This window comes from Dendropsophus ebraccatus, chromosome 3, assembly GCF_027789765.1.
Source record: "Dendropsophus ebraccatus isolate aDenEbr1 chromosome 3, aDenEbr1.pat, whole genome shotgun sequence".
Classification (NCBI taxonomy): domain Eukaryota; kingdom Metazoa; phylum Chordata; class Amphibia; order Anura; family Hylidae; genus Dendropsophus; species Dendropsophus ebraccatus.
The window spans coordinates 22,943,195-23,087,373 of record NC_091456.1 but is presented as its reverse complement, the minus strand read 5'-3'; the positions used below and the strand labels follow the sequence as shown (position 1 = coordinate 23,087,373).

The following is a 144,179-nucleotide window of genomic DNA, read 5'->3' as shown; positions in this document are numbered from 1 at the left end:
TGCCACCAGGACTCACCGCATACACTCCCTTCAGCGTACATTTGCTACAAACCTGTTCTAAAGTTTTTTTGTATATATATTTTTTTAAATGAGGTTCTTCCATTACGAGTCATCTGTATACTTATTTACACTGACACTGAACTCCCTATCCTGTATGGAGTTTTTTTTTTTTTGGCTAATTAATTTTTTGGTCATGGTTTTGCCTGATTCTATGCTGTTTGCATTTATTTCCTGTACTTCTATTTGCTCTTAATGATTTGAATAAGAAAAAAAAAGAGGTTCTTAGCAAACCATTTGATCAAATAGAATATACCAACTCACCACATTAAAGAGAACCTGTCACCCCCCCATGCCGGGGAAGAGCTATATACATACTGCTTCCACGAAGTCCCGGTCCTGGAGCCCGTCCCGCCACCGAGATATCCCCGTCCGAAGCTGTGCGCGCGCTCATCACAGATGAGTCCGACGTCTATAGAGAATGACTGAGCCATCATTCTCTATGGGCGTCAGACTCATCTCTGAGCGCGCACAGCTTTGGACGGGGATATCTCGGTGGCGGGACGGGGACTTCATGGAAGCAGTAAGTATATGGGTCTGCACCAGGGGGTCGGCCGGGCTCTGCCCCGGCATGGGGGGTGACAGATTCCCTTTAAGGTGAACCCCAGAGAGTTGGACCCTAATAACTAATGGCCTCTCTGGACTAGAAGTCTACAAAACTGGGCATACAGGATCAACTAAACTCTGTAAAACACCCACAGGAGATGGGTGCAGTCCAAGGCTAAAAGGAGGTAGCCACCCCCCAGCACTCCACTAACACTTGTTCACACTGTGCAGTTTGCATGCTGCCGTGGCTGACATACAAAAAAAAAAATAGAAAAATGCTGCAGCAAGTGTCAAGGCTTACCACATATACTCCCTCCAGTGTATATATATATATATATATATATATGATAAAAACCTGTTCTAGAACCAAATTTTTTTGTAAAAAAAAAAAAAAAATACAAAAAGGTTTTTATTGTGTGTGTATAGTGGAGAAGTATATGCGTTGAGCCCTGACATTTGCAGCATTTTTCTATTTTTGTCTGTATGTCATAGAGACATGTCAAAAGTTTTGATCAGACCTGTACTTATTGGAATAAATCTTGCAGGGGAGGATGCTCTGCAGCACGGTCCTCTCCCGCTCTGTGTTACAAAAAAAACAAAAAAAAAAGTCAGGCTCATAAGTCTATGGAGTCAAACTTCTTTTCTTAGGGTGGGTTCACACGTAGCGAATCACAGTAGATTTCGCGCTGTCAGTTCCGCAGTGAAATCCGCTGTGATTCTCGACACTGTAATTTTTAAAAGGTTTACATACTCTCAGCAGGAGTATGTAACCCCCGCCCCCCATAACACGCTGCGGCCAGTGAATACTTTCGGCCTGCTTTTGTGGCTCCCGGCATCCTGACGTCCCGCTCAGCCAATCAGTGGCTGCGGCAGGATAATGCACTGATTGGCTGAGCAGGACACCAGGGAGCCACAGATGCAAGCCGGAACGCGGACCAGTAAAATATTCACTTGGCCGCAGTGGCTTAAGGGGCGGGGTTACATATGTAAACCTATTCAAAATAACAGTTGGCGGGAATTGCAGCGAATTTCACTGCAAACTCACAGCGTGAAATTCACTGAGATTCCGCTGTGTGTAAACTCACCCTTAGGGTACAAACACACTTGCCGGATCTGCAGCGAGTCTCCTTGCTGCGTTTTTGCAGGGAGACTCGCTGCAGATCCCGGCCCTATACTTTCAATAGCAGAGAAACTCGCAGCAGGGATGTACATCCCTGCTGCGATTTTGTCTGCAGCCCGCCCCATTAACCCCCTGGCCGCCAGACATTATACATTACCGGGTCCCCGTTCCTGCTTGCTTCGGGGCTCCCGGTGTCTTCACGGCCCGCCCGGCCAATCAGTGCGCTGCGGCGGGGCAGCGCACTGATTGGCCGGGCGGAACGTGCCGGGAGCCGCCGAAGCAAGCAGGAGTCGGGATCAGGGATCAGGTAATGTATATCCTGCCCGCCCCCTTGCAGCCCCGATCACCTCCAGCCCCCGGCCGCATGATCACCCCCAGCCCCGCAGCCCCCGGCCGCACGATCGCCCCCAGCCCCCGGCCGCATGATCGCCCGCAGCCCCCGGTTGCACGATCGCCCGCTGGGGGCGATCGTGCGGCCGGGGGCTGCGATGCTGGGGGCGATCGTGCGGTCGGGGGCTGCAGGGCTGGGGGCGATCGTGCGGCCGGGGGCTGCGGGCAATCGTGCGGTCGGGGGCTGCAGGGCTGGGGGCGATCGTGCGGCCGGGGGCGATATACATTACCTGATCCCGGCTCCTGCCCGCCGCAGCGCACTGATTGGACGGGCGGGCCGTGAAGACACCGGGAGCCCCGAAGCAAGCAGGAACGGGGACCCGGTAATGTATAATGTCCGGCGGCCGGGGGGTTAATGGGGCGGGCTGCGAGTTTCTCTGCTATTGAAAGTATAGGGCCGGGATCTGCAGCGAGTCTCCCTGCAAAAACGGAGCAAGGAGACTCGCTGCAGATCCGACAAGTGTGTTTGTAACCTTAGGGTACAAACACACACACACCGTATATGCAGCAGATACGCAGCAGATTTGATGCTGTGTTCAGTTATTTAGATCTAATCTGCTGCGTATTTGCTGCGTATCGCAGCAGTAAATATGCTGCGTATACGGTGTGTGTGTTTGTACCCTTACAAACAGCTGGAAGAGGATGCGCTGCAGCGTGTTCTTCTCCTGGCTCATTCTCCCAATCAGTATGGGACTGAACGCTCAGACCCGGACCAATCCAAACTTTTGACATGTCTCTGACAGGTACACTTTATTGTATTGCATTGAATTCATATTTATCTTGCAGTAAAATTACTTTCTACCATCTTCCAACCCTGGACATATTTTCTATTACTCTTCTGTGGCATTGTGTTTCAAAGTATCAATGAACGCTTTGTATTTAGTCATCACTTACAACAAACAATTGAGTTGGCATCAGATACAGATCAGTAATCTTTCTATTATAGCCTAGTTCTATCATGTAAAAGATTGTGTTTTTTTTTTTTTATGGCTCAGCAGCAAGCTTGCGGGTATACTCACCTGGGTGGATGACAAAACAATGTTCCAATGCTGTCCAGGTCGGCTGGCACTCACGTGACCTCTCTTCTAGCTGTCCAGAGTCTGTAGAAGCGGGAAGTCGCTGTCTTATATGCATTGCAGGTCCTTTACCTATTGTAGATATGGAGCCCACTGATAGTGTAGTCTCTTCCTGGGAGTCCCTGTAATGAGCCTAGCCTGACCGTTCGAGGACCACTTCTCTGTATAATACAAGTCAAGCCAGTTCTCTGTTCAATGAGTTGGATTTACATAGAATAGGATGTAATACTTTCAACAAAGCTCCCAGACAGCTACATCTTTCCACTCCTACACAGAGTACACTATGAATTGGCATAGCAATGGAGCTCCATTTTTTGCATGCTGCACCTTGCCGTTTTGAATAAAACACTTCTTTGCACATAAATACCCTGAGTGCTGTGGATTATCTACTGGATATTCATCTATATAGATAGATTAGAGAGAAATGAAACAACAGTGTCTCCTTTCCCCTTTACAACTCAGGCGAAGCTTTTGTTTCTGCGTTCTTGACCAGGTGATCACTGTGTGATGCCAGTGGTGGGCGGGGTTACAGAGGAGGTGTTACAGCTTGCAACAGAAGAGACAGATCATGTGACTTTTGTCTCAGAAGGGAGCGGGAGGACAGGAGTGGAGACAGAGTGGACCAGGGAGTGAGGATTTTCAGCAGCTTCAGGGAGTTAGTTGGGATCTGATGCAGACACACCACCCAGTTCATGTAATAGAAACCTCTTACCAACAAGCTTAGATTATGGGTGGAGATTGAAGAGGGTTAATCAGGTACATTCACTTTAAGTGTTGCACATGAATAGAACAGCGCCGGTGCTCGGTAATAGACCGGTCTGGGCCGTGGTTCAAAAAAGGACCATGGCACTGGTTTCCACGCTTTTATTTGCAACACTTAAAGCAAATGTATCTGATGGTACATTCCCTTTAAATCTTTCTTAACCCGAGTTCCCCTTTAATCCGTCCAGAAATTATATTATTAACAGTGTATCTAATTTGGATCTATAGTTCCATATACAACTGTATTTATTCTTAATTTTTCATTTGAAAACAATGGGGGGAATTTATCATTCCCTCAACCAGTTCCAAATATTCTGCCACTCTGTGATGGTGCGGGGGGTGAGAAACTGAATGAGAGAGATATGGGGGAATATATCTATAACAAATGGCACGCCACAAGAAGACAAGGACATGAACCAGCTTTATTAATATCCTTAGTAGTAAATCATTTTGGCTTGAGACGGATGGACTGTATCCTGAGCCCGGCCACATACTAATGTATACATACAGGCAGAGCAGCGGTCACAGTAACTGCAATGTAAACATAAAACATTTCAAGTATCGGCTTCAAGAGGGAAATATGGAATCCAAGTGGCTTTGGAAATGTTAGCTGCTGTGCACATTAACCAGCAGTGGAAATATGGTATGTAATCTTCTATGATGTAAATGATGGCGTACACTGTCAGATTGTGGGTTGATAATCCCCAGACGTGAATTCACATATATGGCCTTAGTTTGTCTGCACCGTATATGCAGAGGCAACGGTAAGAGTACTATGGCAGGTATAACAGCGGACGTATAGAGCAGTATCATCTTACAATGCACAGGTTGTGTGTGTGTATGTATATATATATAATATAAATATACACACAAACACCAGACATACAGACTATACAGTAGGCCAGACATACCACACATTGTCATGTTCCTCATACCATGTTAAAGGGAGATTCAAAATGAATGGTGCAAATTTATAGCCCTGGTGGGGCAAATTTATTACTGCTGCGTTTTTCTATACCTTTGCATGCATTTCACTGTTTCTATAAGTTTAATTTTAACGTACTTAAATACGTGGTCAGTCACATTTTTTATGTACACGCAAAAAAAAAAATTGATCCATTGCTATGTTTTTTTTTTCTTTTCTATATATAATGTAAGTATATAGGAAATGGATTCTGCAGTATAGCATTCGTTTTAATAATTTGTTTTTGTACACGTTTTTTTGTTTTTGGTTTTTGCCCCCACATATACATTAACTAGAAAGAAAAAGTCATGTGAACCCAGCCTGACATGTAAAGACACAGGGGTGGATTTAAAGGGGAAGTATCAGAAAATTAGACGAATCTAACCTGCTGATAGCCCGCTATAACGCCCAGGAAGCTGAGGAGGAAGATATGTGTCTTACCTTCTTCCTTGGCGCAGGCCCCGTGCTGTTAGTCATCGTAATTTTGGCCGGTAGGCTGCCCTGCCCCCACAGCATCATCCGGCCCACCCGCTTCATTGATAACCAATGAAGTGGGTGGGCCAGATGATGCTGTTGGGGCGGGACAGTCCTACCAGCAAAAGATTATGGCAAATAACAGTGCAGGGCCTGCGCCGAGGAGGAAGGTAACAAGCATATCTTCCTCCTCAGTATCCCGGGCTCTATCAGCAGGTTAGATTTGTCTAATCTTCTGATACTTCCCCTTTAACATAGAAAATTACTGTCAGAAAAAGACCACTGGGTCCATCTAGTCTGCCCTTTGAGTATCTCCCATCCTTATTATCTTAGGATAGATATATGTATATACCAAGCAGGTTTACTCAGTTACTGCAGATTTACCAACCACATCTGCTGGAAGTTTCTTCCAAGCATCTACTACTCTTTCAGTAAAGTAATATTTTTTCACGTTGCTTCTGATCTTTTCCACAACCAACCCCTGACTTTGACCCCTTGTTCGTCAGTTCAGTTTTTTATTAAAAAATTAAATAAAAAGAAGTTGCAGGGTGTTATATCTGGCGTCCATGTATAGATAAGACTTGGGCAGATATTTGCACATTAAAAGGTTATGAGATTTATCAAACATGGTGTAAAGTGAAACTGGCTCAGTTGCCCCTAGCAACCAATCAGATTCCACCTTTCATTTTTCAAAGAGTCTGTGAGGAATGAAAGGTGGAATCTGATTGGTTGCTAGGGGCAACTGGGCCTGTTTCACTTTACACCATGTTTGATAAATCTCCCCCTGTACAGATTCTATAATTTTTGCACCACCCTTTCTAAATCATCCTGTATTATAATGCACTCTCCTATATACTCCATATACATAGTACTCTTTGGAGCCATGAATAGGAGCTCTGACACTTCTTCATAATTTTTCTTACAGATACAATACAGCAGCTTTTTAATGTCGCACAATAAATTAGACAACTTCCTTACGAATGCATAAAAGTATTTTTTTGCAAAACATTAGCAGCTTGTAACTATTCTACTGTGAAGGGGTTAACAAATATCATTGCAAAGGCACATTCTGTCTCCCACTAGTGGCCGTGTCTCATAGGTCTGGGGCTCCTAGCTGGGAATGTTCCTCTTATTTTGGCTTCTAGGCTGATACTTTGGCAGAGGTAGATCCATAACCCTAGAGAGCACAGATGGCAATTTGGCACAAACAGTCTCGAAAAAAACAATGCAGGGCTAAACATTACACTAAGAAAGACACACTATGGGAGTATACATATATACACGTGTGTGTGTGTGTGTGTGTATATATATATATATATATATATATATATATATATATATATATATAAATATATTATATATTATATATTATATATATATATATATATATATATATATATATATATATAACTTTATTGCATAGGGGGAATAGGACATGTAGCCAGTGAAAAGAAGCCTTTTCACCATAGTGCATATCTGTCTGTATGTCATAGTGACCTTCTAAAATCATGATTCCATTCTAAAAAAAAAAAAAAAAATCAGGCTTATATATTCACAATGAGCAAAATTAAGTGTTAGGCTGGGTTCACACTACGTTTTTGCAATTGGTTTTTTCATCCGTTTGCATTTGTGTGCATCCATTTTGATCCGTTTTTCCATTGACTTTCATTATAAAAAAAAAAAACATGCGTTTTGAGACTTTTTTTTTTTTTTACATAATGGAAGTCAATAAAAAAAACTGCTCAAAACGGATGAAAAAACAAATAGCAAAAACGTAGTGTGAACCCAGCCTTGAAAGGGGTATCCCCACGAAAAAAAAAATTGTCTTTAAACTAACTGGTAACAGAAAGTTATACAGATTTGTAAATTTATTTCTGTTTAAAAATTTCAAGTTTCTGTTGTATGTCCTGCAGACGGTGGTGTAATCTTTCCAGTCTGACACAGGGCTCTCTGCTGCCCCCTCAGTCCATGTCAGGAACTGTCCAGAGGAGGAGAGGTTTTCTATGGGGATTTGCTGACATGGACAGATGTGGCAGCAGAGAGCACTGTGTCAGACTGGAAAGAATACACTACTTCCTGCAGGACATCCAGCAGCTGATAAGTGCTGGAAGGCTTGAGATTTTTTAATAGAATTAAGTAAAAAATCTATATAACTTTCTGGCACCAGTTGATTTGAAAAGATTTATTTATTTTTTTTTTTCTGCCAGAGTACCCCTTTAAACCATTCTGATATGGTTTGTATTCATCCTATACCATGCTAGGTAGATAATACATTGTAGGTCTTATAATGACCCATTTATGGCTATAGAGATCTTTCTGCTGCAGAAGGCACTGAATAGACGATGGTACGTTACTATATACAATATCCATATGAATTACATTGTACCACCAATGTGAAAAATTATCGTAATTCATGGACATTAAAAAGATCTATACTAAAATATTATACGCTGGACCCACAGTACATATGTATCTCTATTATACTTATTAATGTCTGGATTACCCACTGTATACACGAGGCGACTGTACTCAATATAATAATAAGGTCATTATTATAGGCTTAAAAAAATATAAAACTATAAAAGCTCTTCCACAGACAAATAAAACAGGGAATGCATACTAAACCTTGTTAACCCCTTCACTTCTGTTGTAACAAACTGCAATGCTGTTTGTCTTTTGGTTCTTAAAGGTTGTAGGTAAAGATGAAACCAGAAATTTGAGGGGGGGGGGGGGGGGGGGGGGGGAATGTCTTCAGGAACTAGAGGCACTGGAGTACAGGAGATTGTAGTGATTGAATGGACCCTTTGGCACCCCTGAAGATCCCACTAAGTTGGGATCCATGGCTAGTAGTTTGAAGTCTCAGTCGGTCTTCCACACTTTGTTCAGCACCTTCACCACTTCATCATAGATAATGAAGACTATAGCCACGTCGAGACACACACGTCCTAGACGAGGGACGGTCCCCTTGTAAAACCTGCAAGATGAGTTAGATTGACCATTAAGGTATTACCAGAACAATATGTTGAAAATAGGGCAAAATAGATATATAATAATATGTATATAGGCTGGGTTCACACCACGTATAACACCGGCTGTTCTGTGACATGGCCAGGTCACAGAACGGCCGGTGTTACTGAAGATCATCACGGCTGGTACTGCAGTAGCGGACGGATGATCTTCATTTCTGCTGAATTTGGATGCAGATGAACCCATGTGCGCCTGCATCCCAATTCACCGCTGCACACAATGGAGCGTGCAGCCAGAGCCGCACACTCCATTGTGTGAACTAACATGTCAGTTTTTCAGGCGGCCAGGTGAAATTCCGGCCAGAGCGTATACTTTGTGTATACTCTCCGGCCCGGATTCCATTCATTCACGTAAAACGTATGTTTTGTATAAATTACGGTCGTTGTTGCAATTTGCAACAACGGCCGTGATTTATGCAAAACATATGTTGTGTGAACATAGCCTTATAATATAAGGGAGGGGGGTAATAAAGACATCATGAAAAATGAGAAGAAATAGCTTAAGTATATATGTAGAAAATTGAAACTTACGCTCGGGGCCCCTCGTATTTGAGGATTTTATAGGCACAATCCCATGTACTCTTGTATTTATGCGCTTCTAATCCCTGCAATGAAAACCATGCATAGTATTCTCACAGATATTTACTAACACAAATGTCCTGTTACGGTACACTGCTTGGATCTTGCTAGGGTGCTGGCACCCTGACACACATTATGTATCAATAGAGAATGCTTAAAGGGTTTTTTTTCGAGATATTTAATACTTGTGGATCCTGCCAGGACCACAGGGGTCATGTTAGTAATGTATACTTACCTGTTCCGCTCTCCTGCAGCTGCTGGATCTCGGGCCACGCGTTCTCTGTACTGTTTCTGGAACATCCGGTGATGTTTTGCCCCCTTCGGAAATGGCCAGTCAGCATAGACAGTATAGGATTTAGGCCGACCCACCATTTCTGGAGGGAGCGGGACAGGTAAGTATACATTTCTGACATAACCCCTGCAACCCTGGCAGGATCCCCAAATACCAAATAGTTATATTAATATTATTAACGTGAGGCACTAGGGACTGGACACGTTGTTAAGTTATTATATAGGTTTAGCGTTTGTTCACATTACCTGCATTCTGGTCTTGATCACATCCAGGGGTGTGTTGCCAAACACACTGGCAGCTCCAGCAATTGCTCCAAATACACCAGTAATAAGAGGGTTCATTGGTTTGTTAGGGTTGTCACCTGTCAAAGACAAAAACCCGTCAGGAGACCTGTCTGCAGAAGTCATATCAGGTCTTGTCAATCATTACATGATATCCCCCTGGATGCCAAATGTAAAATATTACAATATATTATCATAGTATATGACCTGCTACCTATCTACAATAAATACTAGCTAACAGAACAAGTGGACATCATTATGGCTGCACATAGGTCTCTGCGGCTCCATTCATAACCAAGGAGCTGGGGCGCTGATCTAGAGACCTCCTCCCCCACCCCCGGGACCCCTGCCATCCTTATGGACAAGTTTATATCGGAAAACTTTAATAAAATTATCAGCAGTGGTCACAGTGAGGAACTTAAGGTCCTCATACCCTGGCTCTGGCTTTGGATTATCTCTCCCAGAACAAAGGGGTCAGGTGGTGACTTTCCATCCTGCCTGACCCCTATCTTCATCAACATCATCTGTCAGTGTTCGGTTGGGGGAGCTAAAACTAACAATTCCTTCTATACATATAATTGTCTATTCAGTCTCCTTTCCCCAGTTCTAAGCTGCAGCTTTTTGCTGAAGATACAGAAAACTGTGTGAGCTTTTATTTTCCATCTACCCCTTCTTCCCCCTCCCTTCTGAGACGACTGATATAAACAAGTCCCTATCTGCAACTTTGTAATGCCTGGAGGATTAATCACAGTGAGTTAATCAGCAACTTAACCTCAGATAAACCCTCCCAGCATTATAAAAAAGTTACAAAGTTTACAGATAAAGCCTGCCAGGGACTTGTTTACATCAGCTATCTTGGAAAGGAGGGGGAGACAGAGAGAAAAGCTCACACACAGTTTTTTGTGTCTTCAGCGAAAAGAGGCCGCTCAGAACTGGGTGAAGGAGACTAAATAGATAATAACGCATGCAATGAATTGTTAGTCCCGTCATGGGCAGCAACATATCAAAAGTTATGTTTGAGTGGAATACCCCTTTAATTTATGTCATCCAGTAAGGGAAATTCAAAAGAGTGATAGGACACAGCCAAATATTTCTGTGGTAAAAAAGCTGAAGTTAAAATCCATCAACCTTTAACATATATAAAACTTGTAGAACATGGATCCCAGATCCCCTCTGGTTGCCCAATATGCAGTATCACTTCACAAGCGAAACTACTTGCGTCTGTAATCTATAGAAAAGTTCCATTTGTTAAAGGTGTCCCTGTCATTTTAGAAAAAAAAAACTTCTGACATGTCATAGAGACATGGTAATGGGTTTTTTTCAAAGTCTGGGAGCGCCCCCGCCATGATCAGTAGATGGAGTGAGGGAGGAGAGCTCAGTGTATATATAGGCTTTCTATACAATCCATTTCCTGCAGCAAGGAGAAAGCCAAGCACCTTTCCCCACTCGTTCTTGTGATCGGTGGAGGGCCTCAGCATCCAGACTCAAAACTTTTGACACATTAAACTTCCTTTTCAATGACCGTGACACTTTTAAAGCTTACATACTTTGTTAGTTTCTGGTGGAAACAAACATTTGAAACCACAAAACAATTCAACTATTTCAGGCAAACTGTTCAAGAACATTTTTCTAGACAATAGTTAGTAATTTGTTTGTTAAAGGGGTACTCCGGTGAAAAAAAAATCAACTAGTGTCAGAAAATTATAAAAAATTGAAAATTTAAAAAAAAAAACCAACAACAACTCAAGTCTTCCAATACGTATCAGCTGCTGTATGCCCTGCAGAAAGTGGTGTATTCTTTCCAGTCTGACACAGTGCTCTCTGCTGCCACCTCTGTCCATAGCAGTAGCTAATCCCCATAGAAAACCTTGCCTGCTCATGGACTAATCTTGGACCAAGAGGTGGCAACAGAGAGCACTGTTTCAGACTAGAAAGCATATACCACTTCCTGCAGGACATACATTACCTCATAAGTACTGGAAGACTGGAGATTTATTAACAGAAGTAATTTCCAAATTTGTATAACTTTCTAACATCAGTTGATTTAATTGCCCCCCCCCCCCCCCCCCCCCGCTGAAGTTCCCCTTTAAATATGTTTGGGCATAAACCTCTGAAAACTCTAAGCAGACGAACCCTCACAAATGTACTGTATATGTAGATCATGTAGCTGGATGCAGCATGCTTTATGGGGTTAAAGCTGTAGCCAAGCTATAGTTATGTATATACTACTATACAACATATCTACAAATTGAACATAAATAGCTTGTTAACCTAAGGAACTAAGGAAAAAGTAAGTGAACCCTTTTATAATTCCAGGATTTCTGCACAGATTATTGATAAAATTTAATTGTGATCTAAGTCACAAACATAGACAAAGAAAAATCTAGCTGAACTAAAAACACAGACATGATCCATGTTCTTTTTATGTTTCTTCGGTATATTAAGTAAACATGTACAGTGCAGGGAGGCAAATAAAGTTACCTTTGTGTTGAATTGGCAAAAGTTGTTTCAATAAGGAGATGAGATTAGGAGACTGAGTTTACATAGAGATGAGCTCTCTAGAGCCAAATGCATAGTCATGCTAAGCGGCCCTTCTGTAAAAAGGCTGGTTACTGAGAACCATACCTCAGTGCAAGTAACTTTCAGAGGTCCTCAGAACATGCGTTTTAGAAACACATGAAGCTGGAAAAGGCTACAAAAGCACTGCTAAACACCAACAATAGTAAAATTGTCAGATTTCAGCTGTTTTTTTTTTTTTTTCCCCTGCACGGTGGATGTTTACTCAGCGTGGTCAATGAGAACATGAAAAGAACAACTGTTTGTACACATCATTTACCTCTATACCAATTCCGTAATGAGGTCATCACAAAGAAGCGGATAGCCTGGTTAGAGCCTTGCTTGAGGACTGTAGCTGTGAGACCTTGATATGTCCCTTTTATACCTAGGAAGCAAACAGAACGGTTATCTAACAAGTAGAGAAGGAATGCTTCAATCTACAACCATACTGTCTCTTACAAGGATCCTGGGAGTCTGGGGCCCGGAGCAAAGCTTTCCCATGCTAGGGTTTACACTTATATCCTGATTGTACTGACAGCGCCCCCATATGTACTGACAATGTCCCTCCAGTCTAGGTATACAACAGTTTCTATCTGGTTTAAATAGTTTGCTAAGGATGTATTGTCAGTAAAAATGTCATTTGATACATACACATTGCTGTGTGCATTCCTTATATTTTACAGATCTTACAGGCAGGCAGGAGGGTGTGGGAACCTAATTAACGATGTATACTTACCAGTCCTCATGTCTCTGTAGCGCCTCCTCCCTGATGGCCGCTGGCTGTCACTTTTGGCTGGGATCCAGGTATGTTGTATATACCCAGCTCTTCCAGCTGCAGTGTCACAGCCCGGCTGAGCTATTGCCCCTCAGTCAGTGAGTGGAGCAGTGTCCCCCCCCCCAGTCACTGATTGGCTGAGCGGGCCGGGTATGTGACGTTGCAGGTAGAAGAGCTGAAGGAGGCCGGCGGCTGTCAGCTGGACCCAGGAGCAGCGTGAGGATAGGAAAGTATACTTTGTTTATTATGATCCTGCACCCCTCTGCCTTTCTGCTTTTTTCTTTTTTTATGGGACTTTTCCTTTGAACATTTATGGCTGATACATACACAAATAGCACCATTTGATCATGTTGGTAGTGTCAGTCTGTCATGGTCTGTAAATCCTGATAGAGTGGGTCATTTATATGTCAGGATTCATACAGGTACTTCTGTCTGCTTAAAGGGGCATTCCGCTCAAACATAACTTACCATATATTGCTGCCCATGGTGAGAAAATAACAGCCTATTCTTACCTTTTCACGCTCCTCTGGTGTCATCCAACAGCATTTTCGGGTCCTGGCAATTCTCCTCCATTTCTACTTCCAAGAATTGTCTCGGGGTGACAGCCCGCTTAGCAAATCTCTGGCCGTGGTGCTGCCCCTGCTTGGTCAGTGCTTGGCTGAAAGGGCTGTCACTCCCAAACGGGTCTGTCTCGAAGGGACCCGAACACCGGGGGAGCGCGGAAAGGTGAGAATAGGCTGTTTGTTATTTTCTCATCATGGGCAGCAATATATGAAAAGTTATGAAAAATAGTCAGCACTCACCAGTGAGATGTTTTAGTGTTCAGTTTATTCCATCTTAGTATATAGCAGAGAAGGGGAGACAGAGGATGCAAGTGCCTTCCCTGGGACTGTTGTTTCACGCAGAGGTGTGTAACTGCTGTCTAAGGGAACGCACCTGCACCCTCTGCTATGTCCTAACATGGAATAAACTGAACACTGAAGCATCTAACTGGTGAGTGCTGACTATTTTTCCCTTCACTTCATATACTGGACTTTTTGCTCGTGTTGGACCCTCTTCTTCACACTACTGTTGTTTTGAGTGGTGTTGCCTCCTTTTTTCTCTGTATAATATGTAAAATTATGTTTGAGCAGAATACCCCTTTAAGATATAGATTAAAAGAGAACCGCAAATAATTCTATATATTTTTTTAAAAATGCAGATACCTGCAGGCAGCTTCAATATTAGGGACACATACTGATATATAGTATTAAATCTAATCTGTGCTGACAGAAAGAAATGAAGGCCAATACCTTGTTCACGTACAATCTCCCTCACTCCATGGAAAAATCCTCTGTATTTTGGGTTCGGGGAGCATTGGTCGTGAATAAACTTTACCTAAAGCGACAGAAAATGATGCTTAATGCTGATGCATTCACAAGTGTCTCGCTAGAACATTCCATGGTAGGATCATAGACATTTTCGAGTTTGGTAAAAGATACTTAGTTTACACATCACTATAACAAGGACTGTTAACATGCAATGTCCAGCAGGAGAAGCACGGGGTGGTGCCCCTTTAAATTCTTCTGCAGGCATAGTGCTGATCTTATGCAGGCACCATCTAAGCTTACTGCCTGGGTGCCAATTTAAAAGGACTGAAGCTTGGTTTTTATAAATGGTGAAAAACACAGTGAATGGCGCCCACTGATCATACATTGATGACAGAAATAACCTACATAAAAAGTTGTAGTACTGATATTTAAAGGAAACTGCGGTCCAAAAATTATTTTACATCAACTGGTTTTAGAAAGTTATACAAATTCGGATTTTGCTTCTATTTAAAAATCTCCAGTCTTCCAGTACTTATCAGCTGCTGTATGTCCTGCAGGAAGTGGTGTATTCTTTCCAGTCTCTCTGCTGCCACCTCTGTCCGTAACAGGAACTATCCACAGCAGTAGAGGTTTTCTATGGGGATTTGCTCCTGCTCTTGACATGGACAGAGGTGGCAGCAGAGAGCACGGTGTCAGACTGGAAAGAATACACCACTTCCTGCAGGACATACAGAAGTTGATAAGTAGTGGAAGACTTGAGATTTTTAAATAGAAGTAATTTACAAATCTTTATAACTTTCTGACACCTTTTGATAAAAAAAAAAAATTGCTAGAGTTCCCCTTTAGGGTACATTCACACTTACCGGATCCGCAGCTTATTTTCTGCTGCGGATCCGCAGCAGATTTCATTTAAATAACTGAACACAGCATCAAATCTGCACCATCAAATCTGCTGCGGATCTGCTGCAGATCTGCTATGGATCCTGTAGGTGTGAACGCACCCTTAAGATGTCATTCAGTACATTACTGCTTGCTCCATTCAGAGAATACACAACGCCTAGTAATTTGATTTTCCGCCTTTGCCTTGTTTTACTATCTGAGTCTAGTAATAGATCCCTAGGGAGATCGGTTTCCCAATTAAACTCAATATAATGAACCAGACATCACCGGACATTACATTAGTCTACACAAAAATGTCTGTGTTCACATACAATATATATATATATATATAATAAAATTTCCAGATTACCACTTCATCACATACCCTCACATATAAAGAAAATTAGGCTAGATAAGGATTGGGCGTTCAGGAAGATGACACCTATCCTTGCTCATGTAGGCAGGCATCTCAACTATGAGCACAAAAATCACACACCCTTTGAGACGTTACAGATCAGTGTTGAAAACATAGTGTAATTCCTCCCTATGAACACTAGATGGCGTCAGAATACAATATACACAACTACGGTACTGACATCTCCAGTATGAAATGAGGAAATGTTGCAATGTTCAAACCTATTTACTACATAACAAGGAAGTATTCACGAAGGGTCGCAATGTGCGCACAAATAGGGGGCACCCCTGCCGTGGTTTGTGGTTATAAAGAAAGAACCAGTTACAAAACATTTTACTACTGTAGAACTATAAGTAAAACTGAACAGAAGTGCTAGAGAAATGAGAGAATAACTGCCCATAGCAACAAATCAAACCCCAGCTTTCAGTTTTTTCCCTAAATAATAGCTACAGCCATATTAGCGGCTATGGGCTCCTGCCATGTTTAACTGTAGATTATACATGCCCTTTTCATTGCTGTGGTTCTCCCCATTAAGGTTAGTGGGGGCATGTCAGCAGTCAATGTACTAACTGATAATCTTTACTCCTCTTCTTCGGCATGTCACATCCCAACAGCATATGCTGTACGCTGCCGGTATATCCTGTGCATTGGGGGTAGATCATGCGGATGGACCCATTGCTGTCATAGGGAAATAAAAGGAACAATATCCATTTTGTACATAGAGATAAATATAGTAACATGAGAAATAATCCAGCGCAGATAATCTATTAAAACGTTAGGAGAACTCTAGTGAACATCCTGAATCTGCAAGGGGTGGTCGGAGCATAATAAAGAACTTAAGGTGCGTTTACACGTAACTATTATTGTGCAAATTTGCGCGATAACGATCGAATTCAAACGATAATCGATCAAACGACGAACGAGAAATCGTTCATTTTTTACCCTACGTAAAATATGGGCTTAAGCGATCTTGAAAACGATCGCAATAAGGACTTTTCTTACGAATTTTCTAACAATTTATTTGTCTAAACGCTGATTGTTATAAAAACCAAATTGTTGCTTCAAAATCGTTAAACGATCGATTGGGCGAATTATCACTTTGTGTAAATGCAGCATAAGGGTACAAACACACACACCGTATATGCAGAGATACGCAGCAGATTAGATCTAAATAACTGAACACAGCATCAAATCTGCACCATCAAATCTGATGCAGATCTGCTGCGTATACGGTGTGTGTTTGTACCCTTACTCATACTTATCTGTCCCCTTGCCCCACCCCTGAATCACTGACTGGATGAATGGGAATGTCTGGGCCTGGTCGTGAGCTACAGGAGGCTGGCGGGGGTCCGTGAACTGTGGCATGGGAAATGGGTAAGTATGACTTCTTTATTTTACCATATCCACCACCCACCCCTGGATTTTTCCCACCGAAGTTCTCCTTTAATGTTTTTTTCAATCCATTTAAAAACATACAGACAAACAGGAGGCTTAAAATTAACTAACTAAGTTGCCATGTGGACCTGAGACGTGTAATTTTAAACCTCCTGTTTGTCGGTATGCTCCTATATAGATTGAATAAGACATTAAGGGGGATAGTTATTAAACATGGTGTAAAGTGAAACTGGCTCAGTTGCCCCTAGCAACCAATCAGATTCCGCTTTTCATTTTCCAAAGAGTCTGTGAGGAATGAAAGGTGGAATCTGATTGGTTGCTAGGGGCAACTGAGCCAGTTTCACTTTACACCATATTTGATAAATCTTCTTCTAAAATTTGACCCAATTATTTGCGCTGGATGACATCTTTCACTTTGTACATTGGACCTTGTCCTGCATCTAAACTGCCTGGGTGAGCGCCATTCATTATTATATATAGCTACGTCTGGTTAGAGTAGAGAATTGAAGAAGAGACTTCCTATCACACGTACAGAGCTATAGATGAGCTCACCTTAACAGTTTCCATAGGACAAACCACCACAATGGCCTCAGCCACACCGGCCCCCAGTCCACACACTAAACTGCGCTTACTATCCAGCTTCCCATGGGCGTCTCGCATCTGGTTACTCAGGAACTCAAACATCCCGAACCTGCGGGAGAAGAAACAGCAATGACGAGCCTTAGGGGATGTTCACACTGAGGAATTTCAAGCTTAATCCGAGCTTAATTTTACACATATTCCTCTTGAAATTTCACCTATAAATATGTCCAGAGCAATGTTCCATTGAGCTCAGTGGGATTTCCGCTCTATTGTCCACGCAGTGGAATTTATGCTCTGTTTCTGCCCAAAGAATTGACAAGTCAATTCTTTGGGCGGATTCCGCTAGAGAGATCCCATAGTAATCAATGGGACTTTGAATTTTCCGCTTTCTGCTCGAAGTCGGTGCAAATTCCGCCAGAGCTGAAGAAGAGTAATTTTAAGCAGAAAACTTCCCTCTTCAATTCCTTGCCTATTCTTCAGTGTCAACTTATCCTAAATGTATATGTACCAAGAGTAAACCATTGAGAGGGACGTGCAGAACATCATTATAAAAGTGATGTTATATATAAACATTTATTACTGTCTTTGCACTATTTTTGAGCAGTTTTTGACAGTTTTGAAAATGTTTACTCGGAGGAGGTGTGGTTTAAGTTAGCTACTTTATTAATCAGATTTATCACGTATGTTTTATTTATTTTTTTTGCGCACAAAAAAAAAATTGCAGCAGTTCTCCAGTCAGACCCTAGCGTTGTTGTTTAACCTAGCTGGGTTCAAACTATATTTTTGCAATTCTTTTTTGATGGAAAAACAGATGCATTTGCGTGCATACGTTTTGATCCGTTTTTTTTTTTTATTGACTTCTGTTATAAAAAACGGATCAAAACGCACCTTTTTTTTTTTTTTTTTTTTTTTAAACCTACACAAAAATGTAGCCGACCACATTTTTGTTTACATTAAAAAAAAAAGGATGCGCTTTGATCCATCTTTTTTATAATAGAAGTCAATAGAAAAACAGATCAAAACAGATGCACGCAAATGCATCCGTTTTTTCATCCCTTTATCCCAAAACATAGTGTGTTTTAGCCCAAAAAATAAAAGCCACAAAAAAATAGTGTTTTTCTCCTAACAGTAAATTTTGCACATGGGCCGGACAGTTTTGCACAGCAAGTGGAAGCGCAGTGCAAAAATTATTGTGATTCATAATAAATGTCACCAATAATGTTACCTGAAGGCAGAATAGTGACAGTGATATTTACCTTACAGCCGCCTTTGGAATGGAACCATAGAGTAGAGAACTGAGCCCCCGGTATAGCCCCTTCACCCCATGACCCTGCACGGTCTGCCTCACACAGTCAGCTGAAAAGAGAAACCGTATGATCGAAACCAAGTTAGAATGTGACAAACACCTAGTAATACCACCAGAAAGGCGTCCAGCCACTCTCACCAGTGATGCGTTTCATTATTAACCCCCAACATACACGTCACTACTCACCTATCCCCCGGTATCTCGGCGGGTTAGCCTTCTCATCCAGCTGTAGCTGTGTCTTGACATATTCTGTAGGGAATGTGATGCAGATCTCTATTCCACCAGCAATACCTCCTACAGGGAACAGACGATACAGACACTTATAGCACCATAGATAGTTATAGCACCATAGACAGTTATAGCACCATTATACCATAGATATAGCACCATTCATACCATAGACAGTCATAGCACCATTACACCAGATAGTTATAGCACCATTATACCATAGACAATCATAGCACCATTATTCCATAAATAGTTATAGCACCATTATACCATACAGTCATAGCACCATTATTCCATAGACAATCATAGCACCATTATACCATAGACAGTTATAGCACCATTATACCATAGATAGTTATTGCACCATAGACAGTTATAGCACCATTATACCATAGACAGTTATAGCACCATTATACCATAGACAATCATAGCACCATTATTCCATAGATAGTTATAGCACCATTATACCATAGATAGTTATTGCACCATAGACAGTTATAGCACCATTATACCATAGACAATCATAGCACCATTATTCCATAGATAGTTATAGCACCATTATACCATAGATAGTTATTGCACCATAGACAGTTATAGCACCATTATACCATAGATAGTTATTGCACCATAGACAGTTATAGCACCATTATACCATAGATAGTTACACCATAGATAATTATATCACCATTATACTATAGACAGTTATATCACCATTATACCATAGACAGTCATAGCACCATTATTCCATAGATAGTTATTGCACCATAGACAGTTATATCACCATTATACCATAGACAGTTATAGCACCATTATACCATAGACAGTTATAGCACCCTTATACCATAGATAGTTATTGCACCATAGACAGTTATAGCACCATTATACCATAGATATAGCATCATTATACTTATTATATCATACATAGTTATAGCACCATTTATACGTATATTTCCTGATCAGTGTACAACCAGATGATTCTTATTTTTGATTAAAATAAAAATAAAAAATCTGGAGCCACATAAACCTCTCTCATAACAATAACTGAGTGGCAACACCTTAAAGGGATTACTGAGGATTAAAACATTCCAGAAACATCACCAATCTTGTAATCAGTTTGTGTGTTGTATTGTGAGTTTTAAGGAAGTGATTGGAGCCAAACTGTAATACCACACACAATCTGAGGCCAGGAGGGGCGATGTTTTTGGAATATAGACGTTATGCTTTGTAATCACTTTAAGGGCATCAGATAATAACCAAAGCATAGTAAAAGTAAATCCATGGATTATCTCCATGTGAATGGGACTGAAGTTGTATTCATACATGTCAATAACTGTTTTTCACCATACACATCAGTTTGTTATTCTCACACAAATGTAAAAATCCACATCAGCAAAGTCCATGTGTGAATTCCCACTAATATATATTTTTTTTTTTTCTGGAGTATCCCTTTAACTGTGAAAAAAGGCTCAGATTAATGAAAAATACGAACCACTGAACTAGATTACAGAATACATTAGGTATAGAAAATGTTGATGCATCTAAATGCGGGCCAAGGACAGATCTTGTGTACGTGAATGTTATGTCTGTGCCAGAGGCTATAAGAACTAAGTGTCTTACATCAGAATCCTAGGAAAAAGCTTTGTCCTTCTGTCTCTGCATCCTTGTTCTAAGAAATAAACCATTAACCTCTGTATTAGAAAGCAAATGCTTTAAGGCATAAGGAAGCTCTAAGTGCATCCACCGAACAATCCCCCAATCCGCCTTCACTTAGAGGCCCCCCCCCCTCCCTCATGTGCCCCATTGCATGCAGATCACATGGGTGACTGCACTGTGTTCTATACAGATACAGTGTACAGAGTATACGGCTGTGGCCATACTGTCAGAGGATAAGCATGAGTCAGCAGACCCCAGGAGGCAACGTGGTGATTGGAGACTGGAAACGACGCCTCTCTGCGGTGGGTGGGATAACAGGTCTGCAGACAGAGGCTGTCAACAAGTGAGTATATCCAGGTTTACAATACATATGTTGCTCAATGACAGCAAGAGCCGGGGCCTGATCCCATATATCCAGGACTACAATGCATATGCCGCTCAATGACAGTGAGAGTCGGGGCCTGATCCCATATATCCAGGATTACAATGCATATGCCGCTCAATGACAGTGAGAGCCGGGGCCTGATCCCATATATCCAGGACTACAATGCATATGCCGCTCAATGACAGTGAGAGCCGGGGCCTGATCCCATATATCCAGGACTACAATGCATATGCCGCTCAATGACAGTGAGAGCCGGGGCCTGATCCCATATATCCAGGATTACAATGCATATGCCGCTCAATGACAGCAAGAGCCGGGGCCTGATCCCATATATCCAGGACTACAATGCATATGCCGCTCAATGACAGTGAGAGCCGGGGCCTGATCCCATATATCCAGGACTACAATGCATATGCCGCTCAATGACAGTGAGAGCCGGGGCCTGATCCCATATATCCAGGACTACAATGCATATGCCGCTCAATGACAGTGAGAGCCGGGGCCTGATCCCATATATCCAGGACTACAATGCATATGCCGCTCAATGACAGTGAGAGCCGGGGCCTGATCCCATATATCCAGGATTACAATGCATATGCCGCTCAATGACAATGACAGCCGGGGCCTGATCCCATATATCCAGGATTACAATGCATATGCTGCTCAATGACAGCGACAGCCGGGGCCTGATCCCATATATACAGAATTACAATGCATATGCTGCTCAATGACAGCGAGAACAGGGGCCTGATCCCATATATCCAGAATTACAATGCATATGCTGCTCAATGACAGCGACAGCCGGGGCCTGATCCCATATATCCAGAATTACAATGCATATGCTGCTCAATGACAGCGACAGCCGGGGCCTGATCCCATATATCCAGAATCAGGCTATGTTCAAACCTTGTAAGAGACCGGCCGTTCTGTGACCCAGCCGGGTCACAGAACAGCCGGTCTTAGAAAAAAACATCCCAGCCAGTACTGCAGCACCGCCTGGATGATCTTCAGCGCTGCGGAGTTGTGATGCGGGCCCATCCGTGCGCACCCACATCAGAACTCCCCACTGCACACAATGGAACATGCGGCCAGAGCCGCACGCTCCATAGTGTGCACTGACAGGGTTCTCTGCGCTCGCTATTTATTGAATAGTGGCCGCAGAAAACTGACATGTTGCTTTCTCGCGGCGCCGCTAGGGATCCCGGTCGGAGTGTAAACTGCGTATACACTCAGGCCGGGATTCCTTCAGCACAACGTAAGTTCTGTACTAACCACTTACTGATTACTGATTACTGTTGTGTGAACATGGCCTTACAATGCATATGCTGCTCAATGACAGCGAGAGCCGGGGCCTCAGGGGGTACCATAAAAATACAGACCTGAAATGCCTCTGATAAAGCTGTCATTTGTTAACTTTATATTCCTACAAAGAACAAGTTCTTTCCATATAAATATGACATATTGATATATAAATATAACAAGCCTTGAGATATACACTCCACTGGCAGCAGCTTGTCTCCCAAGAGAACAAAAGATCAGGTGTTTTGAAGTCCAAGATGCCTGCTCCTTCTTTCACCAGACATCTGATATAGAAGCAGTGCTGTGTAATGTTGAGCTAGCATATTCGGTCGGGCATAGAGCTTGGTCAAACATTGGTCAAGCCCCTCATATTGCCGGCATACTGCCGGAGTTCTAATGTTACTTGCAGAAACTGATTATATTTTTTTCCTTCAAATTTTTGGATATTTTGTTTAAAAAAACCTTCTTTCAAGGGATGAAATATGCAAACATTTGAAACAAATGGGAGTAGATTAACCATGCACCCTCAGCTCTGCCGAGCAGGAGGCACCTGTTTAAAGGGGGAACTCCAGCAAAAGTTTTTTTTCTTTAGAATCAAAGTTATACCTATTTGTAAATTACTTCTATTTAAAAATTGTAAGTTTTCCAGTACTTATCAGCTGTTGTATGTCCTGCAGGAAATGTATTATTTCTAGTCTGACACTGTGCTCTCTGCTGCCACCTCTGTCAGTAGCAGAAACTCTCCAAAGCAGGAGAAGTTTTCTATGGGGGTTTTCTACTGTTCTGGACACTTCCTGACATGGACAGAGGTGGCAGCAGAGAGCACTGTGTCAGACTGAAAATAGTACACCACTTCCTGCAGGACATACAGCAGCTGATAAGTACTGTAAGACTGGAGATTTTTAAATAGAAGTAAATTACAAATCTATATAACTTTCTGACCTCAATTGACTTAAAATAAATAAATAAAAATCACCACAATACCCCTTTAAAAGCTTGAGTCTCCCATTGATTTCAAGAGGGTTTGTTACTCGAGTCAAGCACTCGAGCATTAAAAACTGCTCGACTCAAGTAAAAAGCCCTTTAATACTAGTGCTGAGACACCCCAAGACACACAAGATGGTCGGCCTGTGAAGTAGACAACACAGATTATGACAATGCAGCGGAAACACAGCCCGAGCGGACAGTATCCAAGTAGATTCACAGCTGAGTGCAACTGTGCTAGTGGTGTTCCAGAACTGCAAAGCTGGTCACTGCCACCCATCACACCTCTATAGAGGTAAATAATATAATTTTAGTTCCCCGTAGTTACCACTAGAGGGAGCTAGGTGAAGACAGATTTACTAGGAAGTTGTAAGGAATCTAAACAGATGTGGCCAAAAATGTAAGTGAGCTGGAATAACGGGAGTCTGATGTCAGAGGGGACAGTAAGAAGCGGGCGAGCACATAAGAGAGCTAGGATAAAACGGGGAGGAATGGGGGAAACGGCGTGACTCCTGTGCAGTGGATATTACTACACGATAAGGACGGTTATTCTGGAGAAATGCTCCTGCCATTACAGTAATGCCAGAAGAGATTTGCCTGGTTCAGCCACAGAGGAATGCTAAAAATCTGCAAATGCAGCATCGCAACACAAAGACTCACTGATCACCATGCTGCAGAGTAATGATCTAGTCTGGGGGCCGCTGCATTGTTTCCTCCCAGCAAGCACAGAGCTACAACACGTACCACCGCTTCATGTGTTCATAGTGAAAAACACTGCTATTGTGAACACAGCTGTAAATCCTGCGGCTAAATGCGACAAAACACCTAACAAGCGTCGCATCACAGCCAAAAAGCAACCATGAATTATGTAAAGCAGTGGTTCGCCCTTAAAATACCTAACCTGGATTTGGGGGTTGTTCTATGTGAAGCTTCACCCATTACATGAAGATACATTAAAGCGTATCTGTCACAAAAAATGTACATTTAAGTTTTTTACGTTAAATCAACATTATACATACAGACAAACTGTGCTCCAGGCTCCCACTGTGCTGATATTTGGTGCCGTGTGGCAGGAGAGCTGACCATACAATGCAAGCACCTCCAGGATTTTCTGCAACTAAATGTGGATGCGCAGCAGCAGTAAAGGGAGACACTTATTGGCCAAACTGTGCTTTATGCTCCCTCCTTGCTGATATTTGGTCTTTTCTCTGTTCAAAAAAACAGACCAAACACAGGAAGTCCCGGTCCTTTGCACGCTTACACAAAGACACCGGATGATCATGCAGCTGAGGGCAAATGACTTAGGCTAATTATATTAGCTCTGCAGCTTACCAGGAGACAATGCTCTTTGTTTTGCAACAATTCAGTCAGTATAATGCCACTGTGTGGTTACAGAGGTTTTGGTGCTGTGTGTCAGGAGAGCTGACCATACAATGCAAGCACCTCCAGGATTCTCTGCTACTGAATGTGGATGTGCAGCAGCTGTACCCATGCGTAGTGAAGGAAGACACCTAGTGGCCATGTATATAATGTTGATTTAAACATAGAAAAGCATAAAGAGCGTATTGCAATCATACAGTGAAACTAAAAACTTCTTAGGAACCTCTATGCAGCTATGAATTCATGACGGGGTACACCTGTAACTTCCTGACAGCACATAATGCCCAGTGAATGTGTGTACTAGAAGGGCTCATGTAAACAGTATAAGGGTATGTTCACTCTAGGCAAATTCGGCGGGAATCCGCGGTGGAGCTTTCCCACCTGCCTTAGTGTTAAAAAGCGTGTCTGTGGGGGGGCTCATGCGCCTTGGCTCTCCCTGAGCCCTCCCACAGATACACTGTTTGACACTATAAGGCAGGTGGGAGAGCTCTGCCGCAGATTTCCGCCGAATTTGCTCAGTGTGAACATACCCATAAGCAGTAATAGGGCAGCAGTAGACTTGCATAGGTCCTCTACTATATACGATGATTTTTTTTATAAATCCTGTACAAACAAACTGACAAACTGTTACAGGTTCCACTGGATTTCTGACTGTTGCCCAGAATACCCCTTTAATTTCTGCCTCTCAAACACACACGCAACCAGCTGCAGCCATAGCACACACGCAGCCAGCTGCAGCCATAGCGCGCGCACATACACACACAACCAGCTGCAGCCATAGCACACACACACAGCCTGCTGCAGCCATAGAATGCACGCACACACACAGCCTTCTGCAGCCATAGCGCGCGCGCACACACACACACACACACACAGCCTTCTGCAGTCATAGCACACTAAAGCAAAACACACAGGGGGAGATTTATTAAAGGGTGTAAAATTTAGACTGGTGCAAACTGCCCACAGCAACCAATCACAGCTCAGCTTTCCTTTCAGCACTGCCTAAAGCTGAGCTGTGATTGGTTGCTGTGGGCAGTTTGCACCAGTCTAAATTTTACACCCTTTGATAAATCTTCTCCTGGAGAGAAAACACCACACTGAGGACAGAGGTTACTGCTACACTACTTATGTCTTCTCCTCCTCCTCTATATTACACTGGATATCTTCATATTACACTGCTGCTCATATACAGTCATCCAGCATCCAGGAAGAGACCAGCACAGATCTCCCCCCACACAATGGACTCTTCCAGCTCAGAATCAACCTGCCAAATAGTGACCACCAACCTCCCTAATCTAATAGGGCCAGTGCTTTATTACTGATATACGGAGGAAACTAAATGTATGTGAGAGAGGGTTATTCTGGTCTTTTTTTTTTTTTTTTTAAGCTGGGGTCTGAACATTTTTTTTTTTTACTCCAACCTAAACTAGCTCCGACGCAGACTCCACCGCCCTGGTTATCAGGTCTTTAGGGCACTGCTATGTGATCATCCTCTCATGTACAATTCTCATTGTGCATTTTATCTCATGTTAAATGGAAATCTCAAATTACAAAGAGCAGGAGACAAGTATGAGCACAGTCTGTTACTGGTTTTACTGCCTCTTCTTCCTCTCTCCTCCAGCCCTGGGTCCAGACTTTCTTGTTTTAAACACCCTTTAAATCCCAGAGCAGTGTCATTAGAAAACCAAGGAGACTTTTGTGACTTATTCTTAGGAAATCTCAGGTTGCCCAATAAATAAGCATAATATTTACTAAGACGCAGACGCGACCCCAGTCAAGGCCCGACATCCCTACAATATGGCTGCTGCACCTCAGCATTAGCGGAAGGATAGTCAGTTACATGGAGTAACTGGAGCTGTGGAGCCACCAAATAAAAATCATAATTTTATCATTTTAACTTTTCAACCATTTTGAAGGATTCGCTGTACTAGAACTGAGTTAATGTAAAAAAAAAAAAAAAAAAAAACATCTAAAGGTGATCTAAAACTTTTGACTGGTAGTGTATATAGGTATTGTTACCAGAGAGATTACTTCCTGGTCCTGGTCCTTCTGAGACAGAGGTCACGTGATCTCTGTTTCTTCTATTGCTTGCCAAGCTGTATGTAACACCTCATATGTAACCTGGCCAAGGGCTGGGAAACAAAAGCCTCTCCTGAGTACTATAGGGGACAGGAGACACTGTTGTTTCCTCTCACTCTCTGTCTATCTTTATAGATAGACAAAAATATAGATATTGGGGGAGATTTATCAAACAAGTGTAAAGTAGAATTGGCTCAGTTGCCCCTGGCAATCAATCAGATTCTACTTTTCATTCCTCACAGATTCTTTGAAAAATGAAATGGAATCTGATTGGTTGCTAGGGGCAACTGAGCTAATTCTACTTAACACCATTGTGCTAACTGCGCAAAGCAGAAGCAGATCGACCCAATGGTGGGCAGGTACTACAAGACAGGGGTGGGTACCCAGCAGTTGGATTTGAGCTGCAATGCATGCCGGGAGATGTAGTTTCCTGGCCAAGTACCATGATGTAAAACTGGGATCATTTGTAACAGATTGAATCTGGGGCCAGGAGCAGCATAGACAAGTGGGAAAGGTGCAAAACACCCTGTAAGTGCACCTATATCCTTTCTGTGCATTTTATTTTTTTTTATGGGATCGCTAGAGTTCTCCTTTAAGGATATTGAAGTATTCTCTATATACCTTGTCAACCAGATAGTGTTACTTATTTCTTTACAGTATACAGCAGCACATGCAATAAAGGATTGGACGATATTTCATCATTTTATTGGTTACATAGTTAGATCTATATACTGGTGTAGCACAGAGTTGTCACCTCAACATGTTTGATCCGTATCTGTATGTACTTCTGTATGTGTCAATAAAAATCATCTTCCGTCTGTCTACAGTCAGGGACTTCGTTGTGTGGGTAAGGCTAGGTTCACATCACCATTTTGCTATCCATTTAATGTATCCTCTCTATGAAAAAAAATTATGCTGTTGTATACCATCTGTTTTCCATTGACTTACATTATAAAAAAAAAAAAAAAACTGATCAAAATAGATCCATTTTTTTTTACATTTTGAAACATACACAAAAATATGGTTCACCACGTTTTTCTGTACGTTTTCCAAACGGATACAGTGAGACAGATTGCAAAATCGTGATGTGAACCTAACCTTAGTATGATATGTTAGTATGGGTCAGGATAAAAAAAAAGAAAAAATGGTGTTTGGACTCGCACATAGGCTGCATTCACACATTCCGTGAAGTTGTCCTTGCTCACGGATCCATGCGTACGGACAATTTTACAGCCCATTGCTTTCTATTGGCCTATTCAGATGTTCCGTGATATCACGGATCCGTGCCGTTAAAAAATAGGACATGTCATTACTCGGAACGGATGCACGGAAAGGATTCCCTATAGAAATCAATGAGATCCGTGTTTGTTCGTGAAAAACACGGATGTGATGTAACAAATGTAATTTAAAACAGATCTGTGAAAAAAAACGGACACGGATGCAAAACTGACTGTTTTGCACGGATCACGGAGGTAGCTAGCAGACCACAATCCCGGACCAGGAAAAACACTGAACGTGTGAATGCAGCCTAATGTTACATGGAGTTTGATCTATGGTATGATACAAGGAAACTATATCTTGTTTACCAAACTGGTTTATAGACTTCAGATGAGGAATATGGAGCTTCTCCAACCGGGCCAGTCTAGTCCAAATCTGCAGGCTGAACTCTGGTGCACACACTGGTACAGAAGAATGTGTTTGCCATAAAAGCAGTAAAGTGACCTATTACCTGTAACTCAGAGGAGAATGTGAGAAGGTAGAGGAACGCTGCCAATTCTGCACAATGGAAGCCGCTGGTTGTGACACAAGTGGGGACGGCCGGAGCGGTGTCAGACAATGGCTGAAGAGCTTGCCATCAGTACGTTACCCATCACCGCCTTTCTGCTCATTGCTCCGTTTTTATAAATGAAAATTATTTCTCTAAATTGTCAACGTTTTGTAAAAAGCTGCAGCGATATTATAGAAATATTATTATAGACAGGTAATCCGAGCTGTATGACAATAGAGACACTATAGTGATGTCCGCTTCATTATAATGAGCTTAATGGGGAAACCATTCTCCCTAGGGATCTATTACTAAAATCTAATTACTGGACGGTGTGTATTCTCTGAAAGCCAAGAGTTATAGGCTGAGTGGTATCTTAAAGGGGAACTCTGGCAAAAAAATTTTACCTTTCAAACCAACTGCTGTCAGAAAGTTATATAGATTTTTAATTTAATTCTATTTAAAGGGAAGCTGTCACGCGGTGTGCCAGGGCAGAGCCCACCCGACCCCCGGGGAGCCCTGGATAATTACTCTTTCCTGGAAGTCCCACTCCTGGACCCGGTCCCGGGACGAAGATATCGCCGTCGGAAGCAGAGCGTGCGCTGTATGCTAATTACCAGAAGTGAGTACAACGTCCATAGAAAATGACTGGAGCACACGCATGGCTTCCAACGGTGATATCTCCGTACCGGGTCCAGGAGTGGGACTTCCAGGAAAGAGTAAATATCCAGTGCTAAACTGGGGGGTCAGCCAGGGTTCTGGCTCGGCACACCGCGTGACAGGTTCTCTTTAAAAACTTCAAGTTTTCCAGTACTTATCAGCTGCTGGATGTCCTGCTCTCTCCAGTCTGACACAGTGCTCTCTGGTGCCATCTCTGTCCAGACCAGGAGAGGTTTTCTATGGGGATTTGCTACTGCTCTGGACAGAGGTAGCAGCAGAGAGCACTGTGTCAGACTGGAGAGAATACACTACTTTCAGGACATACAGCAGCTGCTAAGTGTATTCTCTCCAGTCTGAGACAGTGCTCTCTGCTGCCACCTCTGTCCCTGTCAGGAACTGTCCAGAGCAGTAGCAAATCCCCATATAAAACATCTCCTTCTCTCCAAACTGGAAGGAATACACCACTTCCTGCAGGACATACAGCAGCTGATAAGTGCTGGAAGACTTGAGAATTTTTAATGGCACTTTCTGACAAGAGTTGATTAAAAGAATTATACACACCTATCCTATATAGATAACCTGTCTCTGTCTATACGAAGTAATCATATATGCAGACTGGGCCCACTCAGCAGGTCTCCCTACAATGGACGTGTATTTATGGGTGCTTGAACACTTGTCGCTGACTAACTACAAGTACAATCCCCTTTGGCCTACATTGTATTTCCCCTCTACCCTGCTCTTTGCTGGAACGACTTGTTTTGCTGCCTTTCTTCATTACCCAGGGAGCAAAGGTGAAAGTACAAAGTATCTAATCTAAGTGCCAGCGGCTAGTCAGCAGCCTGAGGGACTGACAGGTCGCAGCCCATAGGCTTGTCATAGTTGGGAGGGGATCTGCTGACATTAAAGGGGTTGTTCACCCCACAAAAATCAGCTGTTCCCAGCAAGTGCCTGAGATTTGTAGTTAAAAAAAAATCTCAAGCCTTCCAGTACTTATCAGCTGCTGTATGTTCTGCAGGAATCAATGTATTCTTTCCAGTCTGACTACTCTCTTCTGCAACCAGTGTCCATGTCACCATCTGAGGACTGGCCGCAGGAGTCCAGGAAGAGGACAGCTATGGGGCAGCAGAGAAAGCATTAGGCTGGGGGTTGAGCGCCATGGTTAGGACTGGGCAGAGATCTCTCTATTATTGCTCCATATAACGTTCTGTGAGTCACGGTATAGAATCTGATTAACCTCCTTAATCTTTATTAATTGATAAAGACGACGATGGAGATGTATAGTAATTGTCCTTTATGTAGACAATAGAAAAGCAGATGAAGCTGGCGAAACTGCGCCAAATTTATCATGATTCACGCCGTATCATAGATCTGGTACATCTTGTTATACATGTTCCTTACCTACCTAGTTATGCTGTATATCACTGTACACATCAAGTGCTCAAGTGCCACACACCCTCTCTTTGTTATAAATATATATATATATATATATATATAAAAATATATATATATATATATATATATATATATATTAAATAATATATATTTTTTTTAATTCTGGTGGATTCTGAGATATATATATATATATATATATATATATATATATAGAGAGAGAGAGATAGATAGATATATATATATATACATATACATGTGCACTGCAAATTTGATGCCATGTTCAGTTTATTTATATTGATTTACACATCAAATGCACATAGATTATACTACACTGTCAATATACCCTTGTTGTTATACACAGAATTCTTGCCGGGATGCAGATGGAGACGGGTCCAGGCAGTGATCCAGGGCCCTATTCCACAGGACGATTATCGTTTGCATAATCGCTAACGATAAACGATCCAAACGACCCCTATTGCGAAAGATCTGAAATCGCCCATTTACATGGAACGGTAATCGTTACTTATTATCGTTCTTGCGGTCGTCTTGTCGTCGCTATTGCCTTAGTCACTACTGAGAACGACCGAACGACGTCTTATTCAATGCGAACAAGCAATGATAAAAATAGGTCCAGGTCTTATTGAACGATCAACGATTTCTCGTTCGGTCGTTAATCGTTAACTGCTATTCAACCGAACGATTATCGTTTAGATTCGAACGACTTAACGATAATCAGAACGATAATCGTCCGGTGGAATAGGGCCCTAAAGGTCCCCAAACACACTACACCTGTGCTGCCCAACCCTACTGACTTCCAGTGGCTGCCTGATGTGTTTAGAGCATTAATACTCACTGGACATGAGATGTTGGGAGAAAGAAGGATCTGACAGGTTAGATATGGTGCCTCTGTGTGTATGGGGGATTGGGGAGATACAGGTAACAGCTGGGTACATGGGTTCTTTCAAATCAACAGGTGTAAAAAAAAGTTTATACTTTTTATAGTTTATTATTAATTTGTAATTTATTTCTACTAAAAAAAAACAAAAAAAAAAAAAAACAACTCCTCCAGTACTTATCAGCTGCTGTATGTCCTGCAGGAAGTGGTGTATTCTTTCCAGTCTGACACAGTGCTCTCTGCTGCCACCTCTGTCCATGTCAGGAACTGTCCAGAGCAGCAGCAAATCCCCATAGAAAACTTCTGTTCTGGACAGTTGCTGACATGGACAGAGGTGGCAGCAGAGAGCACTGTGTCAGACTGGAAAGAATACACCACTTCCTGCAGGGCATACAGCAGCTGATAAGTACTAGAAAAGTGGAGATTTTTAAATATAAGTCTATATAAACAAGTTGATTTGAAGAAAAAAAATAATGCTGGAGTACCCCTTTAACTATTTCATATGGAACACCCCCCCATGCGTTTTTATTGACATCAGTGCGACTTCACCACCCTCATTACTGTCTGTCACTTATTGACTGTCTACAATTGTTCCCGAGTGTCTATATCGCGATACTACAACTCCTAGTAAACAACCTGTTGTGCCAGTGGGCAGTGCCCCAGCGATCCTGACCGCTTCATTCATCTGCCCCTGTACACACTGCGATCCCGGGGATCCGTCCTGCGTTACCTGGCAACGTGTCCGCTCTTCCCCATCACCCAGTGCTGCCAGCTGAGCACATCCCCGCAGCACCTGTCACCCGCAGCAGCAGCCCGCACCCCACTAACCTGCTAGGATGGCTTTGCCCGGGTGGGTGAGCTTGGCACCTCCGGCCGGTGCGGCGGCTGCCAGACTCCTGACAGCGAATGGGCTGGAGCCCGGCAGGACCCGGAGGGGTGACACATGGGCAGGCGGCTTGGAGCACATGCTGGTGATGATGCCAGGAGGAGCGGGCAGGGAGGCAGAGCTGGCGATGCCAGGAGGGGAGGTAGTGCTGGGACCTGGGGCTCAGCACGGGGGTGACACTGGTTCCGGCAGCCGCCGTGTCCGGGATCCGGGGAGGGGGAGGCGCTGCCGGTTCTGCCTCCCGCCCTGGGCCGCGCCCCGTCCTGCGTGGAAAACATAGAGGACCGCCCTGAGGGGAGGATAACACGAGTATACAGAGAGAAGAATCCTTATATACAGTGTGTATGCTATATACAGGGTGGGTGGCTGGGGGTGTCAGGGATCCCTCACAGTCCTGGATATTGCTGTACACTGTATATGGTCCTGTATATAGCTATATAGACTGTATATAGTCCTGTATATAGCTATATAGACTGTATATAGTCCTGTATATAGCTATATAGACTGTATATAGTCCTGTATATAGCTATATAGACTGTATATAGTCCTGTATATAGCTATATAGACTGTATACAGTCCTGTATATAGCTATATAGACTGTATACAGTCCTGTATATAGCTATATAGACTGTATACAGTCCTGTATATAGCTATATAGACTGTATACAGTCCTGTATATAGCTATATAGACTGTATACAGTCCTGTATATAGCTATATAGACTGTATACAGTCCTGTATATAGCTATAGACTGTATATAGTCCTGTATATAGCTATATAGACTATATAGTCCTGTATATAGCTATATAGACTGTATATAGTCCTGTATATAGTTCTGGATATTGCTATATAGACTGTATATAGTCCTGTATATAGCTATAGACTGTATATAGTCCTGTATATTGCTATATAGACTGTATATAGTCCTGTATATAGCTATAGATTGTATACAGTCCTGGATATTGCTATATAGACTGTATATATAGTCCTGGATATAGACCTGTATATAGATATATAGATTGTATATAGTTCTGGATATAGCTATATAGACTGTATATAGTGCTGTATATAGCTATATAGACTGTATATAGTGCTGTATATAGCTATATAGACTGTATATAGTCCTGTATATAGCTATATAGACTGTATATAGTCCTGTATATAGCTATATAGACTGTATATAGTCCTGTATATAGCTATAGACTGTATATAGTCCTGTATATAGCTATATAGACTGTATATAGTCCTGTATATAGCTATATAGACTGTATATAGTCCTGTATATAGCTATAGACTGTATATAGTCCTGTATATAGCTATATAGACTGTATATAGTCCTGTATATAGCTATATAGACTGTATATAGTCCTGTATATAGCTATATAGACTGTATATAGTCCTGGATATTGCTATATAGACTGTATATAGTCCTGGATATAGCTATAGATTGTATACAGTCCTGGATATAGTCCTGTATATAGTCCTGTATATAGCTATATAGACTGTATATAGTCCTGTATATAGCTATATAGACTGTATATAGCTATATAGACTGTATATAGTCCTGTATATAGCTATATAGACTGTATATAGTCCTGTATATAGCTATATAGACTGTATATAGCTATATAGACTGTATATAGCTATATAGACTGTATATAGTCCTGTATATAGCTATATAGACTGTATATAGTCCTGGATATTGCTATATAGACTGTATATAGTCCTGGATATAGCTATAGATTGTATACAGTCCTGGATATTACTATATAGTCCTGGATATAGCTATAGACTGCAGTCCCCTATGAATGATACCTAAATGGTCAGGCATTCACCCCTAGCAGGCCGGCAATACAGTGGTGCCTTGGATTACGAGCATAAATCGTTCCGGGACCGTGCTTGTAATCCAAATCCACTCATACCAAAGCAATTTTTCCCATAAGAAATCACTGATATGCAGACAATTGGTTCCACACCCTTAAAAATAATGATTTTTTTATTCTAAATAAAAGTTACTGTACAGTATAGCAATCAGCATGTAGTGTATAATATATAGTAACTGCATAAACCTGATAACACAGCCGCAATTTGTAGACACAGAAAGGAGCTGCAGATCCCCATAATGCAGTAGCGTAGTACAACAGGCTAGAATAGAGAAGCAGGGCTGCTGTCAGAGGTCTGTGTGGTCACATGACAGCAGTGGGGAAGGGGGTGTGTGCAGCATGGACCAATCAGGAAGTAAGAATCACAGAGCTGTGCAGGAGGACAGTGACGGAAACTTTATATACAGCAGTGTGTATAGCTGAGTGTAAGTGCAGGCACATTATAGCAGCAGTGCGTATAGCTGAGTGTGAGTGCAGGCACATTATAGCAGAAATGGAGAGGAAGGGAAACAAGGGCTGACAGAGACTGCAGGAGGCATGAAGGAATGAGCAGGGCAGATGTGGGCACATACATACAGCACTCTCTCTCCGGGAAGAGAGGGGTTACAGCTATGAAGAGATTACCTCCACAGTCCTGTCCCCTGATGTAAGCCCCAGCCTGAAGTGGATCTGCTATGATTTGGAAGGTGAGGTAGACGTCCTGGGTCACAGTACTGTGCTGTAGACCCCGCTATGCAGACCATGTCCCTCCCCTACTCGCGCTCCCACCCAGTACAGGGAGCTCTTAAACCAAAGCAATGCTCTTACACCAAGTTATAATTTTGAAAAACTGTGAGCTGTTCTTGCAAAACGCTCTCAATCCAAGTTACTCTTAAACCAAGGTACAGCTGTACCTACTATTCTCTATGAGAGTATCTGTATAAGATAAATCCAGGGAACGCCAATGGGATGGAGACCTTCTACCTCAACCTAAACACCCACTAACTGAACTTACTTTATCTGCCATAAGTCACCTAACACTTCCCCAACCCATCAGCAGAATACATGTTCACGAGAAAGTCGGTAAATAAAGCCGATAAGACTTCACCATCATGTATTCCAGGCCAATGGTAGCACACCAGCCGCATCCACGTGTCTTCTGCATCTTCCTTAGAGGGGTATTCCACTCAAACATACCTTTTGATATGTTGCTGCCCATGGTGAGACTAACAATTCCTTCCATACTTGTTATCTATTCAGTCTCCATCCCCTAGTTCTGAGCTGCTGCTTTCTGCTGAAAACACAAAAATCTGTGTGTGAGCCTCTCTCTGTCTCCCCCTCCCTTCTGAGACATATGATGTAAACAAATCCCTGCCTGGCTTTATCTGCAACATTTTAGCTTTTTTGTAATGCTCCCAGCATACACAAAGATGCTACAATGTTGCAGATAAAGCCAGTCAAGGACTTGTTTACATAATCTGTCTCAGAGGGGAGGAAGGGGAGACAGAGAGAAAAGCTCACAAACTTTGTGTTTTCAGCAAGGAAAGGAATTAGTCTCACCACAGGCAGCAACATAACAAAAGTTATGTTTGAGTGGAATATCCCAATAAGAGTGCGTTCACACCTACAGGATCTGCAGCAGATTTGATGCTGTGTTCAGTTATTTAAATGAAATCTGCTGCAGAAAATCAGCTGCAGATCCTGTAGGTGTGAACGCACCATAAAGGTGTTATCCAGCAAAATCATGGCCACTTTCTTCCAGAGACAGCACCTCTTATCTTCAGGTCAGGTGTGGTTTGCAATTATGCTCCATTCACTTCAATGGAACTGAAATGCAAAACCTGCATGTATAATCTGCGCTCTAACCCCATCCCCTGAGTGATGTCACCATCTCACCCCACTTCAGCTCCGCCCCTGGGCATACATGAAGGGAAAAGCTACCTGCATGTACATCAGGTGTAGCTACCATGTTCCATTCACCCAATGAAGGCCACAACGGTCTCCTTTCTGGGCCAGTGTCCGTGCGGTATAAGCTGGTATTGCCTTTTTTCAGCTGTGTAGGGATATGCAGCAGACTGCACTGTCCCATACAAAGGGACAACACAAAAAAAAAATATACCATGGTATGCTTATATAGTGTCTAATCCTTAGTCAAAAATACATCAGCATCTCCACATGTGATCTCTTTGGAAAAGCCTCAGACGTCACCGAGAAGAAACATAAAAGAACATTTCTACCCTGTGATTACTGGAGGCCATAAGACTTGTGGGGGAGGGGGGTGAACGCTGCTAGGGAACACCAACAACTTAAAGAGAAAGAGACAGCAATAGAGAGATACAGTCCCATGTTAGACCAGGTGAGTGGACTTTGTTCACACCATATTTGTTTTGCCACAAAGAGAATTGGAAACCAGCAGACAAATGTGATAAAAACTCTTGGGTACCTTATCATTTAAATAAACTTCTAACATGTCATAAAGTCAATAATGTCAATGGTTTGTATTGGTCATGGTATGGGTGCTGAGACCCCCGCTGATCGTTAGAATGAAGGGGCAGACACGCACCATCTCTATCCTTCCTTCTTCTTACACTCTCTTCTCCACTACTCACAGGAGCTGTTACACACCCTGTAGGAAGTTGTTACATGGGGAGAGGAAGTGTAGTCTAACAAGAAGTCAGTCCAGTGTAGTCTAGTCTGGAGTGCGGTAGTGGACAGACGCACAAGGGGACACAGAGACTTACTTCTCTAAAGCAACTCTTCTATTCACCATGCAGTGCTAAACACCATCAGAGAACAAGTCAGAGATCACCCCAACCCACGCCATGAACAACTTAAACACAGTGCAGGATGGTATCCTACAAGCTAGAGGAACTGGATAGAGCAAAGCAGCCTACGTACTCTCTCGCAACGCAGGTGAAACTAGGTAACTTTGGCCACCTTGCTCAGCTCAGGTAACTAGGACTGGGGCTTGTGTTACCCTAGTAGGACGGGTCACCTGACCATGTAGGGCAACAGGTGGTTATAGCAAGAAGGGTCGAAACACGGGCACAAGTATTCTCAAGTATTGTCCTACTACTTCTCCTAAAGTTCCGGCAGAGCACAGTACTGCATTGGGACTCTCAAGACAGACTCCTCTCCACTACTCTGAACTCTCACAACCTACTCTTCTCCACTTCTCTGAACTCACTCTATTCTTCTCAGCACTGCTACTCTACTTTCTATCTCCACAGTTTTCGGTGCAGATCTAGTGAAGTCAAACCTGTATCATATATTGTCCATCTGTGTTATCAAAGATTCATCAGTAAAGAAAAGTTTATTTATTCTATCGGGACTCAGTGGTTATTGCACCAGCACCTACACAACAGCTTCACCGTCCTTGGGTGATCTCCCCTTTCTGTGGGTGGCGGTACCGACAGTCAGGGTGGGTCACATCTCCACTCCGGACCACCGTGATAAGCGCCCAAGGGACCCATCACAACCCGGCAGGTAATCGACCATTGGGGAAAACTATAGCCAACCTCACAAAACTAAAAGCACTGGCGTCATGACACTATACCATCTGGCTGAGCTATACGCCACCAACCAACAACCATTGTAGAGGAAGTGCGTCTGCTCCTTCACTCTAATGATCGTCGGGGGTCTCAGCATTGGGTCGTGACACTCTGTACAGACTGGGACTTTCTGCATTTAGTCTCTTTTTTTCAACCAGTACAAGACTAATGGTGCGTTTACATAGAGAGATTTATCTGACAGATTTTGGAAGCCAAAGCCAGGGATGGATTCAGAAAGAGGAGATATCTTTCCTTCATGACCTGTTCCCTGTTCATAGTCCATTCCTGGCTTTGGCTTCAAAAAGCTGGCAGATAAATCTCTCTGTGTAAACGCACCATAAGGGTTCTATTAGACAAAGTGATTTTTAACAATTAACGATTGCAAACGAGAGCTACCTGAAATGGTTCACCACATTAGGCTGCGTTCACACTACATTTTTGCAATATGGTTTTTTTTTCATCCGTTTTTTTGCAAAAGTGAATGCATTTGTGTGCATCCCTTTTGATTCGTTTTTCCATTGACTTCCATTTTTAAATGTACACAAAAATATGGTCGGCTACATTTTTGTGTACGTTAAAAAAAAGGATGCGTTTTGATCAATTTTTTTTTTTTTATAATGGAAGTCAAAGGAAAAACGGATCAAAACGGATGCACACACGTTTTGCAAAAACGGATAAAAATAAACAGATTGCAATAACGTAGTGTGAACCCAGCCATACACAGAACAATAGTCTTTAGTTACCATTGTTTACTACATCTGATCAGAGCAAATGAACCAACCATTGTGGAATTACAATGAATGATTAGGGAGCGGTTAGTGAACAAATGTGGAATTACAGCGAGTGATTAATGATTTTAGGTTAAGCTCAAAAGATGCGATCAATGATACACAACAATTTTTCCATCATTGCCCGCATTCACACAAAATGATAATCATTTCAATTTGAACGATGCAACAATTTTTGCATGATAATCAGCCCGTGTTATAGAGCCCTAAAAAGCTGCCTTCAGGACATTGGACCTGGATACAGTAAGTATAGCTGTTATATAGCTGTCTTCAGGACATTGGACCTGGATACAAGTAAGTATAGCTGTTCTATAGCTGCCTTCAGGAGACTGGACCTGGATACAAGTATAGCTGTTCTATAGCTGCCTTCAGGAGACTGGACCTGGATACAGTAAGTATAGCTATTATATAGCAGCCTTCAGGAGACTGGACCTGGATACAAGTAAGTATAGCTGTCTTCAGGAGACTGGACCTGGATACAAGTAAGTATAGCTGTCTTCAGGAGACTGGACCTGGATACAAGTATAGCTGTTATATAGCAGCCTTCAGGAGACTGGACCTGGATACAAGTAAGTATAGCTTTTATATAGCAGCCTTCAGGAGACTGGACCTGGATACAGTAAGTATAGCTGTTATATAGCAGCCTTCAGGAGACTGGACCTGGATACAAGTAAGTATAGCTGTTATATAGCAGCCTTCAGGAGACTGGACCTGGATACAAGTAAGTATAGCTGTTATATAGCAGCCTTCAGGAGACTGGACCTGGATACAAGTATAGCTTTGTTATAAAAGCATGATAACTAAAAATAATAATATTGAATGTAAATTGCAGACATGCTTTATACCACATCCCCTGCAGATTTAGATTTTATTTAGGCCCATAGGCTGTATCCATGTTTTCCAGGACTCTCTAGGGCTGCATCCAACCTCTGCAACGCCTGGTAATCAAATGCGGCACGTTCAGGTTCGGATGAACCAGTGCAAGCTTGATATTTGCTCATCTCTCATAGTAGTGGCTCTCCGCCTTTGGGGTTAAAGATACATTAAAAGCCAAACTCCACAACTTTCTGCTTGATTATTAACCATTGTGACAGCTGTTACATCATCAGGTTACCCAATATACTAGGGACAATGAAGCCAGAATATCTGGAAATACAAGGAACTGATGGGGTGAGCTATTTCTCTTTTGCTCTAATGTGACTCCAGGTGTGTCAATCACACCTCTTCATATCTTGTATAAACGGTTGTGTGGCAATGTGTCAAAAAATCTGCTGGGCAGCCAACTGGATGGCTCTCCCAATATCGGAACATTATTCCTAATGCTTTGTCTACTTTGTCTAATGTGCTACAAAATACATGGCCACTTTCTTCCAGAGACAGCACCACTCGTCTCCAATTTGGGAGCAGGTTTTGTAACTCAGTTCCATTGCTACATAGACTACACTAAGGGCCCTATTCCACCGGACGATTATTGTTCAGATTATCGTTAAATCGTTCGAATCTAAACGATAATCGTTCGGTTGAAATGCAGTTAACGATTAACGACCGAACGTGAAATCGTTGATCGCTTTATAAGACCTGGACCTATTTTTATCGTTGCTCGTTCGCATTGAATAAGACATTGTTCGGTCGTTCACAGTAGATACGAACGCAATAAAGAAATAGCGAAGAAAAAACGATCGCAAATACGATCATAAGTAACAATTATAGTTTCCTGGAAATGAGTGAACGTTTTCAGGTCTTTCGCAATATCGGCCGTTTGAGATCGTTAATCGTTAACGATTATGCGAACGATAATCGTCCGGTGGAATAGGGCCCTAACTCTGGCCTCTCCTGGGCTAATAATAAGACTGTACTCTGGGCACGCAGGGTCCAACTAATGTTGGCCAAAATATCCCCTGGTTTGCTGATGTATTACACAGACGTAGAGCCAGTTACTAATCTAAAATTGTTGTCGTTTTTAACATCTGCAAAACTCTCCAAAAATCTCTAAAATTAAAGGGGTTATCTAGCGCGACAAAAACATGGCCACTTTCTTCCAAACACAGCACCACTCGTCTCCAGTTTGGATGCAGGTTTTGCAAATTAGGATGCCTTTATCTGACAGATTTTTAAAGTAAAGACTAATGCTGCGTTTACACGTAACGATTATCGTGCGAATTTGCGCGATAACGATCGAATTCGAATGATAATCGTACGTGTAAACGCAGCAAACGATCAAACGACGAACGAGAAATCGTTCGTTTTGATCTTTCAACATGTCATCAAATCGTCGGTCGCAAAAAATTCGTCGATCGTTCAGTGTAAACAGTCGTCGCGCTATAGTCCGGCCGCCCGGCCCCACGCTCATCCGCAGCCCCCTGCGCCGCCTCGATTGCCACCCCCGCCACCGCTCCGATCGCCCCCACCGGCCCGCGAGCATACGTTATATGCTCCGTGCAGCAGATCTTCCGGCATCCCCCGCTCCACTCTTCAGTGCACTGATTGGCTGAAGAGGAGGCGTTTGAAATTCCCGGCTTTCCTCTTCAGCCAATCAATGCGCTGAAGAGCGGAGCCGGGGATGTCGGAAGACCTGCTGCGCGGGGCAGGTAACGTATGCTCGCGGGGCGGCGGGGGTGATCGGAGCGGCGGCGTGGTGGGGGTGGGGGTTTGGCGATGGGAGCGGCAGGGGTGGCGATCAGAGCCGCGGGGGTGGCGATCAGAGCCGCGGGGGTGGCGATCAGAGCCGCGGGGGTGGCGATCAGAGCGGCGGGGGTGGCGATCAGAGCGGCGGGGGTGGCGATCAGAGCGGCGGGGGTGGCAATCGAGCCAGCGCGGGGGGCCGGGCTGCGGGCGCGTGATCGCAAAACGATTTTTCCCTACGATATATCGTACCGTCTAAACGCTGATCGTTATGAAAAAAAAATCGTTACTCCGACATCGTTAATCGTACGATTGGGCCAATTATCGTTTCGTGTAAACACACCATAAGATTTCTCCTCTTTTCCAATCCATTCTTGGCTTTGGCTTTACATATCTGTCAGATAAATACGGGTGTAAAGGCACCCGTAGTTCCGTTGAAGTGAACGGAGCTTATTTGGAAACCTGAACTAGAGACAATAGCACTGCTGTCTAGGGAAGAAAGTGGCCATGATTTTGTAGTGCTGGATAATCCCTTAAAGCCAGAGATGTATACTCACAAAATGGTAGAGTGTCAAGACCACATACATGAATAACATCATAAATCAGTGTGCATCTGCAAGAACAGCAGGAGACCTTGTTGTTGAGCTGTAATTGATGCTTAAGGGCACGTGACAAGTCAGTAAGTATACCCACCACTGCTTCAATTAATTGTTTGAGATGAGGAAATCACCACTGCATGTTTCTACTTAAATAGGGGTGGGAACCTGATAGCACACAATTGCATGAGTTTTTTTTAAATCTTTTTGGATTCATTGACTTTCCATTTCCAATTATTAAAAAAAAAAAAATTAAAAAAAAAAAGATCAAAACACATGCATTTTTATTCTTATTTTTTTTTAGCATAAAGAAAAATGTGGTTGACCATTTTAAAATGTTAGAATATGTTAAATGGACTGCAAAAAAGGCGTGTGAACCCAGCCTTAGGCCTTTTTTCTCATTAGTTTCATTGTTTCTTTAGGTTTAAAAATGTTAAATGTACAGAAATACGTGGTCAACCAAGTTTTTGTGTACATAAAGAAAAAAAATTATCGGTTTTGATCCATTTTTAAACAGAATGTAAGTCAAAATGCATCCTGAAGTATGGCATACAGCTGCAGCCATTTTTTTCTTTTAATTTAAACATTAAACGGACAGCACGCAGTGTGAACATAGCCTTAGTCTAAGGGTGCGTTTACACAGAAAGATTTATCTGACAGATTTTGGAAGCCAAAGCCAGGAATGGATTTGAAAAGAGGATAGATTCCAGTCTTTTCTTTATGACCTGATCCCTGTTTATAGTCTGTTCCTGGTTTTGGCTTCAAAGATCTGTCAGATAAATCTGTCTGTGTAAACGCACTATAAATTAAAACTGTTTGACATCATTAAAGACCAAATGGCCATTCCATCCAAACTGAACCTTTCCTAACACCTAGTTAAACTTAGTAAAACTGCAATTTAACCACTAAAGTTATAAATATACATTAAATGGGGAGATTTATCAAACTGGTGTAAAGTGAAACTGGCTCAGTTGCCCCTAGCAACCAATCAGATTCCACCTTACATTTTCCAAAGAGTCTGTGAGGAATGAAAGGTGGAATCTGATTGGTTGCTAGGGGCAACTGAGCCAGCCTCACTTTACACCATGTTTGATAAATCTCCCCCTGAGTCTTAATGTATATTTATAACTTTTGTGGTTAAATTGCTTTTTTTTTTTTTTATAAGCTGTTAAAAAAAAAAAAGTTTAACTAGGGGTTATGGGTGTTATGAAAGGTTCAGTTTGGATGCAACGGCCCCAAAATAACATCTGTCGGCCTGTATGTAGCCAGGAGCATCCTCTTTATTCTGCCAGGCTATTGCGTCCTATAAACCATCCATTAAGGAGTCCAAACCAATGAGCTAATGTGTAATTGATTTTACATACATCTAAATGGGATCTGCTCCCCAAACCCCTATCTTGGAGATTAATATACACACCTCCATATAGTACGCAGTTATCTTCTATACAGGTGGTGTGTACACAAATCCACAGCACATACAGCTCAGTTCTGGAGACACGACATAAGCATCAGCCCTGAAACGCACAATTCTGGAGAATCCCAAGCGATAACTGAACTTGCATTAAAGGGTTTGTCCAGTGAAAATATTTTTCCTTTCAAATCAACTGGTGTCAGAAAGTTATATAGATTTGCGCTGTAATTCTATTAAAAAATCTCAAGTCTTCCCATACTTATCAGCTGCTGTATGTCATGCAGGAAATGTTTTATTTTCAGTCTGACACAGGGCTCTCTGCTGCTCTGGACAGTTCCTGTCTCGTCCAGAGATGTCAGCAGAGGTTTTCTATGGGGAGACAGAGTTCCTGTCTCGGACAGGGGTGGCAGCAGAGAGCGCTGTGTCAGACTGAAAATAAAACATTTCCTGCAGGACATACAGCAGCTAATAAGTATGGTAAGACTTGAGATTTTTTAATAGAAGTAAATTACAAATCTATATAAACTTTCTGACATCAGTTGATTTAAAATAAATAGATTTTCACTGGACAACCCCTTTAAGAAGGTAAAGACGTGTTGTGTAAGACGTAGACAATTTTCCAGTTGATTTAAAATAAATAGATTTTCACTGGACAACCCCTTTAAGAAGCTAAAGACGTGTTGTGTAAGACGTAGACAATTTTCCAGTAGACAATTTTACTGAACTTTTTCCTGACAGTAATGGACCAGTACTAGGAGGTAGAAAGGTCTGACGTAGTCTCTACAAATGTTGCTGCACCCTGCAATAAATTACTGAATCCATTTATGCCTTAATAAGCTTTACCTAAAAAATAACTTCATCATCAAACCTGTTTCCCATCAATGGAATGAGGAAATTGTCTTTGACCAAGTCCAGACACAGCCCCTGCACACTGAGTAAAAGAGACTGAATTTACAAGCGGGGGTATTCCGCTTGTCATTCTGCCTGTCCTATTTCTTCAATGGGATTTCTCTTGCACTTCTCTCCGCTCAAAGAGTGGATATGTTAATTTTTGAGTGGACAGGAGAGGCGCAAGAGAAATCCCATTGAAGAAATAGGATATGCAGAATGACAAGCGGAATCCCCACGCTCGTAAATTCAGCCTCTTTTACTCTGTGTGCAAGGGCCTTTAGGGTATGTTCATGCTACGGAATAAGTGAGGTATTTCAAGTGGAATCCAAGCTGAAATGTAAATTTTTCGGGCGGATTGCGCTTGAGAATTCCCATTGAATCAATGGGACAGGCAGAATTTCAAGCAGAATCCACAGCCTATTCCATAGTGTAAACATAACCTAAGCGAGTGCCGATCTTACTGAGCCCATTGATGGCTCAATTATAATGCGGCAAGGGTTTATATATATATATATATATATATATATATATATATATATAAAATCTCGATATCTGTGCAGTCTTTGCCGAACAAATATAGAATAAAAAGATACGTACTTACCTGTCCATGCTCCCTCTGTGTCCTTCTGCCCTGTTCATGTGTTCCCTGCTCAGTATAGCTGCCTCAGGGACTTCTAATCCCAAGTAACACAGGCCACTCTACAGACACTGAGACAAGACAATGCCGAAGCCAGTGATTGGCGGACAACGATCAGCCGATGATCGTTTCTTTGGCTAATCGTTCTTTATTAAACAGATTTATGCTGCGTTTACACAGAACGATTATCGTTCGAATTTGCACGATAACGATCGAATTTGAACGATAATCCTACGTGTAAACGCAGCGAACGATCAAACGACGAGCGAGAAATCGTTCATTTTGATCTTTGAACATGTTCTTAAATCGTTGTTCATCGTTCCTTGTAAACAGTCGTTCACCGATTTTACCTATGTGCGAGATAGGCTTAAGCGATCGCAAAGCGATCTCAAAACGATTTTTCCGTACGATATATGGTTCCGTCTAAACGCTGATAGTTATAAAAAAAAAAAAGTTACTTCGAAATCGTTAATTGTACGATCGGGCAAATTATCGGCTGAGTGGGACCGGAGCCGGGAGTCTGACATTCAGCCGCGGCGCCAGAGCAGGTAATGTATACTCTCGGCGGCAGGGGGTTAAAGCACATACTCACAGTGGGATGTCAATCCTGCTGCAAGTATGTGCTCTATATAAATGAATGGGACTGGATCCGCAGCGGATCTCACTGCAAATGTGCAGCGTGACAGTAGGTGTGAACGCACCCTAAAAAGGATTACTCAGGATTAGAAAACCACAGCTGCTTTCTACCAGAAACTCGCCACCCTTGTCCTCAGGTTGTGTGCAGTATTGCAACTTGGTTCCAGGAGAGAAAGCAGAGAATTCTCTTCTCTCTAATCACTCAGGGAAGCTGCATCTAATAAGTCAGTGATGCACAGAGCCCTGCAGTGTCTTGGAGATCATTACCTGTAATCATCCAGTACTTGAATCATCTCTGTGGTGAAAGTCCCCAGACATAATCTGTTTACTCGTACAGAGAAACTACATGCTGCACGTGCAGCCTATCTAGTCACTCATGAGTCTGTAGCAACCTGAGCAGACATAGGAATATACAGTGAAACATCGGATTACAAGTAACTCGGTTTGATAGTGTTTTGCACAACAAGCTATAAATTTTTTAAACTGTAACTTCGTAAACGAGCAAGATTTCTTAAAGTGACTGTACCACCAGGCCCAGGCTAAAGCACTGGAGGCGGGCCGACCCACCCTTAGTGGGAAGAAACCCCAGCCCCTCCATGACGTGACTCCCTTAGGGTGGTATTACACGGGCCGATGAAGGCCTGATAATACCTGTAAACGAGCAGCGATCTGCTAGACCGTTGCTCGTTTACTTGGCCTATTACACGGCCCGATAATCGTTAAACAAGGGCTGCAGGGACATCGTTAGCGATGTCCTTGCAGCCTTTGTTTAGGGTACAAACCCACACACCGTATACACAGCAGATACGCAACAAATACGCAGCAAATACGCAGCAGATTTGTTGGTACAGATTTGATGCTGTGTTCAGTTATTTAGATATAATCTGCTGCGTTTTTGCTGCGTATTTGCTGCGTGTTTGCTGCGTATTTGCTGCGTATCGCAGCAGTAAATACGCTGCTTATACGGTGTGTGGGTTTATACCCTTAAACTGCATACATACCTAATCCATGGTCCATGGTCCATGGTCCATGGGGGGGAGGGGCAGCTTGAGAGAACTGCAGCCTGAGGTGCTTAATGTTTTTATGGAGATTTACACTTGGAAACATATAACACCGCTCCTGCACCCATTGACTTCAATGGAAGAGAAAGAAGTGATGTGTCGCAGCATGACTAATTTACAGGGTTTTGTTTCCAGCAATACATAAATAAATCATGCAAGGTTGGGAGAGACGTGTTTCTAGCAATTATAATAATGTTTTTGTAATTTGTCAAAAGAAAATGTTAATAAAAGATTGTAAAAGTTAAAAGGTAGTGAGAGATGGTGGAGGGAGGAGGAGTGCATGCTGCAGCTCAGCCATGTTTAGCTCTGATAAAGAGCTGACAGATTCCCTTTAAAGGGGTTATCCAGCGCTACAAAAACATGGCCACTTTCCCCCTACTGTTGTCTCCAGTTTGGAGAGGGGGTTTTGGAACTCAGTTACATTGAAGCAAATGGAGCTTAATTGCAAACTGCACCTGAACTGGAGACAAGAGAGGGGGGAAAGTGGCCATGTTTTTGTAGCGCTGGATAACCCCTTTAAAAGGGTTTGTCTGGTAATTGGTAAAATAAATGGGTGGCACTCACCTCACAGATTGGACACCAATGCCTCACATTTTCATTACTACCTTGCTGTAGAGCGAACAGACAGATTTATATCTGGAGGGTAAACAGTTTGTATGTAAAACTTGCCAAGCCTGCTATAGTTGTACTGTCAGCGTAAATGTTTTACAACAAGAATAATTAAAAGGATTTTGTTAGCTTGCATGCTTGATGTACATTTGGCGTCAATCATGCAGGACAAGGAGGGAGAGAGGTCTGCATGCTGCTGCTTAGCACAGCCTCCATGATTTTATAACTGTGTAAACAGCTACCAGGAGTAGACCATAGAGTTAACAATTTCTCTTTAGGCCATGTTCACACACTGTATTTTTGGCCGTTGCTGGATGACGCAACGGACGTCGTTCTTACACAACCTTAAAGGGTTTGTCTGGAAATATTTGCAAAAGGGGTCAGGATGGCTTAAAATAAATATTCTATGAGGGGTTAGGAAAGAAATATACCTAGCATAATCCAGTTATAACGTTATTCACAAATTAAAGATTGTAATTTCAATCTATAAATCTCAGCCACTGTTCGTCTTTAGGAGATGACTTTTTCAAAAACTGCCCCAATATTTGCAATGTGATGCATGATGCATGTGTGTCAATATAGGTGCCGTATACATTTAAAATGTTCCATACATCTACATTTCCATACATCCTGTGAGTGCCTGTTTGGAAACCCCAGACCCCCCCTATGAAAGAGTCAGTTGTGAATTTCCACACATCCATTGAAGGGGTTGTCCAGAGGAAATCTTTTTTTTCTTTTAGATAAACTGGTGTCAGAAAGTTATTTAGATTTGTAATTTACTTCTATTTAAAAAATCTCCCCCCCCCCCTTACCTGCTCACCGTCAGTGTGTGTAACAGCGCTGGCAGCGAAGTGGGGAACAAGAAGCAAAGGAGCGCTGACTTGATAGGTCAGCGCTCACTTGCTCCCCGTGTAATAGGGGCTGAATAGTTAATTTTAACAATTTAGTGGCCCCTTCCTATCTTTGTTTATTGTGACTCAAATATGGGTGATATGTAATTGTGAATGTATGTAATTACTCATCTCTTGTCAATTACATATTGCGTGCGCAGACCATCGGGTGGCGATTTCTCTGGGATCCGGGAGTGGGATGTGCAGGACGGGGGTCGGGTGGCTCTGCCCCTGGTGCCGGGGTAAAAGGTTTCCTTTAAGACTTCAGTTAACCTGATTTACCTTGAAAGCACATAACGTTAATATTTACGATTTATTCAAATGTAGGTCAGAAAATACGGAACAATTTTCATTGTCACTTTGAACAGCCCAGAGTTCAGTACATGTTCTATTGAGGTTCCAGTTTCAACCATTACATATGCAGGCAGAGTACATGTAAATCAGCAGCCATGGCATTCTGTACACAAAATACAGCAGGGACAGGGAGCATCAGCATACACTCTTATTACTAAATGCTTAATCCATTATTATGAGAATAAGCACAACATCCATAGCCATAAATACAGAGAAATCTAACGCCAGTACATAAAATAAGATGGGGTGACAGACACAGTTCAAAGGAAACATGTAAAAATAAGTAACACTAAATAACACAAAAGAAAACACTGAGGTGGTAAGTACAATGCGGCATAGAACACAAAATGCCCCTTTTATGAGACAAAGGAACGTAACCGACCAAGTATCAGGGACTTCAAGTATGGTCTCCAAGACCTGGCGTCGTACACATTAAGTTTTTGCCGTACATTTCATTAAAAAAGGAAGCGGTTATCCAGGATCAGAAAAAAACATAGCGGCTCTCTTCCTCAGGTTATCGTCAGTATTACAGCTCCATTCACTTCAATGGGACTCACCTGCAAAACCACAACCAAACGGAGGACAAAAGTGGTGCTATTTCTGGAGGAAAAACACCCTTAAACACACCTTGACAACCCTTAAAAAAAAAAAAAAAATGATATGGAACATACTTTTTTTGTGTGCAAAATAACATCCTTTCCTTCTGATGCCGTTCATTGGGAGATTAAAAATATATGTATAATTATAGTTAAAAAACACGTACTGTTACTGAAGGGCAAAAACTTAGTGTGAATTTAACCTTAACATAAACTCCAACCTTTTGGCTTTTTAATAAAAAAAAAATCTATACTGTGTGCTGATTGATATCTTACTATATTCTTGTAGGTGTCACACGTGCTTCCCTCCAGCAGCGAGAGGAATTGTAGTATGGCAACAGGTAGAGGGTCGCAGGTCTGACACCTTTATCTCTTATAATGACCCTACACTTAGGGGGCGTTCACACGTCATGTGATTAAGGTCCGTGCAAGGAAGATGTTCTAGGGAACGGAGTTTGGAGCTTCTGGTACCATGATTTACTATGATGCCGGGAGTTCCAAAACAATTAAAATCTTAGCACCACTGTACGGATACAGCAGCGTGGTGAAGGTTTAAAGTGTTTCGAAACTCCCGGCATCATCTATCATTATGAGCTCCGTGATTCGGGTCCGTAGCACATTGTATAAACAGACTGCTATCCTGGAATGTGTGAATGCCTCCTTACTGCCGGGGGAAGCTGGCTCCATAGGATTTAGGCACTGTTCATGCTGACATTACAGTTTCTGTTTCTACAAGGGCCATAAATACATGTCAGCCTTTTTTCTCTTCTGACTTTTTTTTCCCTCCTAGATACAATTCTGTAGGATAGTCGCTACTCTAATCGTCAAAAAGCCTGATGGAATAATACTAATGCAAGTGTGAACAGAGCAAAATATGTTTAACTCAAGTAGTATGCAGAAAGCTTGTAGGCTCCTAGAAAGACCTATAACCTACAGGACAATTACAGGGGAACTATCAGCAGGTTACACAAATCTAACCTGCTGATAGCCCCCTATTGTGCACAGGGCGCCGGGGAGGATGGTATGTCTCTTACCTTCCCTCCTTGGTGCCGTTCCTATGCTGTTAGTATTGTAATCCTCAGTCCAGAGCACTGTTATGAGCACTGCCCCGCCCCCATTGAGCAAGCCGGCCCACACAATGGGGGCGGGGCAGTGCTCCAGACCGAGGATTACACCGCTAACAGCACAGGAACGGCACAGAGCAGGAAGGTAAGAGACATACCATCCTCCCCTAAACAACTTAGGGTCCTTTTACATTAAATGATTTTGTCAACATGCACGAATGATTCAGCTATCGTTTGTGCAGCCGTGGCAACCAACATCATGGATATACATATATCTATGCTGTCAGTTTCCAGTTCACACAGCAGTGCATACTCACCTAGTGCACTACTGCTGTCGTCCGGCATACTCTTCTCTGGCTTTCCTGTACAGCCGCTGCGTCTTCAGGCCCCACCTCCTCCGGCTGGCAATCATTCTTGGAGGAGGCAGTGGCCTGAAGATGCAGCAGCTGAACAGGAGTAGCTGGAGAAGAGGATGCCGGATCACACAGCAGCGCACTAGCTAAGTATGTACTGTGATCTGCAAGCATGGATATATGTATTTTTGCATTTTTCGTTATTGGCCTCACATCCCCTGTTTACACAGGAAGATGTGTGGCCAATAAGTTTTAAAACATGTTCTAAACACATGATCAGCCGAGGAATGGGCGTTTTGCCGGTCCTCAGCTGAACACTTTGCTAATTATCTGCTACAGGTGCGCTTCATGCAACTCTCCTGGACGATAATTGGCCTGTGTAAAAGTCCCATAAAAACAGAGACCATCACCAGCAGCGAAATGGAAGAGGCAGTGAGCCGGGGAGTGTAGCACGTTGCAGCATGCTATGGGCTCTGTCTAATGATCTGTGGATCACCCAGATCCAAGATCAAAACTTTTGTCATATGAAATGTTTGGCCTGCCTGATGTCAAAGATATAATTGTTGACCAAAAACTATCCCCCACAGCTCCACCATAAGCATCCGGGCTGTAAATCTTTTGACAGAAGAAGCTGACAAGCAACTCTCAGAAACCTATGGCAGTGACTTTTTTTTTCCCAAAAGGTAAAAGGGATTGGGCAAGTTGACCAGCACACATTTCGGGGAGGCCACTTGCGGTCTTTTGACTAATCTAGGTAAAATAGTTGGTCTCAGCAGACGTATCTAAAGGCTCGGCAGAAAAGCATTAAGAAAATGGTCTTGCAAGATGATGGTACAGTGGGTTCAGACAACCCCCAATGAACAGAAATGTTTTAGTACTATATTTTTTACATTTTTTTTAAAGGAGCACTCCGACTGGGACCCATTTTTTTCAACCCCCCCCCCCCTTCCCCAAGGGAGTGGGTGGGTGAAAATAATAAAATCCACTTACCTTCCTGGCTGCAGCACTGCTGCCCGCATACCGCTGCTCCAGTCCCCAGTTGCTTACTGGTCTGGAGACAGGACTTGGGACATGGCAGGTCGGCTTAGCCATTCAGTGGCTGTAGCAGTGTCCCGCCTCTGCCACTGAATGGCTGAGTGGGCCTGCCACATCCCAAGTCCTGTCTCCAGACCATGAAGCAACCAAGGACTGGAGCAGTGATATGTAGGTGGCAGCGCTGGAGCCAGGGAGGTAAGTGAATGTTATTGTTTGCGCCCACCACCTCCCCGGGCATTTAAAAAAAAAATAGGTCCCAGAGGGAGTTCTCCTTTAAGGAAGGTGAGCAGATATAAGCACAAATGAAAAATGTCTCCTGTTCTTTTACCTGGGTTCTGTGGTTGACAGAGTTTCAAACCCTAAGTAGAACATGCTGTTTGTGAACTAGCCCACAAAAACGGTAATCCCATAACGTTGTTTTTAATATTCAATCTTTTTTGTAAACTTTTCAAAGGTCTCTGCAACTTTTTTAGTACATCTTACACATCCTAACCCAGAAAGACATGCATGTCGGAGAGAACCCTGTTGCTGCATACATATGTTAAAATAAATGAATGTCATGGTTTCAACATACAGGTCAGGAGACTATAGTATTAACATTTATAGCTGACACCAACATTACACAGTCTCTGTACAATGACCTTGTATCGGCTTTTGTGCAGAATAATATGGTGACTGGAGTAAACATTAACCCGAACGGCTAAAGTGGACTGCTTATTCTCACCTCTCTGGAGCTTAACACTATGGTTACCATCAGGAGACCATAACACACTGCCATGTAGTGCTGCTATCGAGACAATGACACCGGGGAAATATTGGCTCTGACCAGACACAAGAGGGTAGAACTTTTCTTTTCTTTTTTTTTAAATAGATTTATACTTTTACTGTATTTGATATCATGTGTATTGTAGCAGGGCAAAATTGCAACACAAGCAATGCCAGTCTAACATACGGCTAACTGTACAAGCTTTAAACATTGGCAGGTCTCCTAAACAGTACTGGTTTTACACCCCCCCCCCCCCTTTATAACAGCAGAAAAACAGTGGGTAAGATGTAACGTTAGGCGTTTGAATAAAACTTTGTGACACCAGATGAGACTCCAGCTCCTGGAGAGAGAGAGCTGGAACAAGAAGGGGGATATGCATCTGGCATGACTGTCCATTTGACCACTTAAGGTGGACTGATGATGCAGCGAGTAGTAAGGGCTTGTGCATGAACATGAGCTGCCATGTTTTGTGTCGAGCGGTATACAGTACGTAATGGTTGCCCTGTTAGCAAGTCTAATAGTTATGACATCAGTAGGGACATCAGCTTTAGGCCATTCCCTCCATACAGAAAAAAAAAATAAAAATAAAACACAAGTTAGTGAACTATGGTAGTGAATGGCTGAAAAGCTGCCTGCCCCAGGTAAATCTGTAGAGCAAATGTAATAAATAAAGGTGTCCAAGATGAACTACAGTCATTGCCTGAAGTGCGGGCTAAACTGTCCCTCGCGGTGTATTTCACGTGGAAATGGAAGAATACTGCTTCATTACATGTTGAACCCATAGCCAGGAGAAACAGAAGGGGGAGGCTGAGTGAATGTTGGTGGTGTTGTATATCCATACGCAAAGCCTGGCTGAGGGGGCACCACACTGCTAGGGCCTGCAGTAAGCATCAGTTGTTGACCTAGAAAAAAAAAAAAAAAAAAAAGATGGCTACAGTAAGACAAGATTCCTGCATTTTTAACACTTTTCTAATGGGATAGAAAGTTGATCAGAGTAGCTGAGAGATCAGTGTTGATCAGATTTGTCAAATCGTTTGTGTTCGGCGACATTCTTCAAACCAGAATGCTCGCCATTTGATTCCCAGCGACTGCAGAAGTTGGATGCTGCCCTAGGGCTGCCAGGAATACATGGATACAGCCAACATACACTTACCTTTCCTCCAGCCATAGTCCGCTGCTTCAGTCCCTGGCCGCCTCATGGTGGTGTGAAGGGAACTGAGTGGGCTTTCCACATCACATCCCTTCTCACCACCAGAAGCGGCCAGGGACCAGAGCTGGCGTCAGTGCTGGAGGCAGGAGAGGTAAGTGGATGTTCTCGTTTTTACCCACCACTCCCAGGGAATATTGGGAAAAAAGTGTCTTGCCCGGACTTCTCCTTTAATACAGATAAAACTCACAATTTTGCCTCAATAAGATAACCCGGTTGTGTTAATTTCTGAAGGACAGTGTTAAAGCGTTGACCCACCGGGACAATCCCTATCAATTTGTGCAATTAGGATAGACCTGCTAATAGACACATTAACCTGATCACAGGGGTTTCAATAGCTGGACACATGTTGATCAGATGTTTATAGGGTTGCATCACCTACGTGTCTGTCAGATGATTTAAATTGCTTTCCAAATCAAGGGCAGCAAGCCACTGACAAACAGCAGATTTGCAGGGGAATAAGCAAGAATGGATGAACTTTCTAACTTACCTAAACTCTCCAAGACAATATGTATCTGAACAACTAGTTAGAATGTAATCTGTAATCTGGCCTCTGGGAAATGCCCTCCAAGTAGTTTACTTTGTAACGCAAACACTATACCATAGCAGATTCATTGATACATATATAGCTGTATTTGTACAGCCCACGCCTAAAGACTGGTTCTCAAGGAGATGTCTTGTGAAATTAAAAGGGCACTTCCAATTCTGTGCCCAAAGATTATATATGATTTATAAGGCAAATAACTAACCAAAACCTCCTTATTGCTACCTCTGTAGATCTATTTTAAAGGGGTTGACTTTAAGCTAGCATTGCACTGACTTATGTGGGTGTTGTATGGTCCATATACACTTTGATTATTTTTAGCTCCTCTTGTGTTCTCCGTCACATAACCTCTTCTCTGCCTATGATGTTACATTGTCTATCTTCTGTTTCCTGTTCCTTTTACTAATCATGATCACAGGTGGGGCAGGTGTCCCTTCCATTGGCTGGCTGGAATGACACAATGATTTCTCCCTGCTCCTGTAGGCGGAGCTAATACAGGAGCTCAGTATAAACTGTATGGAGGAGAGCAGGGCTGATAGCTACCTTGTTGGACTCTAACACTACAAGACAACAAGGATAATCAGTGTAACACCCACTAAGTAGCTATCAGCTTCTGCTCTCCTCCATAACAGGCTGCCTTTTCTGCTACAGCTTCTACTAAGCTCCACCTACAGGGGCAGGGCTAAAATCAAGGTGTAATTCCAGGCAGCCAATGGGGACACCTGCCTCGCCCACCTGATGACTCCAGCTGTCATAATGTTCATTGGAAGGAACAGGAAACAGATATTGAATGTGACATCACAGGAAGTTAAGAAATCACAGGCAGAGCGGTCACATGAACACAAGAGGAGCTAAAAATAACATAATAAAAGTGTGTACAGAACATACAACCAACCACAGACCTCACTGCAATGCTAGTTTGAAATGTCCCAGACAACCCCTCTTAATACTAAGTCTTGTGGTGTGCGTCGAAAGTGTACGTCAGGTGAATACCCCAACATATACCTATGATGCAAGCCACTTACTAGTATCCACATAGACTCATGTTAAAAACAAAAAATATATACCCTCATGGTATAAAGTTTTATAGGTTTACTGCTGTATGGAATGGCCTAGATACATTTACCTGTACGGTGGGGGATTTGTGCATATGGCACATAGTGTAGAGTATATTTAGTGTATATTAGTTAAGGCCTTTTTTTCCCTCATTTTACCTCCTGAGTTTTTTTTATTACAGCATCTGATAATTCCTTTTCTAATATACTGTACCTAGTTCGAGTCCAGCCTAACACTCACCAAATACGATTGGTGTTTGTTCTGTTGGTTCCTCTTCCTTTCTCAAACTCTCCGCAGTATGAAGCTTGTCCACCTGTTGAAAAAAAAAATTAATTAAAAAGAGGTATTTCACATCTCATGTCAAAAGTTTTATTTTATATGACAGTAATTCTTTAAAGGGGTACTACCATCTCAGCTCAATATCCCCTATTCATAACAAACTAATTGCGATCCCCACTGATCCTAACGGGAACACAATAGTCCTTGGAGTGAAAGCTTACTGCATCAGTAAGATCCCTAATTCCTCCCAGTACTATATATATTACTTGTAGATCTGAGGATGCAGAACTACACATGTATGAAAAATTCTTGGAAAATACAACAAAATATGGTGTTTTTCCAGAAAAAAGCAGAGAAGCAGTCCAATGGCTGGAAATACATGTCATTTTTCATTGTTTTCTTTCTTTCAGATCCAGAACTGAACCAAAAAGAGGAGACACACAATGGCAACATCATCCTTAAAGTGTTCCTGGGTCTGGACCTCGACTGATTGGTAGATAAAGCTAGGAGAAGCATGCAGCTGTGTGCTTCACTCCACATCTCACTGAAAGAGACAAGCTCAATATAGTTCTAATGGAGCTTGTCTCATGCAGTGGGGAGTGAAGAGCACAGCTGCATGCTTCTCCTGGCTCATTCTACTGATCAGTGAGAACACCCAGACCTTGACCAATCAAAATGTTTGACATATTTTTTTTAACATTATAGACGTTTTGGTTCACTCAGCCAATCACTGCCTGCAACAGCATTCCGCCTCACTTAGTGACTGCTGTTAACACTCTATTTCGGAAGTAGCGGGTGCTCTAGGAAAATAAGAAGGGGAAGCTCTGAGGGACAGAGGTAGGAGAGTATGTATTTTTTTTTTTTTCTGTAAACCCCCAACAAAACATAAATTTTTTAGTGCTCAGATAACCCCTTTAAGGTTGCAGGAGCCATTGTGTTTTCCCTTGAAAGTAAAGTAAATATCAGGGGTTACACTGGCCACACAGATAAGATAAAGGTTGGAAAAAAGTCTGATTTTAGCTTTCTGCCAGCCACTATTAGTACATTTTACACACAAGATTGTTTGCAGCGGCAGACGTCTGTCTGCCACATATGTGATCTTAACTAAGACCATAGAAATGGTTCCTGGGAATTTATAACCCTAATCCCTACAAAGTATTGTTCAACCAGAAAATTATATATTAAAAGAAAAACAAACAAACACTCACTTTGGTTAAGTACTCTCTCATGACTTGAATAAAATAAGGCATGGCGAAGTCCATGATGTTGTGTCTCCAGGCCAGCTCTAATACAGTGTCTGGGTGCAGCAGGTCATAACAGGTGAAGAGTGTGGCTGCAAAGCATTCTTGCTTCCCCTCCTCGAGAAACCATTGAAGCAGCTTCTCTGCCAGTTCTGTATCTTTTGACTCGGCAGCATATAACATTGCATCCTGGAGAGGGACAAAAACTTGCATAAACTTCAAGCTATTACCAGATGTTTTAAACCTAACAATGATCAGTGGAAAGCAGAGAACACAGACACCTAGCGGCAAAGATTTTAGAGCTGTTTTCCTGAGGCAAGAAGACATTTTTGTTAAATGAGGTGATTTATAAAAAAAAAAAAAAAAACAGATTATAAATATTTAAATATATTATAAATATAGACCATATATACTAGTAAATTAACAGAAGTTGTTTGGAATGACAGTGACGTCTTAAAGGGGTTAACCAGGATTAGAAAAACGCACAAAAACAGCGCCACCCCTGTCCTTAGATTGTGTGTGCTATTACACTTCAGCTCCATTCACTTCAATGGAACTGAGCTGCAAAACTCACACCCAAACTTAGGACAGGAGTAAATTCTGTTTGTTTTTATTGGAAAAAAAGAATAAAGATTTAGGGGTATGTGCACACTGAGCAATTCTCGGGGAATTGTAGCTGAAAGATTTCTGCTTGACATTCCTCGCCCATTCTGCTCTGGCAGAATAGGAGCTGAATTTGAGCGGAATCCGAGCAGAAAGCAAGCGGATTTCAAGCAGAATTCAAGCCCCATTGACTTCTATAGGATTCCTCTAGCGGAATCCGCCAAAAGAATCGATTCCGTGCGTATTCCGCGTGGAATTCTGGACGGAAATTTCCTCTGTGTGCACGGGAGGTCGGAAATCCCATTTTTCTCTATGGAAAGGAGCAATATTGCATTTACACGGGTGGAATTCCGTGTGGATTCCGCCCACTTTTTGCGGCGTAATCCGTGAGAATTGCTTAGTGTGCATATAACCTAGATTTAAAAAAAAAAAAAAAAAAACAACAAGAAACAAACAAAAAAAAACACCTTATGACAGGAGAGGTCTGGAAGAAAAAAAAAAAAGTGTTCATATTTTTCTAAGCCTGGATAAACCCTTTAAGAGCTGGTCAATGATCGTGATCCAAAATAGGTTTTGATCTTTTCAATACCACTGTCGACCTAGAACACTCTGCACAAGTCACACACTTTGTGTTAGAAGATGGCTGTTCAGACTCTACCCTGTTTTACCTTATACAAATGGTCCTTCTTGCACAGCTCCACACTCTGCTTCCAGCGGTTATTTCCCTTGTACAGATAGGCAGCAATCCTGCGGAACTCAATCAGCTCGTGCTTCTCCAAGCGTTGTGCCAGGCTGATGTTATCAAAGTTATCATACGCATCGATGGATGCCCTTAAACCCTGCGAGTTATTACAAACATGATTTATAGAACCATTTACACAGAACAAAGTTAGCAGATATAATCTGGACTTTACCAACTAAATACAGTATAGTGATGAAATAAAGTAAATCTGTAATTTAATAATACATTAACCCCTTAATGTATTGTGACCACGCTATGAGGTATTCGCATGTGCGTGTGTGCATTGCACCAAATTTATCAAACAGGCACATGGACCTTTGAGTCCACTGAGAAGCTAATGAATCTTCCTGTTCCGCCAAGATAACAGATATAGCCATTTAAGCCAATTCTTTGAGCGGAGAGCGAGACATCACATTGAGACAGTGAGGCAGGCGGAATTCTGAGTGGAGTCTGTGGCTCGTGTTCCGCTCGGGATTTTAGCCTGTTTTACTCAGTGTGAACGGGCCCTAAGTGTGGTCCCGACTGGAGTGGATTTTTAACAAAATTGCTATTAATAAATGTGCCAAGAGGTACAAGGGAAGAGGTAGCAAGGTGTGTGGTTGATGCTTAACTGGCAACATATGTGAGGAGAGGTAAAAAATTTTAAATTTAAAATTTGCGCAAATTTTACACCAATCCACCTACATATAGCAATTATAAATTCCCCCCTAGTATATAATACTGTATAATTTATACAAATATGTATATAATAGTCATTCACAACACTGACAGAAGCCTTTCATATGCTTGGAATCCACAGACAGGGCTCCAGGATCACCACATGCCAAAGATAAATAATACCACTCTGGAAAAATAATTGTTGAAAGATGCCTTACAAGGGGTTGTCCGAGAAAAATTCATACTTCGATATGCTGCTGGGGAGAAGTCAGTAATGTATGCTTACCTTTCCAGCTCACTCTGCTGCTGGTTCCTTGGGCCACCTGCTCTGTGCCCCTGTCAGGGTTTTGAAAGCATCCAATGACATGCCACTCACTTTTGGAAATGGCTGATCAGCATAGAGTCTATGCTGACCGTTCCTTTCATATGGGAATGGGACATCATATGCTATGAAAACACTGATAGCATTGCAGAGCAGGTGGCCTGGGAACCAGCAGCGGACAGGTAAGTATACATTACTGACATGTCCCCCGCAGCCCTGACAGCATGGCCAAGTATGAATTTTTCCCAGACAACCCCTTTAAAGGGATAGTGTCACTTTTTTTTTTTTCCCCTTTAAACGTAATTATAAAAAATAAGTGGTTTGGTATTTTTTATTTTTCCTGTACTATCAATGTTTTAAAACCCTGTAATGCTGGCCACAGGGGGCTGCCATGTTGAATAGCATCTGTGTATGGTGTCTTTACACGACACTTACACAGATGCTGTACGGCACACACAAAGCATTGAAGTGAACGGGACGGAGTCCGTCCCGTTCACTTACAATGTTTTTCATTAGCTGTGTGCTAGGCATATTTAAAGGCATGCATAGTACACAGCTGGGGGAGGGTGGTGGCGACATTTTAGAGAAGCCTGCTCCTGGTAACATTTGTTGGCCCTCTGTGTACCGCTGCTGGCTCAGTCTGTATTCCCCCTGCTCTCCCCGATCTGTATACTGCTGCTGTCCCCATCTGTATGCCGCTTCTCCCTCCCATCTGTATGCCGCTTCTCCCTCCCGTCTGTATGCCGCTTCTCCCTCCCGTCTGTATGCCGCTTCTCCCTCCCGTCTGTATGCCGCTTCTCCCTCCCGTCTGTATGCCGCTTCTCCCTCCCGTCTGTATGCCGCTTCTCCCTCCCGTCTGTATGCCGCTTCTCCTTCGCTCCTGTATGCAGCTTCTCCTTCGCTCCTGTATGCCGCTTCTCTCCCCCATCTGTATGCCGCTTCTCCCCCCCCATCTGTATGCCGCTTCTCCCTCCTGTCTGTATTCCGCTTCTCCCTCCTGTCTGTATTCCGCTTCTCCCTCCTGTCTGTATTCCGCTTCTCCCTCCCTCCTGTATTCCGCTTCTCCCTCCTGTCTGTATTCCGCTTCTCCCTCCCCCATCTGTATGCCGCTTCTCCCTCCCCCATCTGTATGCCGCTTCTCCCTCCTGTCTGTATGCCGCCTTTCTCCTCCATCTGTATGCCACTTCTCCCTCTCTATCCCCCATCTGTATGCCGCTTCTCCCTCCTGTCTGTATTCTGCTGCTGTCCCCTGCCCCCCTCCCCCCTTGCTATATGCTCCTGCTGTCCCCCACCTATGTGTCCCTGCTCTCCCCTGTCTACGTGCCCCTGCCCCCTCCCCTTTGCTATGTGCTCCTGCTGTCCCCCACCTATGTGTCCCTGCTCTCCCCTGTCTACGTGCCGCTGCTCCCTCAGTGGGAGTCTTATACAGTACAAGATATAAGGGATCTGTGTTATCACCTGAGCTCCTCCTGCAGCTGTAAATCATCAGATACCAGTGCAGCCACTGCCCGATCAGAGCACTCAGTTTGGCTCAGTTCCCTGCTCTGTACTCAGTTATTGTGGGGTCACAGTCACATGAGCCGAGTACAGGGCAGGGAACTGAGCCAGACTGAGTGCTGTGATCAGGCAGTGGCTGCACTGGTATCCGACGATTTACAGCTGCAGGAGGAGCTCAGGTGATAACACAGGTAAAGAAACTGCTGATGGTTTGTTTGGTGGATTCCCCTATAGTTATATAATCACTGTGAAGTATATTGCATGTGTATGCTGGGAGTTTTTGTCGGGTCCCAGACAGATAAGGTACCAGTACATACATGTATTATCCTCCACAGTGATTCTATAACTATACACCAAACTATCAGCTCCCAGGACAGAAGTTACTGTTATTCAGAACTATTGGCAACTATTTGTTTCACTGTAATTGATACATCTGTACAGGCAGGAAATATTGTAACCAATCACTGACTGCAGCAAAGGAGTTACAGTCACTTATTACAGTCAGCAGCTCTTGTGTCACTGAGGTGGCTGCATATAGGAGAGCAAAGTGTCTCTCCAACTCCTATCTATCTCCTATTTATTATCTATCTATCTCCTATTTATTATCTATCTATCTCTATCTAGTTCAGATAATACTCCACGGCAACTCCAATATGTGTCAAACGTAATTCAAATTTACTCCATCTTGTGATACATCAAATAAATAGTGCAGCACAGCAAATACAGGATGCGACATTTCAACTGTCTCTCACCGTCTTTTTCAAGCCAGAGAGACTGTTGAAATGTCGCATCCTGTATTTGCTGTGCTGCACTATTTATTTGATGTATCACAAGATGGAATAAATTTGAATCACGTTTGACACGTATTGGAGTTGCCGTGGAGTATTATCCGAACTGTATTAGTTTGGTCCGTGGTCGGGACCTACCTACTGGCACCCACTCATCTTGAAAGTAGTGCTGCTTTTCGATATAGTGAAGCTATCTATCTATCCTCTACCTGTGTAATGTATGACACTGCTGACACCAGGGAGCAATAGCCTGTTTTCTCCTGTATGTGTGTATAATATATCTCCAACCTGTGTAATGTGTGACACTGCTGATACCAGAGAGCAATAGCCTGTACTCTCCTGTATGTGTGTATATATATATATGTATATATCCCCTACCTGTGTAATGTGTGACACCAGAGAGCAATAGCCTGTACTCGTGTGTGTGTGTGTGTGTGTGTATGTGTATGTATATATATATATATATATATATATATATATATATATATATATATATATATATATATATATATATATATATATACATATATATACACACACACACACACACACATACCTCCTCTACCCGTGTAATTTGTGACACTGAGGTGTAGTATGAAGGGCTAGGGAGACTTGTTGTAGGTGTACTTCTATGCAGACAACAACAAAATGGCGCTGCCCAGCAGTACACATATCACCTTTCCACTCTTTGTTCCCTTGTGAAAAGAGGAGGGAGGTGATGATGTCACAGCAGTTGAGCAGAGACTGCCTCTTTTTTCAGCACAGCCATATTTCAGGTTACTTTTACCAGCAGTTTTTCTGCTGGAGCTCCCCCTAGGGGCCATCACTGGGAAATATGAAAAATTAGATAATTCATTTTTCATATTTCCTTACATGTAAAAAAAATAAAAACACACTTACAAATTAACAAAAAAATAACAAATTCAATTTTATCATTTTCAATTTTTTTTTTAACTTTGTGACACATTCCCTTTAAGGGCAGGTTTACACTCAGGTCAGCGATCTGGCAGTGTTTCCCTCCGACACAGTAGCAAAGTGCCAGAGGAAGAGATCTTTGAACTAATCCCATTAACTTGAATGGGACAGTTCAAAGTATGCAGTGCTTCAATTAGGACGCACTTGCAGCGTTCTGCTGGCCGGCCGGCCTTGATGGTTAATGGAAACCTGACGCCTGATGACAACTGATGCATTTCTGCCATCAGTTGTGTGATGTAAACGCGCCCTTTTTTGTGGCAGTAAAAAAAAAAAAAAAAAAAAAAATTAAACTGTAAACCCTAATCTGAATGACATATATGAAGATAAATACAAATTCCTTACTGTATTCTGTCTACTGTTTACAATAGACAACAGGAATTAAACTGTTCTAACCTGGTAGTCCTCCTCCTCTGTCAGCAGGTTGTTGAGAGCCTCATTGACGGACTTGTTGTTGTGGTTCTGAACAGAGCGCAGGTATGGTTTAACCAGGGGCAACTGGTTCATCTAAAGGAAAGACAGATTTTACATGTAGGGATAATAACCTGAATAAGCAGATTAGAACGAATTGCTGAGGTTCTGAGAGTAATAAAATTCAAGAGAATACTTACCTTAGAGAAGTAGTTGACTGTCCGTGTGTGATCCAAGCGTGGAGACAGGACAAGGAGGAGGTCATTCATCAGAAGAGGTTTGTACTCCAAGTAGAACTGAAGCGCTTTGTAATACAATTCCACATTGGCTACCTGCAAGTGTTCATAATGCTTAGTGACTTTAGTAGAGTTGCTCCATGGACAATAACCCACACTGTACCTTACTGGTGTCCTGTACCTTGGTGACAATGTCTTTGAACTGTCCTTCCTTCCAAGCGGTAGTAGGATGGTTCATCATGGTGATGATTGCATTGTCATACTCTTCGTACTTGTCATATAGGAAGACTAATTCACCCCAGAGATGGGCCTGTTCTGCTGCACGCAAAACCTATAAGAATCACAAAAATGGAAGATAAAATAATACCAAATAGATAACATGGGCCAATGTATAAAACACCAACTTAAAAATGGTTTGTTGACTTACCTTGGGGATGTTGACTCTGGACCAGAACAATTCTAAATGTTCCCGCATTTTCTGGGGTTTAAACTTGGAGTACAGAATGGCAAGCTCTGTGAACATTCCCATATGAGCACGCTCCAAACCCAGGGCAGCCTCCAGGAGTGCAATAAGCTCTTCAAAATATCCCCGATCCTAAGTAAGCGAGACACACAATGAGTGGCATATAGTATAGCACTATACTTGGTACTGTGCAACCGTTTTGGGGATGGGGTAAACCCTAGCCTTGTAGCAATACCTAGCCCTTTAGATATGAAGTCTAGAAAGCCACAAAAAATAGGATGATTGATGCGGTTTAAGACTTCCAGACATTACTTCCATAAAAGCTAAACAGTTTTGATCTGTCGGGTCTAGGTCAAAATGATAAAATCCATCAGCCATCAAGGGGAAAATCGATTACAAGTACTAACTTACTTCTCCCCATGCCCACAGCGAGTGGCAGCACCAGTAGTGGGATCCCCACTGGGCTATGATATCTCTGGAGCCGACATATTACGACATGGCAGATAGAATGGCTGCTCAGCCAGTCAGTGACTGGAGCGAGACGCCATTGGGAGACGCATTTCCCCCCAGAGTGGTGACATCATCACAACTTGGGGGAAACCGCCTTTCGGCAGGTTTCTTGTGATCAACTTACAGCAGGCACAAGGAAAAGTACCTTAATACTTATAATGAATCCCCCCCCCCCTTTGCTGGATTTTATAATACTTCGGAGTTCTCCTTTAAACATTTTTTGTGGTCTTGAACAAGAGCTTTATAACGTTCGTATGGAATTTAAAAAAAATAATAATATATTATATATATATATACATATATATATATATATATATATATACACATACATACACACATACACATATAGCATACGGTTTTCAGACGGATTTTTATCAGTGATAAGCAAGGCCCTTCAGTACAGTAACATATTGGAGACCTGCAGTTTTAAATGAAGAAGGGAGACTACACACAAACACAAAATAACAGGACCTATCTGAACCCATATCAGGTACATATACACAAAAAAAACCTGAATCATATATTTACAAGCTACAATGTACATATATTCTTTTTGTCCAAGAGATCACTGTTCAAGTATATTAAGATTTAATACCACAGTGAATCCTGGATCAATCAGTTCCATGTGTTACTCACCTGGTAATAGCTGATAAGTTCCTCTAGCTCATCGGCATGAATTACAATGTGCAGGCCACACATTTGGGCAAGGCGAAACTCTGTTCCATCCACACATGCAAAGCATACCTGGTAAGAAGTATACAGTTAAGACTGCATGAAAGTACTATAGAACCCATATGGTCACAAAATATAACAAAGTCATAGTGATCATAAACAGGTCTTACTTCTTTCCATGTGCGAGTACTATTGGCCTTCCGTGCACTATCCACAGCGGCTTGATACTCCCCAAGATGAACTAAGGTGGATGCCAAACGTGCAAAATTTGATACATTGTTATACAGAAGTTTGGCAGCATCATACATGCCCTCATCATAGCAGCGATCTCCCACCTATAAAAAATTAGGAAAAAAATTTTACTATAAAAACAGCATCCAGTCTGAACAGTGTTCGAAAGGTATGATCCACAATAATACCTGTTGGATGTGCGCATTGTTCGGACCACTAACAAATTCTTCCAGCTCTGACAGGCGGTTTGTTTTAGCCAAAGCAAATATGAGTTCAGTCTCAACGTAGGACTCCCTGGCCTTTTTTCGTGCCATCTGTAAGAACTTTACAAGGTCCTCCCAGTTACCTGTAAAAACAGACGTGTCAACAATGCGCAGCCTCATCACCAAAAAGATTTAATCGGGATAGGACCGTGGAATCTATGATACCCCATCAAGGTGATCAGAAATAAAAGCAGTATTATGAAAGTTCATTCCCGGAACTCACCATCATGCTTCACAAATTTTTATTGTAGAAAAAAGTCCATCACAAAAATATATAACAGCAACAGGACGTTTTGGCGTCAAGCCTTCCTCAAATCTCTTGACGCCGAAACGTCCTGTTGCTGTTATATATTTTTGTGATGGACTTTTTTCTACAATAAAAATTTGTGAAGCATGATGGTGAGTGCCGAGAATGAGCTTTCATAATACTGCTACAATTTTCTCTTTTACTGCGAGCACCACCCTAGACACAGAAGTGCCGTCTAAAAAAAACTTTTTTCTACAGAAATAAAAGCAGTCCACTGGCACTCTTACAAGTAAGAGACAGAACTCACTGTTTTTGCTTGCTGCCTGCACCACTTCCATGTAAGCAGAGGGGTCATCGGCTTTAATGTAGGAGTCAATGGCTTCCTTTACTAAGTCTTTCTGTAGCTGAGCTCTGCCTAGCTGACTCCATACAGCAGGTTCATTACATCTTTCTGCAAATTCATAAGCCCGATCCAGATTTCCAATGTGCTCAATTAAGACCTGTAAGAAAAAAAAGAAGTGTAAATCAGGAATATTAATATACACTTAAAGGGGAACCCCAGCGAAAATGTATTTCTTTCAAATAAACTGCTGTGAGAAAAAAAAGTTATACAGAGTTGTAATTTTCTATTTAAAAATCTCAAGTCTTCCAATACTTATCAGTTGCTGTATACCCTGCAGAAAGTGGTGTATTCTTTCCAATCTGACACAGTGCAGGAGAGGTTTCCTATAGAGGTTTGCTACTGTTCTTGTTCTTTTCAGGGACAGAAGTGGAAGCAGAGAGTATTGTGTCAGATTGGAAAGAATACATCACTTCCTGCAGGGCACACAGCAGCTGATAAGTAATGAAAGATTTTTAAATAGAAGTAAATTACTAATCTAAATAAATTTCTGACATCGGCTGATGTGAAAAATCTGTGAAATCTGCCAGCATTCCCCTTTAAAGTTGGTACCATCTCCCACCACAAAGCCACTTTCAATAATGCAACCCACCATACTCTAGAAAAGATAATGCAATACCCTCATAGTAACTGAACATGCCCATTAGATGGACTAGCCTGACAATGACAGAAGTTATTTAGGTTCCTCACCTGGATGGCAGATGTATTAACATCAAATTTCCTAAATATGGCAAAGGCCTCTTCAAACAGCTGGTTGCTAATGGCGATATTAGCGATGTCTGGCGCATCATAGTTATCCAAGCGGTTGATGTATTCCATTACTCGTGTGCGGTCAGCTTTAATGGCGGTCAGTATAAGCAGATTTTGCAGATTTCTGAAAAACAAAAAAATGTGACATTTTTAGTCTGGCTGATAATCATATAATACCCCTCCCCCCTTAGATTCTTGTTGCATCTTTAACAGTGGTTTGATCGAATCCTGCAGATATTACCATCAATTGTTATGAATTATGCCGGCTACAACAGTGCAGGAAAATAGTATGCAGGTATGATGTTATGGTCCCTTTCCGTATCATCTGTAACATAATGGTGTAGCACAGCTGTAAGGGGCCTATTACACAGAGCAATTTTGTAACGATTAACGATCGCAAACGAGATTGTTTATCGTTAACCTGAAATTGTTCACCAAATTACACAGAACGATAATATAGTTACTACGATCGTTATTACGATTGTTTATTCCTAAGGAACTTGAGCGAATGAATGTGGAATTACAGCGAACGACTAACGATAATTTTAGGTTCAGATCTGAATCAACGATTAACGACATACAAGCGATTTTTCGATCGTTGCCTGCAATTTCACAGAACGAACATAGTTTAAATTTGAACGATTTAACGATTTTTCGCACGATAATCGTCCCGTGTAATAGGGCCCTAAAGGAAGCCATACACCTTCATTAATTGACAGACGGACCATGATTGAGCCTTCAGTTATCTCTCCTGTCCGGCCCCCATCCTCTCTATACATAGGAACATTCGACACGTTCCTGTGTTCTCGGGAAGGGTTAAGCTGTCAGTTTTATCTGTGGCTTATCTCTTCCAGAACAAAAAGGCCAGGCAGAGATTTTCCATCACACCTTATACGGACAACAGAACCAACCGTGAACAGCAGGTGTTACTGACAAAAGTAAAAGTCTTATGGGGATCTTAAAGCCATTACCTATATTGTGGATATTTTGTCTTATGTAGGTCTCAAATGCAAGTAATGGCCTTTATCATATCATAGCCTGTTTATCAACTTCCTGACCTGTGCTCACTAAAAACAGAGTTGTCCAGTACAATCTTCTCCAGAAGTTCAATGAGCTCGTTTGGCAGATCGGCAGTCATAAACGCCTTCACAGTCACCGACACTTCTTCTGGATCCTGGGTTTCTGATAAAGCAGTCTGGACAACCTTCGACATAATGGAAAAAAGACCAATTACCAAACATAACCCAAACTTTAACATTTCTTAAACGTTAGATATTTAAGGCATGTTTAAAAACCTAAACAAAACTATGGGAACACATTTATATGGAAACAACTAAAGAAATTTCATGGCTTAACAAGTGCAGATTGGCAGATTATGAATTTTGTTTAAAGGGATTTACCCCCTTTGCCCCCAATGATAAACACCTATCCACATAACAGGTGACAAAAATGTTATACATTTATACCATTGAGACCCTTACTGATTACTAGAAGGGGTTACCAAACTTCTGTGTCACCTCAAGGAACAAGCAGTGAACATGCATTTGCTCTTAAAGGGAACCAATCAGCACAATCAAGCCGATCTGGTTCCCTGAACTGCTGTATACAGCTCCTGGGACTGGATTAAGCCTTTCCCGGCACCTGGAGGAGGGCGGCACAGACTTTTAGGGTACACACACACACACACCGTATACGCAGCAGATTTGATGCTGTGTTCAGTTATTTAGATCTAATCTGCTGAGTATTTGTTGCGTATCTGCTGCGTATTTTCTGCGTATCGCAGCAGTAAATACGCTGCATTTACGGTGTGTGTGTTTACACCCTAAAGGCAGCTGGCTAACAAGCTCAGGGCCGAGCCTAGCGAAACGTAGGGAATTTGCTCATCCCTACAGAAATCTAAACAGGAGCAGAGCAAGCAGGTGACCACTGTACCATTCAAACCCCTCACTGCAAACATGCAGCAAGATAGTATAAGAGTTCAGAACCCCCATTCTAGTGACTGGTGGTGACCCTGTTGAAGGGTGACAAATCCTCTTAGGGTTTCCCCATAGTGCAAACTTGAACGGTATTTTCAGTATGTATAATCTGGAAAACCTGATTCAAAAAGGCCTTGCCTGTATCTTTGACATATCACAAAATTCCCCTTGTAAATTACCACAGGCTACAATGAACTATTCTCATACTATAGCTGCAAATGCTTTTCAGATGAAAGAAAAGCCTCTTGTAAAATAACCTTACACAAGTATAAAAACATAGAAGATTGTCGGCAGAAAAAGACCACTGGGTCCATCTAGTCTGCCCTTTTAGTACTTTCTTTCTTATTATCTTAGGATAGATGTATGTCTATCCCAGGCGTGTTTAAATTCTGTTATTGTAGATTTACCAACCACCTCTCCTGGAAGTTTGTTCCAGGTATCTACTACTCTTTCAGTAAAATAATATTTTCTCACATTGCTTCTGATCCTTCCCCCAACTAACCTCTCACTGTGTCCTCTTGTTCTTGAGCTCAGTTTTTTACTAAAAAACTTATTTAGCCCTTTAACATACTTAAAGGTTTCAATCATGTCCCCCCTTTCCCTTCTTTCCCCCAGACTACACAGATTCAAATCTTTAAGTCTTTCCTGATATGGTTTATGCCTTACACCCTCCACCATTTTTGTAGCCCGTCTTTGGACCCGTTCAATTTTATCAATGTCCTTTTTTAGGTGCGGTCTACAGAACTGGACACAGTATTCCAGATGTGGCCTCACCAGAGCTCTATACAGCGGGATCACAATCTCTCTTCCTACTGGTTATACCTCTAGCAATACACCCCAGCATACCATTACATATACAGCCTAGCATACCATTATATATATATATACAGCCCAGCATACCATTATATATACACCCCAGCATACGATTTGCTTTCCCCACCGCCTGGTTGCACTGGTGACTCATTTTAAGGCTGTCTGATATCACTACCCCTAAATCCTTCTCTTCTGAAGTCTTTTCCAACACAGTACTGCCGATGTGATACTCGGATAGAGGATTCCTCCTCCCCAAGTGCATTATTTTACATTTGCAAATGTTGAACTTCAATTAAATCGTTTTCCATATTCCTGACACCTCCAGGAATATCAACCCTATTGCACACTTTTGTGTCGTCAGCAAACAGACAAACTTTACCTACCAACCCTTCTCCTATGTCACTTACAAACATATTAAAAAGAATAGAAATAGAAAAGTATCTAACCAAAAGACAATTTCATCTTACTTGATCTATCAGCTGTCGTCTGAATGGATTGTTTTCCTCCAGGACATTGGCCCATAGATCGGCATCTTTTCTCCGGACAAGGTAACGTGCCTCACTCTTGAATAGGGAATTTTCATTGCACACCTAAACCAAAATGAATGATCCATTTACCATTTTCCATTGTAAAAGTAAGGGCCCATTTCCACACTGCAGTCAGAACAATGCCCCCGTGTGGTTACCAAGGGCTATGCACAGTCACTGAAAGTCCCAGACCATTGCACACCCACTGGAGACCAAGGGAACGTGGTTTCATACTAATGCATTTGCATGCATGTGGAAACAAAGCCTAATTCCTAAAGAAGTTATAAGGATTAAATTTTCCTCTTGTGACCTAAAGCACTCACTTTAATAAGTTCCAGATCACATTGGCCCCTCTCGTAGGCGACACAAGCCAGGTGTGGGTCCCTCTTTTCACAGTATTTGCCCACTACACAGCTGTCATAGAAAGGATTTTCCCGCAGGAAGCGTTCAGGGTTGTTGTTGCTGTCAATATAGATCTTGGCCAAAGCGTTGTGCGTTGCAGGTTCCTCACATCCTTCATGGATTCTGGATTCCAGCCATGGCAAAAGCAGCTTTAACCTGATATGGAGGAGAGTGAAGATCTGTAAAACTACCATCCACTCATAACTGGTTACTCACATATAATGCTGCTGGAATAGATGCAATAGGTGATATTCACCAAGAAGCTAGAAGTATGGATTATGGATAGGTTGTTCAATAATGATAATTCTTTATATTATAGTTATACTGCACTACACTTCCGGGTACACGGGCGGGGGTCGGGGAACACGGGAAGGGGGCCGTTCACATACATAGCATACATTACAAAGTTGTATAACTTTGTAATGTGTGTTATTTTGTGAATAATTTCTTAGCGCCGCACTACCCCTTTAAGCCTATGGAATGTGTGCATGCACCCTTATTCATATTGCTAAATAAAATAAAATAAAATGATAGCTATGTATATTTCTGGACAGACAGTTTTCCAATTATCTCACCTGTTTCGCTTCTCTACTTCGGCTACAAGCTCATCAGTAGAAAATTGGCCATGTACAACCATGATGAGATTCTTAATTACATCTTCTGAGCAGTCCACATCTAACAAGCCTCCCACCACTGCTGGGATGCGGCTGGGATTAACCTAGTCACAGAGAACAATTCACAGCTGTAATTAAGATCCATGTGGTATCCTTTTATTGTCAGATGATAAAATACATTCATATAGTAATTTTCATATAGATTTACACATTTAAACACAACATTATCGCACTATAATGTATTTTAGCGGCATGCAAGTGCAGACATGAGATATTTTTCTAGAATTTTTTTTAAACGGGTCACCCAGGATTAGAAACACAAGGCTACTTTCTCTCAAAAACAGCACCACACCCATCTTTACTCTTCACTTGCTTCTTAGCATAACTTTCTCAACAGTTTCTTGTCCTTCCTTTGTATACAAGTTGTCATCCCCCCTCACATCTTTGAAGGTATACTTCCAAGACGTGGATAACAGCAATTGGGCAGACGGCATCAGAAGTATTCTGCTTACCATACAACACCTTTATTCCATTAAAGATACTATACTGTTTGAAGGATAGTCAATGGACTAGTGCGGTAGTAAACGCTTATTATAAAATGATATCCAGAAGTTATCAAGGATTAAAAAAACACATAGCTGCTTTCCTGTAAAAACAGCGCCCCACCCATCCTCAGGTTGTGTGTGGTATTACAATTTATCTGCATTCAGTGAAGTAGAGCTGTAATATACTACAAACTAAGAACAGGAGTGGCTGGTGCTGTTTCTGGAAGAAAGCAGCTTTTTTTTTTTTTCTAACCCTGAATAACCCCTTTAAATTTACACAAGCCTGTATGGCTGATTTCTGCAAGTCTGCCATCAGGGCTATTTTATATTATGTGAAATTAACAGTAATCCTTAAAGTGTCACTGTCGTTATAGTTTTCAAAATCTAAATCAACAGTAGATGTGATATAAAGCAAGTTTGCAATTTACATTTTTTTTTTTTAAGTTATTGTGGAAAACACGGCACTTCCTGTTTTCTGACATAGTTTTTATCTCAAAAAACAGGAAACAAAGAAAACAAGAAGTCCTGTGTATCCCAGGCCATCTGAGCGCTCACAGAGAGAAGTCAGTCATGTGACTGATGGACACTGAGCCGTGACTCTCTGTACTGGCCGGAATTCCTGTGTTTAGTCTGTTTTTTTCAACAGCACAAGTCAGAAAATCTACCTTCAGGAGACTGGACCTGGATTTCTGGTAAGTTCAACTTTCTTTCACAGCAGGAAATCAACAAAATAAATAATGAATGTAAATTGCAAACTTGCTTTATATCACATCTATTGTTGATTTAGATTTTGAAAGTTATAACGACAGTGACACTTTAAAAGGAACCTGTCACCAAGAAAATGCTATCTAATTGCCATAGAGCAAGAAGAACTGAGCAGATTGATATATATCTTTGTGGGAAAAGATTGAGTGTAACTTGTAACATGTTGAAATCATTGAAATCCCTGCTCATTCTGTGGTAAGGAGTCCAGTGGGTGGTGTCACTCAATGGACTGGACTCTTTACCATGGAAACATCAGAGATTTCCATCAAAAAATTACAAGATATACAGAATTTTTCCCCATAAAGATATATATAAATCCGCTCAGCTCCTACTTATTACATGATGCTGATAGCTTAGGTGGCATTTTCATGGTGATGGATTCCCTTTTATTACCAGATCAGCGGTAATGTTTGTGTTTGGTATTTCATGAAACATGACATTAGCACCATGTATTTACTACTAGAATAGTTTAGTGCTTTACAGGTACATGCCTTTTCACAACAAGGCATATACGACAACTCACCTTCTGCACATAGATTTCAATGTACTTCTGGAGATTGTTTCGGTACAGATATAACACCAAGTCATGGACAAAGTCAAACCGGTCACAGACAATTATCAGTGGAAGCTGGTCTGTAAGTTTGGCCTCCTGGTGGTGAAAACAGAAAAAAAAAAGTTCAATAAGGATATGTTTTTGTTATCCAGAATATGAAGAATAGGAAACAATATAAAAGGTAGATACAGAGAGTAAGAGAGGTCTGTCAGGATGCAGGCCATCCATAGGGTTACTTGTCCTATACAAGATCATAAAACTAATTTGGGTTTGTGGAGTATTTTTTTTTTACTCTCGGGAAATCCTGATCAAGCGGCTCCAGGAAACCATCAGTATTTCCTAACAGTAAGGAAATCAAAAGGAGTGCCTTCTCGATTTTTCGATTAGGAAGAGAAAAAAAAAATGCAGCGTCTGTAATTCCGGATGCTCCCATAGACTTCTATGGAGGCATCTGTGATGGAATTCCATGCGAAAATAAAACAGGTTCTATAATTTCCAGACCTATTTTCCGGAATGGACACGCTTCAGGAAAAATCCTGAAGGGTGTCCGTGTCAAATAGAATCCTATAAGTCCTAACATAAAACATGTGATGCTTTATAAAAAGAACGAATTTAATAAAGTAGTCTCAAATCCAAATAACTGAATTAAAGATTCACCAAGATGTAAAAAGTGACAATGTGTGTTTCTTCCACATGAAGAGTCTTTGCACTTGCCTTAAGAAAGTTCTTGACACGTTCTGGATTGTAACAATTGCTCTCCCTACATATTCGCTCAACCTCCTTTATCTGTCCAGTCTTACATGCTGCCTGGATGTATTTGAAGTGCACATCAGGGTCTTGGCTGAAATTGACAATAGATCCCAGAAAGTAGAAAAGTCCTGAAGGAAAAAGGACAAAACATGCATTACCAAATTGTTAACTTATTACAGTCAATTGTAACATGAAAAGTAACATAATACGTATAAAAAAAAAAAAATTACAAAGACGTGTCTGTCACCATGATCTGGAAGTCCACAGCAACAAAACAGACTGAAGAAACTCAATCATTACCGGGAACTGAAAATAAAAGGTTATACTGTCTGTGGTGAATAATAGGTGTGAAATGTGAGTAGGCCTGAAGTGTTTTTACTTTCCTGTGATTTCTTATTGTATTGTTTGGGACTCTGTGTGTTAATGGTTCTTGTCTTTTTTACCAATGAAATATATTAAAAAAAAAAAAGGTTTTGCATAGACACAACAGCAAAACATGACCGATTCCTGCAGAGAAATCACCAGCAACACAATGGGGACCTCTCAGCAGATATGAGCCCTTAAAACGGCACTCTGTTCTATATAGAGAATGGGGAAAGGAGTTGCAAAACTGCCTGGGGAAAAAAAATAAAAAAATGTTATTTTATATATATATATATATATTAATAATAATAAATCTAGAAAATTATATAGAAAATTATATAGATTTGCAATTTACCTCTATTTAAAAATCTCAAGTCTTCCCATACGTATCAGCTGCTGTGTGTCCTGCAGGAAATGTTTTCTTTTCAGTCTAACACAGTGCTCTCTGCTGCCCCCTCTGTCCGTGACAGGAACTGTCCAGAGCAGGAGAGGTTTTCTATGGGGATTTGCTACTGCTCTGGACAGTTCCTGTCATGGACAGAGGTGGCAGCAGAGAGCACTGTGTCCGACTGGAAAGAATACACCACTTCCTGCTCGACATACAGCAGATGATAAGTACAAATTATAAATCTATATAACTTTCTGAAACCTGTTGATTTGAAAGAAAGATTTTCACTGGTTAACTCCTTTAATAGCTGGGAGGTTTTGCTATACACCTTCAATAACGATTGTTTGTTTGCCAGTTAAATCTCCTGCCTGCCGCCAATCCTCCCCATAGACATTAGCGCTTGACATGGCTGAGCGATCCTGCGTTGTCTATGGGAAGGTGAGGGCTAAACCACAGCTAAAGCGATCTCGCTGAGACTTCTCTGAACAACAGATGATGTCAGTGGGGATAGGGTTCGGCTGTCATGGAAAATCATGGCTGATCATACCTTCATAACTCTTGAAAGACTCAAACAGCTCGACCAATGACTGAGTGCCCAACTGTTCATGGTATTTGGATGCCACCTGCACACAAAGCTGTAGGTTCTGCCGGATGTTGGCAGACAGCATAGCTCGCAAACATTCAACAGAGTCCTCCACCGACAAGGAGCCAAAAAAATTCACCAGCCACTAAATTTAAAGAGAAAGCAGGGAAATAGTATAGTTGTGTGGTGAAGACTTTACAATTTAATGAGGGATTAATACACAACTGAAGTAACATGTATACTCTGGAATGAAACAATAATAATAAGGCACCTATCAAAGCTCACCTCTGGGTTCAGAAGGTGTGTGTGTACCACAGCCCGCTTGATATCATACAGGTCTGTATAATGCTCCAGGGCTCTCTGCAGCAGTCCTGCTTTCTCACACAGTTGGGCAATGTGGGCCCGGTCATAATGAGTAAACATTTGGTTACCAAGTATTGCATCTGCAACCTGTGAGGGGGATAAATGAAGTCAGAGGAGTCGGAGAGGAACAAGACGCGGTAATGTTAGGCTTTCACAACAATCCAATGTTCTTCATCTCAAAACAACAAAGTAACGCAAAGAATTAATCACCTGCGGAGCATGAATCAGATTCATCTCCAGGAGGCGAGTCTGCAGATGGCCCTCCGCAGGCCTATTGTTCTTCAAAGCATCCAGCAGGAATGATGTACACTGTTGTACAAGGCTGTTTTCCATGAAGACATCCACAATCTAGGATATTAAAAAAATTATAAAAAAAAAATCAGTTTGTCGCTGATCCAAATCATATGCTTCGATAAACATCAATGAGAACATAAAATAACTATGAAACTGCAAAGTTTATATACACCATGGTACTTACAAATCTGGCATTAGATACATCCTTCTCCAGATGGGTACAGCACAAGACAGCCACTCCAGTTACATTTTTAGGTTACACCTTGGGGTGTGTTCACACTTAACGGATCAGCAGCGGATTTCACGCTGTGAGTTTGCAGCGAAATTCGCTGAGTGTATGTTAATGCCGGCCCCCTAAACCTGCAGCGGCCCGGTGCATACAATACCATTCCATGCTTCGGGGGCTCCTGGCAATCTGACGTCCTGCTCAGCCAATCAATGCGCTGCCCCCCAGAAGACACTGATTGGCTGAGCGGGACGTCAGGATGCCGGGAGCTCCCAAAGCAAGCCGGAGCGTGGAATGGTAATGTATGCACCAGGCCACCGGCAGAGGTCACATGATCTCTGTCTCTTCTGTTGCCTCATCTGTAACCAAAACAACAACAAACAGCAGCCTTTCCTTAGTAGTATAGGGGAAAGGAGACACTGTAGTTTCTTCTCTCTTTCTCTAATATAGATAGATAGATAGATAGATAGATAGATAGATAGATAGATAGATACTGTGTTTACTGTGCAAAGCAGAAGCAGATGGAGCTACTGGTGGGTGGATATTATAAGACAGAGGCAGGTACCTGGCAGTTAGCTCTGATGTGCAATGCATGCTGGAAGATGTAGTTTCCCAGTTGGATGCCATGATGTAAAACTTAAAGGGGTTATCCAGCACTACAAAAACATAGCCACTTTTCCCCCTTTTGTCTCCAGTTCAGGTGTGGTTTGCAATTAAGCTCCATTTACTTCAATGGAACCGAGTTTGAAACCCCAACCAATCTGGAGACAAAAGAGGGGGTTCCCCTTTAAAGGATCTGCTGCAGACATCTTGGTGCCAAGTACTACAGGACACCAACAAAATGTATTGGCGTTTTCACATCACAGCTGTGGACCTATACAATACTGAATCTTCATGTTCTGGATGATCAATGTCGCTCATTCCTTTAATAAACTAGCAACAGGTCCATTATAAGTATGGATACCAAACATTGACTCATAATTGCATTGTGTGGGCTGTATGACCTATGTAATTAGTTTACACAGGACTCTGCAACAATAACGTAATTACAGTTTAATTATTGAAAAGTGGGAGTTTAATGGGTCAATTAAATCTAAAAATAGAAGGAAGAATTAGCCAGAGATGCATCTGGATCACCAGTTCATCGTTTCACAGTAACGTTTACTTTCGGAAGTGGCAACGCAGGTCATGTATCATAGACCTCAATTAGGCAATGAGTAAACAAATACAACAAAGGCAATATATTCACCTGGTTAATGTTGGCCAAGGGCTCCTCATCCTGTACAAGCATCTGGGAGAACTGTAGACCCTGATCCGGACTGATCCTCATAACACTCCGAAGTAAAAAGATCCAATCAGGTGTGTAACCAACCTATCAAGACAAAATAAAATCACTGTCCAGTGATCCGCTACTGATGCGGGAATACAGCAATCGGTGGTAGTTACTTACCTTTTTGGCATAAAGGACGATCTTCTGGAACTGGCCAGTTTCTGCAAAGCACTGAATAACTTTGTTTGGCACACTAGCACGCAGGTAAACGCTAAGTGCAAGCGTAGGGTCCACAGCCTTAACCAAGTCTCCCAGCTCCTCAGAGCACTCCAGCTAAAAGGGAAAAAAAGTGAGAAAAAAATTCAATCAAAACTTTTCCAAAGGCCAGACCAGATTCACTGTGAAAGATCAGTTTTACCATATGCCATGTATAGGGGCCATCTTGTTTTAAGGCCAAGCACCTAAAACGGGCATGGGGAACCTTCGACCCTCCAGCTGTTGCAAAACTACAACTCCCATCATGCCTGGACAGCCAAAGGCTGTCCAGGCATGATGGGAATTGTAGTTTTGAAACAATTGGAGGGCCAAAGGTTCCTCATCCCTGACCTACAAACCACCTTTTAATACAATTTTAAGTGTTTGCCTCAAAGAGGATTCACTCTATACAGTAAACCACAATGAAATTTAAGAAAGAAGAAGACAGAACAAGCCAAAAAGCTATGTTATATAACCCCACCTTATCTTCCTTCAGCCACTTTTCCAAGAGCTGCTTGCGCCCTTGTTGCAGGACCGGCCTGCAGAGCTCCAGAGACTCCAGTTTGTTCAGCTGACCCTGATCTAGAAGAATCCCAAAATACTGAAGCAGAGGGGAAGCTTGTCCAGGCTGAGCAGGTACACTCTGAAACTTCCTGATAGTCTCCGCAGTACGAAGGATTCCCTGGAGGAATATTGAAGACGTGATGTTAAAGAGATGAAAACTTTAGGCTCTTTGTTAAAATCTGCTTGAAAACCATTTGCCAAAATACCTTTGGAGCGGAAGCAGCCACCTTGGCAGATTCAGAATAATTCCCTTGGGCAAACAAAGTGTTAAATTTCCGGGCAAAAAGCTCCTCAGCACCTGCTAAGTTGCTTCTGACGGCCATTCGTAGTCCCAGGTCGGGATTCTGTAGGACATTTGTAGCGTAGTTCACAATGTTGTCTTCTTCCACACAAACTGATAGGACCTAAACAAGGGACAGAACACGAAAAGCACAAGGTAAGCCTGCAGCATAGAGAACAATGCTGCAACAAGTTTCACTGACTAAGGGTATGTTCCCACTATGTAATACGCACAGAGACTTCAAGCGGATTCCAAGGCGCAGCCTCCGCTTGAAGCTCCGCCCGTCCTATAGACTCAAATAGGGAAATTCCGCTGTCCACCAAAAGAATTGGAAAGAGCAGTCTATGAAACGGGCAGAGTTTCAAGCAGAGGTCGCGCAGCGGAATCTGCTTGAAGTCTCCACACGAATTCCATAGTGGGAACATACCCAAACCCTTTCGCAGCAATATAATTTTTTTTTTTAACCAGTTATGGTTTATGTACATGGAAAAGGGAAAAAAATAGGGGAAAATCATATTTTTTATTCATTGTTTTTGCAGAAAAGCACCAATAAACAGAAATTTTTATTACAAACATACAAGCTAGGAACACAAGCGATGATTAAATATAACATATTGTAAGCCATGGACATGTTATTCTAAGCACCCACGACATCTAAGTCAATTTCACAAACTTTTAGTTTTTATTTTACCTTTACTATTTCTTTCCCTATGTAAAATCAGATATAGTTACTTAGCTGGAGGCTAGCCGTGCCCCGGATTAGGCAAACCCCCAGGTCTGCCTCTCCATCTGACGTAGCTTGCTTGGCTCTGATTGGCCAAGCAAGCAACAAAACATATGACTAGTCAGGTATTAGCTGGAGTGGGTGTGTAGATAAGTGGACAGTAAGGTACGCTGCATCATGGGATTTGTAGAAACTCCCCATTGCAGAGACACGAGGTTTGGGAAATATGAAGACCTGGACGAATGTTTATGATGCTTTGATGATTTCAGAGCCGTTCTTTTTACATCTAAAGCCATCGAATCTGGCTTTATATTTATAGCCGACTTGATCTTTTGTGCAGCTGTAAAAACCATCATTGGTCGCACATCTGTTTTAACAATCTGTGTGGCCGATAATGTATTTAATGGTTGCACGAACGATACAGCGATAGTTCATTAAGTTCGGCCACGCAATGAATCTTCCCTTGTAAAGCACTGCAAGCGAGCCCTGATCAGCTTGTTTGTTGCAGTAGTGCACCTTAATACTATAGCTCTTCACCCTGCAATATCTGGATATACAGATTCCTAAATTCTAACATCCTCACCTGTCCTTTCTTATTCACACCAATAATTCCAGAGGTAGGTTCATAAGGAGCTGTAACAAAGATGGTATCAGCGCTGATCCGGTTCATGTAAATGCAGGCACCAGACTCTAGATCATACAAGTGGATGTAGCCATATTTCGTGATTAGATAGATCACACCATGTTTAGCTCCGATCTATACACAAAGGCAAGGAGAAAAGGAGATGATAAATCCATAAAACATTTAAAAGGATCCTGTCACCCACCTTACCCCTGGATAAAGGTTCATATACTTACCCTCTCCTTCAAGTTCCGCCGCTAAGAAATAGCCGCCCGCTAAATATGAAATTGAGCAGAGATGAGTCCTATGTCGTCTATAGGAAATCACTGCTCCAGTGATTTCCTGTGGACATTGAACTCGGTGGCGATTTCTCTGTGGCGGGACCAGAAGAGGGGGGTAAGTATACGATCCTTTATTCTGGAGTAGGGTGGGATCTGACCTGGGTCTCTAATAAATTTTCACTTCAAAATGAATATAATCTTATTTTAAATGGAAGAAAATCGAAAATATGAAAGGTATTAACTGTGCTAGATGACAGGGGACTATAGAAGTGATCAGGATCCATTTATAAGGTGTAAGAAGAATGTTAGGCCGTTAATATTTCAATACCTGCATAGCCACAGGAAAGTCTGTCTGAGCTTCAGGAGGAAAGAAAACATCCACAGCTTTCTTTGCAAAGGGCTGGTTTCCATTGGCAGGCTGTCCGACCTCTATAATGTGCAGCTAGATGGAAACAGACAAAACCATGTTACAGGCATACATATATACAATATACAGGAAAATTTAAAGGCAACTGAATTAAAAAAATTTTTGGAAAACAATTGTTGAAATTTAATTTCAGTATTAGTTAGAAATGACAAGGGCTTCATTAAGTTCAGAAAAAGTGATATATATATATAGCATTATTTTTTCACTAGGTTTATGAGACAAGTGTTTACATTATTCCATGTAATAGATGGTGTACACATATACTAGCCCAACAAGGGGCCGTGCAAGGATGCAAATGAGCGCCGATCAGTGAGATTGATGCTCATATGCAGTGCCTTTACAAGGCACAATTTATCAAGCAGGCAGGCCACACAAACAAAGTCTGTATCGTTCACGTGGCCATTTAAAGAAGAGAAACTGACAGCACGGATATTCTATCCATGCTGCCAGTTCCCAGATGCCATCACATCAGCAGTGTATACTTACCATCAGCGCTGCTGTGATCCGGCATCTTCACCTTCTTCCTGACAGTATCACACATGGAGAACAAAATACTATAGAACTCCTCTTCATTGACTTGCCAGTCTTAATGTATTTGCAAAACAATTATCTAGTGAATGCAGTAGTTACCAGCCCCAGTGTCAAAATGGGGCAACAAAGTCTAAAACCAAGAAAGGTAACAGCATCCCACAGGTGCATCTGTGCCATGCTGGAGTAAATTCTATTTTTTCATTATATCCGCCTTTGTGGGATTCTGTGACCTTTCTTGGATTTAGTATCACACATGTGTCCTGCTCTCCCGATTCTCTATTCAGTGGCTGGCGAGCGGGTCGGGAGAAGGGCGCATGTGAAAATGCCAGGAAGAAAGTGAAGATGCCGGATCACAGTAGCGATTGATAGTAAGTATACACTGCTGATGGGCTGGCATCTGAAAACTGGCAGCAAAGACAGATGCATATCAGTGCTGTCAGTTTCCCTTTTGCAATCAGCGGCCCATTTTCTGTTTACACAGAAAGATATGCAGCCGATAATGATACATTTTTAAAGCCCCTATTCCACAGGCCGACTGACAGGAGCAAACAAGCACCATTAGCGCTCGTTTGCTCCTCGTTCCGCGCTCGCTGCCTCCGCTATGCCACGCGGCAGCAGTAAGCGGGTGAGCCCAGGGGGGAGCAGCCCGGGTGATCGCTGATCGTCCGGGCAGCCCATAGCATACAGCAGCGGTCTTCTGCCACTGCTCCTATTCCACAGAACAGCGGCTACATATCGTTGCTGTACCAGTCGTTTGTCTTTCGTTTTCAACATGAACGATGGCTGATCGTTGCCTTCTATTTCACGGGACGATTATTGGGCGTAACAGCCGGTAATTGTTCCCGCGCAGAAACACTTGAGAGAGAAGCAAAAAATCCCCCCCCCCCTCACTTACACACACACACACACAAAAATGTACTTAATTTTTTTGGCACAATGTGGAAAAGGAATTTCAACACATTTTTGCTAAGTGATTCCCAGCTGTTTTGCATTGACCTGCAGGTCACTCTGTGTTTCTTAGGAGTGGTTGATTTTAATACATATTAAAAAGAACTACTTTTGTTTCAGACTAACTTACCTTGCCACCTGCCTGACCACGGACAGCAAAGCAGAAAAGGGTTGAGGGTTTTGAATTTCTTTCGATTTTAAACTCAGCAAAAGCTGCAGCGTGGCCCTCTATTGGCTGCGAGACCTTCCTGTCCACAGAATACAGCTGCATTGCACCCACCACACGGTTTTGCTATAATAGAGTATAATGATGTGAATAAGAATTCAATGCACACAAAATGTTTATTCATCAATATAAAAAAGATTATATATATATATATATATATATATATATATATATATATATATTAAAGAAATTTACTGTACTCTACAAATATATCATGTTATATGAATAGACAAAGGCTAAGTGGAAACTAAACACATTTTACAAAACTGTAAAACCCAACTGATGTCAGAAAGTTATGATGATTTCTAATTTACTTCTACTTACTTATCAGTTGCTGTATGCCCCGCAAGAAGTGGTGTATTGTCAAGCTGCCACTTCTGCCTGTGACAGGAACTGCCCAGAGCAGGAGAGGTTTTCTATGGGGATTTGCTGCTGCTCTGGAGAGTTCCTGACATGGACAGAGGTGGCAGCAGAGAGCACTGTGTCAGACTGGAAAGAATACACCACTTCCTGCAGGGCATCCAGCAGCTGATAAGTACCGCAAGACTGGAGACTTTTAACCTGAAGTAAAATACTAATCTGTATAGCGTTATGACACCAGCAGATTTGAAAGAGAATACATTATTTGCTGGAGTCCCCCTTTAGGAAAATTACCTATTTTTAATTGTTTTATAGTTTAGTTTCAATACATTTAAAATAACTTACTCTCTTTATGATCATTGTGGACACTAGACTTCCTGTTCTGTATTGATCACTTTCCAGCAGTCTCCCCCTTATCACCACAGACAGGGTTCCAAAAAGTGACACGCTGAGGCACAGACCTCCATGGAATGACCTCTGCACAGGTCACAAAGCATACCTAGCAACCTCTCCCTTACAAGTGAATATGGACGGCTCCAAGATATATTTCTAATTTTATAGGCTTGTAAATTCTCACACAATCAGACGTCTACACCCAACTTATGTCTCTCTTCCTGAATCTTCCGAAGCAAAGATAAAGGAGGAGATGAATGTACACAAAGACAATACCTGAGCAGAGATGCCGATAAGAAGCAGCCACTTCTGCTGTTCATCCGCCCTGTAGTTAATGATCTGACAGCCAGCCAGACTTGCATGGCGATCAAACATCTTCTGTGGCTGAGAGTCTCCTTCCATGCTCCAATGGTAGACGGCAGTCTCAGTCACTAGGGCCACTGTGTTGACAGATATCCACTTCCAGAAGATAACCTCCTCAGACATGGTGTGAGCCTTCATCTTACTCTTCATCTCAATGTTAAAAATCTGGAGGGTTTTTCCAGCTGGAGAATGAAAAAAGCAGCAGAAACAATATAAGATCCCAGATTCAGGTTTAGAGCGAATGTACCGCCTCAATTTACATACCACCTTGTTGGTGTGGCTACTGCAAAGATATCTCCTTCCCCCAGGTGACACCGCTCTCTCTTTTCTCTAATGGTTCGTTTACACAGAGAGATTTATCTGGCAGATTATTGAAGCCAAAGCCAGAAATGGATTTGATAAGAGGATAAACTCTTACCTTTATGACCTATATTCTGCTTCTGGCTTTGGCTTTAATAATCTGTCAGATAATGTGTGAGTGTAAACACACCATAAGCCAGCCTCAATGAAAATGATGGGTAACTAGAGATGAGCGAACCTGGAGCATGCTCGAGTCGATCCGAACCCGAACTTTCGGCATTTGATTAGCGGTGGCTGCTGAACTTGGATAAAGCCCTAAGGCTATGTGGAAAACATGGATATAATCGTTGGCTGTATCCATGTTTTCCAGACAACCTTAGAGCTTTATCCAACTTCAGCAGCCCCAGCTAATCAAATACCGAACGTTCGGGTTCGGATCGACCCGAACCCGCTTCGCTCATCTCTATGGGTAACCTCAGGGAGATCAACCAGACCACCACGGAGACACCATCGCAGCAAAGAGCACGGGAACCAGTCGACCAATTTAGTAAACCACATCAGGCAAATTAGCGCAGTGGTGCCAATGAGATGGTATGTAAAGCTTCATACCGTCACTGAGGTGGTACATTTGCTTTAAAAAATATATATATATATTATATATATATTATTATTATTAATAATAATAATAACCTAAAACACTGAAAATAAGTGAAATGAGTAGGTAAATGATACATGACGATGAGCTAGCATAGAAGACAAATGAAATCCCTAAAACGCATTCCAATTTCAAAGTCTACGTTTGTTCTTTAAAAAAAATATCATCTGTTTGACAAAATAATAATTATAATAAAAAGAAGAAGTAACAAGCTAAAGTGAAAAGTTGCTGTGCATCTAAAAATTCATATAGTATAAGATCTGTTATAGAGAGGGGTGATGGTTGGAGGGTATATAGGGAAACATTTCAAGAAGATCACCTCTTTCCTGCAGACTACTCCCACATGGAGATCACATTTCTATTCCCCTCTTGTATGTATGGGCTGTCTTTTTTTAAAGGATCACCCCCTAGGCTGTTTCTAGAATAATTTTGGGTGGTATAAATATGTATGGTGGTTATACAGTTCCTACTAAATGCATCTTGTAAGCAATGCTTTACCCATCTGTATTATACTGTCTATGCACACACCAGAATTTATTACACAGCATGAAAGGTCTTGGTAAATCTGGAGCCTTCTTAAAGTGTAACTGTAATTTTTTTTTATTGCAGAAATCAGTAGTATAAGCGATTTTCTGTAATGGGTTTTATCAGCCAAAAAAGCATCTTTCTGTGCTCAAGAAGCAATTTCCCAGCCCCCCCCCCCCCCCCCCCCCGACTTCTTAGGCTGCATTCCCACGATCCCTCTGGAATGCATGTACCGGAGTCCCCCTGCGCCCGGACAGCATCTGTAATTAGATGCTGGGAGCGGGGGAGACTATATTCATAAGCGCCGCTCTGTAATGAAGCAGCCGCGCGGTGCTGTTACTACAGCGCGGCGCTTATGAATACAGTCTCCCCCGCTCCAAGCATCTAATTACAGATGCTGTCCGGGCGCGGGGGGACTCCGGTACATGCAGCCTTATCTGTGCATTATCAGGCAAACACATCTTCATTACAGAGAAGCCAGTGAAGACGGGTTCAGCTCTCTCCATTCTATCCTTATGGAGGGGGGAGGGGCTGAGGGAGATGAGGAAGCAGGAAGAGGTGACATGAAGGTCAGCTGTTTGTAGACTGTCTGGGCACCTAAAACATTGGATTCAGGGGTCAGTGCTTATCTATGAACTTACTGAGAGAAGATTGCAGGGTGTTGTGCTGTGCAAGACTGCTCCGTGCTCAGTCACTCCTAACAGCCCCTCCCCTCTCCATAGCCACATAATGGACACAGAAATCCTGCTTCTTCTGAAGTGAGGGGGGAGGCTGGGAGATTGCTTTTTCAGTCCAGAAGGAAACTCTTTTGGTTTATAAAACCTATTACAGAGTTTCTTAAAATCGCTTGAACTGTTGATATTTAATGTTTTTTTTTTGTTTTTTTTTTAAAAAAGACCCTGAAATGACAGTTACGCTTTAAGGCCCTATTCCACGTGGCGACTATGAGAAGCAAAGGAGCGCTATTAGCACTCGCATGCTCCCTGCTGACTGCCGCTGCTATCACTTGCGGCGGCAGCGAGCGGGTGAGTGCGAGAGGGGCCGCGGGGCTGCCCAGGTGATCGCTAGATCGTCCTGGCAGCCCATAGAGGATAGTGGCGGTCTGCCGACACCACTCCTACTTCACGGAGCTATGACAGCAGATCGCTGCTATCACAGTTGTTTGTTTCTAAACATGCTTGAAAGACAAACGACGCAACGATTAGCCAACATGAACGATGTTGGCTGAACGTTGCCTTCTATTTCACGGGATAATTATCGGCCGAACACGGCGAATAATAGTTTCGTAGAATAGGGCCTTTAACCTGTATGTCTAAGGGTCCATTTACACAGAAAGATTATCTGACAGATTATCTGCCAAAGATTTGAAGCCAAAGTCAGAAACAGACCATAAACAGAGATCAGGTCATAAAGGAAAGCCTGAGATTTCTCCTCTTTTCAAAACCATTCCTGGCTTTGGCTTCAAATCTTTAGCAGATAATCTGTCAGATAATCTTTCTGTGTAAATGGACCCTAATGCTAAGTTTACACAGAGCGATAATTCGCCCCATCGTACGATTAACGATTTCGAAGTAACGATTTTTTTTTTAACGATAAGCGTTTAGATGGAACGATATATCGTACAGAAAATTCGTTTTGCGATTGGTAAAGCCTATCTCGCACATAGATAAAATCAGTGAACGACTGTTTACACGGAACGATCTGCAAATTTTTTGCGACCGATCAACGACGATTTATTAACATGTTCAAAGATCAAAATGGACGATTTTTAGCTAATCGCTTGATCGTTAGCTGCGTTTACACGGAACAATTATCGCTCAATGCGATCGTTATCGCAAAAATTCGCCCGATAATCGTTCCGTGTAAATGTAGCATAAGGGCCATACTATGTGGGGTGGCTATTGGAGGAACGTGTAGACATCATCCCATATAATGCAGCCAGCAATCAGCCAACATACAAGCAAAGCCCCCGCTAATCAAATGCCGAACGTTCGGGTTCGGATGGACTCTAGCATGCTCAAGGTTCGCTCATCTCTAATCACTTGTCATTTATACACCACTTTGTCTATTATGGGACGTGCAGCCAAGTGATGGCAGCAAAAGGCACACATGATCCAGTGATTGTTCATACAGTTTCATCACATTAAGTTCATTAACTATTTGACCTCAGAATAACCCTCCTAGCATTACAAAGAAGCTAAAATGTTGCAGATACAGCTTGCCAGGGACTAGTTTACATCAGCTGTCTCAAAAGGGGGGAGGGAGGGACAGAGAAAGATCCACACACATTTTAGTTTTTTCAGCAGAAAGCAGCAGCTAAGAACTGGGAGAAGGAGACTGAATAGATAATAAGTATTGAAGAAATTGTTAGTCTCGCTATGGGCAGCAACATATAAAAAACATTATGTTTGAGTGGAATATCCCTTTAACCGCTTCCAGCTATTCTGTTGTGCAATAGGAAATTGGTCGTCGCCTTTGAATTATCATCTTAGATAATGTAATACTGTAGGTTATGTTCAGACCTCGTAAGAGACCGGCCGTTCCAGGACCCTGCCGGGTCACGGAACGTCTGGTCTCAGAAAAGATCATCCCGGCCGATACTGCACACAATGGAGCGTACGCACTGAATAGCGGCTGCAGAAAACTGACATGTCAAGTTTCTTGCGGCGTCGCTAGGGATCCCGGTTGGAGTGTATACTATGCAATCGGCAACAACGGCCGTAGTTTTTCGAAAATATACATAGTGTGAACATAGCCTAACACTATCTTTCTAAGATACTGGTAACCTGTCTTTCTGTCAGCCTGTTTTACCAATGTAAAGGTAATACACACACGCAACAAAGACCTGGCCAATGTCTTTATCTACTTAACTTCATGAAAGAATATTCTGGGTTTATTAAGTTCTGCATGTTCTATCTATTAATTCATATGACATATTTCTACTTGACTAACATGAACTTTAGCATTAAAGGGGTGGTCAGGGCATGCCGTCGCATCCACGCATCTGGCATGGAAAACTCTACAGCACGCTACACCCTGGCAATCATACCAACCAGCGTGCAGCCGCATCTCCCCATGCCTGATGTCTGATTAGTTAGGAGTATATGCCTGGACCCCCCTTTTAAAGGACATTACATGAAGCTTTAAAGGGAGGTCTCATGAATAAAGAAATACAATAATAATCCCATCAGCACTTCCCTGCAGGTCTTTGAAACATGAAAGGAATTTTCTACTAAAAAGCATTCAATGGAATTTGGCTCCATCCCAGGGAACAGCAGGCCAAAGAGAGATCCCAGAATGGAAGTAATGCAGCAAAATGACCCCGGCCAAAGCTCACCTGCTGTGTGACTCCATGCTAGAAGAAAACACAATGCATTCCCCTCCAAACTGGGACAAGGTCACTACCTAAGAACATTTAATATGGGGAAAAGTTAAAGATTGGTATAAAAGGCTGCAGCTACTTACCGACACAAGAAATAAAAGTTAAAGCATAGAGTCAGGTGTTTAAACATTATTATACCGTGATTCTTATGGCTCATGTCTACTAGAAAGATTAAGCCATGGGTTTTTGTGAATCACTTTCTGATCAGAGGAGCCCTAAAGCTTCCACTGAAATCAATGGGAACCTAAGAAAAGACCCTGCATCGCTGACCATGCCCCAGCACAGCACTACACGGGCGAGATTTCTGCCTGTCCGCACAATTACTAAGGCCTTACCCACATAATCAGGATTTTTTTCAGGTCCATAGATTCCCTCCACTATCCACCCGTACAATCCTCTAAAAGTTACGGATTGGGCATATGTAGTGCATCTGTATTTCTGTAACTACTTTTTTTTCCTCAACATGTCAATTATAACTCATCCATGTTTTTTTTTTTTTTAAATAGCCAATCTCATTGATATCTATGAAAGGATCCATTAAAAAAATCTAGGTCCGCACTAGGACATGTCCTTTTTTATTTCAGCATTGGTTTGCGTCCGTGTAGTCTACTGATCATGTGAATAGCCCACTAGACATCAGATCATGTGAATAACCCACTAGACATCAATGTGCACTAACTCTAATACAGAAATACAGATCCATAGATTACGGGAAGCGTGAATAAGAACTAAGGCTTGGTTTCCCCTTCTGGTACTAATTTTCCCTATTCTGGACAGCTTAAAAATAGTGTAGCATGCTCTTCTATCTAAAAAGAGAAACCTGACAGATCCATTTGTAGTCAAAAGGATCCCTGTGGATCTGTTACAAAATAAGAGTAATCGTTGTATCCATCCAACATAGTACTGACCCATCATGGTACCAGGAGACAGTGAGTCTACGCACCAACCAGTATTTGCATCACTATGTTTGTAGGAAATATGCTCCAGATGCCAGGTTGTAGATCGCTCAGCATGGCAGTGATGGGAGGACGGACTGATAGCCTGACTGGTGTCACGGGCTTTAATGACTTGCTGCACAGATCAGGTTCTTTTAAAAGCACCGTACAAGGAAAGCATAACATTAGGAGACATTTTAGGACCGTATTACACCCAATGAACAGTATAAACGAACTGCTAGATCGGTGGTCGCTTACTGAGCCTACTAGAAAGCTCGATAATCGTGCAGCATGGGCTGTAAATATATTTATATTGCTAGCTATGTCCACGCAGCCCTTGTCTTTAAATTGTACAATAATAAATGTCCACACTCTGCAGTGTTATTCTTGCTTCTGCTGTTGGAAGTTCCAGCGGTGTGGATCGGGCGGAAGAGAGAAGATCACCGTGGAGTGTGGACTGGTATGATAACATTATAATTATATATATAAAATATAATTATCACTCCATGAATAGGGCCCTTAGCTTCTAAAAATTCTGCAACTAAAAGTCAGTTCCATTCATCTGAATCTGGGTTATCTGCAACAGATGAATGAGATGGTCGTAGACCTTTCTGCAACCTGTGAATTTGCCCTGCCGATAGCCCCTATTGCGCACAGGGCGCTGAGGATGAAGGTATGTGTCTTACCCTCATTCTCGGCTAACGCTTTAGCTGTCCAGGCATAATGGGAATTGTTGGAGGACCACAGTTTGACACATATGGCCTAAGATATAAAAGTTCAACACCAAATCAAACAAAACACTAGAGGCCAGTGTTAACACTGCCGTACACAAGATGACCAATAAAGATATAGTAATCTCATTGTGGCTAAGGCTTATTTCTTCTGTCTTACCATTTTTAAATGTTGAAAGCGAATGTATCGTGTCATAGAGAGGCAGGAGTTTCCTCCCACTGGGGTGGGCCAGCCGGGGGTGCTGCTTGGTAAATGACAGGCGCCGCAGTTCAAAAAATGACCACAGCACCAGCTTACCCACATCAGCGCTGTTCTATTCACATGCTACACTTAAGGCGAAGGTACCTGATGGTACGTTCGCTTTAAAGGGGTACTCCGGGCTGGGGTTATTTTCAGTGTACGGCCGGGGAGGGGGTGGATATAGAAGCCGCCAGTCACTTACCTCACCGGTTCCAGTGCTGGGTCCCAGATAGCGCCACCCTGTTCTTCCGTCCCGCGGCCGCTTCCTGGTCTGAGCTACGGCTTGAGACGTGACGTCTCAAGCCACAGCTCAGACCAGGAAGGGGCAGCTGGATGGGACAACGGGGCGGTGCGATCCGGGACCAGACGCTGGAACCAGGGAGGTAAGTGACCGGCGGCTTCTATAGCCACCCACTCCCCGGCCGTACACTAAAAATAACCTCAGCTCGGAGTACCCCTTTAAGGTCATTTGAATATAGAAATCTACTACATTTTTGCGTTCTTTAAACTATCTTATAGACCATAAAAAATATACTGTTAGCTTAATTTAATCCACAATCATTGAAAGAAAAAAAGAAAGAAAGAAAAAAAAAAAAAAACACATTCCACTAGCATATTCAAGCTATCCACCCATACCCAGAGGAGCGACTCTCTTTGGCTAAAGCTGAGAAGATAAAGTAAAGTGCACAAACTTTCTAGTAGGGAGAAACTTAAAGTTATTGGGCCAACCAAAACAAATTAAAAAAAAATTAACAAAAAAAACTTCCCTTCTACTTCCTTGGAGGTCTTCCACAGATGTGGGTGGGGGCCAGAGCAGATGCCAGGATATTGTGCTATTATACACAAGCAGAGGAAAACCTTCACTTCATTTAAACCCATTCTTTAGGTCTTTCAGGAAACAGCTTTGCCCCCTTTAAAAACTTGCAACAAAACATGTCAAGCCTGATCTATAGGGGTCAGAGGCAGCTAACACTACAGGCTCAGATCATGCACCCAAGCTCTTCTTTCTTCTTTTAAAAGGGGAGATTCAGACAATATGTATGCATTCCGTCATTGCTGTGAATGGAGCGCCGTAATAAATGTATCTTCCGCACATCCTGACACAGAACACCAGGACAGGCTTCCTATAGCAACAATCCAAACTACAATTTACTTGGCTTAAACTGCACCAGAAAAGACGGAGGAGTACAGAATTTGTGCCACACTTATTATATGGTATAGATATTTTTAAAAAGGGTCCAGCGAGTTGTGATACGCCTGTACTAAAGAGAGACCAACAGAACACAAAGAGGGGTTATTCTCATCAATTCATCAGGTTCTACTCAGCATGAACATAACCAAAGGTCCCCACAAATAGAGTGTGTGTATATATATACATACACACACAGTAAGCTTTTACTGACTGACCCCTTTTTTCTCAGATAGAGAGTATATTATATTATATTATATATATATATATATATATATATATATATATACATACACACACACACACATATATATATATATATATATATATATATATATATATATATATGTACACACACAGCCCTTGCTGCACAAATATTGAGACATGCAATAGACCTCAAAAAGCTTATCCGGAATATCGGGCTGCGTAATACGGTACTAAGTGTTTGTTTACACTGAGTAAATGGATTAGTAAGATCTATGTAAGATTTGGAGCAGAATGCAATGGTAATATGCCACACAGAATCCTCTCCAAAAATTCTATCAATTCTTAAAGCAGATTTGCTCATGGTTGCAGATTTGCTCAAATAACAAAGCCATATTTACATAATAAATATCCGTAATCGTCATCCCCAGCATCCTTCCTCCTCCTCCTCAGTATCCTTCTTAATCATCATCCCCAGCATCCTTCCTCCTCATCATCATCCCCAGCATCCTTCCTCATCATCATCATCCCCAGCATCCTTCCTCATCATCACCATCCCCAGCATCCTTCCTCATCATCACCATCCCCAGCATCCTTCCTCATCATCACCATCCCCAGCATCCTTCCTCATCACCATCCCCAGCATCCTTCCTCATCATCACCATCCCCAGCATCCTTCCTCATCATCACCATCCCCAGCATCCTTCCTCATCATCACCATCCCCAGCATCCTTCCTCATCATTACCATCCCCAGCATCCTTCCTCATCATCACCATCCCCAGCATCCTTCCTCATCATCATCCCCAGCATCCTTCCTCATCACCATCCCCAGCATCCTTCCTCATCACCATCCCCAGCATCCTTCCTCATCATTACCATCCCCAGCATCCTTCCTCATCATCACCATCCCCAGCATCCTTCCTCATCATCATCCCCAGCATCCTTCCTCCTCATCACCATCCCCAGCATCCTTCCTCATCATCACCATCCCCAGCATCCTTCCTCATCATCATCCCCAGCATCCTTCCTCATCACCATCCCCAGCATCCTTCCTCATCACCATCCCCAGCATCCTTCCTCATCATCACCATCCCCAGCATCCTTCGTCGTCATCATCATCATCCTCACTATCCTTCTCAATCATCATCCCAAGAATCCTTCCTCCTACTCATCATCCTCAGTATTCTTCTTAATCATCATCCCCAGCATCCTTCCTAATTATTATCATCGCCAGCATCATCATTCTCAGCATCCTTCCTCATCCTCAGTATCCTTCTTAATAATCATCCCTCATCACCCTCAGTATCCTTCCACATCATCATCATCCTCAGCATCCTTCCTCATCATCACCTTCAGCATCCTTCCTCGTCATCATCCTCTGTATCCTCCCTCATGATTATCCTCAGTATCCTTCTTAATCATCATCCCCAGCATCCTTCCTCATCATCACCCCCAGCATCCTTCCTCATCATCACCCTCAGAATCCTTCCTCATCATCACCTTCAGCATCCTTCCTCGTCATCATCCTCTGTATCCTCCCCCATGATTATCCTCAGTATCCTTCTTAATCATCATCCTCAGCATCCTTCCTCATCATCCTCAGCATCCCTCCTCATCATCACCCTCAGTATTCTTCCTAATCACCCTCAGTATTCTTCCTAATCACCCTCAGCATCCTTCCTCATCCCCAGCATTCTTCCTCATCATCACCCCCAGCATCCTTCCTCATCCCCAGCATCCTTCCTCGTCCCCAGCATCCTTCCTCATCATCACCCTCAGAATCCTTCCTCATCCCCAGCATCCTCCCTCATCACCCTCAGAATCCTTCCTCATCATCACCCTCAGCATCCTCCCTCATCCCCAGCATCCTCCCTCATCCCCAGCATCCTTCCTCATCATCACCCTCAGAATCCTTCCTGATCCCCAGCATCCTTCCTCATCATCATCATCCTCTTCCTCAATATCCATCATCATCCTCAATATTCATTGTCACCCTCAACACCTATCCTCAATGTTTATCTATGTAATTATTATTCACACTTCTGTCCCCGTAGACATTTTATGTCTTTTTCCATTCATCTATCAGACATCATGAACAACAGATTGATTAAAAAGGGGGAAAAAAAACACAATTGCAACATAATGTAATACAGTAACTGTTACATGAAAAATATGGTGATGTGAACAAAATATGTGGATATGTGGGTGTGAACAAACTTCCTGGCCAGAACTCTTTGGCAAAGAGAGGGAAAAGAAAAAAAAAAAGCATGGTGACACATGCTGAGACAGTATGGATGTTTATACACATCTACCAGCCTCATATGTTCTGCATTCATCATGACAGGAGCCAATAAGAACACAGATCACAGCAGATGTTTCCCAGGATTGGATTCCCTGCTGAGACTACTACTGCAGTCAACGACTTCAGCAGCAGGTTGGGGGTTAAGTATAATGCAAGTAAGTTATTATAAGGAAAGACAAGGGGGGTTGGGAATATCAACTGGGTGGAGCTGGTGGAGTCAGAAGAAATATATGTAACACTTGGCCGTCTGTCGGAGAGGATTCCAGGAATTCAGCTGGCAGTCTGGGATCCCTCAGCAGGAGGACGTACAGCGCATTCTGTTGCCGTTTGTTATGACTGAAGAATTGAATGATACATCTTAAACATTCATCCACATCGGCTCTTAGTGCACACACTGCAGAGCTTAACACGCATGGTTTCTTCATATAAGGGAGCTCTGTGTAGTGCTACACATCTGATTATCACTTCTTTCCCGAAGACACAACCCCTTTAAAGGGTTACTCCAGCCAAAATCTTTTTCTTTCAAATTAACTGGTGTCAGAAAGTTATATAGATTTGTAATTTACTTCATTAAAAAAAATCTCAAGCCTTCCAGTACTTATCAGCTGCTGTATGTCATGCAGGAAATGTTTTATTTTCAGTCTGAGGCAGTGCTCTCTGCTGACATCTCTGGCCCAGACAGGAACTCTATGAATCCGTATAGAAAACCTCCCCTGCTCTGAGTCTGGACAGTTTCTGTCTCGGCCAGAGATGTCAGCAGGGAGCACTGCGTCAGACTGAAAATGAAACAATATTTCCTACATGACATACAGAAGCTGATAAGTATGGGAAGACTTGAGATTTTTCAATAGAAGTAAAATTACAAATCTATTTAACTTTCTGAAACCAGTTGATCTGAAAGAAAAAGATTTTCGCTGGACAACCCCTTTAAGCTTGTATAAAGCCTGCTTGCTAAGCTTAGTGATACAATATGGTTATTACGATACAGTTTCAAAGAAGTGAGGGTAAAAACCAACATGCCAACCACCAAAAGAACAAATGGTAATCCTTTCTTTGTATTTATTGTTGTGTAAAAAAATAAAAATCTTAATTAACAATTTTGCTTAGTTTCTACTGTACAGCCTTGTGCTGTGTCCAGTTTGCAGTCAAACTCTCCTCAGGTGCCGCCATTTCTCGTCTCCTGAACAAACTTTATGGCCAATTTATGACTAGATCAAAGTTAACACTGACCTGGTCAGAAATCTACTTATGATATTAATCAGGAGCGGAGAAGTGGATGCACAAACAGCCAACAAGTTGGCTGGTAAAAGAACAAGGCAGTAGACAGTAGAAGAGAAAGTAAGCAAAATATTTAATACAGGCCTCTGGTTGGTCCTGATTTCATACGGAGATTCTTCTGCTGGATTCAGTATGGAAGAAAAATAAAAAGACTCTTCTCCATCACTTGCCTTTTTACACCGATAGGATAACCTAGAAGCATTGTTTCATGGCTTCTCCCTGCACTTGAGCTGTTAGTCAGGAGGAGGGCAAAACCAAGCATGACTGGAAGATGTTGAGTCCTCTAACCTATGACTCGTTTATGACCAGCGTTGTTTAAAGTTCCTGTTTTGCTTTATGCAGCATCGTGTATATCTCATAACTAGAGATGAGCAAACCGGGTTCGAGTCCATCCGAACCCGAATGATCGGCATTTGATTAGCGGGGGCTGCTGAACTTTGATAAAGCTCTAAGGTTGTCTGGAAAACATGGATACAGCCAATGACTATATCCATGTTTAGCACATAGCCTTAGGGCTTTATCCAACTTCAGCAGCCACCGCTAATCAAATGCCGAACGTTCGGGTTCGGATGGACTCGAGCATGCTCCAGGTTTGCTCATCTCTACTCATAACCACTTCAAAATGCTATTCTCACCTGTCAGGTCCTGGGGCCACTGTGTAAGGGGAGCAGGAAGGCTTTCTGATTTTCAAAGACACTTATCTTCTATCCACAGGACTACTGAATGGAGAGGGTGTGTGCAGACTCATCTCTCACTCTATCCAGAGTGATGTACTATGCTATCTTTCTGCACTTCGATAGGTAATAAAGAAGTAGCAATTGAGTCTGCATACTAATGCTCTTTACCCTCTGAGCCCAATTCTTGAGATTGTGGAGGGTCTATTCTCAGAGGTCTGGACCGGGTGAAGAAAAAAAGAGAAAATGGTTGACATTGGTTCCCCCCACCCCGTTTCCATGGAATTTTTGATTTTCGTACTAGAATATCTTACAGGGTCTGTTTGTTCTGTAGCGGTAGAGATCGCCATTATGGTGGGGAAGTATTACTTAGGCACTATGTAGTGGTATCACTAGTAATATATTTCTGTGTATGGGTTTCTCTGATCAGCAGCGGTATGGAGGCAATATGTTATCACTGTATGGTGGTAACTGTAAGGTACATTTAGAATTGCCTAAATCTGCTTATAATGCATGGAAGACAGTAATGTTTCTCCTGCATCCCTGCCAACCCCTTTACTACTATGTATACCTATGTATTGTTTATTTTCATTACTTGAGATTTCATACCCCTCCTTGGCCAAAAAAAAACTCTTAAAAATTCTTTGAGGAGTAGTTTTACATTGCCAAAAAAAAAAAGTACCAGGAACGCTTTAATACGAACAGCACATGGCTGAATTGATCAAACACCTAAATATCAAATCCATACATCCATTGAGGAGGAGGCAACAATAAGATACCTGGAGCGTCACATGCACGGGATGGGTCCTTTCAATTAGACTGGACTAGACTACTGAAGCGTTTTACAATACATGAACTGTCCAGTGGGTTACCTCCATGAATTTATGCTTAATGGAAACATTCATGGTGTCTTGATGATGCAATGCAGGTGGATATTGAATAAACCAGGGATGGGGGAACCTCCAGCCCTCCAGCTGTTGCAAAACAACAATTCCCATGATGACTGGACAGCCAGAGGCTGGGAGCCAAAGGTTCCCTATCCCCGGAATACACAATTATGATCCCCATCACAAAGGGCACAAATGGAATATTGTATAATGGAATGAGGAAATGTGGTTGGCTACAACATCTACAAATTGCTGTCCAAACAAGTAGTTCATTCTTACGGGTGTTACCTCACACAACGTCATGAGAGACAGGACACAGTAAAAACTCACCGTCTGTTTGAGAAGAGAAAGCAGAAGGAAAAGAAAACAAAAACAGAAAGCATAAGTAGAAAAAATGGAAAAGAAAGGGAAGCAGAAAATAGTAATAGCATATTAAATAGTAAGCAGCAGAAAGGATATGCAGTAGGGTCCCCCAACATGTGGCTCTCCAGCTGTTGTAAGACTACAACTCCCAGCATTCCCTCGCGGGTGATGGATGTTATAGCTTTGCAGCTACTGGAGAGCCCCAGGTACAGAGGATATGAGATAACAGTGTAATAAGCAGTAGAGGCCCAGTAATACGGTATAACACAGGACAGAGCCATTCACATAGAGCAGTCACAGAATGTGAAGGCCAGCAGTGCACTGTGAGGCAACAAAATGGCTGCTCCAGTCATGTGTAGGTGGTCAGCACGCTAACACAGAGAAGGAAAAGGAAGCAAGTGTTGTAAGAAGGTTCAAAAACACCCTGTAAGTAAAGAACGTTTATTACTTCAAAACCGTTCACTATCTCAACTGCAATATAATTGACCATGGTGCAACAACATAGGGAAGAGTTATAGAAGGAAACAGCAAAGGCCGCTACTGCAATGAAAAGTGCTGAATGATGTGTGACCAGGGACAACTATTCAGTCACTGAAGAGCATCAAGTAATATTCAGGCCACCTTCACGCGGCTGTAACCTTTTTTTTACGTCAGGAAACACTGACACAAATACTGAAACCATTAGCTGCAAAAAAGCCTACCGTAGTGGTGTCTTCCTTCGGTTCCTCCCTCTGTCTTCTGATGTCACTTATGTGCTGCAACGCTATGGGGAGAGGTAGTGGCTTCTTTTGGCCGGAGGTATAATGCTGCCTCTGGCCACAAGAGTGAATGAAAAGGTTGGGAACCAATGGCTCCTGACCTGGTCAATCAGAGTGTTGCATTTAACTGTATACCCCCTAGATACAGAACTCCGAACAGATTCAGGATGTGCAGCTGGAGTGGTCTAGGATTCTAGATTGCCCCATAGGGTTCTATGGGGCATTTGAGCTGGCATGTCATATTTCTCCTGAGCTATTTTTGTCACGGACTCCTTTCAGAAAAAATCCTGAAGATTAACTGTGCCCAAGTGAACCCTATGGGTCTGGAAATTATTAGGAAATCCAGGTAAATTTCATGGACGTGTGAAGGGGGCCTCCCCAACAACCATTGCTTTCTAGATCCTTCATCTGCCTGCTCAATCAAGACTAGTGTGTATTAACATTACTCTTGCAGGGTTTTTATCCCGCTACCGAAAATACAGGTAACAATAAAATACTAGGTAAGCAAATTGCAGATATACACTTACGTACCGACATGATGTTTTATAGCAAACAGCTGAGTTTTCAAATTCAAAGGAGAAGTTCGGCAATTTTGAAAATCCGTCAGGGGGGAATTTGATAATGAGTGGGTACTTCTGCCCGTGGAGAGCGGCGGGACCAGCCTCAGGCCACTGCTGGAAGGCATTTTCCCCAGAGTTGTGATGACCTCACAGCTTTGGTGAAAATGCTTGTCCTAGCCGCTTAGCCAATCAGTGACTAAGGGCCCTATTACACGGGACGATTATCGTGCGAAAAATCGTTTGAATTTAAACAATCTTTCTGTGTTATTGCAGGCAACGATCGAAAATTCGTTCGTATGTCGTTGATTGTTGATATAGCTCTGAACCTAAAATTATCGTTAATTGTTCGCTGTAATTCCACGTTCGTTCGCTCAAGTTCCGCATTTTTTCACTAATCGTTCAGTTGAATTGCACATTGTTCATTGTTTTTCTGGGATCAGAAGGAATAAACCATCATAGTAACGATCACAATAACGATCACAGTAACGATCGTAACTAACGATTATCATTTGGTGTAATATGGTGAACGATTTCAGGTTAACGATAAACAATCTTGTTTGCGATCGTTTATCGTTAGTCGTTGAAAATCGCTCAGTGTAATAGGACCCTAAAGCAGCATCTAACCCCAGTCACTGACTGGCTGAGTGGCCAGTCCATCAGCTGGGTCGTGATGTGTACAAACCGGAGACCCCAGAGATCCTGGAGCCCGGCGGGGGTCCTGAGGCCGGTCCTGCCACTCACCGCATGCACAGGGAGAGGTGGGTTTGTACTTGTTATTAAATTCTCCCTGCCAGCTGCAGGATTTTCGAAATCCCCCGACTTCTCCTTTAAGAAAACGTTAACATAATTGACTTGTTTTGTATTATAATGGTGGGGGGGGCGGACATTTTTCCCTATAGGTCTTTACTTTAAAAAAAAAAAAAAATAGCTTATTGTCCCTTCTACTTGTGTATTGTACCTTCACAAGTGAAGATCCATCAGAACAGCAGACTGACAAGTTTTCAGTCCTTATTGCTCTTGTCCTGAACAAACCTCTAAGCTGAATTCTGACTAAAGATGACCCTTGATTTGGCCATAAATCAGCTTACAGGATCATTCAGGAAGAGAGGTATGGGCTGGACACTGAGCCTTCACAGGCTTCTTTAATGGAACATCCTTCCAGACTAGACATATTATATGTGAAAACAAGGGAGGCAGAAGGGAAAGAAAGTAAAGACTTTAAAAAAAAAAAACATGGGAGCAATGTTTTTGAACAAATCGCAAAGCAAGAATTATAAAAAAAATTGTCTGCATAGGCTTTAAAGGGGTTATCCACCGCTACAAAAACATGGCCACTTTTCCCCCTACTGTTGTCTCCAGTTCAGGTGCAGTTTGCAATTAAGCTCCATTTACTTCAATGGAACTGAGTTTCAAAACCCCACCCAAACTGGAGACAACAGTAGGGGGAAGTGGCCATGTTTTTGTAGCGCTGGATAACCCCTTTAATGTTGATGTAATTTTGCAAGACGACATCAGTTTTACCTACAAAACTACATGGGACATTATCACTTAATAACCATACGGATTTGTAACAAATGCACGATTCTTCCACTGCCATAGTTAACACGTTCTGCGCTAGCTAGCTAAGTGTCCAGTCCTGATCTGCAAAAAAAGGGTTTCTGGGATCTAAAAAAAAAATCCTAAAAATAACTATACAAATAATAACTATTAATATAAAGTCTGACTCCCTGCCGAAAATATCACCTACTATATGTGTTAAACTATTAAAACTTCAAAAACTCTATACACTCTATATGATTTGAGTAAATGTCTAAAAACACTGAGTTGTTAAGAAAAATACTGCCCAAACAAAAAAAAGAAGAAAATTCTCACAATGTTGGCCTTCTGATAACATCAATGCCTTATTTGCATCCCCAGCAAGAATCTCAGGAATTCGGCACTGGAAGCCTTTAACAGCTGGAGTGCTGATCCTTCAGTCTTACAGCGGATGGTGCCTGAGAACACTAGAGCGCACAGTATTATGGACTCCAGCTCGCTTTCTTGAGCTCTTCAGAATCCGGATGATTGCGGCACAGATGCCTCTACTATTCGACATGTGCGCAATAATTCCAAAGACTTGTCTGCTATCGCACCTGCACTATATTCAGATGGACTTCATGCTAAAATAGAAGGTTCACAAATCTGTGATACCAGCATAGAAACATAGAAGATCAGCAGCAGAAAAAGACCACTGGGTCCATCTAGTCTGCCCTATTAGTATTTCCCTTATCATCTTAGGATAGATATATGTATATACCAGGCAGGTTTACATTAAGTTATTGTAGATTTATCTACCACCTCTGCTTATAGTTTGCTCCAAGTATCTACTACTTTTTCAGTAAAGTAATATTTTCTTACGTTGCTTCTGAACTTTCCCCCAACTAACCTCAAGTTTTTGTGTTTTCGAGTTCTTGAGTTCAGTTCTTTTCTAAAAACACTTCCTCCTTACCCTTTAGGCTGGGTTCACACTGCGTTTTTGCAATCCATTTAACGGATCAGTTATGATCCTTTTTTTATAGGAAGTCAATGGAAAAACGGATCAAAACGGATGCACACAACTGCATCCGTTTTTCATCCGTTTTTTTTTCAAAAAACAGATGAAAAAAAAAAACGGATTGCAAAAACGCAGTGTGAACCCAGCCTTAATCCTTTAAAATACTTAAAAGGTTTCAATCATGCCTTCCCTTATTTCCTCCAGACTATACAGAATCCTGATATGGTTTATGCCTCACACCCTCTACCATTTTTGTAGCCCGTCTTTGGACCCCTTCTATTTTATAAATATCCTTTTTGTAGGTGCGGTCTCCAGAACTGGACACAGTATTCCAGATGTGGCCTCACCAGAGCTCTATACAGCGGGATCACAATCTCCCTCTTCCTACTGGTTATACCTCTAGCTATACATGAAGCATCACTTCATCATGAAGCAAAAATTATCTGCAGAAAATCGTCACCATCCAGATGTTTCCTGGTATATAATGATTACATGGACTCACCTTTCAGAGCAATGACTTTAGAGGCTGGATTCATGATGGCACTTTCAGCAGATATTGGACGTCTTAATGGGGTGTTGGGATCGGCCATATCAATGATAACCACCTGCGCCTGTTCTCCAACCTTCTCCCGAATACAGATATACTTATCAGACTCCATGGTTAGGGTGCTGAAGCCTATGTTGGCCGGATTGATTCCCAGATTCTGAAGCTGAAAAAGTAGGGGAAAATAAAAACACAGTAAGTATATAGAACTATACGTAATATGATGCCCCCAGCTGTGTAATAGAATGGGGACCTAAATGGACATTATAGCAAAAGCAGCTACAGACAGGCTTCTGGTGTCTTAAAGGGGTAATCCGAAAGTATAGGAAACTAAACCAGCTGCAAGAATTAGTATAAAACATGAATCCCTTAGTGACCAATCTAATTTAGGCCATGTGGCCAAAACAGTTTTCTTCGTCTTTCAGCTAAGCCAGACTCTATTAGCAGAGAGATATCAGCAGTAACCGAGGGTAAGGGTACTATTCCACCGAACGATAATCTGACAAATCGGCCCTATCCGTCCGATTATCGTTCAGTGTAATCAAATGACAACGATCATCGGCTGATCGTTGATATAGGTTTAGACCTATAGTTGTCAGGCACCGACCGCACATTGCTACGTGTAATAGCGGTGCACGGTCGGCGACTGACGATTTGCAAAGTTCATACATTACCTAGCCATGGTCCAGGGCTCCTCCTGGGCTCTGCTTCTCCCTGGGCCCCGCTCGCTGCAGCTTCAGAGCGTCCTGTCTTAGCTGACAGGCCGCTCAACGAATCACAGGCCGGGACCGCCGCGGCCAGTGATTGGCTAAGCAGCCAGTCAACTAAGACAGGACACTCTAAAGCTGCAGCGAGCGGGACCCAGGAAGAAGCAGACCATGGAAAGGTAATGTATGTAGTTTAAGCAAGGCCTGCAACGACAGCGGCAACAGCGGCAACAGCGGTAATGCTGCGTTTACACAAAACGACAATTGGCCCGATCGTACGATTAACAATGTTGGAGTAACGATCAGCGTTTAGACGGATTGATACATCGTACGGAAAATTCGTTTTGCGATCGCTTAAGCCTATCTCACACATAGGTTAAATCGGCGAACGACTGTTTACACGGAACGATCTGTGAATTTTTGGTGAACGACGATTTGAGAACATGTTGTAAGATCAAAATGAACAATTTCTCGTTCGTCGATTGATCGTTCGCTGCGTTTACACGTACAATTATCGTTCAAATTCGATAATTATAGCGCAAATTCGCACGATAATCGTTACGTGTAAACGCAGCATAATAGGCCCAGTAAACGAGCGCCGATCTGGCAGATCTGCGCTCGTTTACAGTTATTATCGGGCCTTCATCAGGGCATGTAATAGTACCCTAAGTATAGACCTCTGGCTTTTTAAGGCACCTATCAGCACCCTGCAGTCACCTCAGAGCCCTGTGCCCAATAGGAAGCTATCAGAAGTTTAGATTCATCTAACCTACTGATAGTTCCCCTTTAAACCAACCATGACTCACCAAATAAAGGGAACAAATCACTTAAAAAACACCTGTAACGCTATGGGAATGTGCTGAAGCAGCACCCAGCACACTTCCCAAACATGCTTCTACACCCCCCGTCCCTGCAATGTACAAGCCGCAAACTTACTTTATAAGCTTGGCGCCCTGTATGTAAATTGCCCCCAAGTAGTCACGGTGAGCGGTGAGCATGCGGCAAGTAGTCACTGTCCCCTGGGCGTCCCGCAGCGGTAATCACGCCCCTCTGGGCGTGATTAACCTGCATATTTTTTGCGACGTCGCAGAGAGGCGCGCCGTCCCTGACGTCAGCACGCCTACATTCCTGCTGTGCTGCTCATGCGCACTACAGCGGGTCCGGTTCGCGTCGTACTGCGCAGGTGCAAAATAGCCTCAAACTCGTTGCCAGCAATAAGTTTGAGGCCTTCTGCACCTGTGCAGTTTTCGGCTTGTACATTGCAGGGACAGGGGGTGTAGAAGCATGTTTGGGAAGTGTGCTGGCTGCTGCTACAGCGCATTCCCATAGCGTTACAGGTGTTTTTTAAGTGATCGGTTCCCTTTAAATCCTCACTCCTCCAATGTCCCTATTTTTCTGACATGGAATATCGAGCTGTAGTAGTTGGGGTGCAGCACCTGTCTGAATTCAGGGAGCTGCATAAAATGTTTCACAGCCTATTAAGCATCAGCAAGAAAAAAAAAAAAAATCACAGCCTATTACTTGTTACTATCATCTCTCCCCTCTGTAAAGCCGCCAGGATAAAGAGACTTATCTTCATAGTATGTCACCCCCTTATTTGTCAGAGAGGACATCTGCCCCCTGACTCTCCGTTACACATCTAAGCAGACCACGTGTTCATCACTCTCCATGGCTTAGGCTGCCTTTACACAGAGATTTATGACAGATTTTGTAAGCCAAAGGAATGGATTTGATAAGAGGAGAAATCTCAGTCTTTCCTTTATGACCTGTTCTCTGTTTATAGTCTGTTCCTGGCTTTGGCTTCAAAAATCTGTGTGTGTAAAGGCACCATTATTGGCATCTGGATTGCACAGTTTTGGTCGGATGTATATGTGAAGCCGTGTGCATGTAGACTTGGCCAGGAGTAGTATTACGCATGAACTCATTGTGGGATTTTAATTTATAGTCAGTTTTGAGCACATAAGGTTCCGCTTGGCTCAGGCTTTTAGATATAAATGTGTTTTTATGCATTTTCATCAAAAACTGCAAGTAGCATTTGCATCTACTTTTAGAAAAAATATAGGTATGGGGAGGCAATATTATATTTATTTTATAATCTAGATCAATTTGTGCTTTTCAAATTGTCCTGTCAGCAAATTGGGTTTATGTGTTAAAGGGGTTGTCCAGCGAAAATCTTAGCCTTTCAGGTCAACTGGTATCAGAAAGTTAAATAGATTTATAATTTACTTCTATTAAAAAATCTCAAGTCTTCCCGCACTTATCAGCTGCTGTATGTCCCGCAGGAAATGTTTTATTTTCAGTCTGACACAGTGCTCTCTGCTGACACAGGAACGGTGTCTCAGTTTTATATGAATCCCCATAGAAAACCTCTCCTGCTCTGGATAGTTCCTGTCTCGGCCAGAGATGGCAGCATAGAGCACTGTGTCAGTCTGAAAATAAAACAACACTTCCTGTAGGACATACAGCAGCTAATAAGTGTGGGAAGACTTGGAATTTTTTTAATAGAAGTAAATTACAAATCTATAAAACTTTTTGACACCAGTTGATTTAAAAGAAAAAGATTTTCGCTGGACAACCCCTTTAAGCTTGTAAGTAGTCTTTAGTGAACTTGCCTAACTGTATGGGTTCAGCAACGTCCACCGAATAATTGGTATTTGACTCCCGGTGGCTGGAGAAGTTGAATGCCACCCTAGGGCTGCAAGGAAAACATGGATATGGCTTATGGCTGCACCTATGTTTTTCAGGACTCCCTATAGCAGAACCGAATGTCTCCAGATGCCGGGAGTCAAATGTTGAGTGTTTGTGTTTGGAGAATGTTGCTGAACCGAAACAGTTCAGCAAGTCCCTTCAAGTTCCAAATAATAATAATAATAATAATAATAATAATAATAATAAAAAGAATACCAATAATAATAAAAAGAATAAATAATATTCATAATGATAATAATATTAACATTAATAATAATAATTTTCATAGCATAAAGTACTTGTCATCCGATAGCCATATTCACTTCCTCACTAATACAGGGAATATTCTTTTTTATACATCATTTATACAATAACAATCCATCACAGGTTTCGCTCTAAATATAACACAATATGGCAATGCAAGTTGTGAGACTGCAATCCTCCCAGCGAGCATTGGGACGGCTTCCAACATGAATCATCCGCTGAATAAACTACTAACCTGAGGCTGCTTTTACAGAGGCAAACTGCTAGGAAAGGCAAGCAATGCAGGAAGCACGCAGGTTGTTTCGCGGAGAAAGCACTACAGCTAATACCTTGGGGGAAATGGAGTATTTTTTACTCTATTTTAAAAGTGCCGCTACAAAAGCGATGCGCTCCATCACCATTATTAGTTGTACAACAGAATAGCGGAGCAATGGTTACACTTGCACAAATTGTATAGAACTCTATCTATTCTATACGTTAAAAAGTACAAGGCTTTCTTTGCTGCAGTGAAAAGAGAATTTATTGTTATTGCCCAACAGCATAAGGGGTTGTGTCCTAAAGCTCTTCCCCAAGATATTGGTTTGCTTATATAGGAAGTTACGTGTCAAAGCCATAATTAAAGGGAAACTCGAAGCCGATTAGTATTTAACCTTCTGATCTCTCTCTCTCTATAGTGGATGGGGGGCTGAGGATGAAGGCAGCTTTCTTATCTTCATCCTCGAGGCCGTTTTAAGGATATCAGCAGTTTATTTAAAGTGTCACTGTTGTTTTTTGTAGAAATCAATAGTCCAGGCAATTTTAAGAAACGTTGTAATTGGGTTTATTAGGCAAATATGCCATTATCTGCATTCAAGCCTTTCCCCAGGTCCCCCCCCCCCTCCTCCTCTCTCTCATTCACTGCTCATCATCAGGAAATCTCAACTCTTTTACATCAGTCGGGCCCTGTGTAACTATGGAGGGGGGAGAGAGCAGAGAACAAAGGATTACACAGTGGGAGCTGTGTGAAAGCCGGTATTCAGAGGTCAGAGAGGTCAGTGCTGAATTCAGAGGAGATAGCCCGGCGATGTAGCTGTAAATTAACTCTTTGTTGTCCTGTTTTGGTGCCTCATCTCTCCATAGAAAACCATGAAGACAGGAGGGAGAGCTTTAAACTGCTTTTTTATGATAAAAATGCACTCTTTCAGCTATTAAACCCAATTACAAAGTTTCTTAAAATCGCCTGTACTATTGATTTCTGCAAAAAAATTGTAAACGACAGTGACACTTTAATATGCTAATTTCACCGTACTGGGGGCGGAGCTACAGTCCTCATTGCACTGATCTGCCCCCCCCCCCCCCCAAAAAAAAAAAAAAATAGGCAGATAGGTGCTCTGAGGGCAGTAGCCCCACCCCTGTAAAAAAAACTTACCTTCATCCTCAGCACCCGGTGCACTATAGGGACTTATCAGCAGGTCAGAGTATTCTAATTTTCTGCCACATTATGTAATCTTCATGATGCTTTGCTATGGTCCCATTCACATACATGTTGTAAATGCATGGTATGTTCCCATCAGCATTCTGTGAAAAGGGATGTGGTGAATCCAAGCAATGAAGAGGCATAGACCATACACACATTCATGTATTCAGTTAGTGACTATGTCGGGGTCATTTTCTGCATATATAAGACTTTAGATCCTAAAGCACAACAATGCACACTCTTAGATCTGAAAAAAAAAAAAAAAAAAAAACAACCTCATCCATGCTTGTCTGGGCAATTAATGTCTATGGGGTCTGTGTCTCTCCATGTGCGGATACACTGGCATCCCATAACGACATTATGCTGACAGATCTGTGCAATGGAGGCAAACCATGATGTGAAAATACCCTGTGTATCCTCACGGCCTAGATATAAGGGATATACAAAGCATTCACCATTCTCTGGGAGGTAGACAACCATGAAGAAGTCTATAGGAACAAGCAGCAAAGGTAGGGCCTATACCTACTAGGCATTTATGACGTATCCATAAGGCATGCCAAAAATGCTTAGCTATAGTGATAACATTATAGTGATCTGTAAATGCTTCCATTTAAAAATACTCAAGTCTTCCAGTACTTATCAGCTGCTGTATGTCCTGCAGGAAGTGGTGTATTCTCTTCAGTCTGACACAGTGCTCTCTGCTGCCACCTCTGTCCATGTCAGGAACTGTCCAGAGCAGGAGCAAATCCCCATAAAAAAACCTTTCCTGTTCTCCAGACTAGAAAGAATTAACCACTTCCTGCAGGACATACAGCAGCTGATAAGTATCAGAAGTTTAGTAGTTTTTTTGTTTTGTTTTTTTTTTTTTTTTTACAAATTACAAATCTTACAATATTACAAAACTTTTTGCCACCAGTTTATCTGAAAACTTTTTCCCCCTTAAGTCAAATATTTATGTTATACATATTTAATTTTTGGTGATATTTTTTTCCCCAAAAATTTTTTTATTTTACTTTCTGCATTCTACCACTAAGCTTAAAAATAAACTATAACGTCAGCCTCCCATACACTTTAGAGTATGAGTACTGATTTGGCCTTCAATCTAGCATGTATGGGGCCGTTGTGAACCGCCACCGACAGATGAAGTCAGTAGTTGCAAGGGGTTGATGGAAAGTCACAGTCAGCCCTTTTGTTCATAAAGAGATAAGCCGCAGAAAGCATGCTCTCGCTGCGGCTTACCCCTCCTCTCCCCATACACAAATATTGCATTTTGCCAACCACAGCCAGCAAGAAAAAGAGCTTGTGACCTGTTACTATACAGCCTCGCAGAACGAGACCTCGGAGCGGATGATGCAGATGGTCTGCGGGGAAAACAGTGATTACCGCAATCTTGAACAGTTATCCACAAGAGTTCCTTTCCCACTGGGACATGTACAAGAGACTGTCATGGGTTTCCAAATATAGAACGAAAATTCAGCCAGTGCTCTAAGGGAAGCCATAAGTACTCTGAGGAGATTGTGCTGCGGAGACTGCACAACCATTACTATTCAGGAGAAGATTCCAAAATATTCAGCTATAAAATTCAAATTTTTTTTTACTATTTCTACAAACCGTACGTACAGGGAAAAGCCTAAAGCCCCATTCACATAACTGCGGATCTGCCACTACAGATCTGTTGTAACCATCTGCATATGCACAGATCCATTGATTTGAATGGGTGATGGATCATGACCCCCAACACGCATCCGTAACAGTTATGGGTGTGTGTATGGGGCCACAAAAATCAATGGGTCCCCAACTGCAGATCAGCAATTGCAGACAGAGTATGGCATAAAGGAGAAGTCTGGCGATTTTTAAAATTCAGCAGCTAGCAGGGGGGGATTTGAATACAAGTACGAATTTACCTCTCCCTGCGCCCTCGTTGAGCAGCAGGACCTGCTACAGGACCCCCACTTGGCTCTGGGAACCCTGCTGCGGACACGTCATGACCCAGATGATAGATAGACCACTCCCTCAGTAGTGACCTCATCACAACTAGAGGGTAAATGCCTTCCGGCGGGGTCCCAAGGCCATTTCCGCCATTCACCGCAGGCACGAGGAGAGGTAAGTCCCCCTGCCAACTGCCAAATTTTAAAAATCGACAGACATCTCCTTTAAAGGGGACCTGTCCACCTGGCTGCCGGGGTGAAGTCTGCCCGACCCCACCGGTGGAGCCCTTTATACTTATCCCCCTCTCGAAGTCTCGTTCCCCATCCTGACGCTGAGAAATCCCTGTCAGAAGCCGTGCGCGTGCCCACCAGAGATGAGTCCCACGCCCATAGAGAATGACTTGTTCTGTGGCTCCCAGCATCTGGACGTCCCGCTCAGCCAATCAGCACGCTGCGGCAGGACAGCACACTGATTGGCTGAACAGGATGTCAGGACGCCAGAAGCTGCAGAAGCAGCCAGAGCGAGGACCGGGCAATGTATGCACCAGGCGGCTGTGTTTTAAAGGGGCTGCCACTTATATACTGGCAGCGGGATGATGATTCCGTTATGTGTGAGCCCACCCTTGGGGAGAGTTTTGATAAACCTGCCCCAACAAATACATATTTATTAGATACTGTGATGTCTGGTGTATCACTGAAGATATGGACAGCAGGCAGTCTATAAAAGAGGTTGTTACTGCAGTCATTGCTCCCATAAGCGGCACAGGACAATATGCTGCACGAGGACACAACCGTGGGAAGGATTTCTATCGATACTCAACATCTGCATTTTAAAACGGTTCCATCAAGAATGCACAACAAGCTGGAGCAAGAATCCCTCCAGACCAGAAAAGATATCCTATACTGGAATATATACAGATAATTCACCAGCAGCATTATATATGTCCTTCTCCTATCTCTATTTATTTGCCTATTAGGTCTATCAGTCTGTGCTGTAACATAACATACAGGGTATGCGGGGCCGACAAGGTGCACATGCGGCGCTCCAGACTAATACAAGAGTTATAATTCGCAGCCACATGACTAGTCAGTGTGACTATCACATGAAAGCACTTTGTCAGGTACACGCTCGGTACGGACACCCTTAGCGGCGGCCACATTAGTTGAAAGGGATTTAACATGAATGAAAAAATGTTCTGTTATTGCATGTTAACAAAAAGAAAAAAAGTAATAGAGTAAATTGAATATTTTGTCATTCTATCCTGTAAAGCATTATATTCTGCTGTTTACAATGCTCAGCAGCACACTATGAGGGTGGCCACGCTGCTCTGAACTTAAAGGGGCTGTCCAGCGAAAATCTTTTACTTTTAAATCCACTGGTTTTAAGAAAGTTATATAGATTTTTATTTTGCTTCTATTTAAAAATGTCAAGCCTTCCCATGTTTATCAGCCGCTGTATGTCCTGCAGGAAATGTTTTCTTTCTAGTCTGACACAGTGCTCTCTGCTGCCACCTCTGTCCATGCCAGGAACTGTCCAGTGCAGCAGCAAATTCCCATAGAAAACCTCTCCTGCTCTGGACATTTCCTGACATGGACAGAGGTGGCAGCAGAGAGCACTGTGTCAGACTGGAAAGAATACACCACTTCCTACAGGACATACAGTAGCTGATAAGTATGAGAAGAATGGAGCTTTTTAAATAGAAGTAAATTACAAATCTATAGAACTTTCTGAAACCAGATGATTTGAAAGAAACATTTTCACTGAACAACCCCTTTAAAATGGTAGTGTGGAGACTTTTTTCTTTCAAATCAACTGGTGAGAGAAACTTATATAGATTTGTAATTTAAAGTGTCACTGTCGTGAATTTTTTTTTTGCAGAAATCAATAGTCTAGGCGATTTTAAGAAACTTTGTAATTGGGTTTATTATCCGAAAAATGCATTTTTATCATGAAAAAGCAGTTTGAAGCTCTCCCCCCTGTCTTCATTGTTCTCCTATGGAGAGAGCTAAAGAAAAGACCAAAACAGGACAACAAAGAGTTAATCTACAAATCCCTCACGGGATATCTCCTGTGACAGTCACCAGTGACCTGTCTGAGCTCGGATTACAGCTGTCACCCAGCTCCGTGCCTGTAATCCTCTGTTATCTGCTTTCTGCTGCCGGCTAACTCCCTCCTTCCTCCTCCCCCCTCCCCTCTCCCTAGAACAGACAGGGTACGTCTCCTGCAACAAGTCACAATTTTCAGATTTTTCAGAGTGGATGAAAAAGAGGAAGGAGGGGGGGACCTGGGAAAAGGCTTTTTACATGCAGATAATGTCAGATTTGGCTAATAAACTCAATTACAAAGTTTCTTAAAATCGCCTGGACTATTGATTTCTGCAAAAAAAAATAAAAATACGACAGTGACTCTTTAACTTTATTTAAAGGGGAACTATCAGCAGGTTGGACATATCTATCCTGCTGGCAGCTCCATAGAGGGCACGGGGCGCTGAGGAGGAGGGTATGTGTTACCTTCATCCTCAGCACCATTCTTGTGCTGTTTAATCTGAAATCCTCTGCCAGGTAAGCAGTTAGGAGCACTGGGGGCGGAGCTAACCCTGATCCAGTCCATCCCCTGCATTGATTATCATTAGAAGGGGTGGGCCGCCAGTGCTCCCAGCAGCTTACCAGTCAGAGGATTTTCAAATAAACAGCATTGGACAGTGCTGAGGATGAAGGTAACAGACATAACCATCCTCAGCGCCCTTTGACCACTAAGGAGCTATTAGGGGATTAGATTTGTCTAACCCGCTGATAGTTCCCCTTTAAAAATATCAAGTCTTCCAGTACTTATCAACAGCTGTATGTCCGGCAGAAAGTACCCTCTGAAATGACAGATGCATATGAAATCAGCTGTCAATCTCGACTTAGCTTCCAGAGCCTGACATACAGCCTATCTTGCAGTCAGAGCTGCCATCTAGATTTAAAACGAGACCAAGATTGCAGATCTGCATGTTACCTACACTGTAGCATCTGTGCAGAGAGGAGAGGACGGGGGGGAAACAGACGGGCTGAAATGGGAGTCGAGAAGGTAAAAAAAAAAAAAAAAAACAGTCTCCAGTATGCCTCCTGTCTCTGTATGAGTGCATATCCCCCCAGGAAGGGCGTAACATGGAAATTTGCTCATGTTACCTAGCCCTCCCCCCAACTATCACAGGGCATAGCCACTCTTTGATTGTGACATTTTTTTTTCCTCAGCAGAAAAGTGAGCCGACGACACATCTAATCCTTCTTCTGCGCCAAAATCCTTTATGGTGCGTTCACACCTACAGGATCTGCAGCTGATTTTCTGCAGCAGATAGGTGTGAATGCACCCTTAAAGGGAAACTATTAGCAGATAGACATTCGCAGTGTGAGATCTGCTGCAATACAGTACATGTAAATGTTATGTTCTAGCAATCTTAGCCCCTTATTACAACCAGAAAATCCTCTCTAAGATACATTTAGTTTCCTCCATGTATCAGTAATAAAGTGGTGTTTTCTCTGTGGGAGAAGATTGAGTGTTTTTCTGAAGTGTGCTATGGCTGCAGCAGGCTGTATGTGTGTGTGCGCGCGCTATGGCTGCAGCAGACAGTATGTGTGTGTGTTTGTATGTGTGTGGGCACTATGGCTGCCGCAGGCCGTGTGCATCTGAGAGACAGAGGCCGAAAGGGTGCAGGAGATGGTGGGGACATATTAAAGAAGTCCTCTTTACCCATCCCCCTGCAGTGCAGCATTACAGCTCATGGTTCCCTGCCAGGCTCCAGATACTGTATTGTCACAGTCCCACTCAGAAATGCCCGCTCAGCCAATCAATGAGAGAGGCGGGACACAGCTTTAGTTCCTGTAGGGCCGCAATGATTCAGGAGCGTGGACGCTGGCAGAGTGCTGATAAATCTGGGCCTATGGCTGACCTTTATTTTACAGGTATCTGGCAGTGTTAGCAGTGTTTCTTTGTGTATAGTGAATATTAAGTTAGAAACATAGAAGATTGTCAACAGGAAAAGACCACCTGCTCCATCTAGTCTAGTTCTGACTAGTTCAGGACATGAAGGCTGGAGACTAGCTGCATCCACTGCACATACACACACATGAGACTTTGCTTCATATCTTTCCTCATTTCCTCAGAAGTTGCCCCAGAAATATGTAGGATATTAGGAAGAAAGGCAGATTTCCAACATTTCCTGCTGGCGCCTTTCTGTGACACGAACAGTCGTGAAAGATGCCGACCAATAGCAGAAATCTTAGTCTGTTGGGGATTAGAAAAAGAGGGCAGTTACTATCCTGCAAAAACAGCTCCACCCCGGTCTTCAGACTGTGTGAGGTATTACAATTTAGCTTCATTCACTTCAATGGAATTGAGCTGCAAAACCTTTACCCAAACGGAGGACAAGAGTGGTGCTTTATCTGGAAGAAAGCGGCCATGTCATTCTAAGCCTGGACAAACCCTTTAAATAGGCCACAGGAATTTTTATTTCCAAGGTGGCATCAAGCTGTAGCAAACGTATGCCATTTCCTTTAGTTAAAAGAAACACGTCATAAGATGATTACCTATTATTATGATAAAAAGGGGTACTCAGGGCTGGGGGGGTCTTTTTTGTCTATGGCCGGGGAGGAGGTGGATGAGGGCAATGACGTCCCCTTACCTCCCCGGTTCCAGCCCTGTGTCCCGGATCGCACCACTCCGGTCCACGCTGCCCCGCCGCTTTTAGGTCTCTGCAGGGCCTTGAGACGTGACGTTTCAAGTCCGCTCAGCCAGTCAGTGGCAGAGGCGGGATCCCGTGTCCGGGCAGCATGGACCAGATCCGGGACACAGCGTTGGAACCGCGGAGGTAAGGGGACGTCATTTCCCTCATCCACCTCCTCCCCGGCCATAGGCAAAAAAGCCCCCCCAGTCCGGAGTACCCCTTTTAAGTTTTTATGGTAAATATATTTAAATTATTCTGGAACACTCGCGGTGACCAAAGGATAGCCTTTCAATTACTTTTACTTGGAAAACCCCTTTACGGGTACAAACCCACACACCGTATACGCAGCGTAATTACTGCTGCGATATGCAGCAGATTAGATCTAAATAACTGAAGGGTACAAACACACACGGCGTATACGCTGCATATTTACTGCTGCGATACGCAGCAGATTAGATCGAAATAACTGAACACAGTATCAAATGTGCACCATCAAATCTGCTGCGTATCTGCTGCGTATACGGTGTGTGGGTTTGTACCCTAAGGGTACAAACACACACACCGTATACGCAGCTTATTTACTGCTGCGATACACAGCAGATACGATCTAAATAACTGAACACAGCATCAAATCTGAACCACCAAGTCTGCTGCAGATCTGCTGCGTATACGGTGTGTGTGTTTGTACCCTCAATGTAACTTTCTGTTATAGACTCAATAATAGAGCTGGGATACCATGAAGTCATTACTGGTGAGACTACAATTTTAACACCATGTCACACCCATGTTCACACTGCGTTTATGTAGTATTTCACGGCTATCCAGCTGCATCCCTTTCTGGTTGCTTCCCATTTGTATATGCTAATTTAACAGGACTCAATCGCATGGTCTGCAACGCTATAAGGTCCCGTTAAATTGGTGGACACCCACAGGCCTGAAGAGTCACAAACTGACTGTTCAGTGATACTGTACTTCTAGCACACAGCCACATGTATGGACAGCTTTACATTGACAAACGCACCACTACAGACCACTACAAGTACTGAAGCAAATAAAATTACTTGTACAAATCATGTGATCACAGCTACAATACAAGCCAAGTCTGATGACCGGATTATTGGCCCAGAAATACTAAGACTGTCTACTGCTTAGACCCTAAAATATAAGACTAAACACTGAAATATAGACTGATTGGCTGCTGTGGGCACTTTACACCAAAGCTCAGCTATCGGCTCTGGTAAAAGAAAGCTGAGCTGTGATTGGTTGCTGTGGGCAGTTTACACTATGTACCACTAGGCCGAGTCAATAAAGATGTCCATAGAACCTGATTGGTGCAAATTGTAACGGTGCTGTTTACTCTTCCCATTGCCTCTAGTTTGGTGCACTGGAGGCAGGCCCTGCCGCAACAGCGCACTGATATCTCCTCCCCTCAGTGACACGCCCCCTTCAGGGGAGGAGATATGGGTGCACTGGGCCCGTCTCAAGAGCACTAAACTAAGGGCCCTATTCCACGGGACAATTATAAGTCAACAATAAACGATCTCAAACGACCGCTATTGCGAACGACCTGAAATCATTCACCCAATTACACGGAACAATGATCATTATTTATGATCGCTCTTGCGGTTGTCTTGACGTCGCTATTGCGAACTAAATCTTATTCCATGCGAACGATTTGCGAACGAGCAACGATAAAAATAGATCCAGGTCTCATTAAGCGATCAACGATTTCTCGTTCGTCGTTTAATCGTTAACTGCTATTGAACCGATTATCGCTTCGTTCCGAACAATTTAACAATTGTACAAACGATAATCGCCCCGTGGAATAGGGCCCTTACACATATGCAGATAAACAAACCGAAGATCCCAGGAACTAGGCAGTGATAAGAGGAATGGAAAGGACCAATACAATGCGTACGGCGGCACCGATCAAGTTCTGTGAACGTCTTTAGTAACTCGAACTAGTGATACATTCACTTTGCAGAGTAAAGGAAAAGGCAGCTGGTTCTCAATGTGTTAACAAAAAAAGTAGTTAAAGGAAATCTGTCAGCATTCAGCCCTGACCGAGTTGCTGACAGTGTTGTGTAGGTGACAGCACACTAGGGGGCATAGTATCTCAGCTTTGGCTGTCCACAGAGCAGAAACTGCACAATCCTTACTGTAATTGAGAGTCAAAGAGGAGATGTGGCTCTGCGACCATCCTGCTGATCAGCCGGCTTCCTTCTAACTCACTGCAGCTCCTCCCCAGGTGTTAGAAAAAGCTGGAACCAGTCCTAGGAAACTACTCCTATTTTCCCAGGACAGGATCCAGCTTTTCCCAGCGCCCGGGGGAGCAGCACAGAGTGGCAGTGACTTAGAAGGCAGCCGGCTGATGAGCGGATTGCCGAGACACCGAAGCGCTTCTTTTCATTATTAGGCTGGGTTCACACTGTGTTTTTGCAATCCGTTTTTTGAAAAAAAAAAAACGGATACATTTGTGTGCATCCGTTTTGATCCGTTTTTCCATTGACTTCCATTGTAAAAAAAACGGATCAAAACGGATTGGTTTTTTTTGACGGACACAAAATGTAGCTGACACTACTTTTGTGTCCGTTAAAAAAAATAAGATCCGTTTTGATCCGTTTTTTTTACAGTGGAAGTCAATGGAAAAAACGGATGCACACAAATGCATCTGTTTTTTTCATCCGTTTTTTTTGCAAAAAAACGGATTGAAAAAAACGCAGTGTGAACCCAGCCTTACAGAAAATTCACTCATCTCTAGCTGGTGTTGTAGCTGTGAAGAGCGGCGCATGCGCACTGAGGGAATGTGCCGCTCTTCCCAGCTACAGCACCTGCGTGTGTTTAGGATGCTGGATGCAAGCAGCCCTTTACGCCAACAATTTTTTTTTTTTTAAACGGCACACGTTTCAAAGACCTCAAGGACCAGTTACCTTTTTGTCTTCTGTTTGGTGCATAGACTGTCTAGATTGAGTTTACACCACCTATTATTAAATCACAATTTTGGTGCATGGGGGGGCATGCAAAATATCTAAACATCTACTAAACGTGGGATACGTCATGTAAGAACATATTTTATGCAAATAGGAAATCTGCTCTATTCTCTTCTCTAAAGTCTCACAGGTATTGGCAAACTACTACAGACTTAAAGGAACATTCCAGTTTGTTTTTCTCTATTGGCTATATAGTGCATACTCACCATCACCAATCCATCGGTGCCATTAGACATTTTATTACTGTAACGGTCTCAGTCTGCCACAGAGAAAATCACAAAGAAAGTGGTCAGCTGACTTCTGTAAATTACAGAATGCCAACATCACCTACCAGACCCCTCCCCTCATGTGTATGCTGCTGCCCTACAGTATTTCTTTAAAAAAACATTAATACCATTCCTATGGCCAAAAAACCTTTATGGTGTCCTAAAAAAAAAAAAAAAATTGAGCGCCAGTTGTGTACTTCTAGCCCCACTGGCTACCTTCCAGCCTATTGCTGTATCCATGTTTATCAGGACTCCCTAGAGCGGGATCCAACTCTTGCAGCTACGGGAAATCAAACGCTGAGAACGCTGCCAAACGCAAACAGTTTAACAGGTCCGCTCAACACTACTCCTGTGCCCTAGCTGTAAAAAAGAAAAAAAAAAAGAAAGTTCTATAGAGTTAAACAAAATGTAAGCAATGTGGTTCAACTCTCCTGATTTATTAACTTCCATATTAGATGTGAACTTTACTTGGTGCCCCTCAAGTTAGTACAGATCACCATTAGTTACCTATGTCCTGATGAAGAGTATGAAGGTGACCTTTATTGTCACAACTGAGAGTGGCCGGCATAGCTCAGGGCCTTATTACATGGAACGATTATGGTGCGAAAAAGCATTATATTGTGCGTATACAGGCAACGATCAAACAACTAACAACAATTCATTCATGTGTCGCTGATCGCATCTTTTGAGCCAACCATAAAATCATTGTTAGGGTACATACACACTGGCCTTATCCGCAGCGGATATCTCGCCTCTTCCGATCCCTGCCCTGTACACTCTATAGGCAGACAAACTCTCAGCAGGATGGACATCTCACTGCGAGTTTGTCAGCAGCCCGCCGGAGCGTATACTTCACCTGGTCCCGCTCCGGCTTGCTTCGGGGGTTCCGGGCACGTCCTGCTCGGCCAATCAGTGCGCTGCATCGCCGCAGTGCACTGATTGACTGAGCAGGACGTGAAGACGTGGGGAGCCCCAAAGAACCCCCCCCCGCCGCCGGAGCTTATACATCACCTGGTCCCCGCTCCGGCGGCGGGGGGTTAACAGGGCGGGCTGCTGACAAACTCGCAGCAAGATGTCCATCCTGCTGCGCGTTTGTCTGCCCATATAGTGTACAGGGCAGGGATCCGCAGCGAGAAATCCGCTGCGGATACGCCCAGTGTGTTTGTACCCTAAGTCTTTCGGTGTCTGTACACATCATTCGCTGGGATCAGAAGGAGTAACTGAGTATATGAACAAGGGTAATTACAATAGTGACTAAGGGCCGTATTACACGGGACGATTATCGTGTGAAAAATCTCTATATTGTTTGAATTTAAACGATAATTGTTCTGTGTAATGGCAGGCAAACAATTGAAAAATCATTTGTATGTCATTGATTTAGATCTGAACCTAAAATTATCGTTAATCGTTCGCTGTAATTCCACATTCGTTCGCTCAAGTTCCGTGTAATAGAACCCTAACAAGTATTATCCCGGGTATTATGGTGAATGATTTCAGGTCGTTAGCAAAAGCGCTACAGTTTATCGTTAGAGAGAAAACGAAAAATCACTCCATTTAAGAGGACCCTGATACATCGCCAGCATTTTAGTTTATTCATTTATAAGGCAATGAACGCAATTTTTTCAGGTTTTCCTTATATTTGCCAGGCGGTAGTTTGATTTGTTGCAGTTTTTCTTTTAAAGGGGTTATCCAGCGCTACAAAAACATGGCCACTTTCCCCCTACTGTTGTCTCCAGTTTGGGTGGGGGTTTGAAACTCAGTTCCATTGAAGTAAATGGAGCTTAATTGCAAACCGCACCTGAACTGGAGACAACAGTAGGGGGAAAAGTGGCCATGTTTTTGTAGCGCTGCATAACCCCTTTAATCCTCTACCCTACTGCAGGCTAACACACATATTTACCATTGATGATCATTGCCCCGTGGCGCGGCTTTATTCCAGTCCTACGGCGCCATTCAGATCCCACTAGCAGCGATGTCACATTTCTTCTGACCTCTCTTCTTTCTACAGGGCTATAGAAGGCCGGAAGTCAGGGTCTCCAATACTTCTCTATGAAAGAAGCGGCAGAGATGTACTGGAGACCCCAACTTCCCGCCTCTTTACCTGCGGGCCAGCCAGTCAAGAAGTCACATGGGTACCAGCGGGATTTGAATAGCAGTGTAAGGGCCCTATTCCACCAGACGATTATCGTTCAGTTTATCAATAAATCGTTCGAATATAAACGATAATCGCTCGGTTGAAATGCAGTTAACGATTAACGACCGAACGAGAAATCGTCGATCGCTTTATAAGACCTGGACCAATTTTTATCGTTGCTCGTTCGCAAAACGTTAGCATTGAATAAGACATTGTTCGGTCGTTCATAGTAGATACGAACGCAATAGCGAAGAAAAAAAACTATCGCAAATACGATCATAAGTAACTATTATCGTTCCATGGAAATGAGTGAACGTTTTCAGGTCTTTCCCAATAGCGGTCGTTTGAGATTGTTAATCGTTAACGATAATGTGAACGATAATCGTCCATTGGAATAGGGCCCTAAGACCGGAATGAAGCCACACCGCAGGACACCAATCATCAATGGTAAGTATAGGTGCCTGTTCCTGACATGGACAGAGGTGGCAGCAGAGAGCACTGTGTCAGACTGAAAAGCCACCACTTCCTGCAGGACATACAGTAGCTGATAAGTACTGATTTTTTTTATAGAATTAAATTACAGATCTATTTAAATTTCTGAAACCTGTCAAGATTTGACAGAGAAAGATTTTTACTGGAGTACCCCTTTAACCATAGCCATAACCTAAAGCAGGGATGGGGAACCTTCGGCCCTCCAGCTGTTGCAAAACTACAACTCCTATCATGATGGGAGTTGTAGTTTTGCAACAGCTGGAGGGCCGAAGGTTCCCCATCCCTGACCTAAAGATCTCCCAATTTGTAAAATTACTCGAGATCGGTCTGAATCACAAAGCCGGCTGTCTTAATTGCACTCTTCTTCTTTTCCACCATATTGGTTTCCCATCGATCATCTGGTACGACATCCTGGCACACCTGGGACCTGTACATCCGATGCCCTAGGAGCAGAACCAGCTGACGCTGTCGGGTATATAGGTATATATGACTCAGCCCTCCGCCGCCATACACTTAGCATGGCACAGCACAGTCCTGACAGCCATCTGCTATCCCCCTGACCTTGCTGGGTAAGCTGTCCCCCATTACCCCAGACCAGCAGCAGCCTGCCATCCGTCAGCGCTCCGCACACAACAAGACGCCGGCACGGCCTATCCCCACAAGTGCACCAGTGTTTAAAAGGGGGGGTCTCGACACTTTCAGGGAAGATTGGGGGGGGGGTCACTTCCTGCTCTCTATTCATTATAGCGCATTCTTTTCATTTTCACGTTAACCTCTCCAGTGCTGGACGGAGGTTTTTTTCACCGCATCCAAATAGCTGGACACGCTGCGGTGACGAGGAGGAGGATGATGATGATGATGAAGAGGATCCCGGTGTAGGCCATATGATGAATGATCGCCCTGGTCCCTTCCGAGCCATCGCAGCCCTGATGACACCTCCGAAACGTGCGCCGGTACCCAGAGATGGAGGGGAGGGGGGACGCCCCTGCACGCTGCACCCCCTCCTTCCTCCTCACTGCTGGAAATCAATAACCCTAAGAAGAAGAAGAGGAGGAGGCGCAGGAGGGGGAAGCAGCGCTGCACATCTGCATCAGCCGCAGCATCACCAGGGGAACCACAAGTACCAGGCGGCTGCAATACATGACAAGGGATGCACCATGCCAGGCCCACAGCACTGGCACCACATAGGGGGGCACTAACCCCTCCCCTTATAGCAGCCATCAGTTAACCCCCTGCTGCCCTGAGCTCAGCCCCAAGGACATCTGCTGATTCACGTCCCCGCATCTCGTCCATTCCCCCACAATCCGTTATGCCCATGGCTGCCCAGCTCGCCTCAGTCCTCTCACCCCCCTTGTTCCCAGTTACCTGAAAGTGCTCCTGGAAGCGAATGGGCAAGATCTGCGCCATGGCTGCCAAGTCCGGCCTCGGGCTCCGAGCACAGCGCAAACCGTGTCCTAAGGAGACTCCGCCGGCGGCGCCCGGGACACACGGTATGACTGAGGTTTAAGCCGCGCAGGCGCACTGACAAGCCGGCTGCGCAGACTCAAAGATGGGCGCGCACTCAGGGGTGGGAGGTTGCCATGGCAGCGCTGAATGAGAGCTGGGGGGGGGGGTCCTCAAGGGCTTTGAGGCAATGTCTCCCCCTGCAGGATATGTGGAGAACATGGAGCATGGGATGTCATCATCTTCTCCATTACAGTGTTCGTGGAAAGGCCCAAGTCACATGTTATAGATAAAGGGGCACTCCAGCCAAAGGCTTTATATCTATAGTGAGCATAAATGGCTCCCCTAGTGTAACCAGATAATTCTCCCCAGGTTCTGTGCGTGTAACTAACAAGGACCATCCTCCCCATACACAGGAACAGAACAGCCATTAGTTCTTGTTTTCTCTATGGGAAGAGACCTCTGGCTGCGGCTCATCTCTCCAAGAACAAAGGGGACAGGCGGTGATATTCCAGTGACTTCCAATCTGTATAGTAGTAGAACTGCGACATTGCTTATGCAGATCCTGTTATGCTCTGTGGGAGTCAAGTAAACTACATAATGCAGCCCACTTGGCTGTTTTGGGCTTCCTGACCACCTCCAGGGAACATAGAGGCAAGAGGGTGGATACAGATACAGGTCCCACCATCTATCAGACATATTATATGACATAGTGCCTGTGGATTGGCCATAAATGTCACAAATTAGAATAATCCTTTTAGATAAGTGAATTATTTCACCTACTGTTATAAGAATTTCATTGCGTTAGAAAACTACTTGGGTGACTTTTAGAGATGAGAGAATCTCGAGCACACTCTGCATTTGATTACTGGTGGCTGAAGAAGGTGGATGCAGCCCTAGTGAGTCCTGGAAAACATGTATACACCCTATGGCTTCGGGCAGTCCTATGGACATGCGAATGAGGCTTAAAGGGGTATTCCACTCAAACATAACTTTTGATATGTTGCTGCCCATGGTGAGACTAACAATTGCTTCCATACTTCTTATTATATATTCTGTCTCCTTCCCCCAGTTCTGAGCAGCTGCTGCCTACTGAAGACACAAAAAACTGTGAGCTTTTCTCTCTGTCTCCCCCTCCTCCCCCTCCCTTCTGAGACGGCTGATCTAAATAAGTCCCTGACAGGCTTTATCGCCAACATTGTAGCTTCTTTGTAATGCTGGGGGGGGGGGGGGGGGGGGTTATTCTGAGGTCGAGTTGCTGATGAATAGTTTACATCATTTGTCTCAGAAGGGAGGGGGGAGGAGGGGGAGACAGAAAGGCTCACACACAGATATTTGTGTCTTCAGCAGAAAGCAGCAGCTCAGAACTGGGGGAAGAAGACTGAATAGGTAATAAAAAGTATAGAAGGAATTGTTAGTCTCCCCATGGGCAGCAGCATATCAAAAAGTCACGTTTGAGCGGAATACCCCTTTAAGGCTAGGTATACACATTAAATGAAGGTAAAATAATTTAGAGCTCAAAATATGGCCGTATTTTCACTATAATAATCACTTCATTGATGTCATTAGGAAATTGGTCAGCAGTGCACACACAGTTGAATTTTGCTTTTATTTAACTGTGTGTGAACCTAGCCTGAAGGTTTTGTACTCTATGAGGGGGATTTATGAAGACCAGCGTACTCGTATACCAGTCTTAACTTAGGCCCCACCCCCTCCCCACCGCCTTTTCCTGGCGCACGCCTCTTAGTGAATCCAGCTTGCCAGACGCCTGAATTGGCGCCCGGCGTACCAAATATAGATGTGTATATTTGTATCAGGATTTAGCGTAAATCGTGATAAATGAGGTGCGGGAGGAGGAGCAGCAGCAGCAGCTTTATTCTGGAGAAAATGAAGTTTAAAGGGGTGCTCCAGCGTGGGGGCACTTTTTTTTGGGGACCGGGGAGGAGGTGGCTGAAATAAAAGACGTCCACTTACCTCCCCGGTTCCAGCGGCGGGTCCCGCATCACGGCGCTCCGGTTCCCGGCCGCTTCCCCAAAAAAAAGTGCCCCCACGCTGGAGCACCCCTTTAATTCCCCCACACGCGGAAGAGACAGGCAGCTAGTCATCTGGGCAGCTTCCCGTCCGTGTCTAGTCACTGCTCTCTGCCTGTCATTGCGCTCAGTGGGGATGAGTGACAGGCAGAGAGGCGCCAGTAATGGGCCTCCATTGCAGGGTAGTTTCTAGGTCATTTTGGCAACAGAGCAAATCTTGATAGGCGCTTTTATCAAAATTTGAGTTACTAGGAAGGAGCCACAGTGTATATATTTTGGCATAGAGCGGTGTTGCACCCCTAGCAGATAATGTTCAACTGAATACCAAATCATTATACAGGGACTCACAGGTGTTGTCTTCTTTGATCTGCGGCGTCACTTTCCCTTTTCCTCTCCATTCGGCCCAGGCCTCCATGACGGTTTCTTGCAGCTACAATTCATCTCTCCAGAACCTGCCAGACAGACATCTCAGGCTCCGCACTTCCAGCAACTTCCTTCCCTTTTCCCACCCATAAGGTCCAAACTGTAGTAACTCTTTCTAGCTGTTTGGTGCAGTAACGTCAGCTGGAAGCTGTGTGACCTCCATTACACTGACATACAGGATACTGGGAGAGCTGGGTGACCTCCACTACCCTGACATACAGAATGCTGAAAGCTGTGTGACCTCCAATATACACTGACACACAGGATACTAGAAAAGCTGTGTGACCTCCATTATACACTGACATACAGGATGCTGGGAAAGCTGGGTGACCTCCATTACACTGACATACAGGATACTGGGAAAACCGTGTAACCTGCTTTATACACTGACATACAGGATGCTGTTAAAGCTGTGTGACCTCAATTACACTGACATACAGAATGCTGGGAAAGCTGTGTAACCTCCATTATATACTGACATACAGGATGCTGGGAAAGCTGGGTGACCTCCATTACACTAGCTGATGAAGGCCATAGGCCGAAACGCGTCCTCTCATGTATCTGCATTATTCACCTAAATAAAAGAAGCATTATTTAATTGTGAGTGCCGGGATTTATCTACTACATTGACTGGGACCCTCTCCTACCACGAGCACCACGTACTGTCCGGAGTGCCGTCTTCTACCTTGCTACCTCCATCACACTGACATACAGGATGCTGGAAAAGCTGTGTAACCTCCATTAAACACTGACATACAGGATGCTGGGAAAACTGGGTGAGCTCCACAACACTGACATACAGGATGCTGGGAAATCTGTGTGACCTCCATTATACACTGACATACAGGATGCTAGGAAAACTGGGTGACCTGAACTTTGGCGGGTGGGGCTTATCATTATGGGGGGAGGGGCTTATCTCTCTCTCTCTCTGTGCAGGATTCCCCCCACCAGCTACTCACCTCTCAGCCTGCTCTCCACAGATCCTCTTCTTGGTGAGTCCATCCTCTTCTGGCTTCCGATGCAGTCAGTCATAGTGAGATCACCTGCACAGGAAGCCCCTGTCTCTCTGCCCCAGCGCTGTTCCCTTCAGCTGTGCATGCGTCTTAAAGGCGTACACACAGCTAAAGGTTTGCCAGGGGATCTGGAACCTAGATTCCAGATGCCCGGGCAACCCCTAAGGATGCGGGGGGTGCGGGCCAGGTACTGTCGGGTGCGGCGGGGGGCCCCCTAGCTGTGGGCGCCCCGTGCGGTGACCCGGCTCACTCAGCCCTAGAAACGGCAATGCTCCATTGTGGTCAGAAATAACGTATATAGAATAGCATAAGATCTATATCTCTATAATCATCAAAGTAACAAGAAAACAAGAATAAGAAAAAGCATATAACAGGCACTAATCAGGAGCGGTGTTCTATGGGGATTTGCTCCTGCTCTGGACAGTTCCTGTCTCGGATAGAAGAGGCAGCAGAGAGCAATGTGTCTGACTAAAAAAAAGAATCCTTCACTTCCTGCAGGACATGCAGCAGCTGATAAGAACGGGAAGACTTGAGATTTTTAATTAGATTTTTTTAATTACAAGTAAATAACAAATTTATATAACTTTCTGATACCAGTTGAAATAAAGGAAAAGAAATTTTGTACCCCTTTCAATTTAAACTTGTTACCAGAATTGAATATAAATCTGCTCCGCCCCTCCGTTGGTATGACATTATGCTAATTTATAGATTTAACAACATTTTTCATTAGACTGACATCTCAATTTTTCATTAAGTAAAGTTCATAAAAAATTAAAAAGGGCAATAATTTTTTTTTTTCATCAGGTTTTTATTTTTTATTTTATTTTTTTTCCAGCCAGTCTTGTATGGCGTGCTGCTGTATTCTATACATAACATACCACAGATCCTCATAGATTGTGTACAGACAGACGCCATTGGTGCTAGTTTAAACAGAGCCTAATATGTGGATTTTTCAAATACCTGCAGCAGATTAAAAAAAAAAAAAAAAAAAAAAAAAAAAGCACAACGAATCCACCACTGCCCTGGGTGCATACACATGACGCTGCATTCAAGTAATTAAAGACATACATTAAAATAGGATAATGTCAACGCCATAGTGAGTTTTAGGGTCTGTGGCTTTTTTTTTTTTGTCAAAAAAAGTGCGTGTGAATACGGCCTCCAGCTGGTTTCATGCTCAGCATTTAGTTGTGGTTTCGCTGGTGACTTACCAGATGTAATTTTTTTTTGTACTGCCAGATGTTAGTTAAAAGGATTTAGAATGCTGAAGGTGGAAAAACACTTGTACAAAAAGACAAAAAGACAACTAAAAATGTTTGTGAAGATGTCACATAGAGCAGATACCTGGTGTGAAGGAGGCCTAAAGGGAGACTAAATAAGAAACTCCATATCTGGCTCAGACCTAAAACACAGTGGCAAATTGTATGGTGCCAATACCTACAGTAAACTTAAAAAAACTTTTTGCGTTTACAAATTCTTTCAGATCAACTGGTGTCAAAGTTATATAGATTTGTAATTTACTTCTATTGAAAATCTCCAGTCTTCTAGTACTTATCAGCTGCTGTATGTCCTGCAGGAAATGGTGTATTCTTCCCAGTCTGTCACAGTGCTCTCTGCTGCCACCTATGTCCAGAGCAGTAGTAAATTCTCATAGAATACCTCTGCTCTGGACAGTTTCTGACATGGACAGTGGTGGCAGCAGAGCGCACTGTGTCAGACTGGGAAGAATACACCACTTCCTGCAGGACATACAGCAGCTGATAAGTACTGGAAGACTGGAGATTAAAATAGAAGTATATTACAAATCTGTAGAACTTTTTGACGCCAGTTGATTTGAAAGAAAAAAAGTTCGCCGGGGTACCCCTTTCAGGTGTACCTGTCAATTCAAGATTTTTTGCCAATTTTCCCCTATGCAGACTCTAAAACTAGCCTTGGCTGAACCACTGAAAACCTTTTGCCACTATGTGCTCCGTCATTTGGCCAATGTTGCTAGAGCCTGAATACATGGCAGCTTTCTTCCAGAAAGAGCACTACTCTTGTCTCCAGTTCAAGTGGGGGTTTTGCAATTCAGTTCCATTGAAGTGCATGGAGCTTAAAGCAAATGTACCACTGATACATTGCTTTTGTGATTTTTACATGGATAGACTGGCACAGGCATGGGGATGCCGGTGCCGCGGTCCTTTTTTTGAACTGCGGCCAGGTTCCCGTGTACAGCGCCTGTCTATTACCTAGCACCGGCCAGGGTGAAGCATTGGAGGCAGGCCCACCCACCCCCAGTGTGACAATCGGCCCTCCCCTCTGTGATACGGCTCTATTGATTCTAATGGGGCCGCGTCATAAAGCGGAGGGGGTTTTGTCACAATGGGAACGGGCAGGCCTGCCTCCAGTGCTTCACAGTGGCTGGTGCTAGGTAATAGACAGGCACTGTACACGGGAACCTGGCCGCAGTTCAAAAAAAGGACCGCAGCACCGGCATCCCCGTGCCGGTGCCAGTCTATCCATCCATCCATGAGAGCGTTTTGCAAGAGGAGATCACAGTTTTTCAAAATTGTTACTTGGTTTAAGAGCTCCCTGTACTGGGTGGGAGGGGGAGCAGGGGAGGGGCATGGTCTGCATAGCGGGGTCTACAGCCCTGTACTCTGACCCAGGAAGTCTCCCTCACCTTCCAAATCATAGCAGATCCACTTCAGGCTGGGGCTTACATCAGGGGACAGGACTGTGGAGGTAATCTCTTCATAGCCGTAACCCCAGAGAGCGCTGCATTTATATGCCCACATATGTCCTGGCCATTCCTTTATGCTCCCTGCAGTCAGCCCTTGTGTTTCCCATCCTCTCCATAATGTGCCTGCACTTACACTCAGCTATACACACCACTGCTATAATGTGCCTGCACTAGGGATGGTCCAAACCGAGTTCGGTTCGGGTTCGTACGAACCCGAACTCTCGGTAATGATTCCCACTGTCTGCCCGCTCCGTGGAGAGGGTGGATACAGCGGAAGGACCGCCTGGAAAACTGGGATACAGCCATAGCCATAGGCTGTATCCCAGTTTCCCAGGCGGTCTTCCCACTGTATCCACAGGCTGCACGGAACGGGCAGACAGCGAGAATCTGATGCCGAGCGTTCGGGTTCATACGAACCCGAACCTCGGCAGTTTCGGACCATCCCTAGCCTGCACTTACACTCCGCCATTCACACTGCTGTATAGAAAGGTTTCTGTTACTGTCCTCCTGCACAGCTCTGTGATTCTCACTTCCTGATTGGTCCATGCTGAATACACCCCCTTCCCCACTGCTGTCATGTGACCACACAAACCTCTGACAGCAGCCCTGCTTCTCTAGCCTGTTGTACTACGCTACTGCATTATGGGGATCTGCAGTTCCATCCTGTATCTACCAACTGCTGCTGTTTCAGGTTTATGCACTTACAATACATTATACTTCATATGCTGATTGCTATACTGTACAGTGACTTATATTATGACACATCCAATCCAGCTTTCTAAATGTTTGTTTCACATGTTATTCAGAATAAAAAAAAGCATTTTTTGGAACCAATTGTCTGCATTTCAGTGATTTCTTATGGGAAAATTTGCTTTAGTTTGGAGTGATTTGGATTACAAGCGCAGTCCTGGAGTGAATTATGCTCGTAATCCAAGGCACCACTGTGTGTGTGTGTATATATATATATATGAAGCCCCAGTTTATACCCCTCTACCTGATAAGAACATCTGCAGGTGTATGGGACAGAAGAGGGAAAGTGACCCATTCAGGAAGGGATCGGGTAACCTGTGAAGATTTTTTCTTCTTTCCAAGGAATTCCACATTTCTGTGATCCTAACCCTGGATTGGCAGATGACTATGGGCCGATCATGGGTCAGGCATTAGGAGCTGAATTCCAGCTCAGGAAAAAAAAGATTGCTAAATCAAGCATGTTCCTTTACAAGAAAGGAGTGATTCATGTGAAATTCAGTCTGTTCCATGATTGCTGACTCAGCAAATGTTACCGGATTATAGCTTTTTCAGTGGAAATTTTTATGTGGCAATATGGATAAGTATGGTTACATCTTAGACTCCATTCACACGTTCAGTAGTTTTTCAGGACCGTATATGATGTCTGCAATCATCCGCGATCTTCGTCCACAATCTGCAAAAAATTCATTCGCAATGTATACATAATCCGTAATTTTTGCAGATTACCAAAGGAAAAAAGGTTTAATCCTTAAAGAGCTACGGATCTTCAAAAATTACGGAATTCTATAGGACAATGCGTGCCATACTAGAGAATCTGTAGTAGTAAAAATGATGGAAATGCTTCTGAAAAAGAAGATAGATAAAATAGAGAAGTTATCAAAAATTGGACTTAAAGGGGTACTCCACTCAAACAAAACTTTTCATATGTTGCTACCCATGGTGAGACTTACAATTCCTTCCATACTTGTTATTATCTATTTAGTCTTCTTCCCCCATTTCTGAGCTGCTGCTTTTTGCTAAAGACACAAAAATCTGTGTGCAAGCCTTTCCCTCTGTCTCCCCCTCCTCCCCTCTCCCTTCCGGGACACCTGATGTAAACAAGTTCCTGACAGGCTTAATCTGCAACATTGTAGCTTCTTTGTAATGCTGGGAGGGTTATACTGAGGTCAAGTTGCAGAGGAATTCACTTTGATTATTTCTTCTAACATTACTATAAAGCTACAAAGTTGCAGATAAAGCCTGTCAGGGACTTGTTTACATCAGCTGTCTCGGAAGGGAGAGGGGAGGAGGGGGAGATGGAGAGAAAAGCTCACACAGATTTTTGTGTTGTGTGAGCAGCAGCTCAGAACTGGGGGAATGTTCAGTGGATTTGTTGTTGGCTGAAGGATAGATATCAGAGGGTTGTTGTTAATGGTGTATATTCTGAGCAGAGACTGGTTACATGTGGTGTGCCACAAGGGTCTGTTCTGGGTCCTTTTCTTTTTAATATGTTTTTTAAATGAGATAGGAGAAGGTTTGGTAGGTAAGAATAGTGACATAGGAGAAGGTTTGGTAGGTAAGGATAGGGACAAAGGAGAAGGTTCGCTAGGTAAGGATAGTGACACAGGAGAAGGTTTGGTAGGTAAGGATAGTGACACAGGAGAAGGTTTGGTAGGTATAGATAGTGACATAGGAGAAGGGTTGGTAGGTACGGATAGTGACATAGGAGAAGGTTTGGTAGGTAAGGATAGTGATATAGGAGAAGGTTTGGTAGGTAAGGATAGTGACATAGGAGAAGGGTTGGTAGGTAAGGATAGTGACATAGGAGAAGGGTTGGTAGGTAAGGATAGTGACATAGGAGAAGGGTTGGTAGGTAAGGATAGTGACATAGGAGAAGGGTTGGTAGGTAAGGATAGTGACATAGCAGAGACTGGTTACATGTGGTGTGCCACAAGGGTCTGTTCTGGGTCCTTTTCTTTTTAATATGTTTTTTAAATGAGATAGGAGAAGGTTTGGTAGGTAAGGATAGGGACATAGGAGAAGGTTTGGTAGGTAAGGATAGGGACATAGGAGAAGGTTTGGTAGGTAAGGATAGTTACATAGGAGAAGGTTCGCTAGGTAAGGATAGTGATATAGGAGAAGGGTTGGTAGGTAAGGATAGTGATATAGGAGAAGGGTTGGTAGGTAAGGATAGTGACATAGGAGAAGGGTTGGTAGGTAAGGATAGTGACATAGGAGAAGGTTCGCTAGGTAAGGATAGTGACATAGGAGAAGGGTTGGTAGGTAAGGATAGTGATATAGGAGAAGGTTTGGTAGGTAAGGATAGTGACATAGGAGAAGGTTTGGCAGATAAAGATAGTGACATAGGAGAAGGGTTGGTAGGTAAGGTTAGTGACATAGGAGAAGGGTTGGTAGGTAAGGTTAGTGACATAGGAGAAGGTTTGGTAGGTAAGGATAGTGACATAGGAGAAGGTTTGGTAGGTAAGGATAGTGATATAGGAGAAGGTTTGGTAGGTAAGGATAGTGACATAGGAGAAGGTTTGGTAGGTAAGGATAGTGATATAGGAGAAGGTTTGGTAGGTAAGGATAGTGACATAGGAGAAGGTTTGGTAGGTAAGGATAGTGACATAGGAGAAGGGTTGGTAGGTAAGGATAGTGACATAGGAGAAGGGTTGGTAGGTAAGGATACTGACATAGGAGAAGGTTTGGTAGGTAAGTATAGTGATATAGGAGAAGGTTTTGTAGGTAAGGATAATGACGTAGGAGAAGGTTAGGTAGGTAAAGATGGTGACATAGGAGAAGGGTTGGTAGGTAACATTTGGCTGTTTGCTGATGACACAAGTGTGCAATAGGGTTGATATTCCTGGAGGTGTCAGTAATATGGAAAATGATTTAGTATTAGTAGATAAGTGATCCAAGCAATGGAAACTGCAGTTAAATGTTTCCACATGTAAAATAATGCACTTGAGGAGGAGGAATTTTCTATCTGAGTATCATATCATCAGTTCTGTGTTAGCAATGTAGTGACTGGAGTCGTGGATCCGCTGAACCACCGATAGCGATGACGTAGCCGCACCAGGGAGTGGAGTCTAAGGGGCTGCTGGTCCTCACCAGTGCCCACCACAGGGTGGGATGGACTTGCTGCGTCAGGCGACCCCCAGGTCGCTACCCCTGGCTAGGCTTGCTAACGGCGGCGGGCGAGGTGCAGCTGGAGACACCTGGGTAGACAGCAGGATAGGAGCAGGACTCACGGCTGGAAGCACGAACCGCAGAGACAGGAGCAGGAACCACGAGCAGGAACAACGGGCAGGAACAATGGAGAGCTAGAACCACACACTAAGGGAAGCATGCAGAGGCTCCAACAAAGCAGGGGCAGGACAGGTGCAAGTATTTATAGTGTAATGGTGATTGGTGCACTAATCAATTAGAGGGGCACAAGAAGCAGGAGCGCAGCGGGGTAAGGCACTCATACGAGCTGGAGACAGCGGCCCTTAACCTCAGCGTGTGGGGAGCACATGACGCAGTCGCGGTCCTGACAAGCAAAGACTTCAGAAGAGAAGGATTTAGGGGCAGTGATTTCTGACATCCTTACAACGGCTCTTGAGGGGCAGTTTGCATCACCCTGGAACAGCAAGTGACTTTCATCAAAACCTTACGCCAAATGCATAACACTCCACATATAAAGCTGAGTTCTGTACATTCTGCTTTCATGAAAAAGCAGAGTCCACGAAACCAACCATATATTACTTTGCAGGCTCCAACCATCTGAACAAATTTCTCTAATATTTAAATTCCACTAATACAAGTAAGTTCTGCTGAACCTCATGCACAGGACAATATTATGACTCTGTGTATACTGTATACAGTCTTTAAACCCTACTGTACGTAAGTATACCTTAGACGTCATACAGCAGTACAAGAGAGTTCTTCGTAAATTTCGTAAGACTCCAAAAGACCAAATGTTTGAGATCTTCTAGCAAACAATATCACCTGCATGTGAGGCCCAGCAGAGCACACCAACTCCAACTCCAACATCTAGTGTCAGAAAGTTATATAGATTTGTAACTTACGTCTATTTAAAAATCTCCAGTCTTCCCATACTTATTAGCTGCTGTATGTCCTGCAGCAAGTGGTATATTCTTTTCAGTCTGACACAGTGCTCTCTGCTGCCACCTCTGTCCATGTCAGGAACTGTCCAGAGAAGTAGCAAATCCTTGTAGAAAACCTCTCCTGCTCTGGACAGTTCCTGAAATGGAGGTGGCAGCAGAGAGCACTGTGTCAGACTGGGAAGAAAACGCCTCTTCCTGCAGGACATACCGCAGCTGATAAGTACTGGAAGACTAGAGATTTTTTAAATAGAAGTAAGTTACAAATCTGTATAATTTTCTGACAACAATTGATTTTTTTTGCTGGAGTATTCAGTATATATGCCAGGATATATGTTCATTTTGTAAAGTAGGCTACATTGAGCCACAGTGAAAATCATTCACTCCAAATGTAACAGACTTGGAATAGTGGCAGACTTTCCCATGGTTGGCCAGCCCTCCAGAATTCTCCATAGAATCGGCAGCAATTCTAATTCCAGAAGAACTTCCAAACAACTACATATGTCTATAGCTGTCATTGTACTTTGCTTCACAATAAGAACAAGAAAGAACCCCATGATTTGTGCAGTGAACCAGAAGATGCTTAGGGAGAAAATCCTTTCATCTATCTGTGAGCTGAAGGGCAACTGGGATACACGAAGAAACAAAGATCCAAGATCCAAAAGTTTACATCTGAAAGGCTGAGGAGAAGCAAAAAAAAGTTTCAGATTGGTCTAGTCAGCGTCCTGACCTGAACCCAACGGAGATGTGACAGGACCACAGGCGCTTCATGCACAATCACTCACCAATGTGTATGCATTAAAGGAGTTTGGGGAAAAAAGAATTGTGCCTGGCAAAGACTTATATTGGGTGTGTGGCTGAAATGATTGATGCTGAAGGTAGTGCGAACATTTATGAAGCTAAGACCATGTTCTCAAAAGCCGTCCATATTTTTATTTTTTTTAAGTTTAAAATTTTACTGTAATAAATAAAAGCTTAAAAACATAATAATAAAAACATAAAACATAAAAAATGAGTGTTGTGTGTCTAGTAGAGATGAGCGAACCGGGTTCAGGTTCGAGTCGATCCGAACCCGAACGTTCGGCATTTGATTAGCTGGGGCTGCTGAACTTGGATAAAGCTCTAAGGTTGTCTGGAAAACATGGATACAGCCAATGACTATATCCATGATTTCCACATAGCCTTAGGGCTTTATCCAAGTTCAGCAGCCACCGCTAATCAAATGCCGAAAGTTCCGGTTCGGATGGACTCGAGCAGGGCCGGCTCCAGGTTTTTGTGGGCCCTTGGTCGAGAGAGCCTCGGCGGGCCCCTTTGAATAGCAAATTATATGGCATCATTGTTAGAGGGTCTCTAGCTCTTGATTCTGTGTAGGGGATCAGCTGTGTTATATACTTATTACCCCCCCTCCTGTTTGAGTGTGTATATATCTATCTCTCGAGCACATATATACACACACTCATACAGTAGGAGGATAATAAGTATATAATACAATGCTGTATACCTACACAGAATGGAGAGATATATACACACTCATACAGAAGGATAAAAAGTATATACTACACTGCTGATTACCTTTTTCACCTCGGGGCACACCTACCAAATAAAGTTTGACAAAATAACAAAAAAAACAACAAACATAATTCGGTAACTCACAGGTGACGTCTTCTTTGATCTGATGCGATCGCTCTCCGTTTCCTCGCCATCCGGCCCAGACCACCATGATGATTTCTTCCAGCTACAATTCTTCTCTTCAGAACCTGTGAGACAAACATCTTAGGCTCCGCACATTTCCAGCAACTTCCTTCCCTTTTCCCCACCCATAGGCTCCTATACATTAGTAACTCCGCTGCTTGGTGTCATGTGCAGTAAAGTAAGAAGGTTTGTGTCCCCATGCTGTGCCCCCATATAGTAATAATGACCCCTGCCCTGTCCCATAGTAGATGACCCCTACCCTGTCCCATAGTAGATGACCCCTACCCTGTCCCATAGTAGATGGCCCCTGTCCCATAGTAGATGCCCCCTGCTCTGCCTTAACACAAAACAAAAAATCATACTCACCTAATCCAAGGGACGGTCCTCTTCTTTCTGGCTTCTCCCTTCTGCTAGCAGGGACGGATCCGCTAGCAGGCGCGATGACGTCATCGCTCTGCGCCTGCTGAGGGGATCACGTCCTGAAGCGCTGCGGAGGAAGGCCCAGCCCAGGACGTCATTGAGGACGTCGCATCCGCCCAGCAACGCCACACACCCCGGATGTCGCCAGCAACGCGGCCCGCCGCATCCCCCGTACTCACTGTCGGCACGACAGTGAGTACGGGGGATGCGGCGGGCCCCATTGCTGGCGATATCCAGTGGCTCATTGCTCGGGCAAGTGCCGGGGGGCCCCTTGAGAGGCTGTGGGCCCCGGCACTTGCCTGAGTACGCCACGTGCTGACGCCGGCCCTGGACTCGAGCATGCTCAAGGTTCGCTCATCTCTAGTGTCTAGCTTTAAAGGAGAAGTTCATGGTTTGTTGTTATGGCTGAACATAACAACAGACACTTTCCTTTCCTGTCTCCAGTGATGGGGGGCGCTGTCCTCCGCTCTGGTTCTCTGGTTACTTCCTGGTCTGAGTGGGACGTTATGTGTCAGGCCCGCTCAGCCAGTCAGCGGCTGTAGTGTCTGACTGCTCGGCCACTGACTGTCTGAGCGGGCCTGACACGCCACGTTCCGGGTCCCCACTCAGACCAGGAAGTGCCTGGGGGACCGCAGCAGAGGACAGGGCCCCCCATCGCTTGAGCCAGGGAGGTGAGTGTCTGTTGTTATCTTCAGCCACCTCCTCCACAGCTGGTTTTAAAAAACAATGGCAGACCATAAAGGCCTTCAAAAGGAACTGTTACATTTTAAAGTGAGTGATTTAGATATTTAGTTTAATTAAAGGGATTTTAAATTAGTTATAAAAATCTAAATTCATGGTCCAGGGTAAAAAAAACAAAAACAAACTAAAAAGTCTACTTACTCCTCAGCTTCCCCTTTGCCAAAAGTGCTGCAATGACGTTGCATAAATCTAATAAATCTCTGATGTTTCCATGGTAAAGAGTCCAGTCCAGTAACACCGCCCACTGGACTCCTTACCACAGAATGAGCAGAGATTTCAATCAACAAGTTAGAAGTTGTAATGAATCTTTTCTTCCTGCTCTATAACATGATGCTGATGATTGTCTTGGTGACCATTCCCTTTAAAGGACAAATGTATGCTAAGGGTGGGTTCACACTGAGAAATTCTCGCAGATTTTCAGACGGATTCCGCTGCAAAATGCGCACGGAATCCGCACAGAATTCTGCCCCTGAAGAATGAACCTTGCAAATGTACATTGGCTTTAATGGGCTTTCCGCGTATTTGTTCGCACAGCGGAATTTCCGTGCTGAAAATTCTGCCCTGGATCCGCTTTTCGCCTGAAGAATTGACATGTCAATTCTTTGGGCGGATTCCGCTAGAGGAGTCCTATAGAAGTCAATGGGGCTTTAATTCCGCTCCTATTCCGCTCCTATTCTGCCAGAGCTAAATAGGCGAGGAATTTCAAGCAGAAAACTTTCTGCTTCAATTCCTCGAGAATTCCTCAGTGTGAACCCAACCCAAGGGTACAAACACACTGGGCTTATCTGCAGCGGATTTCTCGCTGCGGATCCCTGCCCTGTACACTCTATGGCAGACAAACTCGCAGCAGGATGGACATCCCGCTGCGAGTATGTCCGCAGCCTGCCCCTTTAACCCCCCCCACTGCCGGAGCATATACATCACCTTCTCCACGCTCTGACAGGTGATGTATAGGCTCTGGCGGTGGGCTGCGGACATACTAACAGCGGGATCTCCATCCTGCTGAGAGTTTGTCTGCCCATAGAGTGTACAGGGCAGGGATCCGCAGCGAGAAATCTGCCGCAGATAAGCCCAGTTTGTACCCTAAGGGTAGGTTCAGACTACGGAATTCGCGTGGATAAAATCCGACGGATTCCGTTGCCTTTCCGCCGGCTCCATAGACACCATTCTATGGGCCGGCTGATTCCGCTAGCCGCTGAAAGAATTGATGTGTCAATTCTTTCGGCAGAATGCGGAATCCGCCCGTGCATAGAATGGTGTTTATGGCATGGGCGGAGACGCGCGCGGCCGTGAGCGCGTACAGGCAACAGAATTTGGCGGAATTTATCCACGAGAATTACGTAGTCTGAACCCGCCCTAAAGCTGTAAAATTTTTGGGAATTCTTCAGCTCGAATGGTATTGTAAAGTCAAGAATGCCAGTGTTACAATTATATGTGTTTATTCACCATCACTTCTCTTCAGAACTGGCCTAACATCATACAAGATAATAAAGGGTTAATAAGTCTGGCCTTAGCGGTACAGCTACTTGGTGATGGAAGGAAATGAAGGGTGTGGTATGGAGGCTCCTGGGGTCTCCTACTTCCCTTTAGCCCTATGCCTTCTGTAAAGGGTTGCTTTTGATTTTAGCGATTCCCCAGTGGATTTAATGGAATGTCTCCAATTTCCTCCGTACACTAGAAGCCTCCAGAGAAGAAGCTGCGTCTAAGCATGAACACCGGCGGGATACAGATCACTAACAAAAAGAGCCTGTGGTGCCCAGCACTGGCAGATGCTTTTACTTTTACAGCTCATACAGCTGTTTATGTGCATTTATAGCAATGCTCTGTGTGTTTAAGGTGACCTTGGGAATTGATATATATGATATGTGTCTATTTATTATGGAAAATGGTTCTACGTCAGATTTTTTTGAATTCCCAGTTATAGCATAGTTGCATTCAGCTGTTATGTTCGAAGTTTTTCGGAATTGTTCCTGGCAATATTTTATTTTTAGGAGGCAAATACTGTGCTGAATATTGTAGATTTGTGGAGGACCACTAGAACAGCATTGTGTGTGGTGGGTTCTTCCTTATCTCACGTCACCCAGTGATTGGTCGTGCTGGAACCCATGTTCTGGAGATATGTACAGGTCCCAGAAAAGAAAAAAAAGAAGACAACAACTATCACCTACTATCTGTAAAGACACAAAAATCTATGTGTGAGCTTTTCTCTCTGTCTCCCCCTCCTGAGACGACTGATGTAAACAAGTCCCTATCTGCAACTCTGTGTGGGGCCCAACCGCCAGGATGATGTTATGTCGGTGGTTGGAATACAACTCAGCCAATGGCGGTATAGTCGTGACACCAGTGCTAACCCAGCACACAGGTATGGTGTTGCACCTGCTTTTAGTTTTTTTGTGGCTGGCTGTATTGACTTCTAATGGAAGACAGAGGGAGACAGAGAGAAAAGCTCACATGTAGCTCACAATAATCACTTAGCAACTTGATCTTGGATTAACCCTCCTTGCATTACAAGTTGCAGATAAAGCGTGCCAGGGACAGAGAGAAAAGCTCTGTTTGGGTGTGGTTTTATATAGAAACATAGAAGATTGTCGGCAGAAAAAGACCACCTGGTCCATCTAGTCTGCTCTTTTAGTATTTCCCTTCTTATTATCTTAGGATAGATATATGTATATGCCAGGCAGGGTTATAGTTGTGCAGATGACCAATTGACATGCTCTTGGATCCCAAGATGACCCCACCTCCGCAAAAAATCACACTGCATTTTCCAATCTGTCCTTTGCATCAAGGTTTTCTTCAAGCTGAGAATGTTTGTTGGGATGAAACTTCTGACACTTCATGGGACATTATTTTTGGGAGGAAGTCGCTCTTGCCAACTTCCTGAGCTTTGAATTCTTATCTTATCTGTCCTTACTAGTCTCCTCAAATGTTCATATTCCTGGGGTGAAAAATCTGGGATGCTGAGTTCCTCAGATAAGAGGGGATGTTTTCAAATGCAAAATACTGATCAATAGATATTAGCGAATCTCAAGCACGCTCAGGTCTGTCCAAACCCAAGCGTACAGTGTTTGATTACTGATGACCCGAGAAGTTGGATGCAGCCCTGAGGATAGGGGTTGATATGGGCAGTTTACACCAGTTTCTATTTTACACATTCTGGACCAAAGTTTCTAAATTCCATGTGGTAACTTTGTAAGAGGAGGCAGCAAATAGACCTATCAGCTGCTAAGAGGTGGAACCTCTTTCTCCAGACATATGTGCACCTCGTATGACACTTATGTTGGTAAAGCAATCCTGTTGTCAGTGAAGGCTTACTACAGGAGCGTAGTACAAATACATAACGTGCACGTGGAATTTAAAGACTTTTGATGGACTTAACGCTATTTTTCACTTATGAAGTATTGTCCCAAGCTTTTCAGCAAGTGGCTTTTGTGCTTCTGTAATTTCTATCAGGTCACGTATGTGTTGCAGTGAAATGATAGAATCAGGGATTTGATCAAATCCCGGGAAATGATAAAATGACCGCGCCGTTCCATCATTTCCCTAGGGAATTGATCAAATCACTGACCCCTTTCAGGGAAATGATGGAATAAACTCTATAATTTCCCACTACGACATAGAATTTGCTTACTGTATCGCCTTTCTGCTCCCTGTTTGCCTCTGCCACCTCCGTTCTGCTCATTTCCCCTGCTACACGCCTCCTGCTCCCCTAGCCTGTCCGCTCTGCGTCTGCCATATGCCTGCTGGGAGGTGTGCCGCTCCTCATCCACCCCGCCCTGCGGCATGCCTCCTGCTCCCCTGGCATGACCGCTCTGCACCCCGACTGCCTCTGCCACCTCCCTGCTCCCCCAGCCTGTCCGCTCCGCGTCTGCCATATGCCTCCTGGGAGGTGTGCCGCTCTGCTCCCAGTCCACCCTGCCCTGCGGCAGGGAGCAGGAAACACCTTGTGTTTTGTGTAGTCTCCCACCTACCTTTCAGACTTGCCAGTAAATCTTGCGTCTTTTTGAGGGGGGGGGGGGGGGGGTTGCTTGGTGGTATTGGTCAGGTCTAGTTCCCATGGAATGTCACACAAATAAAGGGAGAGTGTACAAAATCGATGCAGATGTTACCCATGGTCAGGTCTGACCCCACAGCCCCAGTGTCCTGACCAATAAGCCACCTTACTGCTGCTGTGCTTAGTGCAACCAAAAGGCAAAGCATAACCGGAGACCGTCATCTTATTAGCTCAAAAACAAGACAAGAACACACTTGGCATGGTTAGTTTTAGTGTATTGCATAAATCCCCCAATCATCGGGGAGTACAGGCTGGTTGTTACAGTGAGGCATTACATTATGTATCCAGATGCATTGGTTTGTCCAAAACTCTTATTATTTCATTTATAGCTTTACATGGACCGGGACCCCAACTCATAAAGTACTTGTGCCTCCTCCTAAAAATCTGCCTGAACACCTGGGATTCATCTTTTCGCTCATCTCCATCACTGTAGGTCCCTCTTGAAACAGAAGAAATCTTTATTGAGATTACACAGACCTGGACATGTATCCTTGTAGGAATGTAATAATATAGATGACCTCTGGATTTTAAAGGAAATCTGTCAGTCAAGTTCCAAACTGCTGATACTGTAAGATAGCTGTTAGGACAAGGAGACATATGGCACCTTTCTTATATATATCTGTGCTTCCACGATATAGAGACATGCTTTCATTCTGTGACACAAGGAGTCAAGATCCTGATCTGCCAAAAGCGGGAATCTCTCCCCCTCCCTGCTTGATAGACATCTGGAGGCCGATTCCCCAGCAGGTATGGGAGAGGGAGTAAGGAGGTGTTACAGCTTGCTGCCCTTCAGGAGCTCGGGAAAGCTTCTGACTCTTACCACTTACTAAATAATAAAATAATTTTTCAGCATTCTGGAAGCACAGCTGGTTAGATGAAATGTACTAGGTGTTTCTGTGTTCTAACAGCTATCTTGTATCTCATTGTGAACTGCAGCTGACAGATTCCCTTTAAGGGTGCGTTCACACGTACAGGATCTGCAGCAGATTTGATGTTGCAGATTTAATGCAAAATATCTCTGGGCCATCAAATCTGCTGCAGATCCTTTACGTGTGAACGCACCCTAAGGCTATGTTCACACAGTGTACAGACAACAGCCTTTGTTTGGCACTGGATTGGATCTAGTTCAGGGGAGTGCTGGAAAAACCTTTCCTCATTTATTTATGGATGAAATATTATGGCTTCCACCAAGAGCAGTATGAGGCTATCTGAATAAGGAAAAATGTTGGGGTGCAGGAAATCTGTATCCATTCGGCAGGGTGAATCCATGTCAAAAACAGAGAAATATGGGCCAGAAATCTGCACATATGCATCCAATGCCACTGCTCCAGAATGGATCTTTTTTTTCTATGGGAGCATAGGGGGAAATTTATCAAACATGGTGTAAAGTGAAACTGTCTCAGTTGCCCCTAGCAACCAATCAGATTCCACCTTTCATCCCTCACAGACTCTTTGGAAAATGAAAGGTGGAATCTGATTGGTTGCTAGGGGCAACTGAGCCAGTTTCACTTTACACCATGTACTCTCCCCTATACTCTTGTGGGTTTAGGCACTTTTGTAAGACATTACAGTTGCGTCCGCTTTGCTTGTCAGTCTTTCTTCATTTATTATGTGTGTGATATTGACTATAGAGGCCTAGGTTTACACCTTTTTTTCCTTTCTATAGTTTTACTATTCATTACAGACAGGGAAAGGGAATGTTTGTCCCTCCAGCTGTTGCAAAACTACAATTCCCATCATGCCTGGACAGCCAAAGCTAAAGCCTTACCTGTCCAGGCATGATGGGAATTGTAGTTTTGCAACAGATGGAGAGCCAAAGGTTCCCAATGCCCAATTTGAGGGAAAATTATTATTATTTTAACTGCATAAAGCAAGCACATATGATCATACACACAGTAATAGCGCTACAAGAAAATGAGTTAATACTTTTGGTAAGCAGCAACTAGGAAAGGTTGAAAGGGTAACGTGTACACTGGTGAGGAGTACATTACAAGCTTGCATTGTATATATTATTTTACTTAAATAGAAAATTTAAAGGCAAATGTGCGAAAATCAAGCTAAAATAAACAGTGTGGATGTAAAATATTCACAGTATAAGTTTAAAGTGTCACTGTTTTTTTTTTTATGTTTTTTTGCTAAAATCAATAGTACAGACGATTTTAAGAAACTTAGGGTTCTATTACACGGAACGATAATCGGCCGATTATCGTTCCATGTACTAAAGACAACGATCAGGCGATGATCATTGTCATCGGCTGATCGTTGATATAGGTTCAGACCTATAATCGTCGGGCGCCGTCCGTGCACCGCTACATGTAATAGCGGTGCGCAGCCGATGCTGACGATTAGCAATGAAGAATACATACCTAATCCATGGTACAGGGTTCCTCTTCCTTAGAGCTTCTTACCGGGTCCCGTGCGCTCCGGCTTCTCAGCGGCCTGTGTCAGCTGACAGGCCCCTCAGCCAATCACAGTCCGGAACCGCCGCAGCCAGTGATTGGCCGAGTGGCCTGTCAGCAGAGACAAGCCGCTGTGAAGCTGAAGTGCGCGGACCCGGGGAGTAGTTAAGAAGAAGAGGAACCCTAGACCATGGATTAGGTATGTATGCAGTTTAAACAAAGGCTGCGAGGACATCGGTAACGATGTCCCTGCAGCCCTTGTTTAACGATTATCGGGCCGTGTAATAGGCCAAGTAAACGAGCAACGATCTAGCAGATCGCTGCTCGTTTACAGGTATTATCAGGCCCCCATCGGCCCGTGTAATACCACCCTTAGTAATTGGGTTTATTAGGCAAATATGCAATTATCTGCATTCAAAATCTTATCTGCATTAACTCTTTGTTGTCCTGTTTTGGTGCCTCATCTCCCTCAACCCCTCCCCTCTCCATAAGAGAACCATGAAGACAGGGGGGGGGGGGGGGGGGGAGAGCTTCAAACTGCTTTCTCATGATAAAAATGCATTTTACGGCTAATAAACCCAATTACAAAGTTTCTTAAAATCGCCTGGACTATTGAGTTCTGCAAAAAGAAATTAAACGACTGACGCTTTACGCACAATTAGTAAAATTAAAAAAAATATATAAAGAAACAAAAAGAGAAAAGGTTTAGGGTAAAGGGGTATTCTGCTTAAAATTAACTTTTAATATGTTGCTGCCTTGGTGAGAACATAATAAAAACAGCCTATTCTGTATGCACCACACCCCCCCAATGTCCTCCTATGTCATATTCAGGTCCCGGTTCAGCAATCCTGCCTCCATTTGCTAGACGGACTCGTCTGAGGGCCAGCTTAGCCAATCATTGGCCGCAGCACCATGCAGCAAATGTCAGATAATGATACTACTAATTCTTCTCAGGATTGCTTCATACAGCCTACATTTTCATGAACTGCTTTTAGCATGATTATCCCTGAAATAGAGGCAAGTATGAAATACCCGATCGGAGCATAATAGAAAACATGAGAAGCTTGGGATGGTTTGCTCTTTAACATGTTGGAAGAGTTTAAAACTAGGAGAGGACTCATGTGGATGGGAACATGTAACTTTTCACAGCTCGTCCCGGATCCTTTTGTCTGTGGTCCTGACGTTCAAGTCCATCTTGTCTATCTTTCCCGTCAGGCGGTCAAGTACGTCATCCTGTTCGTCAATCTCAGACTGTAACCCGAGAGCTAGATTTTTCAGACGGCCCAATCCTAGAGACATATCGTCTGTAAAATAAAGAAGTTGTGACTGGTTATAAGGATGGAGCTGGTTTTATTCTCCATTTACTTTATTGTACTGGTGTAATGTCACATATTGGTAATATAATGTGAGACTGCTATCCACATAGCTTTATGAAATTCACACGTTATGTAAATTTATCCAAATTGCGGGTAAAATTTGTGTCCATGGATTTCTATAGGGCTCTGTAGTTTTACAGATTTGCAATCCGTACATGCCCTAGTATGAGCCATAATTGTGGAACGGATTAGCCAATAGAAGTGTGTGTGTGTGTGTGTGTGTGTGTGTGTGTGGGGGGGGGGGGGGCGTATTTTCTTACAGATGTGACATTCGCAAAAAAAAATAAAAATAAAATACGGTTCTGCAGTAAAATGCAGATTCCCCAAGGAATGTCAGAGGCTGAAAGCAATCATGTGACCTTTTTAGGGGTTGGGCATTTTTTTAACCATTTCAACTAGACATGAGTAAATTTACAGTGGAAACCAAGCGAACCACTTTGTTAGCTCGACAATCGGCTCCAGGTGCCTGGAAAAGCTTGATCCAGTCCTTGGAGAAGTTTTCCAGGACTGGATCCAGCTTTTTCAGGCACCCGGAGTGGAGCCGCACAGACTTCAAAGGCAGCCGCCTGATAAGCCGAGTGTCGAGCTAACAAAGTGGTTCGCTTTGTTTCTACTTTAAATTTGCTCATCTCTCATTACAACTTTACTAACTAGACCAGTAAAATTTTTGCGGATTTACAAAAAATATAGATTGTGGATGCATTACCTGGATTCTTTTACGGATTGGGGGGCAGGGGTAAGATTGTGAACATTAATGTACGGCCCAGGTGAAAAAAAAAAAATCATTTAAAGTGACACTGTCACCCCCTATTTGCATTTTGACTGCTCTCCACAGGTGTAAAGGGTAAATGTTAGCTTTCATTACTTATTTTATATCACACCTCATGATGCTTGTTCTGGTAAAAATTCCTTTTTATCACCTGTGGATTGGTATAAGTGGGCAGGGCCACATGTGCCACAGCCCCGCCCCATCCGTGACATCATCTTCACATAGGCCCGCCCCCTCAGCAGCCACTGGTGTGGGACAATCTGGGGGGCGGCCGCCAACATATACCAATCCACAGGTGATAAAAACGACTTTTTACCAGAACAAGCACCATGAGGTGTAATATAAAATAAGTAATGAAAGCTGTAACATTTACCCTTTACACCTGTGGAGAGCAGTCCAAATGCAAAAAGGGGGTGACAGTGTCACTTTAACGTGTGAATGGGGCCTAAGGTTCTGTTCATATTTGCATTGGGTGCTCTATTGCATATGGTCGGATTTGACAGGAATAGTGGCACTTCATGAAGCCATGTTATTTTCCAGTCAAAATGATACCACAACAAAAAACTATAGAAACCACAACATTGAATGAAATAAAAAGCATGAGATGCACACATACAAAACACATTCCCTAATTCATACAACTGTCAAGGGATATCTTTGTCAGAGCAGCGTGGCAGACTGTTTTCCCTTTAGGGTACAAACAGTGGGCGAATCTGCAGCGGATCCCTGCCCTGTACGCTTAATGGCCGACAAACTCGCAGCAGGATGGACATCCCGCTGCGAGTTTGTCAGCAGCCCGCCCAGTTAACCCCCGGCTGTTGCCAGAGCATATACATCACCTGGTCTCTGTTCCGGCCTGCTTCAAGGCTCCCTGCATCTTCATGTCCCGCTGAGCCAATCACTGATTGGCCAAGCGGGACCTGCCGGGAACCCCCGAAGCAAGCCGGAGCGGGGACCAGGTGATGTATACGCTCTGACAGCAGCCAGGGGTTAACGGGGCGGGCTGCTGACAAACTCGCAGCAGGATGTCCATCCTGCTGTGAGTTTGTCTGCCACTGAGTGCACAGGGCAGGGATCCGCAGCAGGTCTCGCTGTGAAATCTCAGCGAAAAATCCGCTGCGGATTCGCCCAGTGTGTTTGTACCCTTAATGCTAGCTGTATATCCACACAGTGGCTTCTGACTATACAAAAACTCCAGAATACCTGCATATCCCTTACCGCTATTATGCCTATACATCCAGTCTAGTACAGCAGAATAAAAACTAAATTCCCTGACATAATTTAAAAAAACTACACTTACCTGTTCCTGTGCCCTTGTAGGCCAGCCTCACCACTCACTGACCCACAGCAGCCTCCTGCAGATCTGGTCCGGTGACGTCAAGTCCTGGCTTAGAAATGTTTGCTCAGCCAGTGAGTGACTGGGGCAGGATACCTCTGTAGTCAGTCACTGGATGAGCGGGTACTTCCCGCTGGGACGTAATGATGCAGGAAAACCGGAGAAACAGGAGACTTGCAGCTGTGGGTGAGCTGGTGACACTGTGGGGGCACAGGGAAGGGCAAGTATAAATTATATATTTCTCCAACCCCTGCTCTCCAGGGTTTTCAGATTCAGTCGGAGTTCTCCATTAAAGGGGTTGTCCAGTGAAAATCTTTTTATTTCAAATCGTCTGGTGTCAGAAAGTTATATAGATTTGTAATTTACTTCTATTAAAAAATCTAAAGTCTTCCCATACTTATTAGTTCCTATATGTCATGCAGGAAATGTTTTATTTTCAGTCTGACATTGTGCTCTCTGCTGACATCTCTGGCCGAGACAGGACTTGTCCAGTGCAGGACAGGTGTTCTGTGGGGATTCATAGAAAACCTAGACAGAGTTCCTGTCTCGGCCAGAGGTGGCAGCAGAGAGCAGTGTCAGACTGAAAATAAAACAACATTTCCTGCATGATATATAGTAGCTAATATGTGC

General features: G+C 43.1%; 3 protein-coding genes and 1 long non-coding RNA gene across 5 annotated transcripts in view; 1 reads left to right on the top strand and 3 right to left on the bottom strand.

The window, feature by feature from the left end:
• Positions 1-8,119: 8,119 nt before the first annotated feature.
• Positions 8,120-32,617, bottom strand: SLC25A1 (solute carrier family 25 member 1). The gene is made up of 9 exons (XM_069961118.1): positions 32,334-32,617; positions 18,972-19,079; positions 18,736-18,835; positions 17,450-17,588; positions 14,191-14,275; positions 12,404-12,508; positions 9,532-9,647; positions 8,947-9,020; positions 8,120-8,363 (listed from the first exon to the last, which is right to left on the bottom strand). Exons 1-9 carry the CDS (start codon positions 32,470-32,472, stop codon positions 8,249-8,251), a joined length of 981 nt encoding a protein of 326 aa, XP_069817219.1. The 5' UTR covers positions 32,473-32,617; the 3' UTR covers positions 8,120-8,248.
• A 17,441-nt stretch (positions 32,618-50,058) lies between these two features.
• LOC138785306 (uncharacterized) lies at positions 50,059-55,745 on the top strand. The gene is made up of 3 exons (XR_011362093.1): positions 50,059-50,103; positions 50,899-50,994; positions 55,609-55,745. It is a non-coding gene; the product is annotated as an uncharacterized lncRNA (long non-coding RNA).
• LOC138785304 (clathrin heavy chain 1-like) lies at positions 51,386-119,827 on the bottom strand. The gene is made up of 32 exons (XM_069961119.1): positions 119,668-119,827; positions 100,630-100,837; positions 82,523-82,791; positions 81,398-81,559; positions 79,690-79,803; positions 79,042-79,215; positions 77,661-77,858; positions 77,372-77,572; positions 76,816-76,968; positions 76,615-76,737; positions 75,056-75,193; positions 74,768-74,932; positions 74,447-74,627; positions 73,113-73,276; positions 72,369-72,494; positions 70,497-70,639; positions 69,843-70,077; positions 69,460-69,582; positions 67,262-67,407; positions 66,144-66,327; positions 65,361-65,553; positions 64,732-64,889; positions 64,483-64,647; positions 64,277-64,384; positions 63,095-63,262; positions 62,849-62,998; positions 62,632-62,763; positions 62,417-62,527; positions 57,711-57,881; positions 56,407-56,628; positions 55,160-55,232; positions 51,386-53,014 (listed from the first exon to the last, which is right to left on the bottom strand). The coding sequence occupies exons 1-32, from the start codon at positions 119,707-119,709 to the stop codon at positions 52,878-52,880; spliced, it is 5,037 nt and encodes a 1,678-aa protein (XP_069817220.1). The 5' UTR covers positions 119,710-119,827; the 3' UTR covers positions 51,386-52,877.
• Positions 119,828-137,867: 18,040 nt separating this feature from the next.
• Positions 137,868-144,179, bottom strand: part of SNAP29 (synaptosome associated protein 29) — a 16,438-nt gene continuing 10,126 nt past the window's right edge. For both annotated transcript variants that reach the window (XM_069961117.1, XM_069961116.1), the window contains exon 6: positions 137,868-141,372. In XM_069961117.1, coding sequence (XP_069817218.1) covers positions 141,212-141,372 — 161 coding nt within the window. In that variant the 3' untranslated portion in view covers positions 137,868-141,211. The remainder of the gene's footprint in view (positions 141,373-144,179) is intronic.

Coding starts and splice junctions, on each gene's coding strand:
- LOC138785304 (XM_069961119.1), bottom strand. CDS start 119,709: ATGGCGCAGATCTTGCCCATTCGCTTCCAGGAGCACTTTCAG. Junction 77,573..77,660: donor TGGCTGCTTCCGCTCCAAAG/GTATTTTGGCAA, acceptor ATATTCCTCCAG/GGAATCCTTCGTACTGCGGA. Junction 69,583..69,842: donor GTGATCTGGAACTTATTAAA/GTGAGTGCTTTA, acceptor ATTTTGGTTTAG/GTGTGCAATGAAAATTCCCT.
- SLC25A1 (XM_069961118.1), bottom strand. CDS start 32,472: ATGTGCTCCAAGCCGCCTGCCCATGTGTCACCCCTCCGGGTCCTGCCG. Junction 9,648..12,403: donor ATTACGGAATTGGTATAGAG/GTAAATGATGTG, acceptor TGTCTTTGACAG/GTGACAACCCTAACAAACCA. Junction 9,021..9,531: donor TGATCAAGACCAGAATGCAG/GTAATGTGAACA, acceptor TTTTCATTGCAG/GGATTAGAAGCGCATAAATA.